Source organism: Neopsephotus bourkii, unplaced genomic scaffold, assembly GCF_033783945.1.
Source record: "Neopsephotus bourkii isolate Nb327-2 ecotype Australia unplaced genomic scaffold, CSIRO-AGI_Nbou_v1 NB_639, whole genome shotgun sequence".
Lineage (NCBI taxonomy): Eukaryota > Metazoa > Chordata > Aves > Psittaciformes > Psittacidae > Neopsephotus > Neopsephotus bourkii.
The window spans coordinates 1-105,780 of record NW_026901138.1 but is presented as its reverse complement, the minus strand read 5'-3'; the positions used below and the strand labels follow the sequence as shown (position 1 = coordinate 105,780).

General features: G+C 43.5%; 1 protein-coding gene across 2 annotated transcripts; it reads left to right on the top strand.

Moving 5' to 3' along the window:
• The first annotated feature begins 9,400 nt into the window (after window positions 1-9,400).
• Window positions 9,401-82,282, top strand: LOC133211660 (transcription factor RFX3-like). 2 transcript variants are annotated; one of them, XM_061352223.1, is made up of 14 exons: window positions 9,401-9,794; window positions 12,685-12,759; window positions 19,419-19,600; window positions 20,324-20,443; window positions 40,653-40,774; window positions 42,428-42,540; window positions 43,348-43,463; window positions 43,944-44,098; window positions 71,576-71,673; window positions 72,008-72,157; window positions 73,810-74,018; window positions 75,002-75,155; window positions 78,201-78,243; window positions 79,076-82,282. In XM_061352223.1, the coding sequence occupies exons 1-14, from the start codon at window positions 9,570-9,572 to the stop codon at window positions 79,315-79,317; spliced, it is 2,004 nt and encodes a 667-aa protein (XP_061208207.1). In that variant the 5' UTR covers window positions 9,401-9,569; the 3' UTR covers window positions 79,318-82,282. The 2 variants fall into 2 exon arrangements, with proteins under 2 accessions (XP_061208207.1, XP_061208208.1); XM_061352224.1 differs by lacking the exon at window positions 12,685-12,759.
• Window positions 82,283-105,780: the final 23,498 nt, after the last annotated feature.

Sequence of the window (105,780 nt, the reverse complement as noted above, 5' to 3'; positions counted from 1 at the left end):
GGTTGCCCATGACGCTGAACTGGAACTCTCTTCCAACCCTTGTTGTCTTTTTTGTCCCTTACCTCTGCGCGACAGCTACAGGGCAGGGGCTGTCTCGGGCCATCCCCCTCTGTCTGAGAGGGCAGGGGGACCATCCCCTTTTGGGGGGTATCTCCCTGGAACCGTTCCAAATGGCAGACCAGGGAGTTACTCCAGCAGTCGATCTTCCTTTCACAATCCCTGATGGTCCTCAGCGTCTCAACTTCCTCCTTAAGTTTTGCCACAAAGCTAAGCAGATATTCTACCTGCTCACACCTCACACAGGTGGAATGCTGTCCTCCCTCCCCCGGCAGCAGGCGGCTCTGGCACTCCCTGCATCCAGAGACCTGAACAGCCACGGTTTGGGATGGGGTCTCTGAGTTGCTACAGTCTTATTACTGCAAGCTCTCTTTCTGGAGGCGACCATATTGGTCAGCAGTCTGGGACACCAGCAACAGGGTCAGCAACACAACCTACTTGTTCCTCCCTGCACCTCTCAGAGGCTCTTTCAAGGCAAGGGGCAGGGGGGTGGTCGCTGTCACCGTGGGAACACCCCCCGCCACATCAGCCGCTCTCTCGCAAGGGCTGCTGGGGCTTCGGGGATCGGGAGATGTCGGGAAGTGCGATGCCTCTGCGCTATCCCCTCTGATTTTCCTAATCTCTGTTGAACCTCGCAGTTGCTGAAGCGTGCCAGCTGCGGCTCTAGCTGGGCTAGCTCCGATCAGCTGACTGAATCAGTCATAGATTGGTTAGGGTTGGAAAGGACCTTAAGATCATCTAGTTCCAATCCCCCTGCCATGGGCAGGGATACCACGCACTAAACCATGTCACCCAAGACTCCGTTCAACCTGGCCTTGAACACTGCCAGGGATGGAGCATTTACCACTTGGTTGGGCAACCTGTTCCAGTTCCTCATCGCCCTAACTGTAAAGAACTTCTTCCTGATATCTAACCTGAACTTCCCCTGTTTAAGTTTGAACCCTTAACCCCTTGTCCTATGGCTCCAGTCCCTGATGAAGAGTGCCCCGCCGGCATGCTTGTAGGCTCCCTTCAGATACTGGAAGGCTGCTACGAGGTCTCCACACAGCCTTCTCTTCTCCCAGGTGAACAGCTCCAACTTTCTCAGCCTGTCTTCATATGGGAGGTGCTCCAGTTCCTTGATCATCCTCTGGACTTGCTCCAACAGCTCCACGTTCTTTTTATGTTGGGACACCAGAACTGTACTCGGTACTCCAAGTGGTGTCTCATGAGAACAGAATAGAGGGGCAGGATCACCTCCTTTGACTTGCTGGTCATGCTTCTTTTGATGCAGCCCCAGGACACGGTTTCAGCCTCGTTTGCGACTAATTTGCCTCTCCCGCTTAACAGCAGAATCACAGAATCACAGAATCCCAAGGACTGGAAGGGACCTCAAGAGATCATCTAGTCCAACCCCCCTGCAAGAGCAGGGTAACCTAGAGTACATCACACAGGAACTTGTCCAGGCGGGCCTTGAATATCTCCAATGTGGGTTTCTCCTGTACCTGAAGAACCCTTTCATGTAGTTTTTGACATCTCTGGCCCATTTCCATTGGAGCGAGCGCACACTGAAGCCGGCTCATGTTCGGTCCTCATCGACCAACACCCCCAAGTCCTTCTCTGCACGGCTGCCCTGAATCACTTCTCCGCCCAACCTGTAGCTGTGCCTGGGATTGCCCACCTCTCAAGTGTGTCAAGGTCCTGCTGGATGGCATCCCTTCCGTCCAGCATGTCAATCCTGCTGTGTCGTTCATTGATATATTAAACAGTACTGGTCCCAGCACAGACCTCTGAGGGGCACCACTCATGACTGGTTTCCATTTGGACATTGAGCCATTGACTGTAACTCTTTGGATGTGGCCATCCAGCCAGGTTCTTATCCATCTAACAGTCCATTCATAAAACCCGTATTTCTCCAATTTAGCAGCAAGAATGTTGTGGAGGACCACATCAAAGGCCTTATAGAAGTCCAGGTAGATGACATCCATAGCTCTTCCCTTGTCCACTGATGCAGTCACCACAGCGTAGAAGGCCGCTAGATTAGTCAGGCACGATTTGCCCTTGCTGAAGCCATGTTGGCTGTCTCTAATCACCTCCCTGTCATCCATATGCCTCGACATATCTTCCAGGAGGATCTGCTCCATGATCTTACCAGGCACGGAGGTGAGGCTGACTGGTGGGTAGTTCCCAGGGTCCTCCTGACTGCTATGACTTTTAAAATATAGCGTAGAATGACTTGGCAACTATATCAGCCAATTCCCTCAGGACACTGGCATGAATCTCGTTGGGTCCCATGGACCTCTGTATGTTTGGGTTCCTCAGGTGGTCTTGAACCTGCTCTTCTCCTATGATGGGAGGGACTCCATTCCCCCAGTCCCCCCTGCCTTGAGGTTCAGGGGCCTGAGAGATGTGGAAGAGAGATTTCCCGTCTCAGGGTGATTGACGTGCCCCGGGAGGATCAGAGCCAGCAAGTGTGATGCTTCCTGTAGTTGAAGTAAGGATGCAAATGTTTCATCAACATCCTCCCCTTGATCAGAGTGCCTGTAGTAAACACCAACCACGAGGTTTCCTTGGTTGGCTGTTCTCTTATTTTTATCCACAAGGTCTCAATCTGTTCATTGCTATTTTTCAATGGTAGCTCTGTGCAGTCAATCCATCTTTTTAAGCCGATGCCCACCCCACCCCCCCCCCACCCCCACCCCCAGGCTCCTTCATTGCCTGTCCCTTTTGAATGGTTCATAGTCATCAATTGATTCACTCTTGGTGTGCGGTTTGTTCCGCCACATTTCAGCAATAGCGATTAGATCATAGCTTTCCAGCTGCACAATGGCTTCCAAGCCCTCCTGTTTGTTACCCATGCTGCGTGCATTGTTATAGAGGCACTTTAGTGGGCCTATTGACCATGTAATCTTTTTAGAGCCTCATTACAGTATCATTAGAACCTACTTGGAACAGTAGGTGCAAATAATAATCTGTCGGACCTAGTGAGGGTGCTACAGACTTTGTGTCTAGACTGCCAGCTACTGGGGGCATGACCGAATTTGGTGCCAACTACGGGAATCAGACCAGAGCTGCTGATATCCCTGGCCTGTGGTGTCAGCTACTGGAGTGAGTGGGAGTCTGTAACCTCTAGTCACTGTGTTGGGAACAGTGTGGGTCCCAAAAAACAGTTACTGGGCAGGCAGATTGGTGTCAGTGAGGTGAGCATGGGTCTCAGTGTAGGCAGCTGGAGGAGGACTGTGGGTCAGTCTGTGTGGCTGGTGCTGGCTGCTGGAGGAAGGCAAGTATCTGTATCTTCCCCAAACCTGGTGTGCATTACATGGGGGTATGCATGTGCATTCACTATCAAATTTCAAGCTGGACTAGTTTGCAAGTAGCAGGGACCTCAGGTCTGGGCCAGGGTATCAGGCAGGCAAGGGTCTCTGCTGGTATGCCCAGGAGGACTTGCAAATATGGAGTGTCCGGGGGGCAAGAGTGTGCATGTTTGGTAGTGAACATCAGTCTGGACTAGCCAGTGAGTAGGGGACCCATGAAATGCCTAGGAAGGCCAGTGATCTCGACTCTTGAGCCTCTCTCATCTCTCTCTCACCTGTTTCTGATGTCTCACTCACCTCTTGGGTACCCATTTCCTCTTGTACCCATTACCTGTTTTCTTTTTCATTTGATACCCTGTAAAAAGGGAATGTGTGTCTTCTGTTTATCCCCCCTTTAAATACTGGTCATAATGTCTCCCCTCAGCCTTCTTTTCTCCAGGCTGAACAAACCCTGTTCTCTCAGCCTTTCGTCATGCTGCGGGCTTCCGAGTCCTTTTACATGACTTCTGAAGAATATAGATGATGGCAATGCTGAGTACAAATCCCAGATTGGTCTCACAACCAATAATTTTATCATACTACATGCCAGTGTTACACAATATGCTAAAGCAATAATATTAATCCAACTCACAGAGGTAATAAACACCACCACAGGGAGTATATACATCAGTGTGTTACATAACACAATTCTGAGAACAAGTAAAATAAAATTGTGACCAGCAAGTATTAAATCAATACAGTTAATGTTTATAAGAAATTTGTTTTAACATGCTGTCATGATTTAAACCCAGACAACACCTAAGTACCACACAGCTGCTTGCTCAATTCCCCATACCCTGCCACACTCCACAGGTGGGATGAGGAAGAGAATTGGAAGAATGTAAAACCCACCAGCTGAGATTAAAATTTTAATAATTTAAATCAAATAAAATGTGACAATAGAAAAAAAAACAATAAAAATAGTAGTAATAATAATAGGGAACAACAGCAAAAAAGGTAAATGAGAATTCAGAAAACAAGCACAAGTGATGCACAATACAACTGCTCACCACTGTCCTGGGTTTAGCAGTAGCAGTCATTTTTTCTCCTTCTTGGTAGCTGGTGCAGTGCTGTGTTTTGACTTTCGGGCTGGGAACAAAGCTGATAAAAATGATGTTTTGGTTTGGCCAAGGACTTTGTGAGCCTCATGCTCTACCAGGGAGGAAGGGAAGCCGGGAGGAAGCAGAGACAGGACACCTGACCCAAACTGACCAAAGAGGTATTCCATACCACAGCACGTCATGCCGAGGGGGGAACTGGGATTGACCTGGAAGGACAGGGGGTCTGCTGCGTCGGACTCGTTGTTCGGCGCGTGGTACTGTACTCTTTTCCCTTGCTACTATCTCTTATCGTTGTTAGTGGTGGTAGCGGTGGTGATTTGTCTTGTACATTGGTTGCTGGACTGTTCTTATCTCAGCCCGTGGGAGTTGCATTCTTTCAATTCTCCTCCCCATCCCTCTGGGAGCGGGGAAGGGGGGGCAGCCCCTGGGGAGGGGGGGGTGAATGTGGGCCTTGATTGCTTCCAGCCTGGCACCACTCACTGGGAGTGAGTGCACAAGCTGTCTGGCTGGGGTTAAACCACAACAGTTCTTTTTGGCACCCAGCGTGGGGCACGAAGGGGTTGAGATAACGACAGATCTGACCGGATTAATAGGCACTCTTCACAATGCTGATTTATTGGCTCTCAAAGTTGTTCCTCTTGATCTCACAGTTTCAGTATATCGTACCTTACTTCCATCTGGTATTTGCTGTATTAGTGTTTTTCAAGTGTGGGGCTTGGGCTAAAGTTTTTGTCTCATTGTACTTTATGGTAATGACCTGTAATGCAATAGAATTATTGATCATGAAACTTATCTGGCTTATGTTCCCAGTATGGTCACCACCTTTATACGTTGGGAGGTATATAATAGGAGTGCTTAGCAATTACACATCTTTTTTCTCCTTCTCGGGTGGTCAACCTGTGAAGGAGACATTCTTTTACCCTCGGAGTCCTCCCCCCAGAGCATTTACAGCATCATTTGAGAGTTTTGAATGGCCTCTTAATGCTGTTGAGACTTGTTTGCTGATTGTGATGGGGATCACCATGTTGGCACGTATACAGAGTGTATTTTGCCCACAACTATTTCATCTGTTTTCAGAAGTTAAGCAGAGTCAGGTTTGGGTCTTGTCTGGGGTTAAATGACGAAGTAGGAGGACCAAGAGATTTTCTCTGAGGCTGGACAGTCATGAGTGGCAGGGTGTGTGGGACAGTATGGGCAAGTATCTAGGTCAGTGGGCCCCTCCAGTACTTCGGAATTTCACCACAGAACAACTGCAAAATCCAGAAGAATTAGTAAAACACTTAAATGAGGTGTGTGGTCATTCTGGCCATACCAGAGACGGACAAATCATGGCATCATGCTGGGGCTTGGCCTATGCTTACAGGGCCATGTTCAATGCTTTCCAGCACCTTCAAATGGAAAAATAATGTCGCTGGATCTGAGGGCAAAGCAACAGTCAGTACAGTTACTCCAGCTCCAAGTACAACAGCTACACCACCCCCAGCAACAAGTACAGTCGCTACTCAAACTTTGGCTGCAATGAACAGCACAGCTACCCCAGCGGCAAGTACAGCAGCTACTCAAACTTTGACTGCAACAGACAGCACAGCTATCCCAGCTCCAAGCACAGCAGCCACACCCCCCCCAGCAACAAGTACAGTCGCTACTCAAACCACAGTGATAATCACTGCAACTAAACCAGAGGACCAATTCGTACCAATATCGGTTGCCCCTGTACGCAAGAGAAAAAGCAAAAAGGAGGCAAGAAGGTTAAAGCAAGATGAAGAAACAATGTATTCACTACCTGATCCAGAACCTGATCAAGAGTCATCATCACATGATGAAGAAGAAGGAGAGGTGACTTCTCGACTTCGGACCTCAACCGAGCTACGGAATATGCGAAAAGATTTTACCCGTCAACCAGGGGAGCACATCATCACCTGGTTGCTCCGATGCTGGGACAATGGGGCCGATGGTCACGAACTAGAAGGTACAGAAGCCAAGCAGCTGGGATCACTTGCTAGAGAAGGGGGAATTGACAAAGCAATTGCAAGAGAGAAAAAGTCCCTCAGTCTTTGGAGGTGGCTCTTGGCAGCTGTGAAAGAAAGGTTTCCATACAAGGACAATGTTATGAGTCGTTCGGCCAAGTGGACTACTATAGACAAAGGCATCCAGTCTCTGAGAGAATCAGCCATCGTAGAGATGATCTATCACATCAAGCCGAATAACGGGAATATACCCATAGATCCAGATGAAGTCGAATGTACACAACCCATGTGGCGAAAACTTACACGGAATGCACCATCATCATATGCCCATTCATTGGCAACAGTAACCTGGAATGACGTAGTACCACTAACAGTGGATGAAATGGTTCATAAACTCCGCGAGTTCGAAGACAGTCTCACCCCTTCCATCATCTCAGCTGTGGAAAAACTGTCCCAGGATCTCAAACAATTGAGGGACGATATACCTGACTTATCCAGCTCCTCGCGTGTACCAACACACGTTTCAGCTATTAACAAAAGGCGTCCCACTGTTCGAGAGAGGAGATACAAGAGGTATACGCCATGGTCTACCCTATGGTTTTACCTGCGGTATCATGGAGAAAACATGACAAAGTGGGATGGAAAACCCACTTCAGTCTTGGAGGAACGGGTGAATTGAAAAGAGGAGCAAAGGCCAAGACTGATCGTCCCATGAGAGCTACGGCTTCAGTCTCTTTTGAGCAGTTTCCCAGGTGGAGTGGAAGAGCTGATTTTACTCCAGCTCCTGTGATAACTAAAAATAATCCCTTTCAACATGACTTAAGTGTCCTACTTTGTGATGACTATGAGAGGGGCCCTGCCTCCAGCCAGGTGGAGGTAGGGGACAATTGTATTTACTGGACTGTGTGGATCAGCCCCACAGAAGTATTAGGCTCTAGTAGATACCGGTGCACAGTGTACCCTGATGCCATCAAGCTGTCAAGGGGTGGAACCCATCTATATTTCTGGAGTGACAGGAGGATCCCAAGAGTTGACTGTACTGGAGGCTGAAATCAGCCTGACTGGGAGAGAGTGGCAAAAGCACCCTAATGTGACTGGTCCAGAGGCTCCGTGCATCCTTGGCATAGACTAGAATCATAGAATCATAGAATAGTTAGAGTTGGAAAGGACCTTGAGATCATCAAGTTCCAACCCCCCTGCCATGGGCAGGGACACCTTGCTGTCCTGGGTTCAGCAGTAGCAGTCATTTTTCTCCTTCTTGGTAGCTGGTGCAGTGCTGTGTTTTGACTTTCATCTGGGAACAGAGCTGATAACAATGATGTTTTGGTTTGGCCAAGGACTTTGTGAGCCTCATGCTCTGCCAGGGAGGAGGGAAGCTGAGAGGAATCAGAGACAGGATACCTGACCCAAACTGACCAAAGAGGTATTCCATACCACAGCACGTCATGCCCAGGAGGGAACTGGGAGTTACCCGAAAAAGCTAGAGTGGACTGCAGCGTTGGAGGAGGTATCGGTCGGTGCTTGGTTGGGCTGGGGGGGCAAGTTATCGGTCACCTGGTGATGGGGTGTTGTATTCTCTTCCCTTGTTATTTCCTTTATCATTACTATTATTGGTGGTAGCAGTAGTGATTTGTGTTATACCTTAGTTACTAAACTGTTCTTATCTCAACCCGTGGGAGGTGCATTCTTTCTGATTCTCCTCTCCGTACCTCCAGGAGTAGGGGGAGGGCAAGAAAGGGGGGGGAGTGGGTAACAAGCTGTCTGGGTGGGGTTAAACCACGACATTGCTCTAAACCATATTACCCAAGACCTCGTCCAACCTAGCCTTGAACACTGCCAGGGATGAAGCATTCACAACCTCCCTGGACAACCTATTCCAGTGCCTCACTACCCTAACAGGAAAGAAATTCCTCCTTATATCCAATCTAAACTTCCCCTGTTTAAGTTTTAGCCCATTGCCCCTTATCCTGTCTCTACAGTTCCTAATGAAGAGTGCCTCCCCAGCATCCTTATATGCCCCCTTCTGATACTGGAAGGCTGCTATGAGGTCTCCACGCAGCCTTCTCTTCTCCAGGCTGAACAGCCACAACTTTCTCAGCCGATCTTCATATGGGAGGTGCTCCAGTCCCCTGATCATTCTCGTTGTCCTCCTCTGGACTTGTTCCAACAGATCCATGTCCTTTTTATGCTGAGGACACCAGAACTGTACACAATACTCCAAGTGAGGTCTTACAAGAGCATAATAAAGGGGCAGGATCACCTCCTTCGACCTGCTGGGCGCGCTGCTTTTGATGCAGCCCAGGGTACGGTTGGCTTTCTGGGCTGCAAGCGCACACTGATGGCTCATGTTAAGAATCCCCTTGAGGTACATACCCCTGGGGAGGGGGGGGTGGAACGTGGGCCTTGTTTGCTTCCAGCCTGGCATCACTCACTGGGAATGAGTGCACAAGCTGTCTGGCTGGGGTTAAACCATGACAACCACCCTCTGACCGATACCCAGCCTGTTCCAAGCAGCAATCGATCCCTTCTGGCTAATTCAGTTTATATACTGATCATGAAGCTTTGTGGTATGGGATATCCTTTTGGCCAGTTTAGGTCAGCTGTCCTGGCTGTGCCCCCTCCCAGGTTCTTGTGTCAAGTGTGTTATCAACATTATTCTCAGCATAAAAATAAAACACAGCACTGCACCAGCTACTAGAAAGAACACTCCCAACTGAAACTGGGACCATGGTATGCAAAATAAATGGCATCTAAATAAAGATACGGCTTTGACCATAGGATTTTAAAAGTTAGAACTGTTTTAGAAATTCCTGTATAATTTATTAATACACGAATGTCATCTTCCTCTCATGTCTTCAATTCTTGTCATACTTTACCCTTCTTCAGATGGTAATCAAAACACTTTCTGTGACTTTTAATGAATACTGATTTTAGCAGTCAGTCCATGTTAATTACTCGGTACTTTAACATATGAAATTTATTTTGTGTGGAGGCAGGGTTTATTTGCCAATCCTGTTGAGTTTTGTTATTGCAACCATATGCTTTTTTCTACAATGATGTTTCCCTTGCTTAAACAATCTACATAAGTAACTACTTCTTCTTTTGTTTTCTCTTCCTGAAGTCAAACAACTTACCCTTACACGGAAACCCAGATGTATAGCCAAAACACTGGGGGAAATTACTTCGATACTCAAGGAAGCTCTGCACAGGCAACTACAGTGGTCTCCTCTCATAGTATGGTGGCCACCGGAGGGATTCAGATGGGTGTTGCAGGAGGACAGTTCATTAGCAGCTCAGGAGGGACCTATCTTATTGGCAATTCAATGGAAAATTCTGGTCATTCAGTGACTCATACAACGCGGGCCTCCCCAGCTACAGTAAGTACTTCAGAACTATGTTCATTTTTTTGGAGATAGTTTCTTAGTCACTATGATGTTCCTGTGTGCTGACATATTTCTGTAGCAAAAAGCATATTATGTTGGCAGAATCAGTATTGTATGGCTTTGTCTTACAAATATATACATTTAGTTTAACTTTCTGTATGTGAAAAGTATTAAGTGATTGCCGTCATCGTTTAACCCCAGCAAGAAACTAAGCACCCTGAAGCTGCTTGCTCACCCCCCCCCCCCCCCCCCCCAAGTGGGATGGGGGACAGAACTGTTGTAACAGTTGTAAAAGTGAGAAAACTCATGGGTTGAGAAAAAACCAGTATAATAATATAAATGAGTTCCTCCTCATGTTCATGTGGAACTTCCTGTGTTGTAGTTTATGCCTGTTGCCTCTTGTCCTATCGCATGGCACCAAGAAGAGTCTGGCACCATCCTCTTTGCACCCTCCCTCAGATATATATACACATTGATCAGATCCCCCCTGAGCCTTCCCCTCTCTAGGATGAACAGGCCTAGCTCATTCAGCCTTTTCTTATATGAGAGATGCTCCAGACCCTTAATCATTCTAGTAGCTCCAGGAGCTCTGTGTCTCTCTCATACTGAGGAGCCCAGAACTGGACACGGTACTCCAGGTGAGGCATCATTTGGGCTGAGTAGAGAGGGAGGAATACCTCCCAAAACTGATGGCAATGCTCTTCCTAATACAGCTCAGGATACCAATGACCTTCTTGGCTACAAGGGCACATTGCTGGCTCATAGTGAGACATTGATTCTCCAAATCAGTGGACAATTTGTCCACCAGGACCCCCAGGTCCTTCTCCACAAAGCTACTGTCCAGCAGGTGAGCCCCCATGCTGTACTGGTGCATCATGTTATTCCTCCATAGATGCAGAATCCTGAACTTGCCTTTGCTGAATTTCAAAAGGCTTGTCTCTACCCATCTCTTCAGCCTGTCTAGATCCTTCTGACTGACAGCACAGCACTCTGGGGTATCAGCCACTCCTTCCAGTTTTATATCTTCAGCAAACTTGCTGAGGAGGCACTTTAGCCCTTCATCCAAGTTGCTGATGAACAAATTAAGCAATACTGGACTCAGTATTGACCCTTGGAGGACACTGCTAGTTACCAGTCTCCAACTAGACTCTGTACCACTGATCACAACCCTCTGAGACCTGCAATTCAGCCAGTTCTTAATCCACCCCATCATCCACTCATTCAGCCTGCATTTCCTGAGCTTGCCTATGATAATGTCATAGAGGCAGCGTTGAAAGCCTTGGTTAAGTCCAGGTAGACAACATCAACTGATCTTCCTTCATCTATCCAGACAGTTATTCCATCATAGAAGGCAATCAGGCTGGTTAAGCATGATTTCCCTTTGGTGAATCCATGCTGACTACTCCTGATTACTTTCTCGTCTTCCACATGCTTAAAGATGGCCTTCAGGATAAGACATTACAGTATGGCTGACTGACCTGTAGTTCCCAGGGTCCTCCTCCTTGTCCTTTTTGAAGACTAGCTGACATTTGGATTTAATCCAAATCTGGATTTAAACATTATTTTTGTAATATTGAAGTATTTTTTTTACATACCAATCAGATACATGTATGCTTTCAAAAAAAAGCTTATATTTCTAACATTAGACAGTTGTAAGAAAGACTTCCTTCTTCACTGAGAACTACTGAGTAAAGCACTAGTTTATTAGCTTATAAAAAAGGGAAAACAAATTGTGGTTTTGGACTAATTGAAATATAGTCTGAATTATTTTCCAGTTTTGTGCTGTATATTGAGTGTACTCATTTTAGTAGTGTAATTTACCAGCATAAACTTTGGATAATACTGTAATAATTAAAGAAGGATATGGAAGACTTATTTTAAAACTGTCTACAGTGGGAATATGTGGTTTAAAATGTACAGATGTTTTTCCATTGCTTTTGTGGTTTGTTTTGGGTTTTTTTAATTCCATTTAATGTGGCTAATGATGTGCCTTCTTTTACTGTACATCCTATTGTCTCTATCACTTTCAATGTTTTTTGCTATTCTAGCTCTGCAGCTAAACTACAGTTAGACTGCAATTTTATTCTTATGCTCTCATAGAATTAATCAAAAGATGTATTAATATGGAGGGAAACAATGGGAATGGGTATGGTTGTCTCTACACATTTGTAATAGAAGTAATACTACTGTATAATTAGTGATATATAATACTTTTTCTTTTAAAAGTATTATTCTAAACCCATCTGTGTGGGGTTTTTTTTGTTTGTGTGTTTTATTTTATTGGGTTTTTTTTTAAGGATGGATCTTGCTGTCTGTGTAAACCTTCAATTTTCATTTGCTTTGAGAGCTCTGGATATTCAAGGAATGCTCTGACAGGCTGTAGGGATGATATCCTGTCCAATGAAAACTACTGAATGACTGAGATTTTACTCCCTGGTTACAGAGACCAGAAATTTTTATTCTAATTCACATTCTCTGAAGAGTGTGCACAGGTTTTTCTCAAATACTTGGAGGAAGAAACGCTGAGACCTTTCTTAGAATATCATTCTGACTTTTTTTCTTCTATTAAGAATGATTATTCAGCAATTGTTACAGTTTGCAATGTAGCTTACTGGTAAATCCACTTCTCTTCTTTCATGAGCAAGGGGGAAGTTAAATTGGACTTTGGAAGTGGGATCCTGTAGTATATATGGAATCAAAATGCCTCCCTGACTTCGCTGGTGAGGTTTGCCCTTATAGTGACTTCAGGATGAGGCCTTTAAGCAGGAAATATACTTTAGCCATGAGTGAACTAGGTATTTCTGTAGATTTTAAGGCAATCTATACTTTTTATGATCATCCTTTTTTACTGTCTTAAGTCATTTTTAATGACATCTATTATCAGATTGAAATGGCGATTGAGACACTACAAAATTCTGATGGTCTTTCTACTCACAGAAGCTCTCTTCTCAACAGTCATGTAAGTTGTCTCTTTCATGAAAACTTGTTCTGCATACTTAGACTGCCTGTAATTGTTTGTTTTAATTTAGTGCTACTTTTTGCTTTTAATCTTTCCATTTTAGTTGCTTGCAATTTACATCTTCTGTCACTATTTTGTCACGTTGTCATGAAATATTGTACATTTCTAGGTTCTGTAGTGTGTTAACACAGCTTAACGTATGTGCCTGTTCTGCAGATTTTAATGTAAAGCCATTAAATATAACATTTAGGTAAAGGAGAAAGGCTCAAAGTTTAATCTTCAGTTTATTTTTAAGCAGTGCTAGTCTTTTTTGAAATGTTATACAAACAACACGTTTTTTTCTTTGGTTTCTGGAAATAGTTTTGTATTTTTTAATGCTGCTAAATCTCTATACCTATTGCATCCTTTTTGATTCTCAACCTTACTAAACAACATAAGCTTACTTTTTTCAGATTCTTGTATTCTTTTACCACAGAAATGTAAATACTGATTGTGATATGAATGTATTAGTATATTTTGATTTGTTGACACACACTTCCCACCCCTCCAAGAATGTGGTACTATGGAAGCAAAAGCCAAAATTTTTCTCAGTTTATCATCATGGTAGAAAAAGACAGCAGAAACCAGTACAATTTCTTGGAAGAGAATTTATTTTTCTTAGAAAATGATAAAGTTAGATGAATTCTGTAAAATATGAAGAAATTCATTCTGGATGTTTTTAAAATAATTGTTTGGATGTTAAAACAACCTAGAAATATGCTAAAATATTTATATTATAATAATTAAATGGTTGATAATTTTTTTTGCAAAATGCCAATAAAAAGTTTTAAAATTTAGGTGTACAAAGAATTGATGTCTGCCTTGAATCTCACAAGGAAGTCCAAAATCTTCACGCTGAAGCCAATAAGAATTAAAGGACAAGCTTTTCTGCATCAGAAAACTGTATTCCCCTATTTCCTGTGTAATAATCTAGTTAAAAGACAATGGAACAGATCCTCCTGGGAATTAAGTAAAAGTAAGGGAGACAGGGAGGTGATTAGAGACAGCCTACATGGCTTCAGCAAGGGCAAATCATGCCTGACTAATCTAGTGGCCTTCTATGATGGAGGGACTGCATTGGTGGACAAGGAAAGATAGTGATATAGAGTTGGTTAGAGGAAGGTCACAAAAAATGATCAAAGGGCTAGAAAGAACACAGGCTGGGAGAGGTGAGGTGGTTCAGCCTAGAGAAGAGAAGGCTCCAGGGTAACCTTGCTGTGGCCCTTCAATATTTAAACTAAGAAAGATGGAGAGAGAATTTTTACCAGGGCCTTTAGTAACAGGATGTCATGGTTTAAGGCCAGAAGGTAACTCAGAACCAAGCAGCCACTCGCTCACTCCCCCCCCCCCCCCCTCCCAGAGTGATAGGGAGGAGAATAAAAAAAAAATGTAAATCCCATGGGTTGAGATAAGAACAGTCCAGTAACTAAGGTATAATATAAAACTACTACTACTACCACCAATAATAATAATGATAAGGGAAATAACAATAAGGGAGAGAATACAATTGCTCACCACCTGCTGACCAATACCCAGCCTGACCTGAGCAGCAATCTGGGCCTTCTGGGTAACTCCCCAGTTTATATACTGGGCATGATGTGCTGTGGTATGGAATATCCCTTTGGCTAATTTGGGTCAGGTGTCCTGTCTCTGTTTCCTCCTGGTTTCCTGTGCCCCTCCTCACTAGCAAAGCATGAGACTGAATAAATCCTTGGTCAGAGTAAGCATTACTTAGCAACAACTAAAAACATTGGTGTGTTATCAGCACTGTTCCCAGATGAAAGCAAAAAACACAGCACTGCACCAGCAACTAAGAAGGAGAAAAATGACTGCTACTGCTGAACCCAGGACACAGGACAAGAGGCAATGGTTTAAAACTGGAAGAGGGTAGGTTTAGATTGGACCTCATAAAGAAAGTTCTTTACAATGAGGGTGGTGAGACACTGGAACAGGTTGCCAGAAAAGTCGTGGATGCCCCATCCCTGGAAGAGTTCAAGGACAGTTTGGATAGGGCTTTGAGTGACCCGATAGCGAAAGGTGTCCCTACCCATGGCAGGTGCAATCCAAAACATTCTATGATTCCATGATTCCATGATCTTCCTCATAATGAGATTTGCATCTGTCTGTTATGGTAGACGAATCCTGATTTTTCTTAACTGTTTTGAGGTATTTTCAAAGCTACTGAAAGGTAAATTGAGGGATCTATTGTTGATTTTGTGAAGAAAAAAAATATCTTCATGCATCTTGCTATGATAATTGTTCTTTCCTAGCCTCAGTCATGTCAGAATAAATTAATGTAACCCAAATCAAACTTAGTGGGTGTTTTCCATATTTTTAAAATGTTTATTGAATTAGGACTCAAATAAGGACAGTAAATATGGTTTTAGTCCTATCTTCTTCCTTAAACTGTCATTTTGTTGCCTAAGTTAATGCTTGTTCATCTTTTTCAATTTTATTTCCTTTCCTGATTTCTTTCTTCATGCAACTGAATTACTTAATTTATAATCTCATGTTTTGTAAATATTGAAGTTGGAATCAATTTACCTGTTCTGTGTAAACCTTTAGATACCATTCCAATATTTTCAATGCCATAAATCAACAAGAGAGAAAAAAACCTAAGCACATTCCAATTTTAGAATTAGATTTCTGCAAATACAAAAATATGTTTGAAGCTGTTTGCAATAACTTTATCATATCTGCATATTATTTACCTTTTTATATGGTATTAAGATATTGGCACTCTTCAGTCTGTAACCTCACTTCAATCACTTTGAGTTTTTGTTACTAAATATCTTCATTCTAGAAAAAAATCCTTATTTTTGTACTTAGATTGAGTTTTGCTTTGCCACTGTTGGCTAATACCAAGCTGCAGTTGAAAGAATATCTGTCAAATACAGATCATTAGTAAAATGTACTTAGAATCATAGAATGGTTAGGGTTGGAAAGGACCTTAATATCATCTCGTTCCAAGCCCCCTGCCATGGGCAGGGATACCACGCACTAAACCATATCACCCAAGGCTCTGTGCAACCTGGCCTTGAACACCACCAGGAATGGAGAATTCGCAACTTCTTTGGGCAACCTGTTCCAGTGCCTCACTACCCGCACAGTAAAAAACTTCCTCATTATATCTAATCTAAACTTCCCCCGTTTAAGTTTTAACCCATCACCCCTTGTCCTATCACTACAGTCCCTAACGAATAGTCCCTCCCCAGCATCCCTATAGCCCCCTTCAGATACTGGAGGGCTGCCATGAGGTCTCCATGCAGCCTTCTCTTCTCCCAGATGAACAGCCCCAACTTTCTCAGCCTATCTTCATACGGGAGTTGCACCAGTCCCCAGTCACCCTTGTGGTCCTCCTCTGGACTTGTTCCAACAGTTCCATGTCTTTTTTATGTTTAGGATACCAGAGCTATTCACAATACTCTAAGTGAGGTCTCATGAGAGTAGAGTAGAGGGACAGGATCATTTCCTTTGACCTGCTGGTCATGTTCCTTTTGATGCAGCCCAGGATACAGTGGGCTTCCAGGGTCGCGAGCGCACACTGCCGGCTCATGTTCATTTTCTCACCCATTTTCGCACCCCGAAGTCCTTCTCAACAGGGCTGCTCTGAATCTCTTCTCTGCCCAGCCAGTAGCTGTGCCTGGGATTGCTCCGACCCAGGTGTAGGACCTTGCACTTAGCATGGTTAAACTTCATGAGGTTGGCATCATCCCACCTCACAAGCGTGTCAAGATCCCTCTGGATAGTATCCCTTCCCTCCAGCTTATCAGACGAACCACACAGCTTGGTGTTATTGGCAAACTGGCTGAGGGTGCACTCAATCCCACTGTCCATGTCACTAACAAACTTGTTGAACCAGTCCCAACACCGATCCCTGAGGGACACCACTCGTTACTGGTCTCCAGCTGGACATTGAGCCATTGACCACAACTCTTTGTGTGTGGCCATCCCGCCAGTTCTTTATCCACCCAGTGGTCTATCTATCAAATTGATGCCTCTCCAATTTAGAGACAACGATGTCATGCAGGACAGTGTTGAACACTTTTGCACAAGTCCAGGTAGATAACGTCAGCTGCTCTACCCCTGTCCATCAGTTCCGTAGCCCCATCATAGAAGGCCACCAAATTGGTCAGGCATGATTTGCCCTTAGTGAAGCCATGCTGGCTGTCACCAAGCACCTTGTTGTTTTTCATGTGCCTTAGCATGCCTTCCAGGAGGATCTGTTCCAAGATTTTTCCAGGCACAGAGGTGAGACTGTTTGGTCTGTAGTTCCCTGGGTCATCCATTTTCCTCTTCTTGAAAATGGGGGTTATATTACCCTTTTTCCAGTCATTGGGGGCTTCATCTGACTGCCATGATTTTTCAAATATGATGGATAGTGGATAGTGGCTTAGCAGCATCATTCACCAGCTACTTAAATGAATATTAAGCAGAAAACAAGATTTGGGAATTATTCAAGCTGAAATAAAAGGAAAATTCCAGGGATATGAAACCATGGGGGCAGGGAGTAAAAGATAAGTAAAATGTTAGCATCAAAAAAAAATCTGAAACCTCATAATTTACTTATGACCACTATAAAAATATTTCCATTTTATTCTGCTGTTTTCCTATGCTCTTAAATGTCATTTAAGTGACCATTTTTCTTAGGGTCTGTGTGTATTTTAGTTACTATTTGTTCTATACAAAGTGTCTCATTAAAAGGCAAGACAATTTGGCAGAACATAAACACCCTTGCATTCCAGCTGGCCCTTAGATATTAGAAGGGCTGGGTGAGGCTAGGCTTAAATTCTGAGTGATGCCCAATTTGCCACTTTCAGTCTGATCACATTTGATATATTGAACAATCACGATTCTGGATGCACTAATAGCGCACTGCACCTTCAGTCTAATCATGCTGATGAGCTAACATGGACACACTGAAGGATTTGGTCACATTCAATGAGAAAACTGTTACGATTAGCCACTTAAACAGTGCAGTTTATTAAATCAACATATACAGGTTCTTATGGATTGCTGGTGATAAATACACTGTCTGCAAAAGCATGTGCAAATAATAAGTTTTACAAACGCGCAATAAATTTATGAATACCACAGCCTGTCTTTAAAATATAAAAGTAAAAAGTGAAAAGTAACTCTATATAGAGACCCTTGATTTTCCCGAGGAAGAACTTAATACAGTGCAAGTCATCCGGGGAGGGGGGGCCCCCCCCCAAGAAACGTCCAGCCCGTCGACCAGTCCCAGGAGTCAAGGGCAATCTGCTGATGGAATTTTCCTCAACTTGTCCATGATGATGTCTTCCCCAGTATTCCCCCTTTGTTGGGTCATTTTATACTATTTTTCAACTTGAAGGTTGAGCTTGAGTGACTCTAGTCATACATACCTCTATTATTATCGGTGTAAAATTCTCTCGCTTCACTTTTAAAGGTATATACCGCAAAGAATTCAAAGAGCATGCTCAAAGAGGTGTGATCTCACTTTGGAAGCAGGTAGCATTAGAGATGGAGGTGTGTTTTTGTATTATAATGTATCAAAATTCATTATAATGAAGCAAAGTTTGCACAAAAGGCAGCACTTTGTCAAAGGATGACAGACTGTTGGCTCAGGGTAGCAATTATGCAGCTTACAAGTTTCTATTACCACCTAGTTCCCATCTCTGCTGGTGTTAGGACAGAGCATGGCTGCAGAATCTCCACTCTGCTCCATCCTCCATCAATGTTGCCACAGGAACCGCTGTGGAGTGCACATTCCTGGCATACCAGGTATAGCTGCATCTTCCCCTGAAAGTCCATTTTTCCTTTACATGTGAATAATGCTACATTTTAAATATAAGTTTAATTTCTAATTATTCTACACAAAAGTACAATGGTGCATTAGGAACTGCTTACATTCTACCAAAATTGCTCACGAAAATCCTACATTAAACTAAATGGTTAAAACCCCCCCAACAACCTAATTCTGTTTCTCTTTGAGGTCAAATGCAAACAGTCTAAAACACAAAGGGACTTGGCCCATAATATTTTAAAGATGTACTAGTTATTTTTCATGTCATCTAGATTGCTTGTTGCCTTATATTTGTTAGTTTCGTCATTGTATTTGGAAGAAAATAAACCCTATTCCATTAAATGAAGTACTGTTTTTTTTTCATTTGCTTTTTTTTTTCAATTTTGGGGGAAGATAAATAGTATAATATTCCATAATTAAAAATGTAGTAACTTACTCCTTTTAGGTTTTTTTCCTGCAGTCAATATATATTATATTGATTGTTTTACTTCCTTGGAGTTCCAACAATTTGTCTCCAAAGCACAAATAACTTCATAAAATGTTATTGTTATGGTACTGAATCTGAAATATTTTTAAAAGTGGATCTATCTGAGGTCACAAATGCAATTAGCTTTCCTATTTCCTTGTAATTCTAAAATATACTAAGTCATCATGGCATATCTAGCATTGAAAGAGACTTACAGAGAATATATTTGATTGAAAAACAAAGTCACTGTATTAAAAAGGCCTTAAGAGTGGTATAAAAAATATGAGATCTGTGTTGTACAGTTAAGATTTTTTTTTTAGTAGAGTAATACTGAATTTACATATGTTCACTCTTTCATATTTGATATAGCTCCAATGGCTTTTAGACAACTACGAAACTGCAGAAGGAGTGAGCCTCCCCAGAAGTACCCTTTACAACCATTATTTACGTCACTGTCAGGAGCACAAGTTAGATCCAGTCAATGCTGCCTCTTTTGGAAAACTCATACGGTCAATATTCATGGGATTACGGACCAGAAGACTGGGAACCAGGTTTGCATTAATGAAAATATCAATGGTGTGTGAATGTGAATGTGAATCTTGTATGCTAAACGCAAGCAAGCAAACAAAAAATATTTAAAACCCTACCGGTAAGGGAGTTACAAAATCCAGTGGACTTCAGGACACAGGGAACTCCTGGTCTGCTATAGCTAGAGTCTGTGTACCCTTAAGACCCAGATATCCTTCATCTCAGACCAATGAATGCATCTACTGCTGTTTCCATTTGCAGTTCCAGCTGGAAGTGAGACTGAACATGTGTTCCAAAGATGCAGATAAACACACGCATGGCACTAACACAGCTAACCAAACAAGTTAACATAGAGCAATGCCTTTTTCAGCACCCACATAGACACCAATAGCACTCACATAAACATGAACACAGATAGCCCAATCCTGTTCTTCCTCTCCAGCTTATCAGGACTGAAGTTGACTAGTGAAACATACACAAACACAAGCATGGAATTGTTTTATTCACGACTGCATAAGTAATGTATTTGGTTTTTACTTTCCTCATTCTATTTAAATGAAGTCCAGCTGTAAAGTACTGGAAAATATAGTTTGTGAACTGATTTACAGAAACTGGTATAACCTAGTTTTATACTAGGGCAAGAGGAAAGTAAAGTCTACCTTTTATGTACAGTTTTCCAGTCAAGGCAAATTGTGAAGTATGATGCGTATGCATAAAATTAATGTTATTTTTGTTCTTTCATAAAGGGGGAACTCCAAATACCATTATTATGGGATTCGTGTCAAACCAGATTCTCCCCTTAATCGGCTACAAGAGGACATGCAATATATGGCTATGAGACAGCAACCCATGCAGCAGAAACAGAGGTAGAGTGTTAAATTAAACTATTTTTTCATATTTCTAGTTCCTGTAGACTTACCTGTACTTATTTATGTGTCAAAGTTGAACCTCTAGTGTAAATTCTTTAACTTCTCTTGTGAAAAAGACAGGTTTGTCAGATCTGCAGTTGATATGACTGGAGTCTGATACCAGTAGATGTGAGAGGGCACATACCAAAAAACGCATAAATTTTTTAAAAGTGATAATAAAAGTAAAATATCATGCAGTTCTGAACGCATACTTCTTGGCAGTGTTATTTTCCCACAATCTGGAGAAAAAAAAAAAAAAGACAGTAATAGGAACTTTGAATTTCAATTCTGTTGTTCATTTTCATTACTTTAAGCAGCACATACATAAAATGACAGAAGAGCTTGTGATTAGGTTCAGCTTTGTGCTGATTTCCTCCTCCTGGCAAGAACTAATGTCCCAACACCGATCCCTGAGGGACACCAATCGTTACTGGTCTCCAGCTGAACACTGAGCCATTGACCACAACTCTTTGTGTGTGGTCAACCAGCCAGTTCTTTATCCACCCAGTGGTCCATCCATCAAATTGATGTCTCTCCAATTTAGAGACAAGGATATCGTGTGGGACAGTGTCGAATGCTTTGCACAAGTCCAGGTAGATGATATCACCTGCTCTACCCCTGATTTGCCCTTAGGGAAGCCATGCTGGCTGTTACCAACCACCTTGTCGTTTTTCATGTGCCTTAGCATGCCTTCCAGGAGAATTTGCTCCAAGATTTTACCAGGAACAGAGGTGAGACTGATTGGTCTGTAGTTCCCTGGGTCATCCATTTTCCCCTTCTTGAAAATCGGGGTTATATTTCCCTTTTTCCAGTCATCGGGAACTTCACCTGACTGCCATGATTTTTCAAATATGATGGCTTAGCATCTTCATTCCTTAGCAACATTCATTCCTTCAGGACCCGCGGATGGATTTCACCAGGTCCCATGGACTTGTGCACATTCAGCTTTTTAAGATAGTCTCGAACCAGTTCCTCTCCTACAGTGGGCCCAAGGTCTTCATTCTCACAGTCCCTGCATCTGCCTTCCAAGACTTGGGCTGTGTGGCCAGAGCCTTTGCCAGTGAAGATCGAGGCAAAGAAGTCATTCAGAACCTCAACCTTCTCCAAATTCTGTGTAGCTAGTTCTCCCGAGAGGTTCCTGAGGGGGCCTATGTTCTCTCTAGTCTGTTCATTATTTGCTATGTACCTGTAGAATCCCTTCCTGTTATCCTTAACATCCCTAGCCAAGTTTAATTCTAACTGGGCCTTGGCTTTCCTAACCTGGTCCCTAGCTTCCCGGACAACATCCCTGTACTCTTCCCAGGTCGCCTGTCTTTGCTTCCACTTTTTATAAGCCTCTTTTTTCATTTGAATTTTCCTCAGCAGCTCCTTATCCATCCAAGGAGATCTCCTGGCCCTCCTGCTGCACTTCCTTCTAGTTGGGATGCAACACTCCTGAGCTTGTAGCAGGTGATCTTTGAATATCAACCAAGAGTCTTTGGCCTCTTCAGGAACCTGCTTAGTAAGGGCAGGGAGGCCCAAGACTGCTCTCTTGAAGTCTAGGGCAGTGAGCTTGCTGCACGCTCTTCTCACTGTCCTAAGGATCTCAAGTTCAACCATCTCGTGGTCGCTGCATACAAGGCTGCCCTGGAGTGCCACATTTCCGATGAGCCCTTCCCTGTTTGTGAGCACAAGGTCGAGCATGGCACCTCTCCTTGTCGGTTCCTCTATTACTTGCAGAAGGAAGTTGTCTTCCACACAATTGAGGAACCTCCTGGATTGCTTGTGCCGGGCCATACCATCGTTCCAACAGATGTCAGGGTGGTTGAAGTTCCCCATGAGAACAAGGGCCTGTGAGCATGAGGCTTTTCCTATCTGCCTATAGAGTGCTTCATCCGCAGGTTCTCCTTGATCAGGCGGTCTGTAACATATCCCCACAGTAATGTCTCCCATAGCTGTTTTCCCTTTAACCCTGACCCACAAGCTCTCTGTTAACTGCTCACCTGTCCCCAGACAGAGTTCCATACTCTCCAACCTATCCCTAACATAAAGGGCAACTCCCCCTCCGTGCCTGCCAGGCCTGTCTTTTCTAAAAAGCCTGTAACCTTCCATTCCAACACTCCAGTCATAGGAGCCATCCCACCATGTTTCTGTGATGCCTATTATATCATACCCCCATAGACGTGCACACATCTCTAATTCCTCTTGTTTGTTCCCCATACTACGGGCTTTTGTATAGAGGCATCTGAGCTGAGCTCCAAATGAAGCTGGCTCATTGGCTGGAGCGGCTGGAATATATCTACATTGCTCTGAGCATTTATTATAGGTGCTGGCAACTGACTGGGTGTGTTGGGATGGAATGATGCCCCCCTCTCCCAACACATCTAGTTTAAAGCCTCCTTGACCAGTCTGGCAAGCCTCCTACCAAAACTGCTCTTTCTCTTCGTTATTATCAGACCATCTCCACCAGCCCCCACTAGAGCTTGCCTACAAACCTGGGTCCCATGTTCAAGACACCCAAACCCCTGTCTATGACACCACCCTTTTAACCATTTATTAACCTGGCTAATCCTCCTAGCTTTTTTTAGGTCCTGCCCTTTATCCTGGAGAACTGACGAAAAGGCTATCTGAGCTCCAGAGCTACGTTTCCCAGGGCTCTGTAGTCTTTCTTTATGTTCCCCAGGCTACTACTATCTATGTCCCTAGCACCCGCATATATCACTAGAAGTTTGCAATAGTCCATGGAACTTACTAGTGCCGGCAGCCTCTCTGCAGCACCCCTGATCCTTGCCCCTGGTAGGCAACACACCTCCCTTGAGACAGGGTCAGGCTGACAGACAAGTGCTTCTGTCCTTTTCAAAGTAGAGTCCCCATAATATCCAAGTGAGGTGAGCAGGGCAGACCTGGAAAGGGTAGCGAGATTCAAACAAGAGTCCAGGTCATCAGACAAATTTTTTGTGATGAGGTGGGTCCAAGGTCAAACCAGGAAGTCAGTCCACAAATCAGACTGAGGTCTAATGAGGGTCACACACAGTCCATCGATCACTGGGCAGGTCCCTAGTGTCAAGACAGGTCAAGCCAGAAAGCTAATCCATGGCTTGGGGAGCAGATCAGTGGGATCCATACCAGCCACAGGCATGGCTGTTGCTGAGCTAGAGATTAGTACTCCTACAACATAGGGATCTTATCAATATGTATAAATACCTGATGGGAAGGAGTAAAAGACTGAGCCAGACTCTTCTCAGCGGTGCTCAGTGGCAGGATGATGGGCAATGGGCACAAACTGTAAACCAAGAAATGTCATTTAGTTGAAAGGCACCTCTGGAGACTGTCTAGTCCAAACCCCTAGCTCAAAGCATTATCAGCTAGAACAGGTTGCCCAAGACCATGTACAGTTGCGTTTTGAATATCTCAAACATGGAGACTTCACAGCCTTCCAGGGAAAACGGATTCAATGTTCAACTGCCTCTATATTAAACAAACAACCAACACACCCCACCCCACACTTCCAACATTTTTTATGTTTAAATGCAATTTCCTATATTTTGATTTCTGACCACAGCCTTTTATCCTTTCACTGTATACTAATGAAAATAGTGTGGATCTGGTTTATTTATTCAACCTCAACAGTATGCATATAAAATAGTTTTGAAGGTCTTTGTTCATCCTCCAAATCAGTTCAGGTGTGAAAAGATTTCAGTAAAATACATTTCCAAATACCAGAGATTCTAGACTAAATGTAGATAGCAGGGAGATAGCTTGTGTGATATTTACAAGGTGAAAAAAATAGTACTGTCTCTTTTCTATGCAAAATCAGATATGCCAAAACACTTTTCAGGAAATAGGTGTTTATCCAACAGAAAACTTGGAAATTTTCATTGGAAAAAAATGGGAAATCATGAAACAACATTTATCTATGCAAAACCAGGCAACTTTGAAGTTTTTTACATCTTTTTTTTTCTTTTTTGGATGGAAAACTAGACATTTGTCTTGGTTTAAAAGAAAGAGTAGATGTTTTTATATTTTAATTACACTGGGATAAGTTTCCCACAAAAGTAACTCTAAACAAGATTTAGCACACATAAAAACACTGGGATTTCTTATTCAAGCATGTTTAATGCATTTTTTCTGTTCTCCAGCATTCAGAAATAGAATCATAGAATCATAGAATAGTTAGGATTGGAAAGGACCTTAAGATCATCTAGTTCCAAACCCCTGCCATGGTCCTCAGCGTCTCAACTTCCTCCTTAAGTTTTGCCACAAAGCTAAGCAGATATTCTACCTGCTCACACCTCACACAGGTGGAATGCTGTCCTCCCTCCCCCGGCAGCAGGCGGCTCTGGCACTCCCTGCATCCAGAGACCTGAACAGCCACGGTTTGGGATGGGGTCTCTGAGTTGCTACAGTCTTCTTATTGCAACCTCTCTTTCTGGAGGCGACCATATTGGTCAGCAGTCTGGGACACCAGCAACAGGGTGAGCAACACAACCTACTTGTTCCTCCCTGCGCCTAGTGGGCAGCGACACGTCGCTGCTCTCTCAAAGGCTCTTTCAAGGCAAAGGGCAGGGGGGTGGTCGCTGTCACCGTGGGAACACCCCCCGCCACATCAGCCGCTCTCTCGCAAGGGCTGCTGGGGCTTCGGGGATCGGGAGATGTCGGGAAGTGCGATGCCTCTGCGCTATCCCCTCTGATTTTCCTAATCTCTGTTGAACCTCGCAGTTGCTGAAGCGTGCCAGCTGCGGCTCTAGCTGGGCTAGCTCCGATCAGCTGACTGAATCAGTCATAGATTGGTTAGGGTTGGAAAGGACCTTAAGATCATCTAGTTCCAATCCCCCTGCCATGGGCAGGGATACCACGCACTAAACCATGTCACCCAAGACTCCGTTCAACCTGGCCTTGAACACTGCCAGGGATGGAGCATTTACCACTTGGTTGGGCAACCTGTTCCAGTTCCTCATCGCCCTAACTGTAAAGAACTTCTTCCTGATATCTAACCTGAACTTTCCCTGTTTAAGTTTGAACCCTTAACCCCTTGTCCTATGGCTCCAGTCCCTGATGAAGAGTGCCCCGCCGGCATGCTTGTAGGCTCCCTTCAGATACTGGAAGGCTGCTACGAGGTCTCCACACAGCCTTCTCTTCTCCCAGGTGAACAGCTCCAACTTTCTCAGCCTGTCTTCATATGGGAGGTGCTCCAGTTCCTTGATCATCCTCTGGACTTGCTCCAACAGCTCCACGTTCTTTTTATGTTGGGACACCAGAACTGTACTCGGTACTCCAAGTGGTGTCTCATGAGAACAGAATAGAGGGGCAGGATCACCTCCTTTGACTTGCTGGTCATGCTTCTTTTGATGCAGCCCCAGGACACGGTTTCAGCCTCGTTTGCGACTAATTTGCCTCTCCCGCTTAACAGCAGAATCACAGAATCACAGAATCCCAAGGACTGGAAGGGACCTCAAGAGATCATCTAGTCCAACCCCCCTGCAAGAGCAGGGTAACCTAGAGTACATCACACAGGAACTTGTCCAGGCGGGCCTTGAATATCTCCAATGTGGGTTTCTCCTGTACCTGAAGAACCCTTTCATGTAGTTTTTGACATCTCTGGCCCATTTCCATTGGAGCGAGCGCACACTGAAGCCGGCTCATGTTCGGTTCTCATCGACCAACACCCCCAAGTCCTTCTCTGCACGGCTGCCCTGAATCACTTCTCTGCCCAACCTGTAGCTGTGCCTGGGATTGCCCACCTCTCAAGTGTGTCAAGGTCCTGCTGGATGGCATCCCTTCCGTCCAGCATGTCAACCGCATCACATAGCTTGGTGTCATCGGCAAACTTGCTGAGGGTGCACTCAATCCTGCTGTGTCGTTCATTGATATATTAAACAGTACTGGTCCCAGCACAGACCTCTGAGGGGCACCACTCATGACTGGTTTCCATTTGGACACTGAGCCATTGACTGTAACTCTTTGGATGTGGCCATCCAGCCAGTTTCTTAAACATCTAACAGTCCGTTCATCAAACCCATATTTCTCCAATTTAGCAGCAAGAATGTTGTGGAGGATCACATCAAAGGCCTTATAGAAGTCCAGGTAGATGACATCCATAGCTCTTCCCTTGTCCACTGATGCAGTCACCACAGCGTAGAAGGCCGCTAGATTAGTCAGGCACGATTTGCCCTTGCTGAAGCCATGTTGGCTGTCTCTAATCACCTCCCTGTCATCCATATGCCTCGACATATCTTCCAGGAGGATCTGCTCCATGATCTTACCAGGCACGGAGGTGAGGCTGACTGGTGGGTAGTTCCCAGGGTCCTCCTGACTGCTATGACTTTTAAAATATAGCATAGAATGACTTGGCAACTATATCAGCCAATTCCCTCAGGACACTGGCATGAATCTCGTTGGGTCCCATGGACCTCTGTATGTTTGGGTTCCTCAGGTGGTCTCGAACCTGCTCTTGTCCTATGATGGGAGGGACTCCATTCCCCCAGTCCCCCCTGCCTTGAGGTTCAGGGGCCTGAGAGATGTGGAAGAGAGATTTCCCGTGTCAGGGTGATTGACGTGCCCCAGGAGGATCAGAGCCAGCAAGTGTGATGCTTCCTGTAGTTGAAGTAAGGATGCAAATGCTTCATCAACATCCTCCCCTTGATCAGAGGGCCTGTAGTAAACACCAACCACGAGGTTCCCTTGGTTGGCTGTTCCCTTATTTTTATCCACAAGGTCCCTTCCAACCATAATAATTCTGTGATTCTATGATTTTTCCAGGTTTGGGGATTTTGTGGTTTGTTTTTTTTTTCCATTTTTTCTAATTAATTTTAAGAACTAAACAAAATGTTTTAATATCTGTGCAATAATTCTCTTATAAGAAGACATTCACAGCAAAGACTAAGAATCACAAATATTTCTTTCTTCCTTCTGATTACTCAAATTGGGAAATGTTATTTATCTTCCATCCTTTAGAATCAGCTGTCAGCTATGTTAGCTTTTTCTGTACAGTGGTATCAATTTTACACCTTCTCATCAATCATATCTAATTGGATTGGCGCTTCTTTTTCTTGACTTCTTGACAAATAGTGTAGGCTGAATTTATGCTACAGATCACCTTCATAATTTAAAAGGTCATGCAGATTTCCTACTTGTGTCACATTATATTGGTTATATGTATCAACGTTTTGGTAGGGAGTAAGTGGCCACCCTGTGCTGGACACAGGTGATTCCAGCTGGCTAGTCAATAGACCCAATGTAGGCCAAAGCTGTGTCAGTCAACGAAGTTGTTGGTGCCTTTGTGAAAACATACTTCAGACAGGGCAGAAAAGACTAGACATGCAGAGGAGGGGAAAAAAAAAGAGTGAGAAAGAGACATACAAACACCAGGGTCAGACCAGAATGAGGGAGAGGAGGTACTCCATGGCACCAGAGCTAGTATTCACTTAGTTTGTGGAACAGACCATTCTGGAGCAGTTGGATATTTCATGAAGGAGCTGCAGCAGAGCAGGGAAGTGTGAGAATGAAGGAGTCCCCTCTCTCAGCTGAGATAGTAGTTTTGACGCAGCAGACACTGATCAAGAGATTTAAAGCACCTTTGTAATGGAATAGAAGAAATACACATATAGGGACTTGGCTCATGTATATAGAATCATAGAATCAATTAGGTTGGAAAAGACCTTTAAGATAATCAAGTCCAACTTTCACCCCAAGACTGCCAAGTCCACCACTAAACCATGTCACTAAAGGCATCATCTACATATTTTCTGAATACTTCCAGGGACAGTGATTCCAACACTTCCCTAGGAAGCCTGTTCCAATACCTGATCACCTTCTTGGTGAAGAAATTTTTACCAATACCCAGTCTAAACCTCCCCTGGCACAGCTTGAATCTGTTACCTCTTGTCCTATCACTTGTGACTTGGGAGAAGAGACAAAACCCCCACCTCACCTTTCAGGTAGTTGTAGAGAGCAATAAAGGTCCCCCTTGAGCCTTCTCTTTTCCAGAGTAAACAACCCCAGTTTCCTCAGGCATTCCTCATAAGACTTGTTCTCCAGACCTTTCACCACCTTTGTTGCCCTTCTCTGGACCTGCTCAAGCAACTGAATATCTCTATTGTAGTGAGTGGCCCAGAACTGAACACAGTATTTGAGATACGGCCTCACCATGCCCAGTACAGGGGCACAATCACTTCCCTTGTTCTGCTGGCCACACTATTGCTGATACAGGCCAGGATGCTATTGGCCTTTTTGGCTGCCTGGGCACACTGCTGGATCATGTTCAGCTGCTTGTTGGGGTTGTCTTGCATCAACCCCAGGTCCTTTTCTGCTGAGCAGCTTTCCAGCCACTTTCCCCTAAGCCTGTAGCATTGCATGAGGTTATTGTGGCCCAAGTACAGGACCTGGCACTTGGAATTGTTGAACCTAATAACATTGGCCAAGGATGAAACCTGCTTTAGATGACCCTACTTGAGCAGAGGATTTGGACTAGATCATATCTCGTGCCAACCACAGGCTGCTTGGCCTGCCCTTTCCTCCTGCACGGCCCTCTTATAACAGGGGAGGCCATCCCTCACATCATGGTCTGGCATGGCATGTGCCCCCACCACTCAACACCTGCTGGGTTGCAGCCAGCAGCAGAGTTAAAGGTTCTTCTTGGTGGCAAACACAGAGGCCAACCCAGTCTTGCCCTTGACTATGGTAGGAGGTTTTTGGCCAGCCTTGGTCCTTGCACCTCATTGTGAATGCAGAGTTTCACCTGCCTCATCCAGTAACAAGTCACTAAAATGGCAAAGCACACACAGATTTACATTAGCAGTATAACCACTACGGGGTGTAGCAGCACTTTGAAGATGCTGATGGCAGTGGAGGACCAGCCAAAGAAAATTTCCCACCAGTGGGTTTCTCCCACCCTTTTAATTTGTTCCATTACCTGCTTTATAACACTACCATCGTATTAGAATGCTTTTGCCTTAGCATTTTCTAGCAGATGCTGTAAATTTGCATGCGCTAACATCTCTTTTGCAAGTGACAAATCCATACAATACAAGGTGTAGTTTCTTATTAGCAACTGGCTAGTAAATGCAGGTGATTTTATACACAAAATCACAGCCTCTAATAATAGCTACATTATAAGCACGCATGTTCAAGTTGTTACTTTTCAGTTGCCCCCAAGTGATGTTTTGCAGATTATTTGGTTTTCTCTTCCTCTATCTCATTCCTCTTGGGGTATTCACGGTCAGCTCCTGCAGCTGAGGCATCAGGTTCTTCAACTCGTCTGTCCAACTCATGGTATTGCTTGACAAACTTTGCAGGAAACTACCACGGACCTGTAGGTAGGAAGACACAAACATACCCCCTCCCCCAGGTTATCAACACTTGAGAAGAAGACAGGCTAAAGTGTTTCTTTAAAGCAGAGGCATTCTGATGCAAAAGGAATGTAAAGCAGCTGCAGAAGTAAACTGCACAGTGTTAACAATCAAGGAGTTTGCTGTGTCATTACCTGCAGTTAAAGGAACAGGCAGGTTGGAATGCGACCTAATATGACCAATAAAAACAGAATAATTAGTGCAGCAGCCACTACAGAAGCCCTACGAGACTCTGCTCCGACATCTTGACAGTAGATGAAGAGGAGCTTCAATGCTGCTGGAGGGCAGAGTGGTCCGGCACTTCATGTTCACTGATGTACATGCAAAATCAAAAGCGATACTTACTAACCCCTATGGCTCAGGCCATATATTCAGATTATAAGGTGGGTTTCCTTGAACCCTTTATATTTGTGTAGCCTGTCAGTGTCACAAGAAGGATGAGACCCTTGTGTCCAACCAGCCTGTCTGTGTCCTATTGTGGGAACCATACTGAACAGCCCATTGTATTGGAGGGTGATTCGATTAGCTTGTTCAGGGACCCACGCTGACAGCATCACTGAATGAAATCCCTTATGTGCTGTTGATAGCACACTGGCTGCAAAACAAGCTTGAAGCAATACACAAAAAGTGAAAGGGTTAATATCAGTAAAAATCACTCTAGGTTACCCTGCTCTTGCAGGGGGGTTGGACCAGATGATCTCTTGAGGTCCCTTCCAACCCTTGGGATTCTGTGATTCTGTGAAAATACAACAGGATGAAACACTCTCTTTAGACTTCCTGTAGATGTGGGTGACCATCTGAAGAGAGTGTCCCACCATTGATGTTCTCTGTCTTTCTTCACTCTTTCCAGAATTTGGTGTATCTTTTCCACATCATGATGGACAGTAACCAGAGTCTTTTCATCCATTTTCTTGAGCTTGCTTCAATTGTCATTTCAGATATTCATTCCAGTAGGGGTAGGCAGCAGATCTCAAATCAGCATGTCATTAGACTCTAATAGGAGCTGAATAAACAATCACTCCTCGGGGTGTTTCCCAGCCAGACCTTGCACCCCTGCACACAAACACTCCCTGGCCTGATCCAGACCCAGGTGCACTATCAGCAATTATTATTATTATTCTTTAATTATATACATAGTGGGAACAGGATGGCTTGCAGTTCCCACATCTGCCCCTTTCTTACTCTCCCCTGGTCCTGAGCTGCTTTGTCCAAGCCCAGTCCTGTTAAATCTCTAAATGGCTTAGCTTTTCAATCACTTGTTCAATGGGGTTTCCTTGTTCTGATACTAGTATGTGGCTGGTGTTTTGTTGGGGGGGGTGTTGGTTTTTTTTTGGGGGGGTTGGTTTTGGTGGGGTTTTTTTCTTCCTATCCACCCCTTCTATCAATACAGTATCTGCTTCTTCCTCCATGAGGTGAACTGGCCAGTTCTGGGGTTCCTCCCCTGGCTTTTGCTTGTATTTATCCAATAAGTTACTAATCTCCTCGGGACTACAGTCTGTTTATTCTTCTGTTCATTCGTCTGTTCATTCATCTGTTCTTGTCTGTTTGCCCTGGTAATCACATTTAAACATAGTAGCTGCATGGGCTCCTTCTTTTTTCATGTCTGCCTCGTCTCTAGTATTTGATTCTGACTCACTGATACCCCAAATATCTCCATTCCATGTCTCTGGGTCCCAATTTGGTTGGGGTACTACTGCCTGTTCCTGCAGTCCCATATCCGCACTGGGCTTTGGGCGTCTCTGTCACCACTGCACAGCCCATACAGCATATGATGTTGCTAATTTCTCTAGGTTTTGTGGTTTTTTTCCTGCCTCCCTGATGCTGCTCAGGTAGTGGCTTATAAAGCTTGTGGTTGCACTACCCCTTCTCGCTTCTTCAGTTAGCAGTTCTTGTTTCAACCAATCTATCTGTTCCTCCAAGTCTTGGATTCACCCCCAAGTTACTCTAAATACACTAAGCAGGGCTCCTCCCATGCGCCCAGCATGTTGTAGTGTCTCTACAAACTGCCCCTATACTTCAATAGATCAAGAGGGCATTTTTCTTTTTTCACTCCATGACTCCGGCCCCACCTGAGTACAGGTTTTCCCACCTGTCCCACAAAATACTCCACAGCTCCAGTGTCCATCCTGGCCGTTCCACCGGTGGAGCACTGGGAGCCAAATCAGAAGGTAGCTTCTATTGAACATCATTGCCCAACTCTATCAAATAACTAAAAGGCCTCACTACCTTTTTACGCCCCCCCTCCTTTTTTGTTTTTTTCTCTTCAAGTCAAATACCCATCTCTTCAGGGCTAGAATGGCTTACCTGCTCAGCAGCAGCCATAAATACCTGCCAGCAACCACACTTTTGCATTAACCCTTTCTTGCCCAGAATGTTAACCTCTTAAAAACTTTTACGTGAACCCAACAACAAAAAATACATAGAACACTGTCTCTTGGTGCAGATACCCACTTCACTGACCAAGCCCTGTCCTCAGCACACACACACACAAGGGATCCCACAAGAACACTCCACACAGCTACAGTACTTGAAACACAAAATCCAGGCAATCATTACTTGCTACGCAGCCCAACGTACAGAACATGGCGCAATCCAATACCCATGCATTCCCACTACACGGCCCCATGTAGAGAACACAATGCAATCCGGTAGCTATGCACCCTCATTACACAGCCCCACATGCAGAATGTGGTGCAATCCGATACCTGTGCACCCCACTACATGGCCCCATGCACAGAATGCAGAGTAATCCGGTAGCTGTGCACCCCCACTTCATAGTAATACATAGCATAACCTGGTAGTGGTGTACTCCGCTACCCAGCCCTGCTAATTCTTTATACCCAACTATTTCACTCACGCTCTCTCAGACCCAGAATCCCATCCTCGTTGCCATTTATGTTCCAGAGTACGAAGATTACAGGTGAGAGAAAATGAGAGACAAATAGAGAACTCTCAACCAGTTTATTAATATAGGAAAATATAGAGAATCTGACAGATACGGTAAAGGATATTTCTGAAGAGTGTATATCTTACCAACCACAAGGACCCTGTGAAGACGATCAGGAAACCAGCTCTGAGAATCATCATCGCAGTGTGAGGTGACAGGCTCAACCTTAACGGGTGTCCCCATGGAGGGAATGTTGACCTGGGTGGTATGAGGTTCTGCCTCATCCGCATTGCATGAGGCTCTGGATGTTATACTGACAAAAATGCACACTCATTCTGAAGCAGGGGGCCAGCCTACATTGGAAGAAGTGGCCAGCAATATCTAGAAAGGTCTCCAAGGGTCGAGACTTTTCCAGGGAGTTCTAAAGCGGAACTTTCTGGGAAGGAACCAAAGCTGGACTTTCCAGGAGCAGCCAAAGCAGGATTCTCCAGGGAGGAGCCAAAGTGGACAAATAATACTGTTCTATCTTTTTGTGTTTCACCACATACCGTTATCTATTGTCCCTGAGACAGGGGCCCCAGAGCTGAACTCAGTACTCCAGGGGAATAGAGGGGCAGAATCACCTCCCTTGACCTGCTGGCCACTTAACACTCCCCTTTTTATGCAGCCCATGACACAGTTGGCTTTCTCAGCTGCAAGCAAACACTGCCAGCTCATGTTGAGCTTCTTGTCAACAAACACCCCAAGACCTTCTCAGGGATGCTCTCAATCTAGTCTCTGCCCAGCCTGTATTTGTGATTGGTATTTTCCTGAAGCAGATGCAGGACCTTGCTCTTGGCCTTGCTGGATTCCATGAGGTTTGCAAGGGCCCACCTCCCAAGTCTGTCAAAGTCCCTCTGAATGCCATCCCTTCCATCCAGCATGTTGATCGTACCACACAGTTTGGTGTCATTGGCAGAACTGATGAGGGTACACTCACCCCCACTGTCCATATTGCTGACACAGATGTTAAACAGCACCAGTCCCAATACCGAACCCTGAGGAACACCACTCATCACTGATCTACACTTGGACATTGACCCATTGACCACAACCCTTTGAGTGCAACCATCCAGTCAATTACTTATCCACCAAGTGGTCCATCCATCAAATCCATGCTTCTCCAGTTTAGAGACAAGGTTGTTGTGTGGGACAGCATCAAAAGTTTTCCACAAGTCCAGGTAAATTATGTCAGTTGATCTTACATTATCCACAAGTGCTTTCACTCCTTTCTAGAAGGCTACCACATTTGTCAGGCATAATTTGCCCTTAGTGAAGCCATGTTGTCTGTCACCAATCACCCTTTTATTGTCCATGTGTGTTGTGTTAAGAGTATAGAATTTTGGCAGAAAATAACAGGAAATAACAAGGAGAGAACTGTCATGGTTTAAGCCCAGACGGTAACTCAGAATCATGCAGCCACTCGCTCACTCCCCTCCCCCACCCTTCCTCCCCCCACTCCAAGAGAGATGGGGAGGAGAACCGAAAGAATGCAACTCCCACAGGTTAAGAACAGTCCAGTAACTAAGGTATAACAGAAAAACCACTACTACTACTACCAATAATAAAAACGGTAAGGGAAATAACAATGAGAGAATACAACCGCTCACCACCCACCTAGTGACACACAGCTTGACCCAAGCAGTGATATCACCCTTCCAGGTAACTGCCCCCAGTTTGTATACTGGGCAAGATGTGCTGTGGCATGGAATACCTCTTTGTTTAGTTTGGGTCAGGTGTCCTGTCTCTGCTTCCTCCCAACTCCCCTCCTCCCTGGCAGAGCATGAGACTCACAAAGTCTTTGGTCAGAGTAAACCATACTTTGCAACAACTAAAAACATCGGTGTTATCAGCATTGTACCCAGTCTACAAGTCAAATACACAGCACTGCACCATCTATTAAGAAGGAGAAAAATGACTGCTACTGCTGAACCCAGGAAAGGATCCACCCCTTATTCCATACCATTCAGGTCATGCTCAGATCCCACATTATTCAATATACTATCACTCTTGCATCATATTTGTATATATATATTTATATACATACACACACACACAAAGAGACAGATATCATTCCTTAGTGCATGGACCAATCCCTATATAGCTGCTGAGTTCATCCGGTCCATGATGTTGGGCTCTATCTCTTGTAACAGTCCTTCAGAGCAGGAAAGACTGTGCAGTGTTGGACTGTTGCCTGCTGATGACAACGTGGAACTCTTCTGGTCACTGCTGAACTCCTCTGGTTTCATCAAAGCTCATCCTCTGTTGGAATGATGGTCAGAGGGAAGTCAGAGCCAGTCACTGGTGACCTGAAGACGTCTAGTTGGTGGGCTATAACAGTTCTACATAGCAGGCAACAGCATATAATTGAGTTCATTTGCTGTTTTCCCCTAAAATCAAATCCCCTTAAGGTACACATCGGACTTCCCCATCTTCCCACATTATCAACCAAGTATATCTGGCTTCCTGAGCAAAAGCAATCCCACGAGTGGGTTTGCCTTTACCTGAAGCAGGAATAACCATGACTGTCTTCCCCAGCAAATTCTTTATGTGAACCACAGGAACTTTATCCCCCTCTACAGTATGTAGAAGTTCTGACTGGGCTGGGCCAGCCCGGGCTGGGCCAGCCCTGTTGGCAAATCCTCTGGTGTTGACCAACCCAATGGCTTTTGCTAAATGTGTATCCCAATGTTTGAAAGTCTCACCAACCATTGCTTGCAGTGTACTTTTTAACAGCCCATTGTACTGTTCAGTTTTCCCAGAGTGTGGTGCATGGTAGGGGATGTGATATACCCACTCGATGCCATGCTCTTTGGCCCAAGTGTCTATAAGGTTATTCCAGAAATGAGTCCCATTGTCTGACTCAATTCTCTCTGGGGTGCCATGTCTCCAGAAAATGTGTTTCTCAAGGCCCAGGATAGTTTTCCAGGCAGTGGCATGGGGCACAGAGTATGTTTCCTGCCATCCAGTGGTTGCTTCCACCATGGTAAGCACATGGCGCTTTCCTTGGTGTTTGGTGGCAGTGTGATATAGTCAATCTGCCAGGCCTCCCCATATTTGTACTTCAGCCATTGTCCTCCATGCCAAAGAGACTTTAACCGTGTGGCTTGCTTAATTGCAGCACATGTTTCACACTCATGAATGCAATTGCTCACCACCTGATGACCGATACCCAGCCCAACTTGAGCAGCAATCGAGCCCTTCTGGGTAAGTGCCCCCAGTTACTGGGCATGATGCACTGTGGTGTGGAATACCCCTTTGGTTAGTTTGGGTCAGGTGTCCTGTCTCTGCTTCCTCCTGACTTCCTCTCCTCTGGCAGAGCATGACTCAGAAAGTCCTTGGGCAGAGTAAGCATTACTTAGCAACTCCTAAAAACATGGGTGTTATCAGCATTGTTCCCAGGCTGAAAGTAAAAGACACAGCACAGCACCAGCAACTAAGAAGGAGAAAAATGACTGCTACTGCTGAACCCAGGACAAGAATGTAAAACTAAAAGGGGAAAGGGAAGGGGAGAAGAAACAATAAACAGAAGTGATGCACAATACAGTTACTCAGCATCGGCTGACTGATACCCAGCCCGACCCAAACAGCGATTGGTCCCTTCTGGGTAATTCCCCCCAGTTTATATACTGGGCATGGCATGCTGTGGTATGGAATATCCCTTTGGCTAGTTTAGGTCAGGTGTCCTGTCTCTTCTCCCTCCCAGCTCCTTCCCTCCTTATTGACAGAGCATGACAGACTGAAAAGTCCTTGGTTAGGGTAATTGATTGTCCTGGGTTCAGCTGTAGCAGTTATTTTTCTCCTTAGTAGCCAGTGTATTGCTGTGTTTTTTACTTTAGTCTGAGAACAACGCTGATAACACACTGATGTTTTCAGTTGGTAAGTACTCCAATCAAGGACTTTTCAGTCTCATGCTCTGTCAGTGAGGAGGAGCACAGGAAGCTGGGAGGAAGCAGAGAAGAGGACACCTGATCCAAGCTAGCCAAAGGGTTATTCGATACCACAGCATGGCATGCCCAGTATATAAACTGGGGGGAGTTACCCAGAAGGCCCAGATTGCTACTCGGGTCAGGGTGGGTATCAGTCAGCACGTGGTGAGCAATTTTATTGTGCATCACTTCTGTTTATTGCTTTCTTTTCCTTTTCCCCTTTTAGTTTTATATTCTCTCCCCTTGTTATTCCCCTTATCATTATTATTATTGGTGGTAGTTTTGTATTATACCTTAGTTAATGGACTGCTCTTATCACAATCTGAGGGAATTACATTCTTTCAATTCTCCTCCCAATCCCTCCAGCAGTGAGTGAGCAGCTGCATGGTTCTGAGTTACCAGTTGGGCATAAACCATGACAGTGCTACTTAGCAATAACTAAACCATCGGTGTGTTATCAGCATTATTCTCAGGCTAAAGCCAAAACACAGTACTGCACCAGCTAATAGGAAGAAGAAAAATAACTGTTACAGATGAACCCAGGACAGCATCCACCCCTTATTCCATACTATTTACATCATGGTCAGGTCTCCAATTTCCAATATACCATCACCTTTTGGTCTTTTGATACATATATACGCACACACACACAGATATCATTCTTTGTTCTGTGGGCCATTCCTATAAAGTCTGTTGAGTTCATTCAGTCCATGGTTTCAGGCTTCATTTGCCATAGCATTCATTCAGTGTATGGTGTTGGATCATTTTCTGCTGACGTCACTGCTCAGCTCCTCTGGTTTCATCAAAGTTTATTCTTTCTTGGAGTGATGATAAAAGAGAAGCCAGGTTCAGTCCATGGTGGTCTAAAGACAGTCCTGGAAGACTCCTACTGCTGCTGCAGGCTTTGCATGACTTTATTCTCTGATGATGATCATGACAGCACAGTCCAAAGTGGTGGAAATGGACATTTAGCTGTCATAGGAGTGTTATATAACAGTCAACAGCATATAACTGAGTTCATTGGCTGTTTTCAGCCTGAATTAAATCCCCTTGATGTACACACCAGACTTCCTCATCTTCCTGCATTACCAAGTACACCCAGGTCCTTGAACAAAAGCAATTCCAGGAGTGGGCTTGCCTTTACCTAAAGTAGTAATGACCCAGACTGTCTTCCCCAGCAGATTCTTTATGTGCACCACAGGAACTCTATCCCCCTCTGCAGTACCTCTGCATTGCCAGTTGCTCTGCTTCTACTGCTGCAACCACCCCCACAGGGCATTTGCCACCATCCATGAGTCAGTAGAGAGTACTGGTTATTTTTCTCATTCAGCAATGTCCAAGGCCAGCTGAATGGCTTTCACATCTGCAAACGGACTCAAGTTGACTTCTCCTTCAGCAGTTTCAGCATCTTGTCATAGATGACTCCATACAGCTGCTTCCATCTCCAATCTTTTTCCACAACATGGCAGGACCCATCAGGAAACAGGGCATATTGCTTTTTACTTTCTGACAGTCCATGATGACTTCTAAAATTCCTGGATGACTGGGATTTCCTATTTGAGCTCATTGTGTAATTAGTGCGGCCCACTTACTCCATGTAGCATTGGTTTTCATGATGTGAAGAGGAGACCCTGCCTTTAAACAGCCCAGCACAGGCAACTGGGGTGCCAGGATGAACTGTGCTTCAGTGCCAATCACTTCTGAAGCATCTCGAACCCCTTCATAGGCACAGGTTCTTTGACTTTCAGCAGCCTCACAACAGAAGGGTGCTCTGAGAGACCAGGCAAAGTGGATAGCTGCTTCATTTCCTCCATCTCCAAGGCAGATATACCAAAAGTCCATTGGAATCCTTTTGGTTACTGAAATACCTTAGAGGGTCTATGCTAAGAACGCACAGAGACTCTGGGCCAGTCACAGTGGGGTGCTTTTGCCACTCCTTCCCAGTCAGGATGATTTCAGCCTCCAATACAGTCAGCTGCTCAGATCCCCCTGTCACTCCAGAAATAAAAATGGATTCCACCCCTTGACAACTTGATGGCATTAGGCTACACTGTGCACCGGTATCTACTAGAGCCTTATACTCCTGTGGGACTCATGTGCCACACCATCTTATCCACACAGTCCATTAAACCTGATTGTCCCTGTTTTCCTGGCTGTAGGCAGGGCCCATCTAATAGTGATCATAAGATTCTTCACTTCTTGTACAAAAGGAGTAGAATTCCTTTTCATAGGAGTAGAAGTAAAATCAGCTCTTTCATTGCCCACCAAAGCAGCAGCTTTCTTGGGAGGATCCCCATTCACCATTGTTTTTCTTTGCAGTTTACGCACCCATTAATCCATAACTGAGGTAGGTTTTCCATCCCTCTTTCTCATGTCTTCTTCATTATGCTCTGGGTATCATCATTGTGACAAGTGACTATTAATCCATAAAAATGAATGCTTATCAAAAATACGTTTTGACACACTCTGGTCAGATCTGTTATTATCTCAACCATTCGGGCCACATGTTGGGCACCAAAAAGTACTGTTGTGGTTTAAGCCCAAACAGCAACTCAGAACTACGCAGCCACTTTCTCCCTGCTCCCCTTTCCCCCCATCCTTTGGTGGGATGGGGAGGAGACTCTAAAGAATGTAAACCACATGGACTGAGATAAGAACAATCCAATAACTAAAGTACAATAGAAAACTGCTACTACTAATAATAATAATGATAAGAAAAATAACAAGGGGGAGAGAATATAAAACTAAAAGGGAAAAGGGGAAAAAAATACAATAAACCTTGTGCTTGCAGCCCAGAAAGCCAAGCATATCCTGGGCTGCATCAAAAGAAGCATAATCAGCAAGTCAAAGGAGGTGATCCTGCTCCTCTACTCTGCTCTCATGAGACCTCACTTGGAGTATTGAGTACACTTCTAGTGTCCTTAACATAAAAAGGACATGGATCTGTTGGAATAAGTCCAGAGGAGGGCCACGAGGATGATCAGGGGACTGGAGCACCTCCCGTATGAAGACAGGCTGAGAAAGTTGGGACTGTACAGCCTGGAGAAGTAAAGGCTGCGTGGAGACCTCATAGCAGCCCTCCAGTATCTGAAGGGAGCCTACAAGGATGCTGGGGAGGGACTCTTCATTAGGGAGTGGAGCAATAGGACAAGGGGTTATGGGTTCAAACTTAAACTGGGGAAGTTCAAGTTAGGTATAAGGAAGGCATTCTTTACTGTGAGGGTGGTGAGGCACTGGAATGGGTTGCCCAAGGAAGCTGTGAATGCTCCATCCCTGGCAGTGTTCAAGGCCAGATTGGATGTAGTCTTGGGTGACATGGTTTAGTGTGTGGTGTCCCTGCCCTTGGCAGGGGGGTTGGAACTAGATGATCTTAAGGTCCTATCCAGCCCTAAGTATTCTATGATTCTATGATGCACAGTACAATTGTTCACCGCTCGCTGACTGATACTCAGCCTGACCTGAGTAGTGAACTGGGTCTTCTGGGTGACTCCCCCGATTTTATATACTGGGCATGACATGCTGTGGTATAGAACTTTGGCTAGTTTGGGTAAGGTGTCCTTTCTCTGCTCCCTCCTGGCTTCTTGTGCCGTTCCTCACTGGCAGAGCAAGTGAGCCAGAAAAGTCCTTGATCAGGGTAAACGCTGCTTAGCAACAACTAAAACATTGGTGTGTTATCAGCATTGTTCTCAGGCTAAATCTGAAACAGAGCACTGCACCAGCTACTAGGAAGGAAAAAAATAACTGCTACAGCTGAAACCAGGACACATTTTTCCCATTTTAAAAATTGAGTTATATTTTCCATTCTACAGTCAGTGGATTGCTAGTGATCTACCTTTCCTTACTACAGTTATTCTGATTTTTTTTTCTTTTTTTGTGAACTAGCATAACTGTATGTCAAGACGTAGAAATCAGGCAGAAAAGAGTGTGATGTTGCACTTACAAAAAAGTGAACATAAAGAATAATTTTATATTTGATAATTTTGTAGATACAAGCCTGTGCAGAAAGTGGATGGAGTTGCAGATGGTTTCACAGGAAGTGGTCAACAGGCAGTCACATCTGCTGAACAAACTATAATTGCCCAAAGTCAACATCATCAACAATTTTTGGGTATGATGTTTTATACTGTTGTAAAAATAAAATAAACTCCATTATTGCCTTGAACATCAAGTCATATAAATACAATAATTACTTTAGTTATGTTGCCCTGTTCAAAACTCTCAATGATAGCAAAAGAAAACTATACTCATAGAAGCTATACCTTCTGTATTGTAACACTTCTGTAATGGTCTTCCACTTCTGTAATGGTTTTCCACTTCTCAAGTATAAGGTGTACCACAAAATGACACTCTGTGCTTTGACTCCCGTCTCTACAGGATCCCAGATGTGAACACCTTATGTAAATATACCTTGCAAAGGGATTAATGTGTTCATCAAATAGACCATCTAATTCTAAGTCCTCTGCTTCACTTTTAGTTACAATAATATCCTCAGGGGCGATCTCAGTTCCCACAGGACTTACCTCCCTGGCAGTAGCAGAAGCTTTCTCTAAACCTACATTAGTTTGATAAAAATCCTCAATCAGATCATCAAAATTGGTGACAATGATAACATGGGTATTTAAACTCTCATTTGTCCAATAAGGTTTAAGAGCCGTCATAGATTGTTGTTTAGTATGCATCATAGAGATATAAAAGAAAAACTGTGCAAAATCTACTTGCATGTTAGATTTAAAATATATTGCAATGCAAGTGCAGTGAAGCATTTTATAGAGAAATGCATAGTGAAAATCTTTCCCTAGAAGTTCATCAATTTCCACTGGCTTCCTTTTTTTTTTTTAAATATGCACATAAATTTGGATTATATTTCTTCTCTGCAGTTGTGTTGACCATTGTCAAGGTGTATTGAGTTTGTGCTGTGACATTATAAATGGAAAGAGACAAATAGTTTAAAACAGAAACCCAAGGTTTGTGTTTAAAATGTGCATTTTGTACATTCATTGATGTAGTTAAGCATATTAATTTCTCAGATGTAGAAGCAAATGGCAATTTAGTAATTTACTTATGTAAAAAAGCTTATTAAATGTGTTATTCCAATAATTTTACACTTAGTTTCATCTATTAGGATTTTGAAGCACCACATCTTTTGGCCTAAACTTGCTGTTACAGAAATCATTGGGAACCTTAGACTACAGTTTGCATGTTTTTGAATTTTCCCTTCTACTGTCCCTCTGGTTGACAGTGCGCTCCCCCCCCCCAACAGTGTATCTCTTGGAAATATTTATGAGAAATGGTTAAAGCAAATGTTGGCTATGGTTGAAAGTCTTGTAAATTTCAAATAAAATGCTTCTGGATCTACTAAACCCTAACATGCATGACAATGCAAAAACTATTCACTTGATCAAAACAAAACCTATTATATTAGGCTCTGATATGCTGACATGAATATTCTTCTTCATCCTGTCATACTCAGAAAATGCATCTTAGCTTTTTTTATATACTGATACAATATGTATGTGAAACAATTTTTATCTGCTGTCTGTCAAGAATAACTGAAAATCTCCTATTGCTTAAAAAGTAGCTATCTGGTTTGTTCACAATTTTGTTTCAACTTTAAAATGTATTATATATAAAAGACATTAATCTTTGGGCATTATAACCTTCTAGACTTTATTTCTTTACATCATACTTAAATGTTTTCTAATCAAACTGTAGTTGGCACCACTCACAATTGCTTTCTTCTGTTATGTTCTCATGGAAACAGATGCATCTCGAGTACTTCCAGAGTTTGGAGAAGTTGAAATATCTTCTCTACCAGATGGTACTACCCTTGAGGACATAAAATCACTGCAAAGTCTTTATAGAGAGCACTGTGAGGTAAGAGGAAAGAGGCATTTCACATAAATCATTCTTTGAAAATTCATGTATTCCACACACAGCACAACAGGATGACTTACACAAAACACATTACAGCTATTCCACTTGTATCTGATGTGCTCCTCAAATATTTTGCTTATTCCCTCAGAAAGAACGATTACAAAAATAACATCTTTGGAATTCCTCTCTTTATAGAAGAAAATAACATGTAATAGAATACCAATACTGGAATATATTTAAGAATTTTAGATAAATTAAACTTTAGATAAAATATATAGAGAGTTTTGCTTCTGTTTATAAGCGTTGAAATCAGATTAAATTATTATTTCTAATGTTGATATTAAAAATAAACTCACTTTTTTCTTCAAGTTTTAAAGAAGCAGGTTGTTTACTTAGTTATGGAAACATTTCATAGCGAATAAAGTGTTTTAAAATTATTACTGAAGGTGGTTTAAAACATGCAGTGAAGTAGCAAAATTCATGACAAAGCAAGTTTCCTTTGTGTTTTTAATAGTGTTGAAAGTTCTGGTTAGGTGAATTCACTTGATATATGTGCTTAGGCTCTTTTCTGGAGGCTTCGTTGTATTTGCATGTGGCCTGATCTGAGTCTCTGTACACACTAGCATGGATAGTTTGGCAAATTTGTTGATAAAAAGTTACTGAAAAGGTTGTTATATGTTAATTTATAAGTGTACCTTTTGCTATTTTTTCTGCAAAATGACCAGGGGGGATCTATAGCCCTGGGAAGGGTTTGGGGGGGGGGGGGTGAGGTAGAAAATTATCTTCACTTGTTTTATATTTTTTTAGGCAATAGTGGATGTTGTTGTGAATCTTCAGTTTAGCCTGATAGAAAAATTGTGGCAAACTTTCTGGCGCTATTCTCCTGCTGCTCCAGCTGGCGACACAGCTATTATTGAATTGAGGTCAGTAAATGTCTCTTTTTGTTTACTGTTCACCATCATAATAAAACAGCAGGAGTCAAATCAAAGAAATTCTCAGTTTTACTAAGGCTAAGAACCTTTTTTGATATCATTGGTTTTTCAGGTTAAATTATGTTGTCTGCTATTTGACATATAGCCTGTCAGTATATGTCAAACTGCGGCCTTGAAATGATTGTGTATACATCTATTTTTTACTTTGCTTGGATAACAAAAATCAAAGTATCTTTTCACAAGATACTGTTCGGTTCATTTAAATTCCAAGGGCCTTTTTTATTATACCTTTGCATAATTTATGGACCGGAGCAGAGCTTTGGAGGCTATTTTTCCCCAGTTTCATATGAAGTTTGAGTTTCAGTTGGATGTAGCAGAGACATTTTTTAAGTTTTTATTAAATAATCAGTTTCAAAATCCATTGTACCTTTCTTATCATGCATTTTCATTTGTTGCATTTATTCACACCAGCAATCTGAGTGAAATAGAAAGTCGGCTTCCAAAAGGAAAACTGATTATTCTGTGCAAATATGAGGCTATTCTGAAATGGATGGGTAATTGTGACCATGTGATGTACCAGGCTTTGGTGGAGATTCTCATTCCTGATGTCCTTAGACCTATTCCTAGTAAGTTAAAAATAGTTATCATCTCACAAGACTGTGGTGTGTTTTGCTTTGTTTTATTGTTTTGTTTTATGTGGCAATTTTTTTTGTACCTCACATGAAATTTTGGGAATGATTTGGAAGGATGTAAACATAGTGTGTGTCATCTTTCCTTAATCCTGTTGAGTAGGAAGGTGTGCTGGAGCTGATGTAAGCATTGTGTGTAAAGAAGAGTGGATATTTCACTGCATTTAGGAAAGTCTCTAGAAGTTTTAAGAATATATTTCTCCATGGAATATGCCTTTCTCACTGAAAATTCTAAGATTTTATTAATTTTAAGATAAAAATGGGTCCCTTCACATACTATCTCTATTCTACCAGACACCTGTGAATACACTATGGCCCTGAGACTGAGTATATTAATGTCAGACTTCACTCCCAACTTTTCTAATTCCTCCACTACTGTCCAGTGAAGGTGGGATGGGGAATGGTGGTTGCAGTTAGTTCATAACGCTTCATCCCTGCTTCTCCCTCCTCACACTGTTCCCCTGCTCCAGCATGGGTCCTTCCCATGAGCTGCAGTTCAATAACTGTTCCAGCATGGGTTAATTCCATTGGGTATGGTCCACAAGGAACAGACCATGTCAACATGAGTTCCCCACAGGCCACCATTCCTACCACAAGCCTGTTCCAACGTGGGGTCCTCCAAAGGATGCAGTGTGGATATCTGCTCTGACATTGTCTTTCATGATCTGCAGGGTTACTGCCTGCTTCACTATGGTCTTTACCATAGGCTGCAGGGGAATCTCCTCCCCCTACTTCATCACTGACCTTGGTGATGATCTGAAGGTCCTTTCCAAACCTAACTATTCTATGACTCTATTCTATGTCATCCATCAAGTTCCTGGAATGCATAGAAGACTGCTTCCTCATACAAATGCTAAATGTGCCAAACAGGAATGAGGCAATGCTGGACTTGCTACTCACAAACCAATAAAACCTGCTTTGTAAATATCTGGGTTAGTGGTAGCCTTGGCTGCAGCGATCGCAATACTGTGATCAGCAGAGCATGCTGATGGTTAATACCAAGACAAAGGTTCTAGATTTCAGAAGAACAAACTTCAGCTCCCTCAGAGCTCAGTTGTGAGAAGCTTCCACACAGGATAAAGGAGCTAGTGAGTGCTGGGAGATTTTCAAGAACACTCTCCTGGAAGCACAAAACCAGTTCATCCCCTTAAAAGCTAAGGGAAGTAGGCAGAGCAGGAGACCCCCTTGGCTTAACTGCAAGCTTCTGAGTCTACTCAAAACCAAAAGAGTAGTGTAACAGATGGAGAAGCAGATGGATAACCATTGAGAGCTACAAGGGGGTACAGAGGCACAGTTAGAAAAGCAAATGCTTATCTCTAATTGAAATAGCCCCGAGATGTCAAAGCCTACAAGAATGGGTTCTTCAGGTACATAAACAACAAGCAGAAACAGAAGGAAAATACTGTCCTGCTGTTAAGTGGGAGAGTGAAATTAGTCACCAACAATGCTGCAAAGGCAGAGGTTCTCAACACTTTCTTCACCTCTGTCATTACCAGCACTGTTGAGCCCCAGGCCTTGGGAACAAAAATCCAGGTTAATGAAAACACAGACCCACCATCAGTGGAGGAAGAGTTGGTATGTGAACCATTACCAGAGCTTGACCCCTACAAATCAATGGGCCCTGAAAATATCCACCTGAGGGTGTTAAAGAGCTGGCTGATGTCATCGCGAGGCCACTCTCCATAACCTTTGAGAAGTCATGGAGACTGGGGGATGTCCCAGAAGGCTTAATGTCACCCCATCTACAAGAAGGAGGATCTCGAAATTGGATCTCAGAGGAGGATCCAGAAAATTATAGGCTCATCAGTCTTACTTCACTCCCTAGGAAGTTTATCGAACGAATCCTCCTGGGGGCTATCTCAAGTCAAATGAAGCATGTGACCAGGAGAAGCCAGCATGAATTCACCAGGGGCAAATCATGTCTGACAGACCTGATCACCTTCTATGATAAAGTAACCTGCTCGGTTGATGTAGGGGAGTGGTGGACATTGTCTACCTGGATTTCTCTAAGGATTTCAGTACAGTTTCCCACAGCCTTCTCCTAGAGAATCTGATACGTTATGGTATAGACAAGTGGTCTCTGCAGTGGGTGTGGAACTGGATGACAGGCTGCATCCAGAGGGTGGTGGCAAATAGCTCCTTTTCAGACTGGCGACCTATCACTAGTGGGGTCCCCCTGGGGATCAATACTGGACCCAACGCTGTTTAATATCTTCATAAATGATCTGGAAGATGGGCTCAAATGTATCCTGACCAAGTTTGCTGATGATGCCACACTGAGTGTGCTTTGGAAGGGAGAGCCACCCTGCAGGATGACCTGGAAGAGTGGGCTAACAAGAACGTTATGAAGTGCAACAAGGACAAGCATAAGGTTTTGCACCTGGGAAAACACAATAAAAGAGTGCAGCACAGGCTGGGATCCACATGGCTGGGCAGCAGCTCTGTGGAAATGGACCTGAGTGACCTGGTGGACAACAAGCTCAATATGAGTGAACAGCATGCTGTTGCTGTGGCAAAGAAAGCCAACAGGATGCCAGGTTACATCAACAAGGGCATCACCAGCAGAGATAAAGATGTCATTCTCCAACTCTACTCAGCACTTGTCATGCCACACCTGGAGTAATGTGTTCAGTTTGGGTCACCACTATGCAAAAAAGATGTGGACAGGCTGGAGAGGGTCCAGAGAAGGGCTACAAAGATGACTAAAGGCCTGGGAAGCCTGCAGCATGAAGAAAGACTGAGAGAACAGGGTTTGTTCAGCCTGAAGAAAAGAAGGCTGAGGGGAGACATTATCACCAGTATTTAAAGGGGGTATAAACAGAAGACAAAGATTCCCTTTTTACAGGGTATCACATGGAAAGACAAAAGGTAATGGGTACAAGTTACTCCTGTGGACATTCCAGTTGTGCACTAGAGGATAAATTTTCACAATGAGAACAATCAGCCATTGGAGTAGCATTCCCAGGGAAACGGTGGATTCCTCAACACGGGAAACTTTTAAGATCCGGCTGGGTAGCATGCTGGGAAATCTAGTCTAGATCATGCTTTGCTTAGAATGGTTGGACCAGACAATCCTTGAGGTCCCTCCCAACCTGAGATTCTAGGATTCTGTGACGGATGGAGAAGCAAGGTCTGTTGGGAGGTGATGGGATTCACCGGATCAAGTGGAGCAACAGTGTCTGTTGACAAACATGCTGGCCAGACTTATAAGGAGGGTTTAAAACTAGATATAGTGGGAAAAGGGGATGGAGTTTTGAGCATCAGACAAGAGCCAAGGGCTGCTGATGGATTGGGAATCAACAGGGAAATGCCTGAGAAATGCCACAAAGTAATTAGGGCGTGTTCCTCTAAAAAGATTACATGGTCAATAGGCCCACTAAAGTGCCTCTATAACAATGCACGCAGCATGGGTAACAAACAGGAGGGCTTGGAAGCCATTGTGCAGCTGGAAAGCTATGATCTAATCGCTACTGCTGAAATGTGGTGGGACAAACTGCACACCAGGAGTGCTGCAATTGATGACTATAAACCATTCAAAAGGGACAGGCAATGAAGGAGCCTGGGGGTGGGGGGGTGGGGTGGGGTGGGCATCTGCATAAAAAGATGGATTGACTGCACAGAGCTACCATTGAAAAATAGCAATGAACAGATTGAGACCTTGTGGATAAAAATAAGAGAAGAGCCAACCAAGGAAACCTCGTGGTTGGTGTTTACTACAGGCCCCCTGATCAAGGGGAGGATGTTGATGAAACATTTGCATCCTTACTTTGACTACAGGAACCATCACACTTGCTGGCTCTGATCCTCCCGGGGCACGTCAATCACCCTGACACAGGAAATCTCTCTTCCACATCTCTCAGGCCCCTGAACCTCGAGGCAGGGGGGACTGGGGGAATGGAGTCCCTCCCATCATAGGAGAAGAGCAGGTTTGAGACCACCTGAGGAACCCAAACATACAGAGGTCCATGGGACCCAACGAGATTCATGCCAGTGTCCTGAGGGAATTGGCTGATATAGTTGCCAAGTCATTCTACGCTATATTTTAAAAGTCATAGCAGTCAGGAGGACCCTGGGAACTACCCACCAGTCAGCCTCACCTCCGTGCCTGGTAAGATCATGGAGCAGATCCTCCTGGAAGATATGTCGAGGCATATGGATGACAGGGAGGTGATTAGAGACAGCCAACATGGCTTCAGCAAGGGCAAATCGTGCCTGACTAATCTAGCGGCCTTCTACGCTGTGGTGACTGCATCAGTGGACAAGGGAAGAGCTATGGATGTCATCTACCTGGACTTCTATAAGGCCTTTGATGTGATCCTCCACAACATTCTTGCTGCTAAATTGGAGAAATATGGGTTTGATGAACGGACTGTTAGATGTTTAAGAAACTGGCTGGATGGCCACATCCAAAGAGTTACAGTCAATGGCTCAATGTCCAAATGGAAACCAGTGATGAGTGGTGCCCCTCAGAGGTCTGTGCTGGGACCAGTACTGTTTAATATATCAATGAACGACACAGCAGGATTGAGTGCACCCTCAGCAAGACTGTCGATGACACCAAGCTATGTGATGCGGTTGACATGCTGGACGGAAGGGATGCCAGCCAGCAGGACCTTGACACACTTGAGAGGTGGGCAATCCCAGGCACAGCTACAGGTTGGGCGGAGAAGTGATTCAGGGCAGCCGTGCAGAGAAGGACTTGGGGGTGTTGGTCGATGAGAACCGAACATGAGCCGGCTTCAGTGTGCGCTCGCTCCAATGGAAATGGGCCAGAGATGTCAAAAACTACATGAAAGGGTTCTTCAGGTACATAAACCACAAGGAGAAACCCACATTGGAGATATTCAAGGCCCGCCTGGACAAGTTCCTGTGTGATGTACTCTAGGTTACCCTGCTCTTGCAGGGGGGTTGGACCAGATGATCTCTTGAGGTCCCTTCCAATCCTTGGGATTCTGTGATTCTGTGATTCTCTCAAGGAAAATATCATCCTGCTGTTAAGCGGGAGAGGGAAATTAGTCGCAAACGAGGCTGAAACCGTGTCCTGGGGCTGCATCAAAAGAAGCATGACCAGCAAGTCAAAGGAGGTGATCCTGCCCCTCTATTCTGTTCTCATGAGACACCACTTGGAGTACTGAGTACAGTTCTGGTGTCCCAACATAAAAAGAACGTGGAGCTGTTGGAGCAAGTTCAGAGGATGATCAAGGAACTGGAGCACCTCCCATATGAAGACAGGCTGAGAAAGTTGGAGCTGTTCACCTGGGAGAAGAGAAGGCTGTGTGGAGACCTCGTAGCAGCCTTCCAGTATCTGAAGGGAGCCTACAAGCATGCCGGCGGGGCACTCTTCATCAGGGACTGGAGCCATAGGACAAGGGGTTAAGGGTTCAAACTTAAACAGGGAAAGTTCAGGTTAGATATCAGGAAGAAGTTCTTTACAGTTAGGGCGATGAGGAACTGGAACAGGTTGCCCAACCAAGTGGTAAATGCTCCATCCCTGGCAGTGTTCAAGGCCAGGTTGAACGGAGTCTTGGGTGACATGGTTTAGTGCGTGGTATCCCTGCCCATGGCAGGGGGATTGGAACTAGATGATCTTAAGGTCCTTTCCAACCCTAACCAATCTATGACTGATTCAGTCAGCTGATCGGAGCTAGCCCAGCTAGAGCCGCAGCTGGCACGCTTCAGCAACTGCGAGGTTCAACAGAGATTAGGAAAATCAGAGGGGATAGCGCAGAGGCATCGCACTTCCCGACATCTCCCGATCCCCGAAGCCCCAGCAGCCCTTGCGAGAGAGCGGCTGATGTGGCGGGGGGTGTTCCCACGGTGACAGCGACCACCCCCCTGCCCCTTGCCTTGAAAGAGCCTCTGAGAGGTGCAGGGAGGAACAAGTAGGTTGTGTTGCTGACCCTGTTGCTGGTGTCCCAGACTGCTGACCAATATGGTCGCCTCCAGAAAGAGAGCTTGCAGTAATAAGACTGTAGCAACTCAGAGACCCCATCCCAAACCGTGGCTGTTCAGGTCTCTGGATGCAGGGAGTGCCAGAGCCGCCTGCTGCCGGGGGAGGGAGGACAGCATTCCACCTGTGTGAGGTGTGAGCAGGTAGATTTGCTTAGCTTGGTGGCAAAACTTAAGGAGGAGGTTGAGACGCTGAGGACCATCAGGGATTGTGAAAGGAAGATCGACTGCTGGAGTAACTCCCTGGTCTGCCATTTGGAACGGTTCCAGGGAGATACCCCCCAAAAGGGGATGGTCCCCCTGCCCTCTCAGACAGAGGGGGATGGCCCAAGACAGCCCCTGCCCTGTAGCTGTCGCGCAGAGGTAAGGGACCAAAAAGACGACAAGGGTTGGAAGAGAGTTCCAGTTCAGCGTCATGGGCAACCCTCCTCCCTTCCTGCCCTGCTTCCCCAGGTGTCCCTCCATAATAGGTTTGAGGCCCTGGATCTTGAAGGAGAGTAGGTGAGGATGTGGTGCAAGGCCCGCCTACAAGGCCACATAGGAAAAGGCGATCGACTTTGCACCTCAAGACTGCCTCTGGTAAGAAAGAAAGAAGGGTCATTGTAGTAGGCGATTCCCTTCTGAGAGGAACAGAGGGCCTGATATGAAGAGTTGACCCTCATCATAGGGAAGTGTGTAGTCTGCCTGGAGCCCGGATCAGGGATATCACCAGGGCGCTCCCCAACCTGGTGCACCCGACAGACTACTACCCGCTGCTGGTCTTCCAGACAGGTGAGGGGGAAGCTGCTTCCCACAGTCTGAGGGGGATGAAGAAAGACTACAGGGCCTTGGGGCGGATGGTGAAAGACTCCGGGGCTCAGGTGATCTTCTCCTCACTCCTTCCATCTTCCATTGATGATGTGGGATGGAATGGGAAAATTCAGTCCATAAACGATTGGCTTCGAGGCTGGTGCTGCAGGCAGGGCTTTGGTTTCTTTGATAACGGCTGGTTTTATAGGGCACCAGTCTGGACAATGGCATGTGGGAAAGGTTTATCACACAGAGGCAAAAGGATGCTGGGGCACAAATTAGCAGGGCTCATTTGGAGAGCTTTAAACTAGATTCGGAGGGGGATGGGGTTGTAGCTGGGCTTGCCCCAGTGGGGCAGCACTCCAGAATTGATGAAGACTGGGAGGCCTCCTATAATCTCAGGGTGAAATCGGTGTGCTCGGCTCGCTCCCTGAAATGTCTGTACACCAATGTGCGCAGCATGGGAAATATGCAGGAGGAGCTAGAAACCTGTGTTAAGTCAGGAGATTATGATCTGGTGGCAATTATAGAGACATGGTGGGACAGCTCACATGACTGGAATATAGTCATGGAGGGCTATGTTCTTTTCAGGAAAGACAGGCCATCCAGGCGGGGTGGTGGGGTTGCTCTTTATGTGCGAGAGCAGCTACAATGCGTTGAGTTCTGTGCAGGGACAGATGACGAACAAGTTGAGAGTCTGTGGGTGAGAATTAAGGGGCAGGCTGGCAGGGGCGATACTGTTGTGGGGGTCTGTTACAGGCCACCGGATCAGGGTGAGGAAGTTGACGAGGCCTTCTACAGGAAGCTGAGAGCGGCCTCACAGTCACAGGCCATGGTCGTCGTGGGGGATTTTAACTTCCCTGATGTTTGCTGGAAGGACTATTCAGCAACCCAGCCACAGTCCAGGAGGTTCCTCCAGTGTATGGATGATAACTTCCTCATGCAAATGGTGGATGAGCCAACCAGGAGAGGAGCGCTGCTGGATCTCATCCTCACTAACAAGGAGGGTCTGGTCGAAGCAGTGAAGGTTGAGGGCTGCCTTGGTTGCAGCGACCATGAGATGCTGGAATTCAGAATCTTGTGTGGTAGGGCCAGTAGAATAGCAAGTAGAATTGCAACCCTGGACTTTAGCAGGGCAAACTTTGGCCTCTTCAAGCAATTGCTATGGGAAATCCCATGGGCAAAGCTGCTTGAAGGTAAAGGGGCCCAAGATAGTTGGTTGACGTTCAAGGACTGCTTTTTCCGAGCTCAAGATCAGAGCATCCCGACACATAGGAAGTCAAGGAAGAGGGCCAGGAGACCTGCGTAGCTAAATATGGAATTGCTGGGTATGCTCAAGTGGAAGAGGAGAGTTTACAGGTCATGGAAGGAGGGGCTGGACACTTGGGAGGAATATAAGGCTGCTGCTAGAGGATGTAGGAAGGCAGCTAGGATGACTAAGGCCTCCTTGGAATTAAAGCTGGTGAGAAGGGGTCAAGGACAGCAGAAAGAGCTTTTTCAAATACATGGCAGATAAAACTAACACCAGAGGCAATGTAGGCCCACTGATGAACGGGATGGGTGCCCCAGTGACAGAAGATACAGAGAGGGCAGAGTTACTGAATGCCTTCTTTGTCTCTGTCTACTCTGCCGGAGGCAGTCCTGAAGAGCCCTGTACCCCTGAGACCTCAGATGAAGTCAGGTCAACGGAGCGGTTTGCCTTAGTCGATGAGGAATGGGTTAGAGGCCAGTTGAGCAATCTAGACATCCATAAATCCATGGGTCCAGATGGGATGCACCCGCGGGTGCTGAGGGAACTGGCGGAAGTCATTGCTAGACCGCTCTCCATCATCTTTACCAAGCCTTGGGAAACGGGAGAGGTGCCTGAGGACTGGAGGAAAGCAAATGTCACTCCTGTCTTCAAAAAGGGCAAGAAGGAGGACCCGGGTAACTATAGACCGGTTAGCCTCACCTCCGTTCCTGGGAAAGTGATGGAACACCTTATCCTTGGTGCCATCTTAAGGCATATCAAGGATAAGAGGGTTATGAGGGGCAGTCAACATGGCTTCACCAAGGGGAAGTCATGCTTGACCAATCTCATAGCCTTTTATGAGAAAATAACACAGTGGATGGATGATGGCAGAGCGGTGGATGTGGTCTACCTTGACTTCAGCAAAGCGTTTGACACAGTCTCCCACAGCATTCTCACAGCTAAATTGAGGAAGTGTGGTCTGGATGATCAGGTAGTGCGGTGGACTGTGACCTGGCTGAAGGAGAGAAGCCAGAGAGTTGTAGCCTATGGGGCGGAGTCTAGTTGGAGGCCTGTATCTAGTGGAGTGCCTCAAGGGTCGGTACTGGGACCAGTAATATTTAATATATTCATCAGCGATTTAGATGAGGGAATTGAGTGTACTATTAGCAAGTTTGCTGATGACGCTAAGCTGGGAGGAGTGGCTGACACACCAGAAGGCTGTGCTGCCATCCAGCTAGACCTGGACAGGCTGGAGAGTTGGGCAGGGAATAACTTGATGAAATATAACAAGGGAAAGTGTAGAGTCCTGCATCTGGGCAGGAACAACCCCAGGTTCCAGTGTAGGTTGGGGAATGACCTGTTAGAGAGCAGTGTAGGGGAGAGGGAACTGGGGGTCCTAGTGGACGACAGGATGACCATGAGCCGACACTGTGCCCTTGTGGCCAAGAAGGCCAATGGCATCCTGGGGTGTATTAGAAGGGGGGTGGTTAGTAGGTCGAGAGATGTCCTCCTTCCCCTCTACTCTGCCCTTGTGAGACCGCATCTGGTATATTGTGTCCAGTTCTGGGCCCCTCAGTTCAAGAAGGACAGGGACCTGCTGGAGAGAGTCCAGCGCAGGGCAACTAAGATGATTAAGGGAGTGGAGCATCTCCCTTATGAGGAAAGACTGAGGGAGCTGGGGCTCTGTAGTTTGGAGAAGAGAAGACTGAGGGGTGACCTTATTAGTGTATATAAATATATAAAGGGGGAGTGTCACGAGGATGGAGCCAGGCTCTACTCAGTGGCAAACAATGATAGGACAAGGGGCAATGGGTACAAACTGGAACACAAGAGGTTCCACTTAAACTTGAGAAGAAACGTCTTCTCAGTAAGGGTGACAGAACAGTGGAACAGGCTGCCCAGGGAGGTTGTGGAGTCTCCTTCTCTGGAGACATTCAAAACCCGCCTGGACACATTCCTGTGTAAGCTTATCTAGGTGTTCCTGCTCCGGCAGGGGGATTGGACTAGATGATCTTTTGAGGTCCCTTCCAATCTCTAGCATACTGTGATACGATCCTATGGTTCTATAAGTGATGCAGTTGACTTGCTAGAGGAAAGGGATGGTGCCCAAAAGGACCTTGACAGGCTTGAGGAGTGGGCCCATGTGAACCTCATGAAGTTCAACAAGGCCAAGTGCAAGCTCTTGCACATGGGTCGGGGAAATTCCCAGCATCAGTACAGGCTGGGGATGAAGTTATTGAGAGAATCCCTACAGAGGAGGAATCAGGAATGCTGGTTGACAAAGAATTGGACACGAGCTGGCAATGTGCACCTGTAGCCCAGAAAGCCAATTGTATGCTGGGCTGCACAGTAGGAAGCGCGGCCAGCAGGTCAATTCTGCCCCTCTACTCCACTCGCATGAGACCCCCACCTGGAGTACTGCCTTCAGCTCTGGCACATCCAGTTCTGCTAAAGGTCCAGAGGAGGTCCATGACAATGATCCGAGGGCTAGAGCACCTCTCCTATGAAGAAAGGCTGTGAGAGTTGGGGTTGTTCAGCCTGGAGAAGGCTCTGAGGAGACCTTATTGCAGCCTTTCAATATATAAAGGGGGCAGAGAGAAACTTTTTACCAGGGCCTGTAGTGACAGGACAAGGGGCGACGGTTTTAAACTGAAAGAGGGTAGATTCAGGTTTAGATTTAGGGCTCCAGAGCATACCTGAAATGCTTGTACACCAACGCATGCAGTCTGAGAAACAAACAGGAAGAACTGGAAGCTCTGGTTAGTTCCCACAACTATTATATCATTGCTGTTAGTGAGACTTGGTGGAATGAGTTCCACAATTGGAGTGCTGGCATGATGGAGGGCTACAGGCTGTTCAGGAAGGATAGGCAGGACAGGCGAGGTGAAGGTGTCACACTATACTTAAGGGAAAGGTTTGATTGTACAGCCCTTACAATTAGCGGTGATGTGGTGGAGAGCCTCTGGGTGAGGATTAGGGGGATGAAAAATGAAGGCAATGTTGTAGTGGGTGTCTACTACCAATCACTCAGCCAGGATGTAAGCACCGATGAGTTATTCTATAGGCAATTAGGAGAAATCTCTGGATCAGTAGCCCTTGCCCTTATGAGAGACTCCAGCTTCCCAGACATCAACTGGGAATATCATACTGCTGTGACGAGCAGGACCTGGAAATTCTTGAAGCTTGTGGGAGATAACGTCTTGTCACAGGTACTCAGTGAGCCAACTAGGAAAGATGCCCTCCTAGACTTGTCAATTGTGAATAGAGAAGGACTAGCGGGAGATGTGATGGTAGGTAGCTGTCTTGGCCACAGTGATCATGAAATGGTCGAGTTGAAAATTTTCAGTGTAATAAGAAAAAAGGACAGCAGGGTTGCTATGATGGACTTCAGGAGAGAAAACTTTAGTCAGAGAGCTACTGATGCAGAAAAATCAGAGGCATTCAATGCTTTTTTTGCATCAGTCTTTAATAATACGGATAGGCCTTGGGCTGCCCGGTCCCCTGAGTTGGAGGATCATGAGTGCAGGAACAGTGACTTTCCATTTAGGGACACTGAAATTGTAAGGGACCAGCTGTATCAGTTGAATGTTCACAAATCCATGGGGCCTGATGGGATTAATCCCAGAGTAATTACACCTTTAACCTTTTCTCCTCTGAGAACCAATCCATGGGGGAGATAGCTTCTTTCATCTTCCTTTACTCTAAGCTAATTAGAATAGCTCTTGAGAACTCTGAATATCCTCAGGAAGGTCCTATTTCAATGTCTTCTGAATGTTTCAGGTCATGTTTATGGTTAATCAACCATTTAAGAATACCAACAAGAGATCTTCCTGACGATGGATAGTTATGAGTGGCAGGATGCCTGGGATAGTACAGGCAAGTGCCTAGTCCAGTAGGCACCTCCAATGTTTTGGAATTTCACCCCTGAACAAGTGCAGAATCCAGACTAGTAAAATAATTGGAAGAAGTATGCTGTTGTCCTGGCAATACCAGAGAAGCACAAATCACTGCAATGTGCTGGGGCCTGGCCTATGCATAGAGCCCTGTTCAACACTATCCAGTACCCTCAAGGGGAAGAAAAGGTTTCTGGATCTGATGACAAAATGACAGGCACTGTGGCTACTCCAACCCCAGCAACAGGCACTGCAGTTACTCCAACCCCGGCGACAGGCACTGCGGCTACTCAAACCCCAGCAACACGCACTGCAGCTGAACCAGAGAACCAACCTCTGCTTGTATCAGTCAGCCCTATACACAAGAAGAAATACTGGAACCAGAAGTCAGCTCACTTAGTAAAGGATGAAGAAGCTTCTGCTAAGAGGGAGCAGGAGGAAGAAGTGAAGAAGGCAGACTACATTGAAGCAGGGCCACCACAAGAACTGGAGGAAAAGAGGACGAACTCATAAATGAGATGCTAACCACTGAGTCCCTGTTCCTGAGTGAGCTGCAGGATATGCTAAAAGATTTCAGCTGTTGTCAGGAAAATGTATTGTCACATGGCTGCTGCAATCGCAGAATCACAGAATCCCATGGGTTGGAAGGGACCTCAAAAGATCATCAAGTCCAACCCCCCTGCAAAAGCAGGGTAACCTAGAATACATCACACAGGAAGTTGTCCAGGCAGGCCTTGAATATCTCCAACATAGGAGACTCCACAACCCCCCTGGGCAACCCGTTCCAGTGCTCTGTCACTGTTGGGATAATCGCGCCAGTACCCTGCGATTTCAAGGTAAGGAAGCAAAAAAAGATGGGATCCCTTTCTAGGGAAGGGGACATAGAGAAACTGATTGGAGAAGGGGCACAAGTCCTCAGGCTCTCAAGGTGACCCCTGTCAGTCATGAAGGAAAGGTATCCCTTCAACAAAGATGTTGCATGTAACCCAGGCAAATGGACCACGATGGAGAGACGTATCTAGTACCTGAGGGAATTAGCCATGCTAGAGTTAATTTATGATGACCTGGACAACAAGCAGTTATCCAAAGATCCAGATGAAGTCATGTGCACGCAACCCATGTGACAGAAATTTGTATGGAGTGCACCATCATCGTATGCCAACTCAATGGCAATAATGGCCTGGAAAGAGGGAGAGGGACAAAAGGTGGATGATTTGACTGGCCAACTCCGGCAATACAAAGAAAGTCTGTTATGCCCTCGTCTCAGCTGTGGAGAAACTGGCAACAAAAAGAAGATAGGTCATTCTCCCCACTTGTACAGACTAGTATCTCATCTATTAGGAGTAACTGTTCCTTTGCTCAAGGGAGATAATATAGTGGGTATACACTATGGGCCACCCTGTGATTTTACCTGCAAGACTACAGAGAGGACATCAGGAAATGGGACAGAAAATCTACCTTGACCCTAGAGGAATGGGTATGTGAATTGCAAGGAAAACCAACCACAACTGGGGGTTCTTCCAGGAAAGTTGTTGCTCCAGTCTCCAGTGGGCAGTTTCCCAGACAGAGTGGAAAGGGTGACCTTACACCTGATCCTATGGAAAGAAACTTCTACAAGAAGTAAATGGAGAATCCTGTGACCAGGACTAGAGGGGACCTGCCTCCAGCCAGGTGGAAAAGAGGGACAATCGGGTTTAATGGACTATGTGGGTCAGATGGCCTGGCACATCAGACCCACAGGACTATAAGGCTCTAGTAGACACCGGTGCACAGTGTACCCTAATGCCATCAAGGTATGAAGGGGCAGAACCTATTTGTATTTCTGGAGTGACAAGGGCATCCCAACAGCTGACTTCACTGGAGGCTGAAATCAGCCTGACTGAGAATGTGTGGGAAAAGCACCCTATTGTGACTGGTCCAGAGGCTCTGTGCATCCTTGGCATAGACTATCTCAGGAGCTAGAGGATGTTACGGCTGGACCCTTCTTGGTCATTTACCAAAGGAGTCTGGGGAGGTCCCTGCTGACTGGAATCTAGCCAATGTTATTCCAATTTACAAGAAGTGTGTGAGGGAAGACCCAGGAAACTACAGACCTGACCTATTAGCTAGTCTAACCTCAGTTCCTGGAACAATTCCAGGGAAGATCATACTGGGTGCTACTGAAGCATTTAAAGAACACTGCAATCATCAGGCACAGTCGACATGGGTTCACGAAGGGAAATTCCTGCCTAACTAATTTGATATCCTTCCATGATAAGGTCACACACCTAGTAGATGAAGGAAAGGCGGTCTTTCTGGATTTTAGTGAGGCTTTTGATATTGTCCCTCACAGCATCCTTATGGACAAGTCGTCCAACTGTGGGATGAGCAGTATAATCCTTGTAAATACTAAGATTTATATCCTTTCTGTGGACCAAACAATAATCACTTGATAAAGCTGCATGAATATTTTAAGACATAGAGCCTCAGCTATCTTTGTAGCTAACAAAGGTACTTTTGATACTGTAAATGACACCTTTTGACATGGTGACTTCAAGTGTAATCACAGAACCATAGAATAGTTAAGTAGTTGAGTTCGGAAGGGATTTCTGGAGATTGTCTAGTCCAAACCCCTTCCCAACCCCCGCTCAAAGCAGGATTGACCAGAGCAAGTTGCTCAGGATTTTGTTCAGTTGGTGTCCTGGGTTTAGCAGTAGCAGTCATTTTTTCTCTTTCTTAGTAGCTGGTGCAGCACTGTGTTTTTTACTTTCGGCCTGGGAATAGCGCTAATAACACTGATGTTTTTAGTTAATGCTCAAATGTTTAGTCTGACCAAGGTCTTTGTGAGTCTCATGATCTGCCAGGGAGGTGGGGAAGCCGGGAGGAAGCAGAGACAGGACACGTGACCCAAACTAGCCAAAGGGGTATTCCACACCACAGCACGTTATGCCCGGGATGTAACTGGGAGTTACCCGGAAGGGCACTCTCTGCTCAGTAGGGCTCAGTCGGTGGGTGGTACGCATTCTCTTCCCTTGTTATTTCCCTTATCATTATTATTATTGGTGGTAGCAGTAGTGATTTGTGTTATACCTTAGTTACTAAACTGCTCTTATCTCAACCCGTGGGAGTTACATTCTTTCGATTGTCCTCCCCATCCCTCCGGGAGCGGGGGGAAGGGAAGAAAGGGGGGGGGAGTAGACTGCGTGGCTGACTTGCTGACAGGGTTTAAACCACGGCATTCAGGTTTTAAACATTTCTGAGGATGGAGACTCCACAACCTCTCTGGTCAACTTGGTCCAGTGTTTGACTACCCTTAGAGTCAAAAAAAGATTTTTCTTAAGTTCAAATGGAATTTCCTGTGTTTCAGTTTGTGCCCATACCCTCTTGTCCTGTCACTGAGCACCACTGAGAAGAGTTTGGCTCCATCTTCAATATACCCACCCATCAGGTATTTAGACACATTGATAAGATCCTTCCTGAGCCTTCTCTTTTCCAGGCTAAACAGTCCTGAGTCACCATCCTTGGAGGTATTTAAAAGACATGTAGATGTGGTGCTTAGGGACATGGTTTAGTGGTGGACTTGGCAGTGTTAGGTTAACGGTTGGACTTGATTATCTTAAATGTCTTATCCAACTTACAGTGATTCTAGGATTCTAGGATTCTATCCCAGCTCTTTCAGCATCTCCTCCTATGGGAGATGCTCTGATCCCTTCATCACTGCAGTGACTCTTTGCTGAACTTGCTACAGTGTGTCCATGTGTTTCTTGTACCAAAGAGACCAGAACTGGACACAGCACTCCAGGTGCGGCTTCACCAGTGCTGAGTAGAGGGAAAGGATCACCTCTCTCAACCTCCTGTCAACACTTCCTAATGCAGCTCGGGATACCATTGGCCTCCTTTGCTGCAAGGGCATGTTACTGGCTAATGTTCTGCTTGTTGTACACCAGGACCCCCATGTTATTCTCTGCAAAGCTGCTTTCGAGCTGGTCAGCCCTTAGCCTGTACTGGTGCATGATGTTATTCCTCCCCAGGGGCAGGACTTGGCATTTCCCTTTTTTGGACTGCATGAGGTTCCTGTCTGCCCATTTCTCCAGCTTGTCGAGGTGCCTCTGAATGGCCCAACAGCCACCTGGTCTATCAACTGCTCCTCCCAATTCTGTATCATCTGCAAATTTGCCGAGGGTGCACTCTGCCACATTATCCAGGTCATTAATGAAGTTGTTAAACAGTATTGGCCCAAGGATCAACCCCAGGGAAAACCACTAGAGGCTGGCCTCCAGGTAGACTTTATGCTTCTGATCACAACCATCTGGGCCTGGCAGTTCAGACAGCCCACCTCACTGCCCACTTATCTAAATCTGTTCTTTGACAGCTTGTCTATGAGGATGTTATGGGAGACAGTGCTGAAAGCCTTGCTAAAGTCAAGATAAACAGCATCCGCAGCTCTCCCCTCATCCACTAAGCTAGTTGACTCATTGTAGAAGGCTTATCATATTGGTAAGGCATGATTTCCCATTCCTAAATCCATGCTGATTCCTACCAAGAACCTTCTTTGGAAATGGCTTCCAGGATTCTTTTCTCCATCATCTTTCTGGGAATACAGGTGAGGCTGACCAGCCTGTAGTTCCCCAGATCCTCCTTCTTGCCTTTCTTGAAGACTGGAGTGCCATTTGCTTTCTTCCAGTCCTTGGAAACCTTCCCTGATCACCATGACTGTTCAAAGATAACTGAGAGCGGCCTTGGGATGACATCAGCCAGCTCCCTAAGCATTCATGGGTGGATCCCATCAGATCCCACAAACTTGTACATCTCTGAGGTACAAGTACATTGCCCTCAGCAAGTTGAGTGCGCCCTCAGCAAGTTTGCCGATGACACCAAGCTGTGTGGTTCGGCTGATAAGCTGGAGGGAAGGGATGCCATCCAGAGGGACCTTGACACACTTGTGAGGTGGGCTGATGCCAACCTTATGAAGTTTAACCATAACAAGTGCAAGGTCCTACACTTGGGTCGGGGCAATCCCAGCCACAGCTACAGGTTGGGCAGAGAAGAGATTCAGAGCAGCCCCCCTGTGGAGAAGGACTTGGGGGTGTTGGTCGATGAGAAAATGAACATGAGCCGGCAGTGTGCGCTCCCAGTCCAGAAAGCCAACCGTATCCTGGGCTGCATCAAAAGGAGCATGACCAGCAGGTCAAAGGAGGTGATCCTGGCCCTCTACTCTGCTCTCATGAGACCTCACTTGGAGTATTGTGTACAGTGTGTCCCTACCATCTGCCAGGGACTGATCCAGACTGCACTGGAACAGGGGCAAGCCCCAGAACACCTGCAATACATTGATGACATTATTGTGTGGGGCGAGACAGCGGAAGAAGTCTTTGAGAAAGGAAGGAGTACAATACCACGCGCCGAACCACCAGTCCGACCCGGCCGAACCCCTGTCCTTCCGGGTACCTCCCAGTTCCCCCCGGGCATGACGTGCTGTGGTATGGAATACCTCTTTGGTCAGTTTGGGTCAGGTGTCCTGTCTCTGCTTCCTCCCGGCTTCCCCTCCTCCCTGGCAGAGCATGAGACTCACAAAGTCCTTGGCCAAACCAAAACATCATTTTTATCAGCTTTGTTCCCAGCCCGAAAGTCAAAACACAGCACTGCACCAGCTACCAAGAAGGAGAAAAAATGACTGCTGCTGCTAAACCCAGGATCAGTTCTGGTATCCTCAACATAAAAAGGGCATGGAACTGTTGGAACAAGTCCAGAGGGGTGCCACGAGGATGATCAGGGGGCTGGAGCACCTCCCATATGAAGATAGGCTGAGAAAGTTGGGGCTGTTCAGCCTGGAGAAGAGAAGGCTGCATGGAGACCTCATGGCCGCCTTCCAATATCTGAAGGAGGGCTATAGGGATGCTGGGTAGGGACTATTCGTTAGGGACTGTAGTGATAGGACAAGGGGTTAAAACTTAAACAGTGGAAGTTTAGATTGGATATAGGGAAGAAGTTCTTTACTGTAAGAGTAGTGAGGCACTGGAATGGCTTTCTCAAGGAAGTTGTGAATGCTCCATCCCTGGCGGCGTTCAAGGCCAGGTTGGACAGAGCCTTGGGTGACATGGTTTAGTGTGAGATGTCCCTGACCATGGCAGGGGGGTTGGAACGAGATGATCTTAAGGTCCTTTCCAACCCTAACTATTCTATGATTCTATGATTTGTTCAAATGTTTCCCTAAGTGGGTCCTCCTCTATTGAGGAGAATTATTCCTTGCCGCAGGTTTTCCCTCTGGTCTCAGAGGCCTGGGATTCCTGAAGGCAGTCCTTACCAGTAAAGACTCAGGTGCAGAAGACACTCAGTACCTCAGCTGCCCCCTAACCTTCACATCACCAACCAATTTGTAAGAATTGCAAACAAAGCTTCCTTTATTGTAAGAACTGCATCCAGCAGAGCTTCTTCCCTTCTGCCCTGTTTTGCTGATTACAAGCTCTCTCTTTTCCATAACACCCTGTACCCTTTGCTTGCCAACCCATTTCACCACTCCCTTGCTTGATTGAGGGTCGTTGTCTCCGTCCCCTGTCAATTGAAGTTTAAAGTTCTCCTCACCAGGTTGGCCAACCTGTTGGAAAAGATGGTTTTCCCCACTTGGTCAGGTGGATTCCATTTCCCTAGCAGTCTTGAATCACAGAATTATTAGGGCTGGAAGGGACCTTTGGAGACCGTCTAGTCCAACCCCATCCCAGCCACCCCCACCCCCACCCCCCTGCCAAGAAAGGGCCACCTAGAGCAGTTTACACAGGAATGTGTCCAGGTGGGTTCTGAATGTCTCCAGAGATGGAGACTCCACAACCCACCTGGGAAGCCCACTCCAGTGCTCTGCCACCCTCAACGTAAAGAAGTTCTTCCTCATGTTGAGGTGAAACTTCTTGTGTTTTGGTTCATGGCCACTGTTCCTCGTCTTGTCGTTGGACACCACTGGAAAGAGTCTGGCACCATTGTCCTGGCACTCGCCTTTGAGATATTTATATGCATTAATGAGGTCCCTTCTCAATCTCCTCTTCTCTAGACTAAACAGGGCCAGCTCCCACAATCTCCCCTCATAAAGAGACATTCCAGACACCTGATCATCCTTATGGCCCTCTGCTGGACCCTCTCCAGTAGCTCCTTGTCTGTCTTGTACTGAGGAGCCCAGAACTGGACACAGTACTCCAGATGTGGCCTTGCCAGGATCCAGCAGAGGGGGAGGATCACCTCTCTCGACAGGCTGGCCACACACCTCCCGATGCCCCACGGGATACTCTTGGCCCTCCTGGCCTCAAGGGCACACTGCTGGCTCATAGTCAACCTATCATCTACCAGGTCCTTCTCAGCTGAACTGCTCTCTAGCAGGTCAGCCCCCAACCTGCACTGATGCTTGGGGTTCTTCCTCCCCAGGTGCAGTACCCTACACTTGCCCTTGTTGAACCTCATCAGGTTTTTCTCTGCCCAATTCTCCAGCCTATCAAGGTCCTGCTGAATGGGAGCACAGCCTTCAGGTGGATCAGCCACTGCCCCCAGCTTCATATCATCAGCAAACGCGCTGAGGGTGCACTCTAGCCCTTCATCCAGGTCACTGCTAAGCAAGTTGAATAAGACAGACCCGGCACTGGTCCCTGGGGAGCACCACTGACTACAGACCTCCAACTGGATTCTGCTCTGCTCATCACAACCCTCTGAGCTCTGTCATTCAGCCACTTGTTGATCCACCTCACTTCTCTGCCCACTCACCTAACCCACATTTCCCAAGTTTACCTACGAGGATGTTATGGGAGAGTGTCAAAAGCCTTGCTGAGGTCAAGGTAGATTAAATCCACTGCTCTCCCCTTTTCGACCCATCCTGCCATGTCATCATAGAAGGCTATCACATTGGTCAAGCATGATTTCCCTTTTGTGAATCCATGCTGACTCCTCCTGATGACCTTCTTCTCTTATACATGCTTGGTGATGACCTCCAGAATGACCTTTCCAGGGATGGAGGTGAGGCTGACTGGCCTCCAGTTTCTTGGGTCCTCCTTCCTGCCCTTTTTTTACATGGGAGTAATATTGGCCTTCCTCCAGTCATCGGGCACCTCTCCCATTCTCTGTGATTTTTCAAAGGTGATGGAGAGTGGCAGGGCAACAACATCTGCCAGCTCCCTCAGCACCTGTGGGTGTATCCCATCACGGCCCATGGATTTGTGGGTGTTATGTCTTGTCTAGCCTATCCTAACCCAGCCCTCTACAACCAGGGGGAAGTCTTCCTTTCTCTGGCCTTCTTCTCTTACCTCTGAGGTTTGGACTCCTGAGAGCCATCCTCATCAGTAAAGACTGAGGCGAAGAAGGCATTCAAGCTCCTCCTTCTCTGTGCCTTCCCTTACCAGGACACTCATCTGATTCAGCAGCGGCTCCACATTTCCCCTAATCTTCCTTTTGGTGTCGATATACTTGTAGAAGACTTTCTTGTTCTCCTTGGTGTCCTTTGCCAGACTCAGTGCCGGGTGGGCCTTGGCCTTCCTTGTCACGTCCTTGCACACCCTGATGATAGTCCTATAGTCATCCCACTTGGCCTGTCCCTTTTTCCACATCCCTTAAATTTCTTTCTTAAGATTTACTAAGAGCTCCCTGCTCATCCATGCAGGTCTCCTGCCCCCTTTGCCTGATTTCTTCATCATGGGGATACACTGGTCTTGGGCTTGGAGGAAGTGGTGCTTAAATATTGAATGGCTCTCTTGGACTCCCTTCTCTTCTAGAGCCCTATACAAAGTGATTCCTCTAAGTAGGTGTTTGAAGAGGCTGAAGTCAGCTCTCTGGAAGTTTAGGGCTATAGTCCTGCTTACTGTTGTGCTTCCCCCACGCAGGATCCTGACTTCCACCCTCAATGTAAAGAAGCTCTTCCTAGGTTGTCCAGGGAGGTTGTGAATGCTTCATCCCTGGCAGTGTTCAAGGCTAGGTTGGACGAGGCCTTGGGTAATATGGTTTAGGGCGAGGTGTCCCTGCCCATGGCAAGGGGGGGTGGAACTTGATTATCTTAAGGTCCTTTCCAACCCTAACTATTCTATGATTCTATGTTGAGGTGAAACTTCTTGTGTTTTAGTTTAACATCAGCATTGTTCTCAGGCTAAAGTCAAAACCACAGCACTGCACCACCTACTAAGAAGGAGAAAAATGACTGCTAAAGCTGAACCCAGGTCAAAGAAATAAACAGTGAGGAAAAACTTTCAGAAAAAAAACAAACTCTAAGCAAAATTTGGTCAGCTGAAATTTTTGTGAAAGCTTTTTAGTGCCCACAAAATGAATGACAAAGTGCTGTGTAGGAAAAAGCCAACTGTCTTTGTTTAAAAAGCAGTTAAACACTATACTTGAGTTGGGGGTAAAGTTCATTATTATCTAATGACCCTAGCAACAAAACAGAGACACTGTGTATTAGTGGCAATAGATCCTTTCCCCTGAGAATGGCCTTTCTACCTCTTCACAAGTGACAGGAAAGACATTAACAAACTTGCCTGGGAGTTCCTAAGCCAGGCAGAGAACTGTCGTGGTTTAAATCCAGATAGACAGCTTGTTAACCACTCCCCCCCTTCTTGCCCTCCCCCTACTCATGCGGGAACAGAGAGGAGACTCAAAAAGAAATGCAACTCCCATGGGTTGAGATAAGAACAGTTTAGTAACTAAGGTATAACACAAATCACTACTGCTACCACCAATAATAGTAATGATAAAGGAAATAACAAGGGAAGAGAATACAACACCCCATCACCAGGCGATCGATAACATCCCCCTCCCAGCCCGACCAAGCACCGACCGATACCTCCTCCAACCCTGCAGTCCACTCTAGCCCCTTCCGGGTAACTCCCAGTTCCCTCCTGGGCATGACGTGCTGTGGTATGGAATACCTCCTTGGTCAGTTTGCGTCAGGTGTCCTGTCTCTGCTTCCTCCCGGCCTCCCCTCCTCTCTGGCAGAGCATGAGGCTCACAAAGTCCTTGGCCAAACCAAAACATCATTTTTATCAGCTCTGTTCCAAGCCCGAAAGTCAAAACACAGCACTGCACCAGCTACCAAGAAAGAGAAAAATGACTGCTACTGCTGAACCCAGGACATGAAGTTACGTTCAACATATTTTTTTCACATTGTATTTCAGAAATTACAAGTACTGGAAAGACTGCAAAATCCTGTGGTTTGTGAGATTTGTGTAGAAGAGAGATTTCAGATGAGAACCCAAGCTTTTTGAATGCTTATGCAAAAATAAAAGTTCTCCTCGTAACTTTTTTGGCTACATCATTTCACGTGTGTTTAGTAGCACTTTATAAACTATCAGAATGAACTTAGGCCTTTTGTTTCTCACCAGATTGTTCTTAAGATTCTCTGGAAGAGGTTTCTGGAAATTTTGGTGACAGTCAGATCAACTTGAAGAATGTTTGGCGCATGTAGGTGCTTAGGCTTTTGGTAACGGCTGGGTATGTTAACCACTATTTATAGGACAGGAGAGAGTACAACACATTTTTTTTTTGTTTAATGTATCATTTTCAGAGCTAATTAGAAATTTGTGATCACTCTATATACATCACTGTCCACTAATAATACTGTGTTTAGCTAGAAAGAGGGTATATTATTTCTTTAGAAAAAAATATGCTATTTTCTTCAAAAGACTAAATACTGTTGACAAATTATTTACTGTATTCCTTATTCTTTGACTTTTTCTTATTCTGCGAGTAAAAAATTAACATGAGTGAATGCTTAGTTAGTGCATATAAAAAATGTTTATGTAGAAGTGTAAGTGGGTTAGATGGTTGACAGTGCAAAAGAGAGTTTGTTCTTTGACTGGAAACCTCGTTAAAAAGAAAAAAAGGAAAAAAAAAAAAAGAATAAAAAAAAGGCTGTTCCACAGAGCTAATACAGAATTTTTAGAAATGCAAATCAATTTTCAGATGATCATCTGCATTAGAGGGCAGTTACATAAACTAGGCATCACTACAAATTTGAAGAAAAAGATGCTGTGAAAAATAAAACACACTTATTAGTATTAGATTAAGCATTTCCATATCATTTATAGCAAAGTATTGCAAAATTGTAGTATCTCTATGATCTTTTTTTCTTGACAGACGTGGTATAGGTTAAAAAAAAAACAACAACCACGCTTTAAGATAATATGATTTCTCTTTTCTATATATGATTTCTCTTTTCTATTTTTTTCTTCCTTCATTACTGTAGCAGCATTCTGTCTCCACCACCAGGATTTTACAGTACAGAGAGCAGTTCTACCTTCTGTTAGTTAAACACATTCTTATATATTGCTTATTGAACACTGAACATTGCATTTTCTTTTTCAGAACTAAAATAAACAGCATGTTGGCAATGATTCAGGGTACTTTGAGCTTACTTGAGGAAACTGTGGTATTGCGATACCTGCCATTCCCTGCATGGTTTTGCTCTTTAAAAGCAGAAGCGTTTACATTGAAGGTGGAAAATTCATGATGGAAGTTTTCAGATTACTGATGTACCTGTAGGAATGCCAAAATGAATTTCCACTGCTGATCATAAGTTTCTTGAAAGGGTCATAGGTGGTCAGATCTGTTTGTTAAATCAGAAACTAAATAATTGCTACATAATATAGAATTCCAAGAATAATTCGGGTTGGAAGGGACCTCAGGAGGTCTCTAGTCCAACCTCCTGCTCAAAGCATGGTTGATGCAGAATTCAGACAGTTTGCTCAGGGCTTTTCCCAGTCGGGTCTTGAAAACATCTAAGGACAGAAACTACACAAACCTCTCTGGGCAACCAGTTGCACTGCTTGACTGCCCTCCTGGGTTGCTTGGCTCTGCTTTGTTGTCCATCTAAGCAGATATTGGGGCTGTTCAAGTCTTCCATGAGAATCAGAGCCTGTGAACACGGGGTTTATTCCAGTTGCCTGAAGAAGACCTGTATTGGGTTTACACGGCAAGGTTTTGGTATAGATGGGGGGGTGCAGGGATGGCTTCTATGAGAAGCCCCCCTCATGTTGGAAAGAGCCAGTTTCAGCAGCTTGAAGATGGACCTGCCGCTGGCCAAAGTCTGAGTCAATCGGAGTCATTGGTAGCGCTTCTGTGATAACATACTTAGGAAAGGATAACAACTGCTGCAAAACAGCAGCGCTGAGACAAGCGTGAGAATATATGAGAGCGATACCTATGCAGACATCAAGGTCATGGAAGAAGAAGAGGGAGGATGTGCTCCAGGTGCCCGAGCATAGATTCCCCTGCAGCCCATGGTGAAGATCATGGTGAAGCACATTGTTACCCTGCAGCCCATGGAGGACCTCATGCAAGAGCAGGTGGGTGTGCCCTGAAGGAAGCTGCAGACCATGGAGAGACCACGATAGAGTAGGCTCCTGGCAGGAACGGTGGCCCCGTGGAGAGGAGCCCACGCTGGAACAGGTTTTCTGGCAGGACCTATGACCCAGTGGGGAGACCCACACTGGAGCAGTCTGTTCTGAAGGACTGCACCTTGTGGAAAGGACCTATGTTAGAGCAGCTCGTGAAGAAGTCCAGCCTGTGGGAAGGACCCATGTTGGAGAAGTCTGTGGAGGACTCTCTCATGGGTGAGGCCTCATACTAGAGCAGGGGAAGAGCCTGAGGAGGAAGGAGAGGCAAAGACAACATGTGATGAACTGACTGCAATCCCCATTCCTCATCCCCTTGCACCACTCAGAGGGAGGAGGTAGAAGAGTTGGGAGTGAACTTGAGCCTGGGAAGAGGGGAAGGGGGTTTAGCAGTATGTCCTGGGTTTAGCAGTGGCAGTCGTTTTTCTCTTTCTTGGTAGCTGGTGCAGTGCTGTGTTTTGACTTTCAGCTGGGAACAGAGCTGAAAACAATGATGTTTTGGTTTGGCCAAGGACTTTGTGGGCCTCATGCTCTGCCAGGGAGGAGGGGAAGCCGGGAGGAAGCAGAGACAGGACACCTGACCCAAACTGACCAAAGAGGTATTCCATACCACAGCACGTCATGCCCAGGAGGGAACTGGGAGTTACCCGGAAGGGCTAGGAGTGGACTGCAGGGTTGGAGGAGGTATCGGTGCTTGGTCGGGCTGGGGGGGCGAATTATCGGTCGCCTGGTGATGGGGTGTTGTATTCTCTTCCCTTGTTATTTCCTTTATCATTACTATTATTGGTGGTAGCAGTAGTGATTTGTGTTATACCTTAGTTACTAAACTGTTCTTATCTCAACCCGTGGGAGTTGCATTTTTTCTGATTCTCCTCTCCGTCCCTCCAGGAGTAAGGGGAGGGCAAGAAGGGGGGGGGGGGGAGTGAGTGCACAAACTGTCTGGCATTGGTTAAACCACGACACAGTAGCAGTCATTTTTCTCCTTCTTGGTAGCTGGTGCAGTGCTGTGTTTTGACTTTCGGGCTGGGAACGGAGCTGAAAAAAATGATGTTTTGGTTTGGCCAAGGACTTTGTGAGCCTCATGCTCTGCCAGGGAGGAGGGGAAGCCGGGAGGAAGCAGAGACAGGACACCTGACCCAAACTGACCAAAGAATTCTTTTTGATTCTCCTCTTCGTCCCTCCGAGAGTAGGGGAGGGCAAGAAGTGGGGGGGGGGGGGGGGGGGGGGGGGGGAGGGGGGAATGAGTGGACAAGATGTCTGGATGGGTTAAACCACGACAGTTCTATTCCTCATTATCCTAACCTGTTTATTTGGCAATACATTATTTTCCCCAAGCCAAGTCTGTTTTCCCTGTGACAGTAACTGTTGAATGATCTCCCTGTCCTTATCTCAACCACCCGCAAGCTTTTAATCACATTTTTCTCCCCTGTTCTGTTGAGAAGGGGGAGTGATAGAGTAGTTTGTCGGGCACCTGGCAGCCAGCCAAGGTCAACCCACTGCAAGACTTCATCTACTTCTTCCTGGTCAGCCAGCCTGTATCAGATACTCACACCATCCCCCACGTTGGTATGTCATCTAACCTGGACCCTTAAGCTCTCAACTGGCTTATCATTCATCCCTAGGCAAAGCTCCATGCATTCCGGGTCCTCTTTCATATAGAGCATCTTGTCTTGTTTTCCCTAAAGATTCCGTATCCATCCATTGCAGTACTCCAGTTGTATGAGACATCCCACAGTATCTCTCTGATCCCCGAGATCGTAGCCCTGCAAATGCTCACAGATGTCTAATTCCTCTTGTTTTTCCCCGAGTTGTGGGCATAGGTGTGCAGACACTTCAAAGAAGCACCCAATCGTACCAATTTCTCCAAAAGGGCATGAAAGCTTTACTATAATGTTGATCTGACACTTCCTATGCGTATGCTTGAAGTTTTGTTGATTACAAGGACCCTCCTGCTTACGCCACATCCTTCACTTGCCCATTTGGTCTATGACTTTCTCACTTGACTGTTGTTCATCACTTCCCCATCATTCCTAGCATAAAGCTCTCCTTACCAGGTTATCCAGCCTGTTGGCAAAGCTGTTTGTGCCCCACTAGGTCATGTGGATCCTGTCTCTCCCTAGCAGTCCTCCATCCTCAAAGAAGATCCCATGGGCATATTGGCAAAACATCTAGAAGGAGGCCAGTAAATAGCAGTGTACCCCAGGGGTCAATACTGGATCCAATACTGTTCAATGTCTTCATTAGTGATCTGGATGATGGGGCAGAGTGTATCCTCAGCAAGTTGGCTGATGACACAAAACTGTGAAGAGTGGCTGATACATCACAGGGTTGCGCTGCCATCCAGAGGGACCTTGACAAGATGGAGAATCAGGCTGACAGGATCCTCATGTACGTCAACAAGGAGGAGTGCCAAGACATGCCCCTGGGGACAAACAATCCCATGCACCGGTACATGCCGGGGGGGGGGGGGGGGGGGGGAGGAGGGGGGGGGGGGGGGGTGGCAGTACGAGAGCCAGCTGGAAAACAGCTTTTCAGAAAAGGACCTGGAGGTCCTGGTAGACACCAATTTAACATGAGACGCGTGCCTGTGCCACAAAGGGCTAATGCTATTCTGGGCTGCATTAGGCAAAGTGTTGCCAGTAGATCCAGGTAGGTAACATTTTTTCAGTGCCAGTTGTGTACTGTGTACCTAGAGTCCTTTCTTCAGTTCTGGGTTCCCTAGAGGCACGGATACACTGTAGAGAGTCCAGTGACGGGCCATGAATTGGCACTCCTTGTCTGTCCTCAAAGTGAAAATAATTTATCAAGTTAGGACCTCTCTTTTTCAAGTTCATAACCATCATCTATTACCTTCCTGCCATGCATCATTGTGAAGACTCTGACTCTGTCTTCTTGAAACCTTTTAGATATTGAGAGGCTTCTCTTAGTTCTCCCCTAAACTTTCTCTTTTCCAGGCTGAACACACCTAGTTCCCTCAGCCTCTATTCATAAGGTATTTGCTCCAGCCCCCGACCATGTCAGTGGCCCTCTACTGAACTTGCTCCAGTTTATCAACAAACATCCTTCTTGTATTGAGAGGGATCCAAACCTGGACTGGATACATCTCTTCGCCAATAAATGCAGTAGATGTCAATGTAGAATATTTAAATGCTGATGATGCAAAAGGTTTCAAGAGAGATACCTTGCCATATTTTTCATTTTATTTTTATTCTTTAACATTTAGGTGCCTTGACTCAAGCCATTCGCAATTTTGCAAAAAGCCTTGAAGGTTGGCTTTCCAGTGCCATGAGCAATATTCCACAGAGAATGATACAAACCAAGGTAAACAAAGTTTACTTCAGTTTACTGTAGTCTTCACTTTATGTAATTGTACACTAGATGTCATTTAAGATCTAAAAGTAGCAGCATTTTAACTTTTATGGTAAATGTCATATTTAGGTTGAACTTCAAACATGAAGCATGGGATTAGAAATAACTTTGTTTGCCAAAAAAAAAAAAAAACAAAAAAAAAACCCAGGAAAAACTGTATGTGTTCCAGTGTACGTGAATTGCAGTATCTGAGGGATCATAAACTAATACATTTTAAAATTAAAATAGATTAAATAGAAGACCTGTTCATAATACAACGTGTTAGGATAAATGGATTTCTTCATAGGTTGCTGCTGTAAGTGCCTTTGCCCAGACTTTGAGAAGATACACATCTCTTAATCACCTGGCTCAGGCAGCTCGGGCTGTGCTTCAAAACACTTCTCAGATCAACCAGATGCTCAGTGATCTCAACCGTGTTGATTTTGCCAACGTACAGGTACCTGTGGCTTTAAAAAACAGACTTAAAAAAAAATATTTCCCTCAGAAATTTTGATTTTTGTTGTTAGTTTTTATTATGCCATCAAGAAAGTGGGAACTTTTTGCTGATTTTTATATGTGCAGTGATTCAGTTGAAACTGTCAAGCTTGCACTTTGGCTGTAAGGAAAATAAAACCTCTGAACCATGACCTATTTCCATTTTCTCTGAAGGCTTATCTTTCTCATAATGCATTCTTCCAATTTTTATTTAATGAAGATGAAAGTGAAGAGTACATGTGTTCTTAGAATGAACAGCATGAATAATGCCTGAAGAAGAAATCTTGGATAATAGCATAGCTTCTGATCTTCCCTAAAAAAATATTGATCATACTGTACTATTTCTAGTATAGATTGTTTCATTCATTTATTTTTATTTCAAAGATAATATCATTGGTATACTTTCCTTAATTGTTTGTGTTTACATTTACAGCCTTTCCTAAGTAAGTGGTCAGAAGTAGTTTCCAGTTATATGTAAAACATCAATTTTAGTATTTTTTCATTAGGTTTAGAAAAAGATTTGCCCTTTACCTCTTTCTTCTCCTTAGAAGAAACAGCATTTTTTTTTTCTCCTGTTGCTCAGCTAACTGACATGGTCCAGATTACTGGCAGTCATACATTTGTCTTCTTTCATGAAGAAACATTTTAACACATTTTATCTTAACAGAAGTTCAGAAGTTCACTAGCAACAGTTAAGCTCTTTTTGCTTATTGGCAGACCTTTGAATAAATAAAATTTAACACAGATATAGTTATATAGCATAATGGTGTGCATATTTACCTAAGATTAGTATGTGAAAAATATATGGTCTATTAAATATTGTTCTGTGGTAAGATGCAGGGTCTATAAATGTTGAGATGTTAACTTGGCTTGTGACAGCTGAAGTTTAAGAATATGGCCTATATTAAACCGATATTGGTTTTCTCTAAGTTCCATTTAACAGAAGTCTTATTTAAACTTTAAAATTTAATATAATTACATTTGATGTTAATAGTGTGAATTGTTGATTATTGTACATGGACTGTGTTTGTCCAATTATGTGCTATTTATATTACTCATTGAGCAATGTGCAATATATTGCAGTCTATGGATAAACAAAACAATAATTTTTTGCATAGAAAACAAAACTTTTTAAGCAAGGTGATTAAAAAATATCACAGAAATTGTACTTGGTCTTAACTCTTTCAAATAAATAGGAACCATGGTACTTTGGTTTCTTGGTTACTCTATTTCTTATTCTCTCAACTTGCATTTGACTGCCCTTTCCATTCCTTGTTCCTGTAGTCCCAAGCATGACAATTCCTGAAAACTTTTACTAGAAAAATTATGAGAGAAGTTGAAAATTCTTTCATGAAAATTAATATGGAACATTGCAATGTATTTGTGTTTTTTCCTGTTGTATTTTTGTGTGTGTGTACTTTATTTGATGCCCATTTTTATACTTTGGGTTCCTTACTTTCATTTTCTTCCAACAAAATTGAAAGGGACATGAAAATAAAAATACTCATTAGTTTGCCTAATAAGTGTATTTCATCCTTTTTGTTTAAGTGTTCAGTCTTTAAGAATAATTTACATTTTGTGGTTTACTTTCATGTTTGCCATGTGTTGCAACAGGAGCAGGCTTCCTGGGTGTGTCAGTGTGATGACAATATGGTTCAAAGACTAGAAACAGATTTCAAGGTGACTCTTCAGCAGCAGAGCACTCTGGAGCAGTGGGCCGCCTGGCTTGATAATGTAATGATGCAAGCATTGAAACCGTATGAAGGAAGACCCAGCTTTCCTAAAGCAGCACGGCAATTTCTTTTAAAATGGTCTTTCTACAGGTAGTTCTTAATAGTCTTCTAAATTATTTTAGCTATTTTATTAGTTGCTGAACTGTATGCTGCAATAATGTTGACAAAATTAATATCAGACATTAGTTCCCAAGAAATTAAGAGCCTCCCTCCCTCTGAAAGATTAGTGTTGTCAGTGTTAAGCACAGGGCTATGTACAACTCAGCAGAGGATGAAATGATCCTTGTATATTTGATTTGATTGTAGATTTGATTCCTGATTTGGAAACATGCAATGAAACGTTTCGTATTGAATAGCTATACAGTTGTAAAGCCAATGTTTTTAATACTATTTGATAAAATAGCATGGCTTCAATTTGCATTACGTAGGGAAAAAATATGTGTAATGTGCAAAAAGAGCATAAAGACAAAATGTCCATGTCATCTGCTACTGTATCAGTTATCATAGTAAAGCTAGGGTTTTTTTTACAAAATAGCACATAGTATCACATAGGGTTTCATACTGTCCTGGTTTCATCTGGGATAGAGTTTTCATCCACAATTTGCATTTTTCTATTAGAAGGTGTACACAAACTTATTTACATTTATAAGTTTAAAAAACATATAAATTAAAAACTTTGGACTAGGAATGTGAGCACAACAGAAAATATTTTGAAAGAGTGCTTTGTTTAAAATTAAATAATATTAATACAATTTTATTATTTAAAATTTTAGCAAAGAACTTCCTTCCACTAAAGTCATTTTTTACATGCGCTCACATATTGGTAATTGTGAATATGTCAAAACAAAACCTTTCCTGTCTTTATTGAAAATTTAGCTTCTAATTGTGTAATGTGGTCTCCAACCATGCTTTCAGAAAATAATTGTTTTCCCGGGACATTTATTTTTGAAGACACCATAAATCCGCTGTTTGTGGATAGCATTACTTTAAAAAATATTATTCTTGAAGTGCATATTCCATATGAATAAATTAATAAAGAACTGTGATTTTTTTTCCCCCCCATGTTTAAATAGCTCAATGGTGATTCGAGATTTAACCTTACGCAGTGCTGCTAGCTTTGGCTCTTTTCATCTGATCCGCTTGCTTTATGATGAGTACATGTTTTACTTAGTAGAACATCGTGTTGCTCAGGCAACAGGAGAGACACCAATCGCAGTTATGGGAGAGGTAAGATAATACGTAAGACAATGGATTGGTGAATTCGTTGATCAATTTGGATATGCATCTACATTTTTAACATTTACATGGATTTATGGGATATTTTGTAATATAACTGTTGCAGATTGAGCTGCAAAGACATTGGCATCTTCAAATTTGAGTTATATACCTTAATCCATGTTTCCTTGGCTGATTGTTTTTCAGAGTACTAAAACCACAATTACTTCTTACAAAAAAAAAACCCAAACCAACCAACCAACAAACAAACAAAAACCCAGATCAACCTGCTAGGTAGGAACCTTTTTTTGATTTCTGGGAAACTAAATATTTCATATGAATCGAAAAAGGAATAGAATAATACAAAACTTGCTTTCAGGGATCTGCTTACTCATATTTACACATACTTGAGATTCCAGTACAAATATCTAGACAAATGGGTAGTCCCACTGACTTCAGAAGGCTGGTTCACATGAAGAAGTTAGTTTTGCTTCAGTGGCACTGTTTACATGTATTGCTTGTAAGTGGCAAGGCTGAGGGGTGGAGGGGGGAGATGGGGACAGGGCAGGGGCTGCAAGGGTGGACTCTGTGAGAAGTATGGGACTGCCTTGTGCCAGACACAGCCAGTTCTTGTCAGCTTGACAATGGACCCACCACAGGCCAAAGCTGATCCAATTGGCAAACTTTCAGGTACCTCTGTGAAAACATTTGAGAAAGGGCAGTAAACACCAGACAGGCACAGGAGGAGGGAAAAAAAAGAGTAAGAAACAGCAGAGGGAACATCAAGGTCAGAGCAGTAGGAGATGATCCATGATGGAGCAGATATTCCCTGCAGCCTGTGGATAACCTCCAGAACAGAGGGATATTCCCAAAGGAACTGCAGCCTGTGGAGAACCAGAGGAAAAGTGAGAAGGAAGGAGCGCAGAGAAAAAATGCTATGTACTGACCACAAGGCCTCGCTGAAGGGATTGAGTGTAACTTGCAACAGTAACATAGGGGGAATAGAGGTGCTTGGAGTGAAGTTGAGCCTGGGAAAGGGGGAAGAAAGATGTTTTCCTGAAGTGTTTAAATGTTTTGTTCTTTTTTTGCTTCCCACTACTCAAATCAGCAATTAAATATTTATTTTAATTGGCAATAAATTAAATTCCCCATGTTTTGTTGCCTGTGACAGCAATTGGTAAGTGATCTCCCTGTCTTCATTCATGAGCTTTCTCACTCCGGTTCTTCCTATTTGCTCCACCATCCCTCTGGACAGGGGGTGGGGAAGTAAGCGAACGGCTAGATGAGTGCTTGGTGTTAACCAGGGCCAACTGACAACATGCATGAAATGAAAGTAGCACAGAAGTACTTGCAGGATTGGACATTGCATATTTTCATGCTTATATTTCAATAAACAGAGCAAAAGTCTTAATTCAGAAATGCTGTGTCTTATATGAGCCCATTGTATTTGCAAACTGAAGCTTATGTCAGACCTCTTTTTTACAGTAGCCCACCTAACTGGTAATTTTGTGTGAGTTGCTTGAGAATTCACATTATCTTCGGAGTTATCATCAAGGATCAGTGCTTTTAAAGTGGTAGAAAATGGATAGATGTGAACATACAATTCTATGTGCTTTTTCATAGAGATGGGAAGTCTTGACTTAATTTGTAGTTTGATATGGCATGCTTTAGAAAAAATAAATGACTGTTTCTGATTAGGTATTTGATTAAACACTGCCATTACATTTATAACAAAGTATTGCAAAAGTGTAGTATCTCTATGATTATTTTTTCTTGACAGATATGGTATAGGTTAAATGTAATGGTTTTGGTGCACTGTGGGACTTCCTATAATGTTTGGCAAATTTAAGATGGATATGATCTTAGAGGGAAATTATGCAATCTAAAGCTTTGAGAGGTGAGAGGATAACAGGGAAGAGGACATAAATATTCATTCAATCTATGGCTTCTTGTGTTTCTCCGCATTTACTGACTGTGGATGAAATATAATAGGAAAGACTTAGGCTAGTTTGACAAACACTTGAAGCCAGTATAAAATGGCTTTGCAGCTTAGAAAAGCACTCTGTCTCCTCCTCTCTCATCCCCTTAGCTTTGGACATTGATGCTGGCACAAGTACTCAGTCAGTCCTGTGGTTAACTGGATCAGAGAATTTATCCTGTGCAAAATAACCCCATTAAAATGGTGGGGTTTTCCTTGGGTCAGTTCTGTCATGTGCTTCTTTGCACAGCCATGTGAACACTTAAGGCAAAAGGATGGGTATGGGGAGGCGAGGAGGGAGTATGTGTGAGGGAACCTGGAAGGATAGGGCTGCTGCTACTTATGCTGGTTTAGTGTTCACTGAGGTTTTATCTTTCCATATTTCTGAAAAGGACTGAATCAAGTATGGTTAGAAATATATTTATCTAAATATTGTACTCCTTTCGTATGAGATTCACCCATCAAATTATGCTCTGCTGCTTCTCATTGAAGAGAAGGGTAGATGACTAACACAAGGAAAGGGAGAAAGGAAGGTTGCATTTACTTGTGAGCAATTTTTCACTTTATTTGAGCAAGTAAACTAGAATGCACTGTAATAACCATAAGCCCTATTTTCAGTGGTGCCACTTATTTACTTTGTATATAGTTTTGCTACACTATAACTGCCTTTAGTGAGTCACCTTCTCAGAGGAACTTTTAAAGGAGCTTTCCATTAAAATATTGCAGTTTAAAAATGGACACTAGTCATATTTTCCAGCATTCTACATAAGAAATATCTCACTCAAAGCAACAAAGGACTTGACATAAGTCACCCAAAAAAGCAAAATCATTTGCTCAAGTTTATATTCCATGGTTTTAATTGCTGAGCATTTTTTATTTTAATGTTAATTTCCTTAATATGAACATGAATATGATGGGATGGAAAATGAACTGGTATACTATGGTTGTGACTGCAGTCACATGCATGTACTTTCATACTAGCCACAAAACATTGGAGCATAGTAGTGGCTTCATCATAGGTAATCTAAGGTTGTGTTTGTGTAGGACTGTGTCCACACTTTTTATTATTTATTTTGCAGTTTGGTGATTTAAATTCTATATCCCCTGGAAATATGGCTAAAGGTAAGCAGTAAAATCTCTCAAATGTACAGTTTTATGTAGAACTAGTGTTTCTCTTGGAGCAAAATAAGTTCTTATTTTTTGAAAACACAGGAAAGCAGAATCTAAATCTGTGTCACGATTTATGTGTATATAACTATTATATGGGTACAATATGCTATACATGATATATAGTATACAATGACTAAATACTCTAGGTTCTTAATAGGAAATCTTTTTTAAAATGCTTATTGTTTGCACAATAAATTTTCAAAATTTCACCCAGAATTTAGCTGTATATCCTGGTGAGAGAGTTGAAGGGGATGGACAGTTGGAAAAAGAAAGATATGATGAGAATATACATATATTGACATTTGTAGTGAATTAGGAGTCTGAGAAGTGAAGATGGAGAAATTGTGTCCAAGCACTAACCAAATAGCTTGCTAATTGTTACTGAAGGATATAGTAAGAAATGAGGTTTTGTCCTCTTTGTAGATTAAAGGCTTAGTTTGTTCTCCATTCTTACGCTGGTTGTATGATTTGGAGCAAGTCAACCTCTCTTCATTTCACTTTCATTTCATTTTCAGTAAAATGGGATAACATTAGAGAGGGTTCATTATCCTATTTATCTGTAGCATTTATTGACTTTTCCCAGTAAAATGTTGATCTTTCAGTTTCTATTTTATGCGTTTGCTATACTTCCTTGTGTTTTCATATTTCATATTATTTGCAAAATGAAGACATTCGTGTTTAGATTTTTCCTTTTGTGCTATATTTTCTTGTTTGTTTTGGTTTTGCTTTGTTGTTTGGTTGATTTTTTTTTAGTGTTGTTGTTTGGTTTTTTTTTTTTGTGCAGATGATGGCAGTGAAGTTGAAAGTGAAATAGAAGAAGAGCTGGATGAAAATGGAGAGCCACAAGCCAAGAGGGAGAAAACAGAACTAAACCAGGCATTTCAGGTGGGCTCTATGCAGCAGCCAGTGCTTGAGAGTGGAGTAGAGCAGAGCCTCCTGAACCCACTTCATAATGAGCACACTGTTACAAATTCTCAGACTATCAGACAGTGCAGTGCTACTGGAAATGCATATACTGCAGTGTAATATTGAAGTGCCCACCCAATTACATTAGCACTGTTAATGCTGGACATAAAGGGGGGAGGGGAATAGGTCTGCAAGTTGACTTATCAAATTTTAGCTGTGCTGAACATTACCTTTTATTGCAGTTCTGAAATGAAATGGGTGCATGCATTTTGCCGGATGTTTAAAACAAATTTCTAAGCAAAATAATTCTGCATTGGTTACTTGGTATTGAGTTTTCCTAGTTTTGAGTGTCAAGGAAGACTTTTGCAAAGCTTGTAATGTTAATGCTTTTGTCCTCCTAAAATTTAAATAACTTCTTTTTCATAATTTTAAAATATTTTAATGATGTTAACTATTTGTCATAATGATTTAATATACATAGGTTTTTAATTAGATGCACTTCTGTGAAATATTAAAATAAATACTTTGACTTATACTGGGGGCATACTCATTTGACAGCAGATGTATCAAGTTTGTTATAAAACGTCCTTTTCATTGAACAGAACTAGAAGACACTATTTTGATGAAATTGTTAGCATTCATGAGGTATTTTTATCATACTGTTGGAGGGTTGGGAAGATCTACTGTTTTCTTTCCCTAAGGAAGAAGTGTTTTCTCTGTATTTACAAATGCAGAATGAGTGGTAGTATTGTAACAATGTGGTAATTTTTACATTGCAGACATACCTAATTATTTGATCACCATGTAAACAATACAAGCTTCTTTTAAAATCAACAGCTCCAGATTTTATTTGCATGCCAGTTCCCCTGTTTTTTGAGAGTGCTGATGCTATATTTGAGACCGCTGCACAGATGTTACTGGTTGTTGAGTGGTACTGTAGTTGATAGAAACTGAACCAGAAGATTATGCTGGACATGCAGGAAAAACTCCTTTTGGATGAATTTCTTCTATTCCAGGTCTTTTCCTACTACTAGTTCAATCTGATGCTTTCATAAATGACAATTTATAGAATGTAAGGAATGTAGCAACCTGCATCATTTTCTTTTCAAAATATATTTCCTGATTATTAAAGTAAACTTAATTTTATTACAAAAAAAAAAAAATAAGGTAGTGTAACTGGCACACCTAACTTGTACTTATTCCCAATTGCATTGAATTTGAATAGGTGGCTAGATGGACCATTGCCATTTAAGAATGTACATCAGGGATCATTGTACCTCGGCTATTACATGGTGCCTTAAATAGAACTGAAGCTAAGATTTAGTATTTTTTGTTATTCTTAATAACTCTTGAAATTTATTCAACAAGGTGTGCCTGTCACTTTCAAATTTCCTAAGTATTAAGGGCAGGTTACATAGTCTTCAAAGAAATAAAAGGGGGTTTATTATTAAGTGATTTTAATATCCCTCTTAAAATTAATAATAAAATTATTGTTTTGTTTGTTTCTAGCTGAATTTCACTTTATTACAAATAAAATTTGCTTGGGAACTTGAAAAGCAAAACTAGCTTTAATACCAACTTCAAATGTTGTTAACAAAGTAAATGGACCCTAGTCATAAGCATGGCTATGTATTTTTAAACCCTTGTCAGCTTTTAATTTTAAGAAGTCTCGGTAAGCTAGCAGGTACATAATGCAGCATATATTTTCAATTTCTGTATGTGGTAGAGTGTCAGCCTTATGCTATGTTTTAATGATTGCATCTTATAGTGGTAGTTCATACAGTCCATATTAATTGACATTAAACATCTCTGATTTTTTCAAGCATTTTCATTATTTTTAAAAAAGATGAATGGATTTGCTAAGCTAAAATAGTGAAAATAAATAATTAAAAGCAAAAAAGTGAAGGAGAGAATAAAATAAAAATCTATTTTATAGAAAGCACTGTTTAAAGAAATTTAGGAAGTTTCTTTTTTTTATGTAGTGCAACTGTGGACTGATATTTTTTTTTTTAAGTCATATATACCAAATGGGTGAACACCATGTGAAATGAAAAGGTGCATTTTTAGCAAAGAAATTTGTTGCTACATCTTTCAGATGCTCCAGGAATGGTTACAGATCAACTAAGACATCCTAACATTTTTTGAGGTACAAAATTATTTGTAAATTGCTTAGCAAAATTTGGAGGCCAACCCATCCTGCTCCATTCTATGTAGGCAACATTACTACTGATGTCAGCAGTTGTTGTTTGTCTTGGCAAATATTGCAAATGAAGTTTATACTCATTTATCTCTAAAGTCACCTGTGCAATGAATCCTCATAGATTTTGTTCTCACAAATATCACTGCATCTTGCTTTTTTCCCTTAGAAATCAGCATCCATCACAAAAATCCTAAAAATATCCCTATGATAAATATTTCTACCTTTTATTGTGCATTATAAGATTTTAACAAGTAAACTAAAATGAAATATTCAGCATTTTTCATTTTGAACATAGGGTGTTCTATGATGTAATGATGGTCTGTATTGCCTGGTTTCAAATTTTGTGATGACAAAAATTAAATGCTTTCTTATCATTGCCATTTTTTGGTAGAATGTTGGATTTGTTGTTGCTAAGAGGAAAGTATGGTCGTAACATGTAAATCTAGATTGCTAAGAAGACGTGGGACCTGAATATCTTTTGATTGATATTTTGAATAGTTGATCACCGTTCATGTAGTGCAAAAATAAAACAAAATATGTGCATACAAAGATAGAAGCTATATCATGTATTTTAATAGCAGTTATCAAAACAAATTGGAATTATCCCTGATTCAGATAATGGGAGTTTGTATTTCTATACTTATCGACTGATTATTCTCTCACATTTTTAAGCAATATTTTCCCCACTTTAGCAAAAATGTGAAAGATTTAAGTTGCTATAAGCTGATGTGTATACTTACAGGTATGAGATTTTTGTGCTTTGCTTTTAAATTTACTGCAATTTTGATCAAACATACACATATGAGACCAATTTACACACCTTTTATATTATCAGTAAGTTATTGTTAATGATTTAAGAGCAAAAATATGGATACCTCGGTCTAAATTATGTAGTGTGTAGTATGTGGCTGAATTGCTACTCTGAAGCTCGCTTAACTGTTTTAGAGCTCTAAAGAGCTGTAGTAAGCATCTACTGGATAGACATAATAAGCTAAGGGCTCATATGATGTGTGGATTTTACATGACCTTGATGTGAAATTAAAAAGAATTATTTTAGAGACAATTCCCATATTAGTGGCAGAATAGGTATTGTTAAATTACTTTTTCAAAACACAGGGCCCTATTTTCTCAAGTTCTATAGTTATGAAAAGTTGTTGGTACATTTTCATATTTCTCATTGTAAGCCAGTTAAAAAACAAACAAACCACCTCTTTTCAGTTATCTATTTCTGTGGTTTATTATTGCACTATAGCATGCTTTGTGCACCTCCTTTTTTAAATGTTCCATTAAAATATTTGGAGAATATTCTTCAAATTGTTTACTTGCAAAATGATGATGTAAAGCATTTCTGTCTTTATTTCACAAATGTGTAAAAAAATGTGCTGGTGTAATGTCACTGAGGAATGTATAGGTCTGTAAAACATTTTAATTTAAACTGAAACATTTTTAAATGTCTGAAACACTGCTTCTGTTCGAAATATTTTCTATGAGGGAAGACCTGACCCGAAATATTTGTGGTTCTCACCAAATTATATCAGCATTGCTTAGAAAAACATTTATATTACAGCTACATTGCAATCTAACTTAATTCATAGAGTGGTTTTGCAAAATAATTACCTTTTATAGTAATGAAAAAGAATTGGTAAAAATTTAACTTTTTTAATAATGTAAGTATTTTTGGTACTTCATGTAACAGTGATATCAGAGTTTAAACAATTCAATTGAGAGATCAGTATAAATTTCTGAAAATCGCATCCTTGTCTGTAGAACTGGAAAACTATCATGTCTGTGGTTTAAAAACAGGTCAATTAATGTTATTCTAGTATCTTTGCTACTTTGGTGACAAAAAAGAAAAACAAACAAACAAAAACAAAAAAGCCAAACCAGGAGTAGAAGCATAAACACAAAATTATTAGTTTTAGCATTAGGAAATTAATGGAATGCCTTACATCAACCCTTTGATCATTGTAAGGATACACTTCTTGGGTAATTTACTTAGACCACTGAAAATATTTTCTACATTTAAATAACTGATTGTCTTGTAGATTATTATTTTTTTTTAATTTCTAAGTCAAATACTTGCATACTAGAAAAAATATTTTGTTCCAGAAGGCTCAATAGATTTAGGCTAAGTTACTCAATGCCATCAACATGCTGTCTGGTGCAAAACACTACTTCTGCTATTTTGTTTTCATAATTGATAAATATCTGGAGAAATCAAATATTTGACAGACATAAGCTGTTTACTTTAGATGCCTTTACAAGATGGAGGTTTAGGAAAAAAATGTGCTATTTTGAATATCTCTTCAGGTCAATATTAAAATACTCTAATACTGTAAATGAAAAATTTAATAAATAAAGCCAAAATTGCTTAGTTAACAAGAGAATGAATTTTACCAAACCTTTGGTATGTTTGCAATCAAATTTTCTGCAGTCTATCTGATAAATAAACAACAAAAAAAGGACATTGCTGTATTCATATTACTTTTAACATTCAGTCACTGTTATATGAACTAATGGAAAGGCAGAGGTACATCCTCTACAAGGATGCACTTTGGATGATTCTTATTATCAGAATTTAGAAAGAAAAAAGCAAAACCCAAACACCTAGAAATTGCACATGCCTTCTGCTGTGTTGAAGAAGTCCTTTGTTCTTACAAGCAGCACTTACCAGAACAAGGGAGCAAGTTCAGAAGCAAGTTGTTGAAAATTATAGATATAAATACCACCATACTGAGCTTTTCTACTGGTTCCTGGCAGTAGCAATGAGCAATACTAGGTACAGATGTAGTTATTCAAATCTAATTGAGTGAAAAAAAAAAGTCTCATTACACTGTTTAGTGAAATTGATGGCTTGGCTTTGCGAGTGAAGATTTGGGAAGGGCTTTACCCACGCTTACTACAAGCACAATGACCAAGGGCATGTGGGATAGGCAAATCAGGTTAAAAGGATGCTTAGTCAATCAGGAAGTGTCCGACCAGGACCGTCAACTCCTGGGTCAATCTTAAGCAACCCATGCCCTGGACCGCCCGCATGCATGGTTGGATCTGCAGCTTCCAATGCACCTTGTCACCTGCCATTTCGACCCTCGCCTGTCCATACGGAGAAGTGAGAGTAAGCCCTTCCAGCTTGCACAGATCTGGCCCCACCCTTTACACCTGAGGTTTAACTGCTGCGGTCATATGACTGAACACCTAGACGTTTAATGTTGTGCTGTTATGTCATTGGTTGCTTGAGACTGACCCAGGAGATAACAGTATTGCTCAGAATATGTGGGTAAAGCCCTTCCTGAATCTTCGCTAGCGAAGACAAGCCTTCCTCATAGGAGAAGGAAAACTTCTATTTTCAAACCGGAGTAGATGGAGATCATCTAGCCTTGTAAGGTCTTCCAATTAAGAGAAGAACACTCTTACAAAACCTACGACCTGAGGACTTTTCTGTCACCGTCCTAGCTAGTTAGTGAAATTACATCAGTAGTATACTGCAAGTAAGTTGTAAAGATTTTTAGTCAGTTAATGCAAGTTCATGAATAATAAAAATGGAATACTCAAAGGGTTTAAATTTAACAACACTTTTATCCATAATTTATTGTAAATGCTTCCCAGTTTGCATGCCTTGAACATTGCTGCTAGTGATTTTATATGCTAGCAGAACTGAGTTTAATATACTCATTTCACTTAAGAAATAATAAAAGCCACTTACAAAGTGACTGCCTAGTTTTAGTTTGAGGAAAATATGGCTTTTGTTTGATCATTTAAGCTCTTTTGGTTTATTCTGATTTAGTCTTCTTTTTTTTTTTTTAATAAACAAATAAACCCAGCAATTAAAATGTTGGGATTGGAAGCCCTGAGTAATTAAACTTTTGGTAAGAATTGTTGCTGTAAATTGATCATAAAGGCTGAAATTCATTGTAGAGAAGAAAGTCCATAACAAGACTATGAGCATCAAAATGACCCTCAGTTAAATCAGGGAAATGCCCCTCGAGTGCCTCCTTGATTGTGGTGCAAACGTCTTGCAAAAATGTTCAGCACTGGGTGAACTTTAAAATGATAAATATTTTAAAAGTATTATGACTACAAATGGACGATGTCACCTTGATTGGTGTTTACTAGGAACCAAACCCAGTATCTTTTGACTCGTTGATATCAACAGGAGGCCTTTTTTTCTTTTGGCTTGTTGTTTGTTGGTTTTTTGGTTTGTTTTTGTTGTTTTGGTTTTTTTGGGGGGGTGGGGTTGGGGTTTTGGGGGTTGGTTTTGGGTTTTTTTTGACACAAAGAATACTAAAGTGTTCCTAAATACATTGTTGAAGTGATTGCTTTGCATTTAAAAATTAAATACATTAAATATATTAAAGTAACCCAATAAAGTAATTTTAAAATGACAGAAAAATATAATTTTATATACCAAAGCAAGTTTCTCAACTGGAAATTTGAATTTACAGTAATAACCAATGAGGCTATTGAATAAACTTTGAGTGCCTTTCAAACACTTGGGAAATTTTGCTTCAAGTGGTAAACTGTAATTAGGTTAATTCTGAAGCTTGCCAATCAATAATTCTGTCATCACTCAGGGCTTTCTTACCTTCTAGGAAACTCACTTGGTTCCATTTATTTTCTACTGTATTTTCTTTCAAGTGCCATCTTTTAAATTTCACTTCGTAAGTGGCAGATTACATTACTCAGTCCCAAAGGCAAGAAATGTAATAATACTAAGAGAAATTAAACTTTTGTTTTCCTCTTTACTACATACATTATGTAAATTAAGAAAGCAACTTTTTGTAGACTGCACATGTGAAAATGCAATGCTGTTTTACAGGTTTTAAATTAGTTGAAAACGCTTTTTAATTATTTAAGTAAAACATCTTTACAGAGTAATTTGATAGGTTTTTTGTATGTTGTATTTGATTTTGTAAATATGTATTTCCTGATGTGTGTGGGGGGGTTGTTTTGGGGTTTTTTTTTGTGAGAAGTGCTAAATCTTTTAGTATCTTATGTCCTCTCAAAATTAGAAGGAGCTAAATAATAGTTGGTGGGCAATTTGTATTGTGTACTGTATGTGATCTAGGAAACTTTTATAATTATAAAAACCTATATTAACTTTTAGTGTGTTGTTTGAAAATAAGGACTGGAACATACTAAAGACAGTAGGATTTTTCTGAATATTTCAGATGTGAACTCAGGCTAGTTTTCTTGTGTTTTTCAAAACAAAATTGTGTATTGTCTTCTGAAATAAATAAATTTGTTTTCTCATGCAAACATCTGAGATTTGAATTGTTTTGGGGTTTAGCTAATTAAATATTTTAGATTGTAATGCTATTGATTTTGAAAGAAAAATTATTTCAACATCTACCTTTTAAATAAGACAGTTGATATTTATGTAGCAGTATTAGGAATAAAAAAACTAACACTGAGTGTTTCTCAGACTGCAAGAGACTATTAATTGAAGTGTCAACTTGATCAAATAGTTGTTCCTGCTTCCGATTACTGCAGAATATATGTTAATTTAAATATTAAGGATAATTTTCCATTCTAAATTTAGTTATCTAAAATAGGGTTGTTAAGAGCAAGAAGACTTTGGCATCTGGACTTTGGTGCTGTTAATGTATGAACACCAAAGCCTAGTACTGCAAGTTTTGCTTTGGCAAAATTGTGAAAATATTTTCAGCATTAAATTCTTTTAGCGTACCTAATCTGAAAACAAAGAATAAAGTCTCTATCATATCAAGCGATGTTTCCTATGGATTTCTAATGTGCGTTCCAGACAGTGTGTTTTGCATCTAAAATTGTAGAACGCTATTTTAATTGGAGAAGACCCACCAAGTAACAGAATGCTAGAACATGAAAGTGAGATTGGAATATCAGGATCAAAAGAGGTATTTCATATAAAGCTTGGAAAAAAAGATAGTAAAGATGCCTTCCAGAGCTTGAATTTATTTTGTTTGGGAAGTTCAGTTTATGAGCATTGTAGTCCCACAGTTGCCTATCTCATAAAGTTTATTTCAACTAAGTTCCAAAAGCTTATTACCAATACAGTACTGGCTCCTGCAATGAATCCTAGAAGACAAGACTATAAATCTTTATACCCTGATGACAAGCCAGATTTATGTTTACAAAATCCTCCTAATTGGTTTGAAGACTGAGACTTCCTGTCCTAGCTGGTGCTTTCGTTGAGATTGAGTGGGTTTAGTCCCAGCACACACCTGGTAGAGAAGGAGCTGTAAAAAACATCCTTCATCCTGACTGACAGTAGTTGGTCATATTAGATTCTTTTCCAGAGAAAAAAAATAATATTCAGGATTCAGCCTCTGTTACTGTTAGTATTAATTAAAATAGCTTAATCATTTAAATAATAAATGGAACTGTAGTTCAACCTTCCCACAATGCTGTAATATAGACCCCATAGCATACAAAATGGTGGAAATTCAGGGAAATGTAAGGTATTGTAAGAAGACAGGAGAATAAGATGGGTTACACATCAAAATACCATTTTATTACTTCTGCAAGGTTATTTTTCTGCACAGTGTTGATATTGTGAAGTATGTTACCATGACAATTCTATATCAAGTTATCTTAAATGAATTTAATTTGCCTCAAGTCAGGCAATCACTCCTAATTTGTACAAAGTCACAACAATCCGAACTGTGTCAAAAGTCATCACAAATATAAAGACAATCATTATTCCACAGAGGAATCAAGGCAATCAAACTTTTATCCATTTTGGGCACTGTTACTGCTATGCCAAAGAGTTGCTGAGTTGATTTGATGCTGTTCAAGATTTCACTAAATACCATTGTATGCATTCCTCCCTAATAACTGGATTAACATAGTATTAAAAAAGAAAACAAAATAAAATAACTTGACCACAATGTGGTGCTGTTGACAGTTTATTCTGAACACTTCTATGGAACAGAACTGGAGTTCTGCACTGATACTTGGGGTTCTTCCTCCCCAGGTGCAGTACCCTACACTTGCCCTTGTTGAACCTCATCAGGTTTTTCTCTGCCCAGTTCTCCAGCCTATCAAGGTCCTGCTGAATGGGAGCACAGCCTTCAGGTGTATCAGCCACTGCCCCCAGCTTCATATCATCAGCAAACATGCTGAGGGTGCACTCTAGCCCTTCATCCAGGTCACTGCTAAGCAAATTGTAAAAGACCAGACCCAGCATTGGTCCCTGGGTAACGCCACTGACTACAGGCCTCCAACTGGATTCTACTCTGCTCATAACGACCCTCTGAGCTCTGCCATTAAGTCAGTTTTCAATCCACCTCTCTGTCCACGCTCCTAACAGACATTTCCTGAGTTTACCTACGAGGATGTTATGGGACACAGTGTCAAAAGCCTTGCTGAAGTCAAGGTAGGTTACATCTACTGTTCTTCCCTTTTCGACCCATCCTGCCATGTCATCATAGAAGGCTATCACATTGGTCAAGCATGATTTCCCCTTCATGAATCCATGCTGACTCCTCCTGATGACCTTCTTCACTTCTACATGCTTGGTGATGACCTCCAGAATGACCTGTTCCATCACCTTTCCAGAGATGGAGGTGAGGCTGACTGGCCTCCAGTTTCTCGGGTCCTTCTTCTTGACCTTTTTGTGCATGGGAGTAACACTGGCCTTCCTCCAGTCATCGGGCACCTCTCCCTTACTCTATGATTTTTCGAAAGTGATGGAGAGTGGCAGGACAACAACATCTGCCAGCTCCCTCAGCACCTGTGGGTGTATCCCATCACAGCCCATAGATTTGTGGGTGTTTCCCAACCGGCAACTCAAAACCATGCAGCCGCTTGCTCTCTCACCCCATTTCTTCCTCCCCGCAATCCTATAGGGATGGGGAGGAGAATTGAAAGAATGTAATTCCCATGGGCTGGGGCAAGAACAGTCCAGTAACTAAGGTATAATACAAAACCACTACTTCTACCACCAATGATAATAATGGTAAGGGAAATAACAAGGGGAGAGAATACAATTTCTCACCACCCACCAACCGATACCCAGCTTGACTTTAGCAGCAATCTGGGCCTTCTGGGTAACTCCTCCCATTTTATATACTGGGCATGATGTGCTGTGGTATGGAATACCCCTTTGTCTAGTTTGGGTCAGTTGTCCTGTCTCTGCTTTCTCTCGGTTTCCCATGCCCCTTCTCCCAGGCAGACAATGAGGCTGAAGAAGTCCTTGATCGGAGTAAACATTACTCAGCAACAACTAAAAGCATCAGTGTGTTATCAGTATTGTTCTCAGGCTAAAGTTGAAAGACATAGTACTGCATCAGCTACTAAGAAGGACAAAAATGACTGCCATAGCTGATCCCATGACAGTGTAGTACAAATCCAGTCTGCTTCCAAGACTGATACTGAGATTAAAAAATATATGCCTTGTGGCAATTTCCCAAGATCCTAAGTATAACTCTGTTATCAGTACAATGAAACGTTCATTAGGTATCTTTAAGTCTATAGAGTCATCAACATCCAGATAACATAAATGAAATGGCATCAAGGGAAGACTCCAACAAATTCCTTGTAATGAAAGTGTTATCCAGATGTGAAATCATGGCCTGCTGCTTACTCTTGAACACGCAAATGTTTTCCCCTATTGTTGCATCATCATAAAACCCCTTTAAATATTATTACTTGTCCTGGGTTCAGCTGTAGCAATTATTTTTCTCCTTCTTAGTATCTGGTGCAGTGCTGTGGTTTTTACTTTACCCTGAGAACAGCGCTGATAACACTGATGTTTTTAGTTGTTGCTAAATAATGTTTGCTCTGATCAAGGACTTTTCAGTCTCATGCTCTGCCAGTGAGGAGGGGCACAGGAAGCCAGGAGGAAGCAGAGACAGGACACCTGACCCAAACTAGCTAAAGGGGTATTCCATACCACAGAGCATCATGCCCAGTATATAAACTGGGGGGATTTACCTGGAAGGACAGATTGCTGCTCTGGTCGGGCTGGGTATCAGTCGGTGGGTGGTGAGCAATTGTATTGTGCATCACTTCTGTTTGTTTTCCTTTTCCCCTTTTAGTTTTATATTCCCTTACCTTGTTATTTCCCTTATCATTATTATTATTGGTGGCAGCAGTAGTTGTTTTGTATTATACCTTAGTTACTGGACTATTCTTATCTCAACCCATGGAATTTACATTCTTCCGATTCTCCTTCTCATCCCTCTGGGAGTGGGGAGAAGAGGGAGAAGAATTGTGGGGAATGAGTGAGTGGCTTCATGTTTCTGAGTTACCAGCTGTGGTGTCCCTGCCCATGGCAGGGGGGTTTGAAACTTGATGATCTTAATGTCCTTTCCAACTCTAACTATTCTATGATTCTATCATTCCAACCCACCTGCTATGGGCAGGGACACCTCCCACTAGACCATGTCACCCCAGACTCCATCTAACCTGTCCTTGAACACTGCCTGGGATAGAGCATTTACCGTTTCTTTGGGCAACCTGTTCCTGTGCCTCACCACTCTCACAGTAAATAACTTCCTTATATCTAACCTGAACTTCCCCTCTTTAAGTCTGAACCCATTACCCCTTGTCCTGTCACTCCAGTCCCTGATGAAGAGTCCCTCTCCAACATCCTTGTAAGCCCCCTTCAGATATTGGAAGACTGCTATTTTTGTGTTTAGTTTTGTGTTGGCTGTTACCTACTTGTGCAAGATGGTACATTTTTAATGGTGCATCAAGAATGAGTACAGAGCTCTGAGTGTGAGGGTGAAATTATATTGAATAATGTTATACTGAAATTATGTTATTATACTTTAAAGATGTTGTGAAATATCACAGTAATTTAGTGTTTTATTTTTCTGCACATTATAGTTCAATATTTTGCTTCCCATCAAGTTCTTTATCTTGAGATCATAGTTCAGTGCAGTCTCTTTATAGACTCCCATGTCATAAGGGTCATCTTGATCAGCCAGAGCGTGAAACAGGATGAATCCGCTGATACTGTTTGTCTTTGCATGACTGATGGCAGTCCAAATAGTCTCGTCAGTCTTATGCAAACAGGGATTCAAGTAGATGCATACTGAATGGGAAATTGCTGTGGGACAAAGACCCTTGAAATATGTTATATGGATGCCTGCTTTCCCAGTCAGGTCAAACCCAATTCTATGGTAATGGTGAATGCGTATCACTGTACAAGTGTGACCCTGTTGTATGCAACAGACAAAACTAAGGTCAAGGCAGCAAATCCTTTCTGCAGGAATAGTGGTTTTGTTACAGGAAAACAAGCAAGAGGAATAGAAAGTAGTTTCTCCATCTTCCTAGCATTAGAGCATGCCTGTGCCCAGTATGACTCTCCCTAGGTGCTGGCATGTTTTCCTTCTGGTGCAGCGTGCTCTGCATTATTAAAAGGCTTCTTGTTTGACCTTATCACTAGGTCATTTTACTTTTTTATTGTAGTGACTAAATATAGCAATAAATGATTTAAAGAGGAGACAGAAATAAGTGTTAGAGAAAACAAATAGCCCCCCCCAAACCAAAATGCTGAGTGGCATAGCAGCAAATGGTTGAAAGAATCAGATTTGATTAGGGTTCCTTTCAACACTGAAAATTTCATTTATGCACACTATTAAAATAATCTTCATTAATATTAATTTACATCATCAAAATAGCACTTAATCTATTATTCATATGGCATTGTAATTTCTCCTGAGAGAGTGAAGCATGGTAAGACTCTTTTGCTAAATACTGCACAGATATTAGGATATCAGTAATGGCTCAGGGCTTTTTTTTTCTACCTCATTAGATATCCCACAGTTTCTTCTCTTCTCTGGAACTGTGTAATGACCATTGTAATAACTATTGCACTCTTCCTGAGTGCCTTATGGCCAAAAGGTCTCTCTTTCACAGGCATTCTTGCAAAGTCAATCTCTCCTTGCCTGCTGTCCAAGTGCAGCCTTGCTCAGGGAGGGTGCAGGAGTTGTTTAAGCAAGAGAGTAGCTCTTGAAGGAGGTAAAAGAAAAACCTCATTTCTTCTCTAGTCTGAAGAATGATAAGGAGAAGTGATGTGCAGAGTGTAACATAGCTGGAATTTCATGTGGTTTGTCCTGGAGATGGCAAACTCTTGCTTTCTGTGCAAAAAGCAAGTAACCAGTGCTAGTTGGCAGCTTTCACTCTCTGTGGCAAGTTCTCCATGTGTACTTGTGCAGGATGCCGGTGTAGCTCCCTTTTCCCAATGATGGCTTGGCTTGGCTTGGTGAACGAATGAAGATTTGGGAAGGGCTTACCCACGCTTACTACAAGCATGATGAGGAATCATAGAATCATTGCCCTAAAAGGGCAATATGAGATAGGCAAATCCAGTTGGAAAAAAAGGCTGCTTGGTCATTTAGGATGTTTCCGAACAAGACTGTCATCTCCTGGGTCACTCTCAAGTGACCAATGTCCTGAACCACCTGCATGCAGGGTTGGGTCTGTGGCTTCCAGTGCATCATGGCATGCACCTACCTCACCCTACACTACATGACAGACTGGGGCCTCTGGCTTTTTGAGGAGGAGGTGCTAATGGGCATGCCAATGACATGGGGTTGGAAATGGATGATCTTTAGGTCCCTTACAACCCTAACTATTCTATAATTCTGATCCTATGACATCAACTGTCATTATGGTAAAAAGATCAAAGGTGTCATTGGACTACTTTGGCAGCATAGAAGGGTCTTTCACTCTCTACAACTACCTGAAAGGAGGTTGTAGTGAGGTGGAGGTTAGTCTCTTCTCCCAAGTAACAAGTGATAGGACAAGAGGTAATGGCCTCAAGCTGCACCAGGGAAAGTTCAGACTAAATATAAGGGACAATTTCTTCACTGAAAGGGTGCACAGGCATTGGAACAGGCTGCCCAGGGAAGTGGTGGAATCACTGTCCCTGGAAGTATTCAAAACCCATGTAGATTAGGCCCTCAGTGATATGGTTTAATGGTGGCCTTGGCAGTGCTGGGATGATGGTTGGACTTGATGACCTTAAAGATCTTTTCGAACCCAACTGATTCTATGATGAATGGTTTTGTCTGTGTTGATTTATGTGGCTGGCTGTATATGTGTATGTGTATGTATATGTGTATGTACATGTACATGTGTATGTACATGTACATGTATATGTACATGTATATATAATGTTGTATATGTGTTTGTGTGTGTGCCTAATGGGACTACATGCTCAGCCTCACTACAGGTTGGACCTAGGGGTATGGAGCTGCAACATTTTGCCTTCATTGGGCTACCAGATTAGGCCATCCTTAACCCAAGTGACATCCTTCCCACTTGCTATGAATCTGAAACCAATTTGGTGTCATGCTGGGAATGCTAGGTTCGAGACCATCTTAAAAATCTGAACATGCACAAGTCCATGGGACCTGATGAAATCCATCTGCAGGTCCTGAAGGAGCTGGCGAATGAAGTTGCTAAGCCGCTGGCCATCATATTTGAAAGATCATGGCAGTCAGTTGAAGTTCCCGACGACTGGAAAAAGGGAAATATAACCCCCATTTTCAAGAAGGGGAAAATGGATAACCCAGGCAATTACAGACCAGTCAGTCTCACCTCTGTGCCTGGCAAAATCTTGGAGCATATTCTCCAGAAAGGCATGCTAAGGCACATGAAAATCAACAAGGTGCTTGGTGACAACCAGCACGGCTTCACTAAGGGGAAATCCTGCCTGACCAGTTTAGTGGCCTTTTATGATGGGGCTATAGAACTGATGGACAGCAATAGCGCAGTTGATGTCATCTACCTGGACTTGTGTAAAGCGTTCGACACTTTCCCACACAACATCCTTGTCTCTAAATTGGAGAGACATCAATTTGATCGATGAACCACTCGGTGGATAAAGAACTGGCTGGATGGCCGCACACAAAGAGTTGTGGTCAATGGCTCAGTGTCCGGCTGGAGATGAGTTACGAGTGGTGTCCCTCAGGGATCAGTGTTGGTACCGGTCTTGTTTAACATCTTTGTTGCTGACATGGACAGTGGGATTGAGCACGCCCTCAGCAAGTTTGCCGATGGCACCAGCTGATACACTGGAGGGAAGGAATGCCATCCAGAGGGACCTTGACATGTTTGTGAGGTGGGCTGATGCCAACCTCATGAAGTTTAACCATGCCAAGTGCAAGGTCCTACACCTGGGTCGGAGCAATCCCAGACACAGCTACAGGCTGGGCAGAGAAGAGATTCAGAGCAGCCCTGTGGAGAAGGACTTGGGGGTGCTAGTTGATGAGAAAATGAACATGAGCCAACAGTGTGCACTTGCAGCCCAGAAAGCCAACCGTATCCTGGGCTGCATCAAAAGGAGTGTGACCAGCAGGTCGAAGGAGGTGATCCTCCCCCTCTGCTCTCATGAGACTTCACTTGGAGTATTGTGTACAGTTCTGGTATCCTAAACATAAAAAGGGCATGGAACTGTTGGAACAAGTCCAGAGGAGGGCCACGAGGATGATCAGGGGACTGGAGCACCTCCCGTATGAAGATAGGCGGAGAAAGTTGGGGCTGTTCAGCCTGGAGAAGAAAAGGCTGCATGGACACCTCATAGCAGCCTTCCAGTATCTGAAGGGGGCCTATAGGGATGCTGGGGAGGGACTCTTCATTAGGGACCATAGTTATAGGACAAGGGGTAATGGGTTTAAACTTAAACAGGGGAAGTTTAGGTTGGATATAAGGAGGAAATTCTTTCCTGTTAGGGTGGTGAGGCACTGGAATAGGTTGCCCAGGGAGGTTGTGAATGCTCCATCCCTGGCAGTGTTCAAGTCCAGGTTGGACGAGGCCTTGGGTGATATGGTTTAGTGTGAGGTATCCCTGCCCATGGCAGGGGGGTTGGAACTTGATGATCTTAAGGTCCTTTCCAGCCCTAACTATTCTATGATTCTATGATTGATAGCCACTGCAGAGCAGTGTGAGAGAGGAAAAAAAACCAAAAAAAACCAAAAAAAAATTGGAGTAATAGTTATGATACAAAGGCAGTGAGGCCACAGGTCTGTGCCCTTGTGTCTGATCCCAGTTGAGACCCAGAGACATGGAACTGAGGTATTTGGGGTATCAGTGAGTCAGAATCAAATACCAGAAACGAGGCAGATGTGAAAAGGAAGGAGCCCAAGGAGCTCCTATGTTTAAATGTAAAATGATTACCAGGGCAAACAGACAAATAAGAACAGAGAAATTGACAGACTATAGTAACTTATTTGTAAATGCAAGCAGAGGCCGTGGGAGAAACCCCAGAACTGTCCAGTTCGCCTCATGGAGGAAGGAGCAGATACTGTATTGCTAGATGGGGTGGATGAAAAAAGAAACAAACCCAAAAAAACCCCAACCATACTACTATCAGAACAAGGACACCCCATTGAACAAGTGATTTAAAAGCTAAGCCGGTTAGGGGATTTACCAGGGGACAGGTAAAGGGATTTACCACTTGGACAAAGCAGCTCAGGACCAGGGGAGAGTAGGAAAGGGGGAGATGTGGGAACTGCAAGCCACCCACAATGTGGATAATTAAAGAAGAATTGCTGATAGTGCACCTGGGTCTGGAGCAGGACAGGGAGTGTTTGTGTGCAGGGATGCAATGTCGGGCTGGGAAACAGCCTGAGGAGTGATTGTTTCTAGAATGGAATTCATAGTGACTGAAAACAGTCACTGTGGTTGATGTGGTTTCTGTTTGGCTTCATAGATCAGATCTAAACACTCTGGTATTCCAGCAGACCCCCCATGTGGCTGTTTGGGCCTGGAGGTGAGTGCCTGGATCAGGGAGGGGGGGAGGCTACTTCTTTCATGGGTGTTTGCGGGGGGGAGGGGTGTCTCAGGAACCCTATGTGTCTTTTATAGACCAGTTGGACAATGCTATACAAAGGCAGATTAATGGTCATGGGGCTTCCCGTGCACTTTTATTTAGGCTGGCATATGAGGGTGCAGGTGGGGATTGCGGGGCTGTGTTAGCCCCACTGAGAGGAAAATTTACAGACATTGCCAAGTTGGCTGGGGCATGTGGGGATGTAGGAGCAGAGACTCATAGGGCTTCTGTATTGGCTGCTATATTAATTTTTCCATTTTTATTGGTCATATTAGGTTGCATTCCAACCTGCCTGGCCCTTTAACTGTGGGTAATGACATATCTGACTCTTTGACTGTTAACACTGTGCAGTTTACTTCTACAGCTGCTTCACATTCCTTATTTTTCAACAGAATGCCTCTGTTTTAAAGAAACACTTTAACTTGTCTTCTTCTAAAGCAAAGCAAATTATCAGGTCTTGCCCTGACTGTCAGTCAACAGCTCAATCCTCATTTGCCATGGGTGTAAATCCTTGTGGCTTAAAGGTGGATGTGGTATTGTGATCCTTTGGGCCCACAGAAATGGGAAGGGCCAGTGGAACTGATAACCTGGGGAAGGGGGTATGTTTGTGCCCTCCTACCTACAGGTCCGTTTTGGCTGCCTACAAAGTTTGTCAAGCCATACCATGATCTGGACAGACAAGTTGAAGAACCCAATGCCCAGTGCAGCTGCAGGAGCTGACCATGAAGACTCTGAGAGGAATAAGACAGTCATTATTCTCCTTCTTAGTAGCTGGTGCAGAGCTGTGTTTTTGACTTTCAGCCTGGGAACAGCACTGATAACATCAAAGTTTTTAGTTGCTGCTCAGTAATGTTTACTCTGACCAAGGACTTTCTCAGTCTCATGCTCTGCCAGGGAGGAGGGGAAGCTGGGAGGAAGCAGAGACAGGACACCTGACCCAAACTAACCAAAGGGGTATTCCTTACCACAGCACATCATGCCCACTATATAAACTGGGGGCAGTTACCCGGAAGGGCTCAATAACTGCTCAGGTCGGGCTGAGTGGTGGGTGGTGAGCGGTTGTATTCTCTTCCCTTGTTATTTCCCTTACCAGTATTATTTTTGTTGGCAGCAGTAGTGGTTTGTGTTTACCTTAGTTACTGGACTGTTCTTATCTCAACCCATGGGAGTTATATTCTTTTGATTCTCTTCCCCATCCCTCCAGGAGCGAGGGGAGGAAAGAGGGGAGAGTTAGTGAGCAGCTGCGTGGTTCTGGGTTGCTGGCTGGACTTAAACCACAAGTGGCTGCAGTGTCTTTCACTGGCATTGGAGTGGCTGCAGTATCTGTTGTCAGGGATGGTGCAGGTGCTGTGCTTGGAGGTTTACTAGCACTAGCAGCTGCTTTGTTGCTGTCAGGGTTTGAGTAGCTGCTGTACATGTTGCTGGGGTTGGTGTAGTTGCTGTATTTGTTGTTGGAGTAGCTGCGTTGCCTGTTGCTTTACCCTCAGATCCAGAGACATCTTTTTCCTTTTGAAGGTTCTGGATAGTGTCAAACGGGGCTCTGTAGGCTTAGGCCAAGCCCCAGCACATTGCCATGATTTGTCCCTCTCTGGTATTTCCAGGATGATAACACACATCAATTAAGTGCTTTACTAATTCTTCCGGATTTTGCGCTTGTTCAGGGGTGAAGTTCCAAAACACTGGAAGGGCCCACTGGTCTAGATACTTGCCCATAGTATTCTACACACCCTGCCACTCATGACCGTCCAGCCCTGGGGAAAATCTCTTGTTGGTCCTCCTATATCGTCGTCTAACCCTAGACAAGACCCAAACCCAACTCTGCTTAACTTCTGAGATCAGATTAAATAGGGCGTTCTCAAGGTGGTATTGCTATGGGTAAATCACACTCTGTATGTGTGGCAACATGCTGATCCCTAACACAATCAACAGGCAGGTCTCAAGGGTATTCAAAGGCCATCCAAATACTTCAAAACTCTCAAATGCTGCTGTAAATAGCCTGGTGGGGGAGAGGGGGGTATGAGGGAATGTCTCATTCATAGTTTGAACAACTCAGGACGAAAAAAAGATGGGTAATTGCTAAACAATTCCATTATATACCTCCCGAAGTATAGAGGTGATGAACACACTAGGAACTCAAGCCAGACCTATTTCAAAATCAATGAGTCTATTGTATTACAAGTCATTACCATAAAGCACAGCGAAACAAGAACCTTAGCCCAGGCCCCCCAGCTGCTAAACACTGAAACGGCAAATTCCAACTTTAAGTAAGGTACAACATGCTGAAACTCTGCGCAACAACTCTGAGAGCCAAAAAATCAGCATTGTGACCAGTGACTATTAATCCGACAGAATGAATGCTTATCTCAAATACGATTAAACACTTTGATGAGATTTGTCTTTAACTCAACCCTTCCAACAACACGTTGGGTGCCACAAAAAACTGTTGCGGTTTAAGACCAGCCAGTAACTCAGAATTATGCAGCAGTTTGGTCATTCCCCCCACTTCATCCCTCTGCCCCTACTCCCTGCTCCCAGAGGGGTAGGGAGGAGAATTGAAAGAATGTAACTCCCACGGTCTGAGATAAGAACAGTCCAGTAACTAAGGTATAATACAGAACTACTGCTGCTACCACCAGTAATAATAATGATAAGGGAAATAACAAGGGAAGAGAATACAATTCCGCACCACCTGCAGTCCGATACCCAGTCCAACCTGTGCAGTGATCTGGGCCTTCTGGGTATCTCCCCCCAGTTTATATACTGGGCATAACATTCTTTGGTATGGAATACCCTTTTGGCTAGTTTGGGTCAGGTGTCCTGTCTGCTTCCTCCCGGCTTCCTCTCCTCCGGGCAGAGCATGAAACTGAGAAAGTCCTTGATCGGTGTAAATATTACTTAGCAACAACTAAAACCATTGGTGTTATCAGCGTTGTTCCCTGGCTGAAGGTCAAAAGCACAGCACTGAACTCAGGACACCATGACACATCAGGCCATCAAGGCAGAGGTGCAACATATAGATGATCTCATGATCGATGAGTGGACTTAACAATGGACACTATTGACCAGGTTATTCACGAATGTGAAATGTGCTGCAATTAATCAAGCCAAGCGGTTAAAGCCTCTCTGGTATGGAGGATGATGGCTGAAGTACAAATATGGGTAGGTCTGTCACATTGACTTTATCACACACCCACCAGTCCACCAAGGCAAGGAGAAAAATGACTGCTGCAGCTGAGCCCAGGACAACTTGCGACTTACACTGCCCTGAAGATGGCTGAAACAGGACCTTTGGTTCATTACTGTAGATTTAAGAGAGCTGCAGTTCCATGGACAAACAGACAGAACTTACCAATTACTTTAAAATTTACCAAACACCCCTGAGTTAGATGCTGCTTATAGACTCCAGGGGCACTCACCTTTGTGAAATGATTTGTGTGTGGGCCCAGTGCTGCAGTAAAGAATGCCTGCTTTCTAAAACTCCAAATTGAGTCTTAGAGAGTTTCTTCAGCTGTCTTTTGTGGTAACACACTCACCTTTAAATTTAAAGTCAAAATTTAAAATTTATTTGAAATGTCAGGTTTTCATATGTTTTTTCCTCCCATACTTCTTAGTTCTCTGTGTGTCCCCTCACTGTGTCTCCCTGATGCTCTTCTCAAGTATTTCCTCCTCTACTTTCAGAGTAATGGAAACTAGGCAAGGGCACCAGCCTCAAGAAATCCTTCCATATCTTTGGATAGGTTGGCAAGTGGCAGGAACTTTTAGTTTCCTCTCCTGTTCTGGCCACCAATACTCTATTACAAAGGTATTAGCAAAGGGGATTTGAGATTTACATAAGAAGTAACATGGGCTTGTACTGAGTGTTGATCCACCTTGAGTTTGTGGGGCCTTATAGCTATCATGAAGGTTTTCAAACCTTCCTTGGATCTAGCCATTGATGAAAGTTGGCTATCTGAAAATATGGTGATAGATTTATTTTTAATTTTTTTTTCAAATAAAGTTACTGACCAGCAAACTCTTCTAGAAAGTTTCTGTTTTCCTTTGGCAGTTCAAAATTGCTTTTAAATCAAAGATATGATTGACTTCTGCAGTAAGAAACTAAAATATTCCAGACATAAAACTGCACTTTTAAACAATGTCTAGACTTGTCTTCCTTAGGAAGAAAGTTTGGGTTCTTAATGCATGTTAGGCACCCTTGAGAAACAAACATTTTCATCACCTTGACTTTTTGATGTAGACTGGAAATGCCTTCTGCTTTATATCATTTTATATATCTCACTCAGCACTACCCACTGATGTGCCAAAATTGGCTGATTTGAGTCTCACACAAGTTCACTGTTCTGTCCCAGTCTCCAGTCTTTTTACCACTGCTTCCAATTGCTTTGGTCAAAGCTTTTCCTGAACAAATTAACATGAATCTAAAATAATTATTTTTGTATTTATATACATAGATATATTTGTAGACTTTTTAAATTTTGTCAAACTTTCTGAGCAGTATAAAAAAATATATATACTGGAACTTTACTCCACAGATTTTGTTCATTCCAAGTCCAATCTCTCTGGCTTTCTGGTGCCCCCCTTTTCCTCTTCAGAGCTTCCAAGCACTGCTTGTGCCCTTATGCTATGGACTGCGCAAAGTCCCTGTGCAAAAGTGGAATTTAGACATGATATGTATTGGGTTTAAGTGGCAAGGCATTGAAACGGGGCGATGGAGGGGAACAGTAGGGGAGCTACAGAGGTGGCTTCTATGAGTAGATACCAGAAGCTACGCTCATGTCCAACAGAGCAAGTGCCAGCCAGCTCCAAGATGGACCTGCCAATGGCCAAAGCTGAGTCAATCAGCAACATTGGTAGCACCGTATTGATAACATATTTAAGAAAGGGTAAAAAACCTGCTGCATAGCAGCAGCTGGGAGAGAGGAGTGAGAAAATGTGAGAGAAACAACACTGCAGACACCAAGGTAAGTGAAGAAGGAGAGAGGGGAGGTGCTTCAGGAGCCAGAGGAGAGATTCCCCTGCAGCCTGTGGTGAAGACCAAGGATGAGGCAAGTTGCCCCCCTGCAGCCCACAGAGGTCCACAGTGGAGCAGATATCCATCTGCACCTTGGAAAGGAACCTTGGGAACAACAAGTGGGCATGCCCTGAAGAAGGCTATGACCCCATGAGAGAGCCCATGCAGGAGCAGGCTCCTGGCAAGAACTGTAGCCTCTTGGAGAGGAGCCCATGCAGGAGAAGGTTTTTTCTGACAGGACCTGTGACCCCGTAGGAGACACACACTGGAGCAGTCCAATTATAAAGGAATGTTTCCTGTCAGAGGGACTTCATGCTGCAGCAGGGGAAGAGTGTGAGGAGGATGGAGCAGCAGAGACAAAGCATTATGAAGTGACCGCAACCCCCATTCCCCATCCCCCTGAACCACTCAAGGGGAGGAAGTAGAAAAGCTGCGAGTGAAGTTGAGCCTGGGAAGAAGTGATGGGTGGGGGGAAGGTGTTTTAAGATTTGTTCTTATTTCTCATTATCCTACTTGGATTTGATTGGCAATAAATTAATTTCCCAATGACGGTGAGTAGTCTCCCTGTCCTTATTTTGACCCACGAGCCTTTCTTTATGTTTTTTCTTCCCTGTCTTATTGAGGAATGGGAGTGATAGAGTAGCTTGGTGGGCACCTGATATCCAGCCAAGGTTAACCCACCACAGCCTTGTAATGAGAAAAAAAAAAAAAAGTGTTTTCACATTGTTTTTTTTTCTGTGAATCTAACATGTCAGATGTCTGAAAGATGTAGCAGAAAACCTGTTATCACAGTCTAGGGTGAAATTTCCTGTGTTTCACTGTGAGTAGTGGTACTAGGATGAACCACTGCATAGGATTTTACAGTATCTGTCAGGTTAAAGCCCCATTTAGTGTGAATGTCGTGAGCCTGTGTGCACTGAGCACATGTAGCAGCAGATCACTGGAGAGACACTCAAGTGGGTTCATGGTTTGTGAGCAACACCGGTGCTTTATGGATGCTGAACTACCTCACACTGGTTTACCAGGAGACAGGATTGCTTTTAGAAGTTGATTCTGTGAGGCACGCCTCACTACAGAACAGAACGGCTGTTGATTTTTATTGTTATCTCAAGATCATGGGTGTGAAGATTTTGCTGCTGTGTGCTGCACAAATTTATCAGATCATCCATAAAAGTATTCCAGACTTAATAACAAGGACAGCACACCTTCAGGAAGATGAGGGACTGAATTGGTTGAACAAAGTGTTTTCGGGCTTGAGCATTACAGAATGGCTTTTCTTTATCTTAATAATTTTGTTAGCCTTTTTAGATATTCTAATCTGTGTGCCTTAGTCTTTTTAGGTATTCTAATCTGTGTGCCTTGTTTGCTACAATAGTTAATGGAAAATATAGAAAATTTGGCAAAAGTAGATCATAAATCTATAAAAGCTGTATTTTAGTAAAACAAAAAGGGGGAGATGTGGAGACAGTGTTCTTACAGGAGAATGGACATCTGGTACATGAACTCTGAATGACCTCGAAAGATAGAGCAAGGCCATGAGAGGCCTGAAGCATCTTGAGCAAACAAGATAAGAGGACGCAAGGCTAGCAAAGCAGTTGGAGCAAGCGAGATAAGAAGAAGCAAGGCTATGAAGAACCGCAACATTGGCATACATGTAAGAGCTAGCAACCAATCATTGTATTAGCTTAGGCACATGCTATCCTCATGTACAAAGTGAGGCGATCAATCAAACAATGCGTGATAGTGTGTAAAGGAAGTAGAATGATATAAATATGCGCTTGTTACACAATAAAGCATCGTATGGTAGATTCACACTGGATCATGCATAGTCCATTTCTTTGTTCCCTCCCCTCTCATTGGCTCTGTCTGAGTCTCCCCTGGAGCTTTCTGCCAGAGGCTCCAGGAAGGACCATTCTCCTCAGCTGCTGTGTAAAGTACATTTTTTACATCTGGCCAGGTCCGGACTGGTCCAAGGGCTGATGCATGGGCAATCTCTCATTTAATTTGTTCAAAGGCTTGTTGTTGCTCAGGGCCCCATTTGAAAGCATTCTTCTTCTGGGTCACATGATAGAGAGGGCTTACAATAAAACTGTAATTTGGGATGTGCATTCTGCAGAACTACACAACAGCTAAGAAAGCTTGTGTTTCTTTCTCATTAGTTGGTGGAGAGGTTATCTTGTTGATCACATCTGTGGGGGTCTGGCAACGTCCATATTGCCATTTTATTCCCAAAAGTTGTATCTCCATTGCAGGTCCCTTGACCTTACTACGTTTTACGGCAAAACCGGCTTTCAGCAGGATTTGGATTATTTTCATCCCTTTCTCAAAAATTTCTTCTGCTGTATCACCCCACACAATAATGTCATCAATGTATTGCAGGTGTTCTGGAGCTTGCTCCTGTTCCAGTGCAGTCTGGGTCAGTCCATGGCAGATGGTAGGGCTGTGTTTCCACCCCTGGGGGGTCAGTTCCAAGTAGACTAGACACCCCTCCAAGTAAAAGCAAACTGTGGCCTGCACTCTGCTGCCAAAGGAAATGACAAAAATGCATTAGCAATATGAAATGCAGCATCCCACTTGGCTGCCTTTGACTCCAGTTCAAACTGAAGTTCTAGCATATCTTGTACAGCAGCAGTCAGTGGTGGTGTGACTTCATTCATAGAGTCATAGAATCATAGTATAGTTAGGGCTGGAAAGGACCTTAAGATCATCGAGTTCCAACCCCCCTGCCATGGGAAGGGACACCTCGCTCTAAACCATATCACCCAAGGCCTCGTCCAACCTGGCCTTGAACACTGCCAGGGATGGAGCATTCACAACCTCCCTGGGCAACCTATTCCAGTGCCTCACCACCCTAACAGGAAAGAATTTCCTCCTTATATCCAATCTAAACTTCCCCTGTTTAAGTTTTAACCCATTACCCCTTGTCCTATAACTATAGTCCCTAATGAAGAGTCCATCCCCAGCATCCCTATAGGCCCCCTTCAGATACTGGAAGGCTGCTATGAGGTCTCCACACAGCCTTCTCTTCTCCAGGCTGAACAGCCCCAACTTTCTCAGCCGATCTTCATATGGGAGGTGCTCCAGTCCCCTGATCATTCTTGTGGCCCTCTTCTGGACTTGTTCCAACAGATCCATGTCCTTTGTATGTTGAGGACACCAGAACTGCACACAATACTCCAAGTGAAGTCTCATGAGAGCAGAGGGGGAGGATCACCTCCTTCGCCCTGCTGGTCACACTCCTTTTGATGCAGACCAGGATACGGTTGGCTTTCTGGGCTGCAAGCGCACGCTGCCAGCTCATGTTCATTTTCTCACCGACCAGCACCCCCAAGTCCTTCTCCACAGGGCTGATCTGAATCTCTTCTCTGCCCAGCCTGTAGCTGTGTCTGGGATTGCTCCAACCCAGGTGTAGGACCTTGCACTTGGCATGGTTAAACTTCTTGAGGTTGGCATCAGCCCACCTCACAAGCGTGTCAAGGTCCCTCTGGATGGCATTTCTTCCCTCCAGCTTATCAACTGAACCACACAGCTTGGTGTCATCGGCAAACTTGCTGAGGGTGCACTCAATCCCACTGTCCATGTCAGCGACAAAGATGTTAAACAAGACCGGTCCCAACACTGATCCCTGAGGGACACCACTCATTACAGGTCTCCAGCCGGACATTGAGCCATTGACCACAACTCTTTGTGTGCGGCCATCCAGCCAGTTCTTTATCCACCGAGTGGTCCATTCATCAAATTGATGTGTCTCCGATTTAGAGACAAGGATTTCGTGTGGGACAGTGTCGAATGCTTTACACAAATACAGGTAGATGACATCAACTGCTCTACCCCTGTCCATCAGTTCTGTAGCCCCATCATAAAAGGCCACTAAACTGGTCAGGCAGGATTTCCCCTTGGTGAAGCCATGCTGGCTGTCACCAAGCACCTTGTTGTTTTTCATGTGCCTTAGCATGCCTTCCAGGAGAATCTGCTCCAGGATTTTGCCAGGCACAGAGGTGAGACTGACTGGTCTGTAACTCCCCGGGTTATCCATTTTCCCCTTCTTGAAAATGGGGGTTATATTTCCCTTTTTCCAGTCATCGGGAACTTCAACTGACTGCCATGATTTTTCAAGTATGATGGCCAGTGGCTTAGCAACTTCATTTGCCAGCTCCTTCAGGACCCACGGATGGATTTCATCAGGACCCATGGACTTGTGAACATTCAGATTTTTAAGATGGTCTCGAACCAATTCCTCTCCTACTGTGGGTCCAAGGTCTTCATTCTCACAGTCCCTGCATCTGCCTTCCAAGACTTGGTTGGTGCGGTCAGAGCCTTTGCTAGAGAAGACTGAGGCAAAGAAGTCATTCAGAACCTCAGCCTTCTCCAAATCCTGTGTAGCTAGTTCACTCTTCACTTTTTTTATTTTATTTTACTGCATTTCAGGGCAGAGATGTAATAGAAGACATCATAGGTAGTTCCTAAATCTACTGCTTGCCTTACTGCACAGTAATTTCTTTTTGCAGCCTGGATTCTCTGTGGTTTTGTTCGCCTGTGTCGTGGTTTAAGCCTATCTGGCAACTCAGAACCTTGCAACTGCTTGCTCGCTCCCCCCCTTCCTCCCCCTGA

What these genes read in the sequence shown, in the direction of transcription:
- LOC133211660 (XM_061352223.1), top strand. Translation starts at nt 9,570, where the DNA reads ATGTATAGCCAAAACACTGGGGGAAATTACTTCGATACTCAAGGAAGC. An exon ending in CAATCGCAGTTATGGGAGAG is followed by an intron (nt 75,156 to 78,200) that starts GTAAGATAATAC and finishes TTTATTTTGCAG; the next exon opens with TTTGGTGATTTAAATTCTAT. An exon ending in CCCTGGAAATATGGCTAAAG is followed by an intron (nt 78,244 to 79,075) that starts GTAAGCAGTAAA and finishes TTTTTTGTGCAG; the next exon opens with ATGATGGCAGTGAAGTTGAA.